This window comes from Rutilus rutilus (assembly GCF_951802725.1).
Source record: "Rutilus rutilus genome assembly, chromosome: 13".
NCBI lineage: Eukaryota > Metazoa > Chordata > Actinopteri > Cypriniformes > Leuciscidae > Rutilus > Rutilus rutilus.
The window spans coordinates 16,535,831-16,680,009 of NC_140218.1; the positions used below are offsets into that span (position 1 = coordinate 16,535,831).

The following is a 144,179-nucleotide window of genomic DNA, read 5'->3' on the forward strand; positions in this document are numbered from 1 at the left end:
CTACACACACACACACACACGCACGCACGCGATTTTTTCATGTTTTTTAAAGACGTCTCTTATGCTCACCAAGGCTGCAGTTTTTAAAATCATAAATACTGCAATTTTTTTATATTATTACAATTTTAAATAACTATTCTATTGTGATATATTAAAATCTAATTTATTGTCATTATATTTTAAAGGTACAAAATAGATTTTAGTAGCTGTGTGCATTGTTGGATTTACCAATTTAAATAGCAATTTTCTTGTTTGTAAATAACAGTTTCATACTGTAATATTTACAGGTTGTTCTGTAAATATGTTTACATTTTTACTGTATTTGTTACAGAATTATTCTGGCAACCACGATTTTTGTAACTTATAAATCCCTTTTCTGTCACTTCTTTGCACACTTTTGATTAATTTAATGCTTCCTAGTGGAATATTCTTTTCCAAGAAAAACTTACTGACCCCAAACTTTTAAATGGTATATGGCTGAACATAAGTATATTTTTTAAATGTTTTTTATACTCTTTTATTTCCTTGCTTAGCCCTGCATGGTACAAATGGAACATTTGAAATGGTCTTTTTCCTTTTACAAATTTTTTTTTTCATTCAATTTTCATGTGTCACACTTTTTCAATCTGTCTGCATGTTCTATATCTAGAACTGTCCATATACATCTCTCTCTCACTCGGACACACATACGGAGGAATCCCTCCAAACCCACCCTCAGTTCTATTTTCAGGAGGAAAGCCAAAGGCAGCCATTAGCTCACCACACACTGCTATTAAACTTAATATAACACCCTTTCCATAAAACACATCCATTATGCTGTATGGTCTCTCTGCTGTTGACTTTGGGTGCACGGATGACCATATGAGCAGGAAATCACTGGTATTGTGGTAGAAAGAAAAAAAAAATTCTGTGCGTTCAAAATGAGGCAGAGAGAGTCAAATAATTGTGAATTTACAGTCAGGGACGTTTATGGAGAGATGGATGTCATGGAAGTCATTTTTTGGGAAGATGTTTTTGCATGAAAAATGTTTTTGTCGCAGCATGCTGCTAATCAGTGACAGAATGGCCAGGAAATAAGACTCGCAAATGCATAATGGGTATAAACACTTTTTTGCATGTGCAATTAATGAAATGCACAGAACAAAAGCCCCTTTCTTCTTCCAATTTAAAAGCTGCATTTTTATGTATTGTTCAGAGTGCGAATCATTAAAGAAAAAGCTAATTCAGCAATGGCTTGTTTTACTGTGAGTTTTACAGTGACCACAAACTGAATTGTGTCAAATGATTTATTATTACAGGACTACAGTGGAGTTCCAATCCAAACAACATTGGATTTGTAAGTTATTTGGTCTCTTTATAAACTTTTTTTGAGCTGATTGATTCATTTTTGACCTGTATAAAGGTTAAAAACCAAGAAATAGCCTACGAATCTTAGTGTTATATTAGATCAGAATGCCTTCAGATTCCCTGGAAAAATTAATAGGCTAAAAATTCATATATAAAACAAGGTATAATATATTATATGACTTATTTATATAAAAAATTTTATATAATAAAATATCAAATGTTTTTTGGAGTTTTTTGGTTTTTTGGTTTAGACCAAATATTACCCAGGGATTAAAATGCTGTTTTTCAGTGAAACCGAGTAAAAAAAAAAAAAAAAAAATATATATATATATACAGTGCAATGCATAAGTGAATACACCCATGCTAAAGTTGACTAAAAAGAGGAATAAAAAATCATATTTTGGAAATTGAACTTAATGCCTTAATTTAAAAAATTAGGAAAAATCCAACCTTTAAGGACACCAATTTTCTTTGTGAATGAATAATGTATCGTAAATAAATAAATGTTCTTCCTTAAAATACATGGTGCATAAGTGTGTACACCCCTATGTTAAATTCCCATAGAGGCAGGCAGATTTTTATTTTTAAGTATTAAAAAAAAAAAAAAAATTTAGGATACTATGCATCCTGATAAAGTTCCCTTGGCCTTTGGAATTAAAATAGCCCCACATCATCACATAGCCTTCACCATACCTAGAGATTGGCATGGGGTACTTTCCATAAGATCATCTCTCAATGCAAATCAAACTAGCTTTTAGGCTAACTGAAATAAAATCATGCCAATCTCTAGGTATGGTGAAGGCTATGTGATGATGTGGGGCTATTTTAATTCCAAAGGCCAAGGGAACTTTATCAGGATGCATAGTATCCTAAAAAATAAATAAAAAAAATACTTAAAAATAAAAATCTGCCTGCCTCTATGGGAATTTAACATAGGGGTGTACTCACTTATGCACCATGTATTTTAAGGAAGAACATTTATTTATTTACGATACATTATTCATTCACAAAGAAAATTGGTGTCCTTAAAGGTTGGATTTTTCCTAATTTTTTAAATTAAGGCATTAAGTTCAATTTCCAAAATATGATTTTTTATTCCTCTTTTTAGTCAACTTTAGCATGGGTGTATTCACTTATGCATAGCACTGTATATATATATATATATATAATATTTATATAGATTTTCTAACGTACCCTTGTTTGAGTAAAAAAAAAAAAAGTAGCAAAAGAAGGAAAGTTGCTTTATATACATACTACTACTGTACTGTACCAGGTGTTTTGACCTAAAAACTAAGGTTGTTAAGAATTTTCTCTCAAACAAAAGTGTTAAAAAAAAGAAAATGCAAAAGTTTCCCTCTAATGCCCTCTTCTGGCATCTTCAGAAAAAACACTCTGATGGCTCAGACTACTCTGGAAAACATCTGGGATTCATGCATGTTTCCCATATGCAGTGGAAGAGTCTCTATTTCTCACATCCACATGCATTCTTACATGATTAATGATACATTTATCTAAGTTTAACGTTTTCCTATCTGGTACAGCACATCCACGTTAGCACATCATTCACTCTAACAATTCAGAATAACATCCACTATACAGCAACTGTTCTCTGAGGAGATTTTTACTGTAGTTGCACTCTGTTGATTTGGGCCCTAAAATCTGTGCTTTTAGCTTTTACACACACACACACACACACACACACACACACACACACACACACACACACACACACCCACACACACACACACAAGCAACAGCCCACATCCTTTAGAAGGTGTGCAATTTACGAGCTGTGAGCGCAGCGTGGCAGTTCCACCATCTGAGTTCCTCACAAACTCACACACAGCTTTTCATTAGCACAGTAATTAAGCCACAAGCTGCATCACACACACATGCATGCAAACACACACTTACTACTCAGAACACTCACTTAAACATCACTCTGTTATTTTATCCACCTCTGTCCCGAAATAGTGCGGTTCGCCCTTTAGCGGGACGTCGTAATTAAGTTTTGCTGAGCAGCTATGTCTGAGTGACCCTAGCATTGGTATTAATGAGAACTAAATGTCTGACTTATTACACACCAGTGTGTGTGTGTGTGTGTGTGTGTGTGAGAGTGAGATTTCTGAGATGTAGTGTGTGAGACATCTGGCCATGGTGCTCAGGAAATGACTGCTTCACTTCACTGCTGTCATCACCCTGCCCCATGTTACTCTGTGTGTGTATGTGTGTGTGTGCGTGCAGCAGGTCTTCATTAGCTGTGTTGAAGCATTTTCAATGTAATTATGGTTTAAACTCGATCCCTTCTACAAGCTTACAGACAGGACAATCTCTCTCTCTGTCTCTGTTCCTCAGTTTTATTTGCTTTCCCTGTCTTTCTTGCAGAGCGTTCTGTTGACAGCGCAAGGCCTCTAAACAAGCTGTGATGCTGGCAGTCAATGTAGGTGTTTGTTTGAATTAAGGCTGCGTCAGGACATTGTACAATTGTGTTTGAGTCAGGCCAAACGAAATATTAAACACATTTGCTGACAGTATCCGCCATATACCATTGAAAGAAACACACACACGCACACACACGCATGTTGGGTTTCCATGTTTTATGGGGACTTTCCATTGACATAATGATTTTTATACTGTACAAACTGTATATTCTATTTCATAACCCTAAACCACAAAAAAATTGTGCAGCTTTAAATAAAAACAAAACTATCATTTAGTATGATTTATAAGCGTTTTTTCTCATGGGGACCACATTTATTTTGCCACAAGGTCAAAAATGACTGGTTATACTATCTTTGTGGGGGCAACACAGGGTTTATATAGGCTACTGTATATAATTTATTATTTATACAGATTAGAATAATAAACAGTATATTATATAGGTTATTATGATATATTATTATGTTATATAATATTGTGTTATAATATTATGTGTATGAAATAATTTAACCAAAATATAATTTGTTATCATTCACCACTTTTTCTTCTAAATAAAAAAAAGAAAGCATTAAAAAACCTTAAAAAAAAAAAAAAAGATCTTAATTTAGGCAAATAATGGCACATTTCCATAGTGACAACCCCATATATGTACGATTATAGGTAACCATACTCTGCCCTGAAAAAAAAATTCTTGGGTTAAAATTTGTGTCAACTATAGATGCATGCTCCACTATATCATATGGATGTAGAATAATATAAAAAGGTTCAATAATATATTTTCATGTGTAATTCAGCCACAAGAGGGCGACCTTTACAATGGTTAGTACTTGTTCAGTCTGATCAAAGCTGACAGACTGTTTAAACTGTTGTTCACAGCAGTTGTTGAGAGAACATGCTGTATGACTGTATGACTTATGCAAGCTTAAAGGGATAGTCCATCCCAAAATCATTTTCATCATTATTTTCTCACCCTCCTCATGTTGTAAACTGAATGAACATAAAGAAGATTTTTTTATTATTATATTATTCTATACTATTATACTTATATTATATTATTAAATAACATATTATTCAACCAATACATTATTTGACACAATTCTGTCTAAATAAATGAAAAATAAAACACAAAAAAACAAAATCAATAATTTTAGTTTAGTAAGATTTTTTTTTGTCATCGTTTACTCACCTTCCTCGTGTTTTTCCAAAACTGAATGACTTTTTGAGATTTTTTTTTGTCCATACAGTGGAAGTCAATGGGCTCCAATGTTGTTTAATTGCTTTTGTGTTCTGCAGAATAAAGTTATACAAGTTTAAAATGACATAGGGATTAGTAAATGATGAAATTTTGGGTGAACTACCCCTTTAAAAGAGAGACTAGAGACTGCAGACTGCACAAATATCTGAATATTATTTGAACCACCAGCTAGTATGCTTTATTTTATGTTGTTTACTTTGTTGTTTTTCATTTTGCCTGGTGATGATTCTGCTGATATGCTGTTATGAGACTTCCTCGTGAAGATTAGCATGCTTGCACATAGGCGCGGAGATGCTCCAGAGGGGTTTTAAAAAGTTATTTAGTGTTAAGATATGCTTTAATGGATTGCTGGGGATTGGTTTCTTACAGAGCAGGAAATGGACAGAGGTTTTCAGCACTATTAATTTGACCGCGCGGTGTTTTGCCAAAGCCTCGAGGCTGGAACACATTTTTTGGGGGTGAACGCAAAACGTTCTGTTCTGTGCGTCTGTGTGTTTGCACATTCTGGCTCTCTTTGTCATGGCCTGCTTTGAACTATGGATATAAAACTGTTGAGGCACACACACACACACACACACACACACAGCTTTGCCATATAGGGTCTCTCTTTATTTTCTAGATATGAATGAGAGATATTTACCATGCAGTGTATATATGACCATGTGTGTGTCTGTGTGTGTGTGTGTGTGTGTGTGTGTTTGTACAGTATGGTGGTCTCAGATTCCAGCCCCTTGCTGCTAAGTTCATCCCTCTCCGGTGGATGAATTGAGTGAGCGAATAAGAAATAAAGAAACCTGACCCCAACCACACACTTATCCAACAATGGGCTCTCATTCAAGCACACAGACCCCTACTAACACACTCTGGTCCAAGGCCAAAACCAGATGAGTACTTCACTTTCTAAAATGATTTTATGGTATTAATATCAATGTTGCTGTTACGTCCTCATTGTCATAATAGTATCTCAAATGATAGTCACATTGACAAGGCCTTCATTACAGCATGTCATTTTTAGCCAATGAAATCTGTCCACCTCATTCTAGAAGCTTGTTTATTGGAAGATGTTGCTTTTTAAACTACTGTAATAGCCAAAGATTATTTGGGGGCAATATGAAACTGTGTAATTAGTGGGGTGATATTTCCTTCATAATTTAATTTCTGATTTAGTGGAGGATATTAATCTCAGTTGTTAATACTGAATGTAGAGGTTTACTGAATGTACAAGAAATCTATTACTGGACCTTAGAGAGACAGACACATACAAAAAGAACATTATTGGAGCAATTTATAAAAATTATTTTACAATATTATCTCCAACAAAAATGTATAGTATATAATTATATACAGTACTGTGCAAATTTGTATTACAGTACCCCCCCAGAATACTGTATATTAATATATATATATATATATATATATATATATATATATATATATAATATGTGTGTGTGTGTGTGTGTGTGTATATATATATATATATATATATATATATGTATGTATTTCTAATCTATATGAATATATAGGCTATTCAAACTTATATATTCAAATATATAAATATAAAAACATATTCCTATATACAAATATATTATATTATTCAAACTTGCATGTGTGTGTGTATATATATATGGATATATGGATGTTTGGATTTTTTGGCATTTAGAAAAAAATATATCATATTATGTTATGTTATATTATATTTCACAAACTGACTTAAGTTATACATTACAAAAATACATTTTAAAAAGACATAAAGCTAGCAGAAATATGTAGAAACTAATTAGAAGTAAATAGAAATAACTCAAAGTTTCAATCCCACTTATGCACTTATAATATACATTAAAACTCTGCAATGTTATTTTTGGGAGCTGTGTTTTTCAGGTTGCGTTCCTCTGCGTGCGTGTAGGTGGGGGGTCATTACGGTGTAGTGTGTCCTCTCACTACGCTAGGCTCACAGCATCAACCTGAGACCAGATACAGTTAATTATCTACCAGGCGCACACACACACACACATACACACACAAAGATAAGAGTGCATGAACTAACCAGACTGACAGAAGAACCTTCCGTTGGACCGAAAAGAGACAGTCTAGATGAAAAAAACAGATAAAGAGGGGTAGATCTGAGGCTAGAGACGAGTAAAAGACAGGTACCTGGTCCCAGCACAGGACATGTGATTATGGATCAGTATCAGGACTAAAGAAAAAACACACGAGAGGAGCGAAGAGTGGATATTCTCCTTCTTAACAGGACAGACCAACACCAACATCTAAAGAAGAACCAATGAGACCAGCCTCCATCACTCATGCCCTTCCTCCCTTGCCAACCGGTTTTCCTCCATCCTCCACCTGTCCGCTCGGTGTCACCCTGTGGATCTGCTAGCAGACGGGCATTACTGGCATCATGCCGGCTGCATTGAAGTCATCTCTGGATGGGAGCATGACAGATTCAGGGGAGCTGGAGCAGGCGGCACCTCCCTGTCTTGGAAAAGTGCCCCGCGACCTGCTCCAAAACTTTCCTCACACTAAGCGTGTGGGCAGCTACCTGGTGGGCAAAATGATCAACAAGGGCTCGTTCGCTAAAGTTATGCTGGGGATGCACATCAGCACAGGAGAAAAGGTAACAGGCACACACCCAGTCTCTTACACGCAGACGCCTGTCAATCAAAGGCACAGTGTCACACACTAATGGTGTCAGTCATCAGTGCGCTGAAGGGTTGTCATCCATTTTTCATGCTGTCTCTCTGTCTCAGCTTTCATAGCGACTCCGTCTTTCCTAATCTCTGACACGCACCGCAGTAATAACCCATTCACACAAACACACTCACACTGATAGAATCATTTAATGGCACTTTATGTTTAGTGGGATGACCATGAATTGTGTGTTGGCTAGTGATTTTTATGCATGCTAACTAGTGTGTAGTTTGGTAACATTTTACAGTAAGGTCCCATTAGTTAATGCATTATGTTAGTGAATGTTAGTTACAGTATTTATTAATCTTCGTTAACATTAGTTAATAAAAATACTTTCATTGTTTGTTCATGATAACTCAGGTCCATTAAATTATGATTAATGTTAAAAATTAACATGAACTAAGATTAATAAGTGCTTTAGAAGAATTCATTATTAGTTCACATTAACTAATGTAACCCTACTGTAAGATGTTACCTGTATTTTGTCTGCAGACGTATTAATAGATGGTAATGATATAGTGGTAGATCATCATTGTTTTAGTGATTTAAAATTTTATTTTACAATTTTTGTGTTGTAAAACATTTCACATCTATTTTTCATGTGAATGTAGGTTCACATATACATTTGATCATTTATAAATAAATATATAATATTGCCAGTATATCAGTAATGAGTAAATTTTGGTAATTCGAAAACTTCTGGGTTCATCATGACACAGACAAACAGAGAGAGAGAGAGAGAGTTTTAGCTCAATCTGGCCACCTCTCCTCACTGTGGTGACCTGAGCTTTCACGGGTCAGTAAATGTGGCCTGTGTGCGTGTGAATGTTACCAGCTCTTATTCACATCACTGAGCCCTTCCTGACCACTCTGTTTACCTCAACAGGTTGCTGTGGTGATGCGTAAGCATACATCACCCCAAGCACAATCCTAGAATTTTAGAATGTAAATTATTATCATGGAGTTCCTAAAGAGAGGGACTGTGAGCTATAGTGTACGCCGTGCTATGGACGGTGTCGGGAAACTCACCTAAACCAGTTTTATATACTATAGAAGTTTTCTTTACACAATATTGTCTTGTAGAAAATAAAAATCAAGTGAGATCTCTTGATTTCCCCCCCGCCCCCTCCAGGAATTGAAGGAGAAACAGCTGTGAAGTTAAATTATAGACTTCTTACATACAATTTCTTACAAGATATCTTAAATTCTTCTAAACTGTCCTCTTACATTTTTATTTCTTCTAATCATTTTTACTAGAAAAACCTTAGAAAATGAAGCATAACTGCTCTCTGTTTCTGCAGGTGGCGATCAAGGTGATAGATAAGAAGAAGGCTCGTCAGGATTCGTACGTTTTAAAAAACATGAAGCGTGAACCCCGGATTCACCAGCTGATCCGCCACCCCAACATCGTCTTGCTGCTGGAGACGTTGGAGACGGAGAACTGCTACTACATGGCCATGGAGCTGTGCGGGGGAGGAGACCTCATGGACCGAATCTGTGAACGCAAGCGGCTAGAGGAGAGGGAGGTCCGCAGGTACACCCGCCAGATACTGTCTGCAGTGGAACACCTGCACCGACACGGGATAGTTCACAGGTATTCAGCACACACACACAGATACTGACAGGACATGTTAAATGACAAAATTACACCCACGAAATGAAGTGTAGAGATCATATGGAGTGTTAGGGATAATGGGGTGGAATGAGAAAGAAAAAGAAAGGAAAACGTTGAGAGGGTGTTATGCTGTAGAGCGGATTCTAGTCTATAAAAGCCTAAAATAATGAAGTGCTGTGTCATAGATGAGAGAAGTGTGTGAAAATGGATGAAATCAAAGAGCAAGCGTGTGTGTTTGTCGGTGTGCTTGGTTATAGTCTGAGGATACATTATCAGTAAAAAAAATAAAAAAATTGAAATTTGTGAATTATTTTGATTTTACCCCGTTTCACAGACTCGGCTTAAAGGGTTAGTTCACCCAAAAATGAAAATTCTGTCAGTAATTACTCACCCTCATGTTGTTCCAACCCCGTAAAACTTTCGTTCATCTTCGGAACACAAATTAAGATATTTTTGATTAAATCTGAGAGCTGGCTCACTCCTCCATAGGCTTATGGACACATAAAATGTATTAAAGACATCGTTAATATAGTCCAAGTGACTCCAGTGGCTCAATCTTAAGTTTATAAAGCGACGAGAATACTTTTTGTGCGCAAAAACAAACAAAAATAACGACTTTATTCCACTATTCATTTCATTCTCTCTCTGTGCCTCGAGTTAGTTTACGTAGTGTTTTTGCGCAGCGCGTCTGTGTTGCACGTCACCACGTAGGTTCACTATTGGGCGATGCTGGTCATGTGTGTGATGCGTGATGACGTGCAACACAGACGCGCTACGCAAAAACACTACGTAAACTAACTAGAATAAAATAAATAGTGGAATAAAGTCGTTATTTTTGTTTGTTTTTGCGCACAAAAAGTATTCTCGTCGCTTTATAAACTTAAGATTGAGCCACTGGAGTCACTTGGACTATATTAACGATGTCTTTAATACATTTTATGGGCCAGCAAGTTATAGTGTCCATAAGCCTGTGGAGGAGTGAGCCAGCTCTCAGATTTCATCAAAAATATCTTAATTTGTGTTCCGAAGATGAACGAAGGTCTTACGGGGTTGGAACAACATTAGGGTGAGTAATTACTGACAGAATTTTCATTTTTGGGTGAACTAACCCTTTAAGCCTAGTTCCCAGACTAAAAAGCATGTTTGAGCTGTTTTAACTGAAAGCAACTTGCAGCTGCATATCTTAAAATATTTCAGTGCCATTGTTTTGTCTCAACATGCACACCAGTAATGTTTTTTTCTAAGGCAAGTTTATAACAGCTAAATGGCTTAAATGGACTAAGGCCTAATCCTGGCTTAATCTTAGCCCTGTCTGTGAAACCGGGCTTTAGAGTCTTATATAGTTTTTTGGTTGCACTTAATTTTACAGTACGTGCACTTACGTGTACTTACAGTGTACTTAAATAAGAAAGTACTGGTTAATATAAGGTAACTAACTACATGGTTAAGGTTAGGTTTAGGGGTAGGTTCAGGCTTAGTACTTAGTTATTACCCAGCTATTGTAATAACTATAATAAGTACATAGAATGTACACGGGGAACAGGACTGTAAAATAAAGTGCTACCAATTTAAAAAAAAATAAAAAGTGCGTCTGAAAATAGATGAATGTGTGTGGGTTTAATTAGCTATAGTTTGTGGATACATTTTGGATTTGATCAATTATATTAGATCATTAACACAATAAATGATTAATAATACAAATTATATAAAAAATCTCAGTTCAAAATTGTATTATAAATTTCTATTCCAATATAAAAATGTATAATTATATCTAAAATGATCAAATAAAAATAATAATACATTTGTTGTTTTAGGGGTAGGGTTAGAGTAAAAAAAAACAAAAAAACTAGTCTAAAGTATGTCCTGATTTAAACAAGTAAATGTGTATGTGTATGTGTGCGTGCAGTTCTTTGGTCTGCCAGTGAAGCCTAATTGAGGCAAGAGTGGGAATGTCATTAGCTTCTCATGACATCATCAGCCAGAGCCACTATGGTTAACACATCATTCACTGACTTCCTTACTAATGGAGTCCCAGGATGAAGCTTCATAATGCTGAGGTCTGTGTCACACACAATCCACTCAGTAAAGAGCCTTTTTTAGAGTATGTCAAGGATCAAAGGACGTACATCAACCAACACGCCATACACACACACACACACACTTGACTACCCGCTGCGTTAGTCAACAGATACAGTCCCCATGGTAACGAAATGCATGTGGGTCCGTTCATGTCCATTTCAGTTCAAAAGTTCACCCACTTCAAATGAGATTAATCAGCCCAAAATCAAACTATTTTATCAACTGGCTCCACAAACACTCTCTTTATGATTTTAAGCCTGTCTCTGCTGACCTCTCTGTACACACTAATAATACCCACGAAATGCTCAGTCAAACTGCTTTCCCCTAATACACAGTCAGAGAACATTAATACTGGAAGATTTTCAGAGTAGTCTTTCAGACTTTTCTTTTTTGGACATTTTAGGGACAGTGTCAGTATGTGTGTGTGTGTGTGTAAAGGAACGTTAGGCCGCCCATTGAGCTTTGAGATGTTAGCCATGTCAGTAAAAATGGAGGGAAATGAAAATAGCTTTGAGGGCTGTGATATTTTTATAGGCTTTTCATATAATTTCATATTAAATGTGAGGAGCGTGCGGTCGTCAAAGTGAGTGTGAGTGTTTATTATGAAGTGGAAAGAAAGGGAGAAAGGGAGTAAGATAAAAGGAAAAAGAGAGCGGAGAGTGTAAAAGTAAAACTTGGCAGAATGACCGAACATCCAGGACCACCAAGCTGTGATATCACCAACAATAACTCTCGTATGTCTGTTCTTTAGTACAAATCCCCTTTTAATTTACATTTTTCATTACATTTTGTGTTCTGCTATAGGTTTTTGGCTGGTCATGGAGGGAGTTATGGGGTCCTAAAGTCTGAGACCACTAGTAAAAATGCATCCATTTTGCATTACATTATATTATCATCATAAACTAAAACTATTAAAAATGTAAATAAAGCTGCAATAAAATAAAATATAAATATTAGATGAAAAACTTCAACTTAAAAAAACACTAAAACTAATAAAAATTACAAAAGCAAATAACAATTACTAAACCTTAAAATGAAAATATAAAAAAATTATTAAAATAAAAACTGAAAATATAAAAATAAAAGCTAATTCAATACTATAATAGTACTGTATATAATTAATACTGATGAAATTCATGTTTTTTGCTCAGTTTTCTGAGTGTATTAGCTTGCACAAGAAATAGTGCCAAATCTTACCTTTTTTTTTCCTTGCAACATTGGTAAGTGTTCACAATAGATTTAAATCTGAAAGGGAAAAAAATACCCAGATTTTTAAGTGTGGTATCAGAATTTTGCACCCAGCTATGTAGGAGTTATTTTTAACTAACCTCCTTCATCTCTGAATATTGTTTTTTAACTAGGGACTTGAAGATTGAAAACTTCCTACTGGATGAGCACAACAACATTAAGATAGTTGGTGAGTGTATCTTGCCTCTCGCCTCTTTTACATAGTGTGTATATGTACATAATTTGTTTTGTCAAAGCTTTCTTACTGTAATACATTAATACCTCTAAAAATGACTCATAAATATGGTTGCAGTAGTATACACAAATGCAAGCACACAGGAAGAAATCATTTACAATTAGTCATTTAGCAAAACTTATCACTTACCATTGAGAAATATCATAAGTAAGCATCAACCAATGAATGTCTCATTCATCCTTTTATTCGTGTATTTCATTTTAGGCTTCTGAAATCTGTATGATTTATTCTTGAATGTCTAATTACAAAAACATCTAAGGAAGAAAAAAACAAATAGAAAGTTTAGATTAGTTTATTAAACAGTCTGCTATTCAAACAGTGGACAGTTGTATATTCATGCAAGTCCACTAACATGCGAGTGTGTTTGTGTGTAGACTTTGGTCTGAGTAACACTCTGAAGGCAGACTCTCTCTCTCTGGAGCTTCTGAACACTCAGTGTGGCAGCCCTGCTTACGCTGCTCCTGAACTGCTGGCCCACAGGAAGTACGGCCCTAAAGTGGACGTGTGGTCTGTGTGAGTCTTCTAGAACTGGCAATCACATATAATGCCAGCTGATTTTGGGTGTCTTTTTAATGCGGCTCTGTGTGTTTCTGTTTATGCATAGGGGTGTGAGTATGTTTGCCATGTTGACCGGCACTTTACCGTTTACGGTGGAGCCCTTCAACATCAAGCAACTTCACCTGAAAATGGTGAATGGAGAAATCAGTGTGATACCGTCGGACATAAGCAAAGGTAAAATGTATGGCAGCGGTTATTGCATTTTGCACTGTGTGGAAATAGCAACACAAAGTATGTTCTATGCACTTAATGCATTAAATGCTATTTACACTAATTGAACATTTAAAAAAGCTAGCGCACCATCCACCTCTCCACGCTACTGCTCCTGTTACCAGTGGCATTTCTTTTGTAATTTTGTCTGGCTCAATCAGACAATGGTGGGCGGAGTTAGTGTAAAATGGCCTCTGCCAACAAAACTATGAATTATGGTGGGGACTTTCCATTCACTTTTTTTATTGGCATTTACTATCTTCTACTATTCTCTAACCTGAAACTATTGGCTGGTCCATAAAATGAAGGTGATTTCAGGTTTTACTATCTATGTGTGGAAATCGATCCCCATTATATACACTTCCATTCAAAATGTTTGCGTCAGTAAGAGTTGTTTTTCAAGACATTGATATTTTTATTCAGCAAGGATGCATTAAATTGATCGAAAGTGACTGTAAAGACAATTATAATGTTACAAAAGATTTCTGTTCTTTTGATCTTTCTATTTATCAAATAATACTGTAAAATGCATCACTGTTTCCACAAAAATATTAAGAAGAACAATGCTTTTCAACATAAGAAATGTTTCTTGAGCAGCAAATCAGCATATTAGAATGATTTCTGAAGGATTGTGTGACACTGAAGACTTTTCAGCTTTCAGCTTTGTCATCACAGGATGAATTGCATTTTAAAATATATCAAAATCGATTGTACCCCAAATCTGTGAACGGTACTGTATTTGCACACACACGCATACAATTAAAGATTCATCCCTAAGGAGTTCTTCATCAAGACAGGACACAGAGAGAGAAAGAGAAAAGAGAATGAGAGAAAAGAGAAAAAGTGTTGAGTGCAGTAGTGCATTTCGAAGTGTCCTTCTTCCCAATCAGATTGTGAGATCATCTGATCCGGCACATTAATATTAATCTTCATGAATATTAATAACAGAGTATATTCACCAATCGCAAAAATAGATACACTACAAACATGATGACGCAAAATGTCTGCTAGTGGAACAGAACCCGGCTGGGTTCCCCGATTCCGTTGCAGGTTACATTAGATCATCGTGAGGTAGTTTGTACATTACGTGTGGTGAATTGCCTCCTGTTTCTCTGAACCAGCTCATTGTTTATTAAAAAGAAAAATAGAATCGCTGGGCAGGGAGTTCTTGCCCAGAACAGAACCTTACCACCAATCCAAACTGTATGCTATTTGTCAATCATCTAGTGGTCCTGACAGAAATTACTGTCGTTGAAGTATGGTGGAAATGAATTATGATTGAAGCTTACGGTCATTTTGTGTGCTTTGTTGACATCCTGAGGCTGTCTGTAATGGCACTCTAAGCGAATGAGTAAATGTGATCGTCACTGTCTGCTGACACAAACACTACCCTCACACAACACAAGGCCAGCGCAGTGCCAAACTGGCACTCTGATCTGAAGAGTCCCCCCAGATTGAGAAGCTGGCACAGGGGAGCAAAGTGCTTCTTGAATCTGATCTGCCCTTCTGTAAGAGAAACCTTGAGAAGTTCAGTCTGGGTCGGACACACACACATTCACTCACTCCTCTGACAAATCAGTGTTGAGATCTTCTGTGTAAGGTTAAAACAAAGTTTTGAGACTACTTTAGCAGTGTCAGGATGTCAGTGTCCTCTCTCTTCTTTTCTTTCTAGCGGCTGTACAGTTTGTCTTGTCTCTGCTGGAACCAGACCCAGCAAAAAGGCCAACAATAAAAGCAGCAATGGAGGATAAATGGTTGAATGAGGGTTATGCCAAGAGACCCCTCCATGCTGTAACTCATAAAAACAGGTAACTGCTAAATGAAATCTAATGCTAAAGTTACCCAAAGGAACAGAGATACAACTTGAAAAATCCATTTAACATTTCCTGATACGTGTATATGTGTGTTCTTTGTTGCTTCTTTAGGCTGCGTCCTGAGGATCTAAATTCAGCTGTGCTAAACTACATGACTGAATCTTTAGGTTACGGTCTTTCTGATATCATCCACACTGTCATCAGTAACAAGCCGTCTGCCATCTTAGCTTGCTACCATATACTGCTGAAAAAACTCAACAGGCATCAGAAAGTTGTGAGGACCATGAAGGTAAAAAGATATATCAACCATTTATCAGTTATTGACCATAACATGAGAATACTTATCAGTATTTAAATATTGGCCTAAATACAAGTATATTTATCAGCATTTCTTGACATGTCAAAACTGATGATACTTCCTAGATTGGCATATTAAGTTTTGGATCACAGCTAACATGTCAGTCATTGTCCTCAGAGAGAAGAGAACAGCGAATGGAATCTTCTGAATAAGGGCTTGTCGAGAGGGAGAAGTAATGCGAGTGCTAAGAGTCAGCAACAGGTGATTTGTCCTTCTATATCAAGAATTTCTTCTTGTTTCTTAAATACTCACGGACACACAAAACATTTAACACACTCTTCCTTCTCTAGTCTCCTCAGAGTGAGAGGAGCTCAAGGCAGGCCAGTAAGACCCAGAGCAGCCAATCACAGGACAGAGATGCCCAGACTGGCATGAAAAGACCTGCGGAGATCATTAGACCAAAGCAGCCAAGCCTATTGGACAGAGCAGATTCCCCCACCTCACTGCCTGTGGACACAGCGAATGAGATTGCCATACTTGTGGAGACACACGATGGACTGATTCCTAAAGGTAATGCACGTTTATAGGAACGATCATTTTTATAGAGTGTTGCAGTGATGATCTATTTTTGTAGGTCAACCCGGAAGTTAGCATTTTTTTTACATCGGCTTTATTTTAGATAATTGGATAAAATGAGCTCTGATACCTGCTAAAGTTCACAATGGTTACACATTTTGATCATTAAGATTGTTTTATGAATTTTGAACCCTAAATACAGCTAAAGCTAAAGTTAAAGCGCGTTCACATAAGGATGATAACTATAAAGAAAACGATAAGGATATAGTTCTAAAAATCGTTCTCAATATTAAAGAATAGCAGAGTTCACACCAAAGCTATAACGATAACGGCACGGAAAAACGATACCGCTGGAATCACTTTCAGAATGATTTTATCCAGCTGATGAATGATAAAAACATAGGCAGCCAATCAGAATCCATCCTGCTATAACAAGCTCGAGCATTTAAAGTGACAGACAAGCATGCACTTAGAATAAACTGTTGGTGTGGACGCTAATATACAGTTATCTTTATACTTATAGTTCTTGGAGGGAACGGGGCTTTAGGCTATAAACGAACTACACCACGATCGCATGACTTCAACGTCAAGTTTGACATAGAATATTTTGCAAGAGTGTGAGTGTAAACACGTTGAGGCTGTGGAAGCGAACTAGTGAGTAGATGAGTTTACCTGTTCGGTGTGATGACGTTTAATGGCCCACACAACCTCTGTGGGGGGGGGGGGGGGGGGGGTATTATTGTTGTATTTTATGTCATAGAATAAAACATGAAAATATCTTGAGCTTGTGATAACCAGGCATTTAACTAAAAACCCATTCAAAAACCCATTGACTTTGGGAAAATGGAACCAAAAGTGCTCAGTAATTCTCACTAATTTCTGGGTTTAAAGATTCATTTCTGCAGAACTCTACAATACTATTATCATTTGTTTAATTTTGAAGTTCACATAATGCATATTCAGCTGACCGAAATTGTATATGTGTGTATTTTAGTCTCAACGTTTGGTGAAAAGGAGATGCTTCGCGTCTCACCCCCTAAGTGTTCCTGCAGAGAGGAGAGCGGCACCAAACTCTGTGACTCTGCCCCTTGTGATGCCACTGTAACCATAGACACCTCTAGAGACTCCCAGACAATGAAAACCCCAATCAAACCACATGATCTGAGACCGGCTTACTCTGACAAATATCAGTCTCTGGACTGTGAATATCAGCATGATGACAAGTTAGAGAAGTTACAGACGTTCTACTCAGAGAAAGGGGCTTCTCCCAGAACGGGACATCGCTTTAAGGATCTATTACTGGCCATTGAGGAGAAAACCTACAATGCTCGCCACCTCAGCGCCATGGAAACCACAACACAAACCTCCCCTTTACCGCGACTGCGACACACTGGGACGCTTAAAGAATCCGCACCTAGAAAAGTCACTTGGGTAGGCTTGACGCGGCACACAACGGCTGGCACAGGCTCCTCGTCTTTCTTGGTAAATGGGTCCAAACCGCCACTGTTTCCATCTCAGAGACAACAAGCTCTCGTCATTAAAAACCTGAGACATGGAAAGGAGAAGAGGAACGTGGGAACGGGAGGAGGAGGAGGGACAGGCATCCCCAGTAATACAGCGAAAAGAAACTCAATTCAGTTGCGAACGGCTATACAGCGCCGAGTCACGGACCTCAACCTACCAATGCTTCCGTCTGCTTTACAAAACAAATCTGACAAAAAGACAGAAATACTCAGAATGGATTTTGGGTGACATTTGAGGCTTTCTTAAAAGGAGTACTCTGGGTTTAATACAAATTAAGCTTGCTCGACAGCATTTGTGAATTAATGTTGATTACCACAAAACTATCTCTCATTTTCTTTAAGACAAGACAAGCAAAACTTTAGTTTTTTCATGCACTGGTCAGGTTTGAGATTTTGGGCTTTTTTGCTTTCATAACGTGTCTTATTTCAGACTAGTGGAAAGAAAACATCTAACACACATTTACTGGACATGCTTATTTTATTACACTTCTATTTATTTGCGTCTCTGTACAATACTTGTCTTTAAAGGCTGTTTCCTCTAAATTAGTTTTTTTTCTGGTGCACTGAGCCAGAAATCTCCACTTCACTCTTACATGCTCCAAACTTTCCATTTAGTTCTATCTTAATTCTGAAGGTTTTTTACAGCGGATTTATATAACATTTTATTCCTAAAAACTGATTTATGGAGTGTTTAAAAAAAGAGATATCCAAAATCCCCACAGTATATCGACATCTGGCTATATTGAATCTGGCTTTATCCAGTGTTTCTGTGTTGGAAATGTATGCAAATCAGTGCATATTTAAATAGATAACAACTCATTTCCGTATTTAAACAGTACATTAAGACTGTTTTGTATTACAAGTTTTTCTGAAATGTTATGTGATTAATCAATCAAAAGTATGGTGATTTCTATTCGTTTTTTTTTGTTCTATTAATTCTTACCCTATATTCATTCACTTTCATTGCAAGTACCTCTCTCTCCAATTTATTGTTGTTTTTTTTGTGTGTGGTAACATTATGGCATAATTGCCGACATTGTTATCTGCTTCAAAAAGCAGTCAACATCTCTTCTTCCCATTACCTCCCCTCTTGCCCACCCTAATCCCCTGGTCCCAGGACAATTTGACTACTCTTAATTGTCTGGATGGGATTTGACTGACGCCCATTGTAGGTTTTAAGCTCCTATCACGTTTCTCGCTTTATGAATGAATGCATCTCAATGGCATCACTCAACTATGTCAGTCGGTGCCAAAGGATGAGGATCCATAAGCCAGCTTATTGAAGTATTTTACCGGACGCCTAGAATTCAATGAAGTAGAAAACTATTGTTCAGGAATCTGGAAATGTAATTTTGGTACGTCTTTTTTTAAAACTTGTAACTTGTGTTACAAATAAATTGACAAGATACACAATTCTGGACTGCTTGCATAATTGTAAACATGTAATTAGGCTAATGTTTGAGTATTTGAGGTGTGCCTGGTTGTTAAATGACCAACTGTGTTGTGGCTGCTCCCCAATGGCCAGAAGGGTTTTGAATAATGAACATGTAAAGGAATCTTTCCCTCTTTTCAACTGGTGAGGAGCTCATGAATTATGAACACTTTGTTTTGGTACATGATATGGTGCTGAGGGGGCTTGGCCTTTGTGTGTGCGTGTATAGATATGTGCTGGAGAGAGATTGATCCGAAGTGAGTGTGGCATGTCTGCGCCTCTTCTCAGACTTGTAACCACATAGTTCCCCAACTTGAGGACGACTAAACACCCTGAAATTATATAATCCAACATTTTTCAATTTGATTGCATTAGGTAACAACACATCAAACCAAGTGGCATCTGTAAACAAATGCTGTTCTTTTCTCAGAATTTACTTTTCAAGCCATTTTTACATAAATACTTTAAACCCATTTTGACCTAAAGGGTTTTTTCAGTTTTATTGAAAGGCGGCTGCATTTATTTAAAAACAAAAACATTTTTGCACTTCTATTTTATTATGTAATGCAATGACATTCATTTGAACTGTGCAGGCTTACCTGTCCAAGAGTATATGACCATGTCCAGCAATACATCACCAACCAGTGGCCTGACCTCAAATTCACCAATGACATAATGTCTGGACATTACCAGGGTGCTACCATTACCTCCAAGACAATCCCATCTGTCTCTGCTTTAATTAAACACACCATAGAAGAAGATAACAAATACCACCTGAGTGACTTAACTGGAAAGACGCTACAGGGGTATCTTACTGTGCCCGACAACCTACTGATGAAGAGGCACTTCGCACTGAGTTCCATGGGAATGAATATGTGATAGGCCTACATTTACATTTGCTTTTTGATAGACCACACTATTAGTTGTTTGTATATCCCTGAATAGATTTCTCAAGTTTAACACACTTAGAGCCATACTCTACTGTTTGAGCTACAGGAATGTTAACAATTTATTCAGTGGACTGAGTCAAGGTGACCAGGCACCTGTCAAGCCCAATCTTGCATTAAACAAGCCCAAACTTGCCTAACGCCAAAGATAATGTATAAATCATTAGTCGAATTGAAAAATGATGCACTTGCACAAATGGACGTTCCCTGACTTACTTTTCCAATAGTAGGCCTATGTTTTAATTTTAAACAATTCTGTGAGGGAAAAAATATCTATTTTTTCATTCTGTCAGTATATAATGTAGACTGAAATGCCTCAATGAACGTGTAATTTGCAGGCTATTTAAAACATCAAACTAACTCAAACACTTTTTAATTACAAAACACCGCACAAGTCTGCGATAAAATAGCACGAGAACTTCAACCCCCCACGTGCTTTCTTTGGGAAACTGAAAGGTCGCGCGGTGTTTGAGCCGTTATTAACCTCGAGTTCATCATCACTGATGTAAACGCCGTTAATCCCGGTTTGAATAAAATATGAATGCCGGGGCTTCTGGGTCAAGCAGAAGTGACACCGCTCCGTGCTAATAGTAAGTAACCCAGATAAAACTTAGCAAAACGTACTTCCTGCAAGAAAAAATACAACCATTAGTGCACGAGGCGGGAAAACGGCCACACGTCCCCATGTTCGAAGATGATTTCTGTGTAACGTGAGGTGCGGCCGAGTCCTGACTAGCGTTTCCCAGGAAATAAGGGCAATACACCGGGCCTCTCCGGTTTCTAATGACGTGCATGCATTATTGAGCGCGCACTCCCGGGCAGGACGGCGCGGTCCCACTGGAGGTACCGGGTCAGCCACGCACAAAACGGACCGCGCTCCAGGAACATTACACTGACACTGGCGTTGGTTAATTCATGCAACGTCCGATTAACTGTCAGTTTAAGACCAGGATCATCCCGCGAAAGTGTCCTCCTCACCCTCAAACACTTTGTAACACTTATGTAAATAGGCTACATATATAATTATTATTATATTTGACTAAATATGGTTTAACAATTCTGAACAGTTTTGAAAAGGATACAATATATATTGGATTTCACAGCTCAATGAAATCCCACTACTGGGTGAATGCTTAGGCTACTGCTAACAATTTGTCTTCATTTTTTATAATTACAGTTAAAACTAATAGTAGGCCTTTACTGTTGTGATATTTTATTGGGTTTCTAGAAACATCAGTGTGAATGTAATGTGGGCAGAACAACTAAAAAGAGGTTAGAAACTACTTTAAAGACCAGCTACAAAGTGTTTATAGTATTGCAGTTAAAAATCACAAAATATAACAAAATAATTGCATGTGTCATGCATGCCTATATATGCACATTTTAAAATCTCATCACACTTGCTAAAAAAAAAAAAACGATCAAATATTTTATCTAGTTACTTGCATGTCATGTGAGCATTAACGACATCAGTGAACAGTTAACATTCAAGTGTGTTACTGAAATATTAACATACAATATCAGGAAGTACTTCAAGTAAATATTAGGCTTTCTTTCAAAACTCTATTTCACAAACCACCCTCTTGGATACAAATTTCTATATTCAAAAAGAAAAAGTGTGTTTAAACTAATGAAAAATGACAATACCATGGTTTTATCAACTAAAACAGCAACGCAACAATACTTTTTGTAAGGGCTACTTCCTGGAAACAAAACATTGGTGGTGCACTATTTAGTACCTGAAACACACAGATGCAGCAGCACTGAGTGAAATCCTGCCTGTCCTGAGACTGGGGTGTCAAAATCTGCAATAGGACAAAATGATACTGTGGATACACTTACATTTAATGGGGCAGCACAACAAGATAATGTTACAACATGGCTGGATTTTGTTTTACAATATGCAGAGGTTTTAGTGCTTTTATCCCACTTTAGATTAAAAAGAAAATGTATACAATTGCTTGTTCTTGAAAGCATCACACAAATGCAGTTATACAGCAGTTATCCTGCCACCCTGTATAGTTTGAAAACAATCACGTTTAAAAGGGATGCTTACAGTTTAAAATTGATAATAATAGTTAAACAAAATTAATGCATCAAGCAGCCACTCTGACAGTAGCCTCCCCTATCAGTATGTGCACTAATAACTTGAAATGTGCCAATTTGTAAAGTAAATTTGACCCTCAGAGGAACAGACTCCATGCAAAGAATGTCAAAGTTCTATCACATGCAAAGAAAAAAAGCGCCATCTACTGGCTAAAAAAAGCTTTCTGATCTAAATTCTGCAGCAGTGCTTTTAGGAATGAGTGTCATCACACCGTTCTTTAACAAATAATATATTGCAAAATTGTACCGGTCAGTATTTAGATATTGACATTACAGTAAATACAGAATTAACTCTGGATATAACAAATTATGTATGTTATCCATGCCATTTCTTGATTCATGTGAAATGGGAGGTGTTTGTAGGACAAGAAATATGTATCTCACCGTATTATTGACGTTAAAAAAAATGAAAGCAAGATGAACAATGACAATACAATGTTATAACAACATGAACAGGCTGTACATGTTTAAACATCAATCGATCGGTTTCACTGACTGCTCTCATCTCATAGAAACAGAACATATGGAGGCATGAGGTTTCCAGAGTGAGAGTATGTAAACCACATACACAGATATATACATACAGTACATATGCACATACAAACAGGCACTCATCCAAACATATATACATGTGTAATATATATATATGTATACACACACACACACAATACATTCAGCTCATGCATACTTCTGGTCACGGAGACCCAGTGAAAGTTAAAAAAGAAATCCTATTACCATCATATAAGTCCTCAGTCCACCAAACAAAATACGTAGATAGACAAAGTAAAGGAAAATGAGAGAAATAAAAAGACTAAATGCTGGAATGAGCTTAACGCAGGCCATGACACCTGTTGTTTGCAGGTTTAACAGACATGTTGAACTTGGTGGCACACAGACTAGTGCTTTTATCGTGTTTAAAGAACGGAGCGAGGTTTGACTCGCTGACTCCAAGTGCACCCTCTCCTGGTCAGGGTTTGAAGCGCACTCTTCATTCAAGCACAAATAAACTCAATAAAAGCTTACTAGTGGAGCAAAACAAAAAGAGAACTGAAAAAAAAAAGAAAAAAAAATTTGTCCTGAAAATCGGCATGCAGACACACCATCACCAATGTAAAAGGGGAAAAAAAATAAAAAAATATCCCAGATAGAGTAGTTATACAAGTTCGAATGGTCAGATGAGGTGGTGGTTTGAGCCGTGTGTAATATTATGAATAAACTAGTTGCTTGTGTTCACTGTAATGGAGTCAAAACAAGTCATCTTTGAGGTGGTTTAAATTTTTCTTATGTCATTATTACAATTATATATAGTTTTAGAGATCAGCAAAAGCACCATAGTTTTAGATACGCAATTAACATCCCTGTTCCCTCGTACCTATAAATAAAGCTTCATATTAACTGAAAATTAAGACTGTTTTCCCAGTCTTCTTATACTGTCTATTATAGAAACGTAATTCAATAATGCCTCTTTTTGATTTCATGACACCCCCCACCCCACCAAAATTAAATGTAAATAAAATCTTCAAATCGAATAAGCTAAAGACATTCATCACTTCCTATGTGTGTGTGTCCATCATCATGTGGTTTGCTACATGTGATGGTGCGTGTTGGGAGTGAGTGTGACTCATCTGACAGAGTGACTCATAAGTGAGATTAACCATTCAAGGCTCCTAGTATCTCAGCTGAAAAGCACATTTCCTTAGGAAACAAGCGAAATCCCCAGCTTCACGGATACCACACAACCAAACTGTCTCCCCTCAGAGCGAGCAACACAATACAGTTCTTTCTGCGAGGAATGAGCTCTGTTACACAGCTGCAAGTCGAGGCACTGTAGGTCCTGGGCTCAGTGGATCCTGTTGTAGAGCTGCATTTCTGAGTGCCATTGTGTAATTGTGTGTCTGAACCCAATATGTCCTATGGCGCAGCTCCACCCCTAGGCACAGCGTGCCCCGTGGTGCAGCTCTGTCTCAGGGCTCGATGAGCCCCATGGTGCAGCTCTGCCTCAGGGATCAGTGGGCCCTGTGGTGCAGCTCCACCCTCTTGTTGATTGAGCAGCATCCTCAGAATAAGAAGGCGCGTTTGGTCAGTACAATTTGGTTTCCTGGCGTTAGCTGTGTCTTCTTGGTGATTGGTGAGAGTCGGCTAGCTGAAGAGCATGCTGAGATAGCTTAGACCTCAGCAGCCTTCAGGCCGATTTTCTCCTCGTCCTGTCAGTCCGAATTGGGCTTCTTCAGTGAGAAAGCATATATGTTAAAATGGTCACTCAGCTGCTTCACCTGCACAGGGAGACAGAAAGAAAAGATGATAATTAGAAAAACATGACAACTAACAAAGGATATTTACAACATTATATTTATTATATATATCATAATGTTTAATAAAGTTAAGGTTAATAATAACCACATATGTATTACTATTATTAATGGTTTTTATTAGTTATTATAATATTAACTTAAATATGAAAACATAACATTTATATTTTTAATAATTCTAAATAAATCAAATTTATTTACACCAACAGTCGTGGTCAGAATTATTGGCACCTTTGGTAAACATAATCAAAGAAGTCTGTGAATCTGCATTGTTTATCCTTTTGATCTTTCTTTCAATAAGTTCACAAAAATCTAACCTTTCATTGAAGTAAAACTAATGAATGTTGTGGGGAAAATCACATTAAAAGGTAGGAACGATGCCAAAGAACTAGCACTGATGAAAGCTGACTGCGTTGTCACCTAGCTTCCGGGCAAAAAAGCTTCACCTGAACACATCGAAAAGACGCATGTTCTGCGCCTCTGTGTAAATGAGATATCTGTCTATTTCTGCAGCTATATTTGTCTATATTCATCATTTGTAAAGGGAAACCTACACTGCAGGCTGCAGATACACAAGCCGTAAACAAAGCAGTGCGCGCTTACCATTTTGAATACCAATCATGCTAATCACTTTCTTTATTCCACTCGGCTCATGTTATTATTCAAATATTTGCCCAGGAACACTCAGGTGAGATGATGCCTTCTCTCTGTACGGTCTTAACTTCTTTGCTCGCTGTTTTGCTATTATTCTCGTGCACTGACTCGTTCACTAAACTGAACAGCCAATCAGAGTTCTCTCTCTCTCACCGTCGGCCCAACGCCGATTCCACATGCAGAATCGGCCCAAAAAACCCGATGCCGTCCGACTAGAGCCAACGGTGCAGAACACACTGGAAAAAACAAGTCGGCCGATGCTCAAAAACAGCCCGACACGAACACGTAGGCCACAATCATTGGTACCCCTAGAAATTCTTAGGAGTAAAATATCTCTGAGGTATAATCCCCTTCATATTTCAATTTTTTTGCACACCAGGGTGACTATTAACATGAAATTATCCAGCCATTACTTCCTGTTTCACAGGAGTATAAATAAGGTAACACAAAGAATTCCCTAAATCATCCATCACAATTAGTAAAACCAAAGAATATAGTTCTACAGCAAAAGATTGTTGAGCTTCACAAAACAGAAAATAGCTAAAGCATCGAAAATTCCCATTTCCACAATCAGGGCAATAATTAAGAAGTTCCAATCAACAGGATGCATTACAAATCTGCCTGTACGAGGACGCATGTATTGTCTTCATGACAATGGATAGTTCGAGTGGCCAAAGACTCTCCAGGGATCACAGCAGGAGAACTGCAGAAAATAGACATCAAAACACATCAAAAAGCACCTACATCGCTACAAGTTTTTTAGGAGGGTTTCAAGAAAAATCCTCTGATCTCATACAAAAACAAACTCCAGCATATTCAGTTGTCAGACACAACTGGAACTTCAAAAGGGGATTGGGTGCTATGCTCAGATAAAACTGAAAAAAGAAAAGATCAAACAAACATCAAAATCAACACAAAAATGGGTCACTGAGGACAAAATTAAGGTTCTTCCAAGGCCACCCCAGTCCCATGACCTGAATTCTACAGAGAACTAGTGGGGTGAACTGAAGAGGAGAGTGGACCTCATGAACCTCAGAATTTGAAGGATCTGGAGAGTTTCTGTATGGAGGAATGTTCTCTGATCTTCTCCGATTCAAGTTTTCTCCAAACCCACAAGGCATTATAGGCAAAAACAAAAGGCAAAAGGAGGTTGCAAAAAATATCGAATAAAACAGAGCAATTAATTGTGGCAAACAAGTATTGGAGAAAAACATTTATTTCATAATGAAAAATATGAAACACTTTCAATTGTTTTACTTCAATATTTTCTTTAAATAAAAGTTTAAAAGGACTAACAATGCAGAATTATTTTCACAGGCTTCTTTGTTCATATTTACCAAGGATGCCAATGATTCTGACCAGGACCACATCATTTTTTATATTTATTAATATTTAATAAATTATAATTTAATATAATTATAAGAATTATAATTTTAATATGAAACATACTAATAACAAGGATTAACTAATGATTATTAAATATAATTATAATTTAATTCACAATATATCGCCATGAAAAAGATTCTTCATGACTAATTAACTAGGAAGCAGTCAGTGTGTCTGTACTCACCACTGATACTCCATAGTGTATGTGAGTGAGGAGGACTACAGCAGTCCAAATGTACAGGACAATCGTTTCACCATCATGCACAGTCCCAGATATCACTAGCAACACCACTAATGTCATCGGCAACAACAACAAACTCAATGGCTTGCATCGAGTATTGCTCATCTGGCATACAATGAGCTTGCACTGAGAGAGAAAAGGAGAAAAAAGAGAGCATGTCAGGAGCAGACATTGACTAAATGCTTCAAATGGAACTGAAAGGCATCCATTGTCATGGCAGGATGTCAGATTTCATTAATCGTGACAAGATGAATGCGGAAGATTTGGTTTTAAAAGCGAAATGTAAAACCTGCAAAGGGTTAGTTGTGTTTTTCATTAAGAAGAAGAATGTACCCAACATTCAAGAAATTGCCGCCCCCGAATTGTACTTCCGCTTTCGAATTAGCGATTTAAAAGCAGTAATACCGGTGTTGTCACACGTCGATTAACCGGTGGAAAATGTCCTTACCATCACAACCCTAGTGTGAACTTGGATGGGTTAAATGCAGAGGACAAATTCCCGAGTATGGGTTACTATACTTGGCCTTCACATCATGTCACTGTCACTTTTATGTCACCAGAGAGCTAGAGGACTGTGTACACTCACAGTAATGTTGGAGAAGGCTGTTCCCACCATAAGATAAAAGATTCTGGGTTGCTGCTCGACAATGTCTGAAGGAGAAAGACTGATCCACAGCGTAGACAGCACAAACAAGAGGACGGGAGAGAAAAACGGCAACAAGGCCTCATACATCGAACTGTGCTTCAGGGTGTTATTCCGGTACGCCCTTTATTCAGAGAGAAACAGTGAAAACAAACATCCCAGTTCCAAAGCATGCATTATTTATCAGAACATCACTATGGTACAAAGAGTCATTTTCTATGTAGTGCAATACTGTATGTTTTAAATGAGGTGCAAGAGGTCTGGAGTGAAACTTACTTAAAGACATTGTAGAGGCTCATTGGCAATGTTACAACAAATAAACAACCTGAAAAAAACAAAAACAAATATGAAATCATCCTTTAGGTGTGTTCACAATTGTAGTTTAGTTCTCTTGGTTCTTTTGGTCTGGGCCAAAAAAAAGATAATACATTTAGTCCTGGTTTGTTTAGCATTCACAGTCATTTTTAACATCACACCTAAAGAAGAAGAAAAACGTTTGTGACGGAACTTGTCAAGCATCCAAAACAATACTGTGTGCTGGGGTGGGCCAAAATCTTATTTAATCTTATTTAAATTACAATACAATAGAGCAAAGATACAAATTAAACACACTTTACTTTTTTCAGCTACAGTACGTTTATTTAACATGTAGTAAGAAATACTACAGAAATTGATCAAGTGTATAACAAAAACACTGCATAGTCTTCACTATATGAATTAAATATGAACTGATTCTTATTAAAGATACAAAAGTGATTCAGTCAAGAGCAGCAAGTCATTTTCCCTTTGTCTTTTGTTGTTTGATTAACATTAATGAGACAGACAGCAGTTTATTATGCAGCTGTCCCTTAAAGACTGCACAGATCCAATTTACTGACACACATCCGTTAATTTAAGGCATAATCGACTATGTTTACGTGAATACTCCAGACGACAGGCATTTTGCCATTATTGTGCGTCTATCTGACCACTCAGGCGCAATAAGACGAGAGAGAGAACTGAATTTGCGATTGTATGCTGTCTGAGGGAGGCTTTTCTTTTTCACAGCTTATTGAGCTCAACATCAAGCACGTCCCAGTCTTTATCACTCCTCCGTGTGTTTAACGTTTAGTACTGTTCTACGCAGATATATATTCTAGACATAAACCCATCTTTTCAGCGGTCTCGGCCCGCTTGTTTGGTGCACACCAGGGTTCGAATGGCAGCTTTCACACTTAATCAAATGAACCGCACAGAGCAATCGCACCAGGGTTCATTTTAATCGAACCAAACATGGCAAGTGTGAACACACCCTAAATTTGTTATTTGTTAGTTTGGTCTGAGAGCCAGTGAAAAAAAAGCATATGACATTTAACTGTAAGAGGTTCTCACCAACATCAAAACTCACCAACAATCATAACAGTGAAGAAATCTCTGTAATAAACAGTCCAAATAACGGGTTTGTACCATGTTTCCACTCCAACCAGCGCTGTTATAAAGTACACGACAGAGATAGTCTGAAAAGAACAAACACAAAAGGATCATTACAACCTGCCTGGATATTTGACTATAGTGCATTAATTAGATATTTTTATATTTTAATTAATATCACATTAATATTGTCTTATGATAAATATTATATTCAATATATAAAATAAAATAGCTATATTGTAATATTTTGTAAAAGCCATGTTTTCTTTTCATTCAGCTTATCATCAGGTCATATTAAATTACCACTTGACTGATGTCGTAGCCCCAGGGCAGGAACAGAATTCCAGTGTTGTACTTCTCCCAGTGAGAAAGTATGAAGGAAAACAGGACAACCCATAACAGATAATACAGCGTCACCACGCTGACGCCTGTCTGACCCCGTCCAAAGACAGAGTACACTGTAGCGACGAAGAACACGCATGCCCAGCTGTCCAGGCCATGGTCAAATAGTTCACCCAGCGGCGTGCTGGAGTTTGTTCTGCGGGCCTGTTTTCCGTCCACACCATCTGCATGCGCACACACACACACAACAAAATATATTTAAGTCACATATGAATGCGTACACATCCGACAATCTTGCTACCACATCAGCATATTGTTTCAGATATTCTCTGTAAAGAATATTCACAGCCCTACCCCGTACAAAAAAATACAGTGCTAAAAAGCAAGCTTCAGCAAATTTGCTACAATTTCATATGCAAAATGTGTGATTTGGGGCTGTATAATGGTCAGATGTTCCTGTTTAGTGAGTTATTAATGTATACAGCACACCTCAGCAGGTTTATAAATGTACGCAGGTGGGAGGAAAAATATGATTTTTGTCAAAATATCAGACCTGTGCATTAGGCCCTAGTACAAATGCACCCTAATAGACCTAATGATGTTGTTATTTTAGTTTTTCCTGAGTTAACAAGAATGTGTGCCTTAAATAAAACAAATGAATTAATTTTGAAAATGGATTCCCAGACATTTAGACCACTAGTTGACAAAAGAGTCATTAACATTAGTATTATTTCAAAAACAAAAAGACACTTACCTAAGGTATAGGCCAGGAAGTTGAAAAAGCCAGCAGCTACCCACACCCAACTTGGCACATGTACATTGCCGTACCCTGTGCCACACAAGAACACCCAAATAATGAATCCCATTTGTAAGTAGGTACTCAACTACAGTAACAGCTTTACACTTTAAAAGATATTGAACTTTTATTAGGGCTGGGTCTTGACACAATTTTCACACTGTCGATTCGATTTCGATTCACAAGCTTGCGATTACATTTCGATTCAATTCGAGTCAATATCAATTAATCGGATATATGTCAAGTACAGTACATGGCAAATTTTCTCAAGAAAAATAAAACTCAAATAATGCTGTGAACCCCAATGTTTGATATTCTTGATGCAGTCCTGCACCACTGTTTGTTGTTAGGATGACAAAAAGTTACAGGTTTAGGGTAACCTAACAACGCTCATCAATCAGATCAAAGGAGTCATCCTTACTGTTCACAGAAGACGAGTGAGAATTTCAACGTAATGCTTAGATTTAGCCATGAAAGAGTGCGTCGTAAGATGCAAGTAGCTAAAAATTAAATATTAACGATAAAAATGTTCAGCTACCGACAGTAATATCCAGTGATGCAAACTAACATTATGAAATTTTGTATTTTAATTAAAAATATGCCATTATTTACATGATTAATGTCAATCAAACTGAATTTGAACTTGATAATTTTTTTTTTTACATATTACACACATGAATAAGAGTGAATGTGTGCATATTTTAAAAAATATATATTATTTTTTTAAATAATTTGTTTCATAACTACAATGGACCTGAAACCTTTACCATTCTTATTTCTTTTTCTTTATTTCCTTAAATCCCTTTTTAATCATTTATTTAATTCCTTTAAATAAAACCAAAATATTGCGATTGAATGTGTGGGAGACGTGGTACAAAGTTCTGTTTACTTATCAACTGAGAACAGAATAGACAAAAAGATCAAATCTTGGGATTTAAGAATCAATTTAAATTGAGTAATCGAGTTTTTTTTTTACCCAGTCCTCACTAAAAATTACAATGAATCCTTTAAATAATTTGCTGTAATTTATATATTACATATATAAAATAAACATTACAGCATTTATTTTAATATACATCTTTATTTAATCATTTATATAATTAAGTACAAATTAACTAAATATTTTTCCATAAAAACTTATCCAAAATGGGCAACAATTTATTTCTTTTTGGTTAATTTATGAATAATTCAACTTTTCAATGCTACACATCAGTGAAAAGACATTTTGAGAGACCATATTTGATTATTGCTTAAATTTGCTGAGCTGTAAAACTGCAAGCCAAATACACTACAACTTTATCACTCCTTAAATGGAAAAATATATTTGTTACTGGAAAAACTACACAAATGTCACACTACTGAAATACATAGTTAAGTTTGTAGTATCGCTACTTTTAATTATTCACTCCACAACACTGAATGTACAGTGTGTTTAAGCTCTGTAATGCACATGTGAGTGATCTGGGAATGTGTACAAATGTGTCTGTGCATGATGACTAGTTGATAATTGTAAGAATGATGAGCTGGAAGTGAGACCTTGATCCTTGTCATATAAAACATTAACATACTTATACAACACAAAGACAGAGGTAATATTTTCTCTTATCATTGTACATCATCACTAATTTAGTAGGTTATAGTTGTAATCATTACAAATATGTTTAAGGGCTCCAAGCTTTGAGGAAGAGGGCATTAACCAAGACTACTGCATCAAAACTATAACAATCATACACAGTTTATTGACCTCACCTGAGGCATCAAAGTTAAAGTCGAAGAAGGACAGCAAGGTGAAGGTTAGTACCAGGAACATGAACCCTGTAAACGTGATGAGGTTTGGGGCAATCCATGTAGGCAAAACCTGAGACACAGAGAGAGAAAGAGAAATTAGCAAGTTGCAAACAGTCTGCTCCTCCTCGCAGGTAATCAGATCCAGACGGAACATTCATTAATGTTGCATATATGCAATTCAATGAAAGCAAAACACAGCGTAATGTTATGCTTTGATGTGGAATACCACTATACATTTATGGATTCAAAATATTTTTTATTTAATAACAATATATTATAAAATACAATATAATTACAATACATTTATATGAAACATTATGAGCCAAACCATTATAACAACCTGCCTAATATGCAGTTTGTCCTCTGCGGTCATGGACTCTACAAGACCCTTGAAGGAGTCCTGTAGTATTCCCATACTCAGCAGAGTGCCATGCACTGTGTGTTGTGACACATTCCTTCCATAACCATCATTAAAATTGTGTGACTTGTGCCACAGTAGACCTTCTGTTGGCTCGGACCTTCGGTGGTTCGACTGGATAGCCACCCTGTCAGCGGTTTGTCTATTCTCAGACCACTGTTGGCAAATTCTCACCACTGCTGACCGGAAGCAACCCACAAGCCTTACTGTTTCATACATACTCTGACCCAGTCGCCCTGCCATAACAATCTGGCCCTTGTCAAAGTCGCTCAAATCTGTATTCCTGCTCTTTTCTCTTGCATCCAACACATTGATTACGAGAACTGATTGCTTGTCTCCCATCTAAATCTACCCAGGACTTAATATGTGGCCTTGTTAGGAGATGCTCAACGATATTAACATCACCTGACTGGTCATAATGTTTTGGCTTATCATTGTATATTATAATAAAATATTTTTGTTGAAAGGACCTTTGTGTATGCATGCCCTAATTTCAGTCTTGAGTTTTCATGCATCCATTATTTGTGTAAATAATCAATTATTATTTAAATAGTACATTTTAAGTAGCGACATTCAGTAGGGACAGAATGCCCTTGTGCATTCTGGGTAACATCCAAAATGACAATCATGACTCGAGCGTTCTCACCTTAACCACTGAGTTCCAGAAAGGGTGCATGACGTAGATAGAGAGAGGGTTGGAGTCCACCGCACTGTACTGCAAAGAAGAGAAAGACGACAAGATGTGAAGAGTAAGAAATTACATTAACACCCAGGTCAAGAAGCGTGAATGTTGAAAAGTGCTAACAACAGAGTGCTTCTGCTAATATGACACAGTGCTTCTGCTGACTTCAGATGAGATTATTAAAAATGGTAACTACATTATATCCCTGAATCTCTAATCAGGTTCTGCCCAAGTGACTGGCACGACTGGAAGATAAACTCTAACCTCGAGACAATTTAGAATGGCTTGAATGTAATAATAACTTTCATATATGAAACTATGTGTGGTATGATTCAGGGGTGAAGGCAGATCACTTTTCAACTTTTCAACCCCAGCATGTGTTCCCTGTGTGAGGTCACACTTGGAGCTTAGGGGAGGGGTGGCCATTGAAGTCTCGAAAACATCTGGATCTGGGAAGGTCTGTACCAAAACCAAATAATATACACTAAAATGCATGTAATTGTTACTATTACTATCAGTTCAGATTGCTTGTGTAAAAAACAGAGTTTAGTAAAGAACAATTTAATGTCAGAAAATGAATGTACACAATTTAACATGATATTTACTCAAAATACATTTAAAAAAAAAAAAATGAAAGCAAAAATTGATTACTATCCATTTACAAAGATGTTTCTAGTGTCAGCCATGCACTCTTGCATTTTCTAAAAATTGCTTTCTAAGCATTTAGCTGTACAGTGTCGATACAGGGGTTAAGGGGTTAAAAATAAAATTGCGCAAGAGGGAGTAGCCATGTACGTTCAAGTGTGTGCAAACATGCAGAGCAAGAATAGCACATACCAAATCAGCAGCCCGTACACCTAACAGCACAACATCAGACCAAGAGAACATTACACCAGGAGACACAGAAGCTACTTTCATTCACAAATAACCACTCAGAAAAGCAGAAAACTCTGCATCACACCCAGAACTTCAACCTCTCGACCCCTCTAGTAGGTCCACACCCTTTTAACCAAACTATCCTGTTCAGAGAAGCCTATGTTTAGCAAACAATACTGATCATCTTTTAGTGTCCAATAACTGATATGCAAAACTGATATGTGAAACTGATTCATAATTGTTTATTGCAGGTATTAAACACAATAATGAATAATCCCCACACAATAAAAACATAATACGCACTATGAGAATTTCAACAAAAACAATATTGTTAGCAGCCTAATTGTTTGAGATATGAGCAGTTGTATATTTTTGAGATCATTGTTTTGGCCACAGTTTATCTTCAAATGCATCCTGCTTCAAACAAAACGTTAAATAAGCAAGCAAGTCATATTTTCTGTTGTTTCTTGTTGAACACAGCTGTATATAATGGCACTGATCCATTAAATGCTGGTCACTTACAGAACATACACTTCCATTCAAAAGTCTGGGATGTATAAAACATTTTTTTTTATGTTTTTGAAGGGAGTCTCTTATGCTCACCAAGGCTGCATTTCTTTGATCAAAATAACAACAGTGATATTTTGAAATATAATAACATTTAAAATAACTTTTATATTTGAATATATTTAAAAATGCAGTTTATTCCTGTCATGGCAAAGCTGAATTTTCAGCATCATTCCTCCAGTCTTTCAGTGTCACATGATCCTTCAGAAATCATTCTAATATGCTGATTTGCTGCTCAAGAAACATTTCTTCTTGTTATTATCAATATTGAAACCAGTTGTCCTGCTTAACATTTTTGTGGAAAGCATGACACATTTTTTTTTTTCAGGATTGTTTTATGAATATGAAGTTCAAAAGAACATTATAAATGTATTTGCAGTCCCTTTTGATTATCTTAATCAAAGTCCTTGCTGAATAAAATCTTTTTTTTTTAAATCTTACTTTTGAACGGTACTGTATATATTGATTCAAAATTATAGATTAAGTGTGAGTACTGGTAAAAAAAGAAAGATTAAAACAATGCTCGGTCTACAACAACCCAAGAGTCAAGACACAGACTAAGCAAGCTAATGCACTGAAGAATTTACTGTGATAATGTTAAACTATAATGATCATGAACACAAATCACAGGTCGTGTAGCTATATATGCAACCAGTGGATAAAAAAGAGCTTTGCATATCAATCCTGCCAGGTGCTTCTACTGTAAATAATATCAAAGCACTGGCACTACATTGCCATCTACAGACTAGTAATACGTGAATATTAAATTAACAAAAAAACTATTCAAGTGAAAGCACGTAGAGTATGTGACTCACATGCAAATAATGTCTTAACCATAGATCCACGTTGGAGGCGGAAACAGTAGCCCATCCCTTTACAATTTAACCCGGTTTACAAACTAACCAACATAACATAGTACGTAGGTCAACTAAAAAAAAAAAAAAAAAAATTAGGAAAAAAAAAAGGGGACACTCTGTCCAGCTGGTAAAAGTACACAGTCGCCTAAGGTTTAGAAATGAAGATCTACTTTCACTGGCGGTTTCAAGTCACTGTACCACACCACTGAATTAACCGGTTAATTCCACTGATATATCTTTTGAACCTTCAAATTTTAAGTATAAACACTAATAACTAAAAGATGAATCAATTCATCTTACAAATTCGAGGGGAAAAATATTGTTTCTCTTTAAAGGTGACAATAAGCAGCAGTTGTCCTTTCTAGAGAGCAGCACACACCGGCAGACCTCATGCTTTCAATGATAGCATTACAGCCCGGCACAGCTAGCCGACACCCTAAACTCATACACACTGTGCAGAAAAGAATGGATAAGAAGGGCCTCACCTTATATTTATCAAAACCTGAGAGTTGCTCTTGGGTGACATAGTCGTAGAGAGCCATGATGACCGCTGCACGGCTCTGAGACTAACCGAAATTCACCACCCGTGTCGGGGCTCACAGTATCCGCAGTGCTGCGCGTGAGCGGTGGCTGTGCTGTGGCGTGACGCCTGAAACTCCGCCCACAATCCAATGCGTTTTTCAAAATAAAAGCCGACGTGGAACTTCCAGTTAACAGTGACACAATTTATACAGTTAAAAATATATTCCAATTCTAAATATTAACTAAATAAATTAATATAAACTCACCAAACTAATATAAACTAAATATAAATATTTTTTGGAAAATATTTATTTCTATTCAGTTACATTATTACGTTATTATATGTGTAATACTTATACATCATATTACTGTACTGGTTATTTATTATGTAGAACACATTAAAAATATTTAATTTTAACTTTTTTTTGTTTACCCAGTTTTCTCAAATCTTTTCCACTGACCCCCCTAACACACCTGCTGCGGGGACTTTTAAATCCCTGTTCTAGTCTACATTAAACATTTACAAATGTATCCCTATACAGACTAAATATGCACCGTAATACAACAACATTTTTTATATTTTACACTACGTGAGTTTAGTCAGGGGTTAGTCACACTTTTTTATTTCTGTGAGTAGGTTCACTTTTTAAATTTAAATTGCTCTATAAGCATATACCTTAAATGTATGGATACAAAACAGCTATTTAATAAATTGTTTTTATTGTAAACAGAATATTTCAATTATGTATGAGCACATGGCTCACTTATGTTTGCCTTTTGTTCGATATTCACTATTGTGTAAGGCCCCTGTTCACCCACTAGGGGTCAATACAAATCTACGAATCTAATTCAAATTGCCACCTCAGGAGAAAGTTTACATGTGTCATGCACACGACACAACTCATACAATATATGTGTATATTACTGATAAAACTAATAAACTTCTCGTGCATTTATACTTTTTTACAATTATTAGTAGGCTACCTGGTGATAAGATAAGCTAAACTTATATCCATGCTCTTGTGCTATACCGTGATTGTGTTCAGTCTAATAAAATGTGAATAAGCAATGATAGCTTCCTAAAATTCCTTTTTTTAATCACACACAGTAATAAAAGAAATAAAAATCACAGGACTCAAAATGACTGAACACACTTTTCTTACAAAAGTATTTTTCTTTGCTTTTGTGGTCGCAGGCAGATCTAGAGCAAAGCTTGAAACAAGCTTGAGTGCTGCTTCCTCAAATCAAGTAATAGGGACCAATATAATGACATGGATCTGCATTTATTAACATGCCATAAAAAGTATCACATTTCAAATAGCTACATTTCTCTGATTAAGGTGCTTGGCCCTCCAAATGTTGTTTGCATAAACACAGATCACGTTTAAGACAGCTATATGAGTAACAAGCCACATTTATTAGGCATCTAATAACAATTAAACAGTAATTGTCCTACAAACATTCTATTATGCATAATATATATAAAAATATTAGTAAATCATGTCACAGATCTTTTTTGTTTTTAGATATGTTGCTTAATATTTATTTAAAATGTAACAAAGTCAAGTCCATCAAGGGTCAAGAAAGTAAAAACTGGAGGGGATCTTGCTGGTAATGTGAACTCTTAACAACACTATTCATTCTGTACAAGCCTTATTTGTTCCTCTAGCAAATTTAATCAGATTTTATATAATAATGCTAGAGACATTTCCCTAACCCCAAAAGGTATCAGCTGATTTCTTTCACGTTTTTTTTTTTTTAGATGGAAATTCTGTGGAATGGATTTTAACATGGTAAAACAGAGCTGAAGGCATAATCAAATTAATCCAAATATTAAATAAAAACACACAAAAAGGGCGGAGAATACGTCGAAATTTGTGAACGATGCAGAGTCCATGCAGGCCTGCCGATCCCTGAAGAATCCTGTCAGCCGCATCATGGTGTCAGCACACATCTTCCCATTAGGCTTGAGGGTCACCTTTACCACGAGTTGCGGGGTATTCATGTGGACGGGGTTTGTTCTGACTGTGAGCCTGCCGGAGGTTTTTTTGTGAGGGTCGAGCAAAGCAGGATGTCAAAGAGCGTGAGCTGCAGTCACAGGCTCCGTCCTGGCAAAGAGAGGGGAAAAAGCAAGGAGATATTCTCAGCTCAGCATTATGACAAATCAGGTGACAAACGAAAAACAAAAGCTCTTGAAAATGCCTCATTTCACCTTATTTTCATCGATTTACAAATGTTTCACAATGAGTCATTTTAAATGACTGTCGCACAATTTTTTTTACATTTGCGATCATTTTAGTCTCAGTCTGATGCCCTGATATATACAAACTTTCAATTTAGTTTTTTTTTTGGTCATGTTTTTGAACAAGTTAAACTTTCCTGCTAACCTCCAAGCCCTTGTTCTTGCTGAGTGAACCCCTGTCGATTTGGCGCTGGGTTTGGGTCTGACTCTGACAGACTGCCTCCTCTTTTTGGCTGTTTTTCATAAATCTGCGGTTCACGATCTTAGTGATGCTGTCATTTCTGACCAGTGGGACCGCTGGTATACGAGACGGGGGGTGCTCCGATTTCTTTGAACCCACCAGTCCGACGTGATCCCTACGAGCCGCTGGAGCTTTCTCCATCGCCGGGTTGGTCTTCTCTCCTCGGCCACACACGTTGCGCAGAAACTCCTGGACCAGACCGTACTTGTGGACTCCTACAGTTTTACGACCGCCAGGTTTATCGCTGGCCTGCGCTGATACTGAGCTCGGCCTGCTAGGTGTCGATCCACGTTGCGACAGAGCCCACAAACCACGGTCCTTAGCTCCGTAATCCATCCTGGAGGAGGCGCTCAGGGATGAGGAAGAGGACAAAGAGGATGTAGTGAAGGATGAAGAGGATGATGGTGAAGTGGAAGACTTCGAGGAAAACGGAGAGGATGTAGAGTGTCTGCGCTGTATTTTCGGCGAGGTGGAATGTGGTTGAAAGCGCTCTGCAGGACCAGGTACCCTTTCCAATGATGCTGACGTCTGCTGGGTTCTAGCGGATACGAATGAGGTCACCCGGGGTGACCAGTGCTTTGCGGTATAAAGACTTCGAGGGCCATCGGTCTGTAGCCCGACTGTGGTCACCTGTGGTTGGGATTGTGTTTGAGTTCCCGTACTCACAACGCTCGCCACATTGCTCCCAAAATCCTTTCCTCTTTTCCTCTCCAGAGGGCTGGATTGTGAGGTTTGAAGCACACTGGCTGTAATTTCCTTCATGTCATCACTCAAGTTGGCTGAGACGTCCATGCTATTGAAAGCCAAGCGTGAAGGGGAAGCAATACTGGAGGTCTGAAGACCTGAACAGGATGTAGAACTGATGACAGCTCTCTCCGTCAAATTCTGGCAGACAATCGGCACGCTACCCAGCCAGTTTTCATATGCAGAGACCCAGTCTCGGTTTACAAGGCCACAGGAAAAAGCATTGAAATGTGGTTCCTGGCTCTCCTCACACTCTTCCTCCTCTCCTGCTACTAGAGAGCTCATTTGGATCCTTTTTGCTGATGGTGGGCTGAAATATATACGAATGCTGGTCCTCTCTGGAGCAGTGTGGCTTCTCTGGGTCAGCTCCTGGTTTAGGTTCAAACCAGGGAAACTGGAAGGCATGATAGGGCAGTCCCAAGTCTTACAGCCGTCTTCTCTGTCCAGAAGGGCAGCTTCATGACTGAGGTACTTCCAGTTCTTGTTGGGTTTTGCAATGCCAGTTTTGAGAGTCATCCTGGTGGGAAAGCAAACTCTATTAATTAATAAATCAATCTCAAACAAGTTAAAACTTTATATAGATAGATATCTTGAGATGGAATTACTCTGTGAAAATAAAAGAATCTGACCTTTCCATTTTTCCATCTTTTGTCATCTTATTTCTGAAGGACTGAAAGTGGGTTAGAAAGATTATTATTTTGCACTCATACTTAGAAAAAATACATTACACACACACACACTATATGTATAGTATAGAAAATACTAGAAAATCTATTATATATATATATATATAAGCCCCTTTTCAGCGCTGCGCTCATTGTCTTTTGACTTCCGGTCTGTATTTTCACAGCAATTTTGCGTGTTTATTAATGAACGGCTCGTTTTAAAATCTTCCCGGTCGACTGACATTTGTTAAGTCATCTGCTTTAAACATTACAGTCCTCATGATAACTTTTGTTAACTTTACATTAAGTAAACCCACTTCAAAAGCGAATTACTCCTGTACAGCAGCGCCATAGAAATATACAGAGCGACCACAAAAACGGAAGTTAAAAGACAATATTAAAGATGGCGGCGCCCTCGTTTCTCTGGCGTATAAGGTCTATATATATATATATATATATATATATATATATATATATATATATATATATATATATATATATATATATATATATATATATATATATATACACACACACACACACACACACATATATATATATATATATATATATATGTGTATATATATGTGTGTGTGTGTGTGTGTATGTATATATATATACACACACACATATTCACATATACATATACAGTATATTGTAATATTTCATATCTTACGTTCTATTTATACTATAATATAGTATATATTATAAAAACTAATAATATATTATATATTACTATATTATATATTATATATACAAAAATATTATATATTAAAACAACCTGTACAACCTGGAACTTTCAACAGAAAAATATCTCGGAGTGAATCATTTTGAGACAGGGAATCCTTCTACTATTACTTAGGGATGAGCATTTTAAGATGCACAGTAATCACTGTCTTATTTAGGGAAAGTGTGTCAGAGTGCCAGTTAGGGATTACAGAAAAGAAAACCGCAAGAAAACGCTTTGATCAAGAAAAAAAAAAACATTGGAAAAATGTCTCTGCATTCCAATCCAGGCTTTACTTAACCCCATCAAAGAACTGTCACTGTCTACATTCCACTTTTATTCTTAGTATCTATGATAATGAACAGATAATTTGTTCAAAGGGAAGAATAAAACTGCTGTCAAACTGGAGGGCAACAATATAAAATCACGTTGTTTAAAAATAGAAAGTAACATTATGCATTTGATCCTCTAAATAATGCCTCCTCATTCCTCTCTCTCCTCCTTTCCCTCGACCCTGCACAATGTTTCCCCCCGTTTACTGTAAAGTAAACTCCTTATTTGAACTTCATCTGAGCCTTGATAAGTGCCTCTGTGGTCACTGTGGTTAGGCTAAGCCTTTTTCAGAGTGAGAAGTTGTGATTGAAGCTGATGTCTGTGCTCCGCCTGCTGTCCTACAGTCCCAAAAGGGGATTAGCCCAAATTCTGTTGCCATGCGGCCCTTTAACACACACAGGCTCACGGGACTGTCTCAAATCTCTGACCTCCGTTGCTTTAGGACTGTGAAACAAAGCCATTTGGCGAGTATTATGCTTTAGTATAATGCATATGTTTTAAGATTAATCAGACTGAATAGTTATAGTATTAGAAAATTGCATTAGTAAAAGGCGGATTTCAATTATTTAAATAATGATAAGATATTGGTAAGATTTTAAGATGGTAAGACGTTTTTGAAAGAGGGATCTTATGCTCACCATGGCTCCATTTATTTGATCAAAAATACAGTAAAAACAGTAATACTGTGAAATATTATTACAGTTCAAAATAGCTGTATTCTAATATGCTGATTTCCCTTTTGAAAATTAACCATGGTTTTATTACACTAAACCATGGTTAATTTGTGATTACCATGGTTTAACTATTATAACAATGTTTTTTGTTTGTTTTATTTGTATATTTTTATTATATTTATTATAGTATATTTAAAACATAAACTGTATTATTGTTATAAATGTTTAAATTGGTTGAACATTTTTGTGGAAACTGCGATTATTTGATGAATTATTTTATATTAATTAAATATTATATTAATTTTTAATTAAATAATACTTTTCATCAGTTTAATGCATTCTTGCTGAAAATTAAAGAACAAAATAAAAATCTCTCTGACCTCAAACGTTTAAACGGTAGTGTAGGTCATGAAAAAAATGCCCCAAAAAACATAAATGGCAGAAACAGGTAAATATAAAAATTGATAGAATTAAATAACATGACGTTTCAATTTATTAACACTAGTTATTGCATTAGATATCATAAACTACTGAAAAAGTTTTAAGCATTTATTAAAGTTGCTAATATATTTGCAGCATATGAAAATAGATAAATTAACATTAGATTATTAGAATTCTAAACAAACATGAATTAACAATAAACAAGTGTATTTATAGATTAATATAAACCTAAATGAATAAATGCTAAAAAAAAATTGTGGTTCATAATACCTAATGCACTTACTAATGTTTACAAATTGAACTATAATTATTATAAATTATAGTTCTATGTAGACCTATAATGATTATAAAGTGTTACCAATTAAATAATCCCCCCAAAAAGAACAATCGTTGCTCTGACCTGCGTTTTTATTCTATTTTGCTTTGCTGTCTTCGACCTTTCGCACTCTAGACGCACATGGTTCAGGTGTTCCAGCAGTTCCTGCCGCTCAGAGCTCCAGTTGCTCTCACAGACCTTCAGCTGTCTTGTCAGGTCCATGACTGCGGTGTAGGACTCAGCTAACAGGTGCTGAAGCTTCTCAACGTGGTCCTTCTGCAAAGCCGCATTCAGATCTGATGGACCCTTTATTCCTGCCTTCCCAGCTGGACCCTCCAGCTATAAACAAACACAAACAACTATAAAACCATGATGATGACTTTTCCGTGTCATAAAGCTTTTTTCATTTCCCTAGAGGCTGAGAATGAAGAAAGATGTGATGACATGAGAACCATGGCAACAGGTTCATTGATGCTCTCTGAAGGGAATTTACACTGATCTTCTGGTTCTCACCCTGCTTATGAGGCTCTTGAGCTCTGTACACTCCACGGCCCACGCAGCTTTGGCGTTTGCAAACTGTCGGACGACAAACTGGGCTGCCCTGTGCTGCTCCCAGAGTTCACAGAACAGATCCTGCAGGGCTGTCCTCAGGTCTGACAGCAGGGCACTGCTCACCTGAGAGAGGAACACACAGGGCTGAATGTACACTGGGCAGTGGGAATTTCTGTCATGTGTTTGGCATGGTAATGCATATGACAATGTTGATATATTTGGTCTTCGCGGAATAGATCTATGCTGCTGCTGCTGCTGCAAGTACGGGACTTGCTACTGCCATTACATACACGACACGCTGCTGTGAGCAAGTAAGACATGCTGCTGCTAATCAATATAGCGTACATGAAATACCCGTAGCAGATCTATACAGCTGGAGCGCTTCTGAAAGCGCGCTGCACTGCTAAGGCAAAAGCTAACCATGTATTTGAAGGTTGAGCAGCGAGCTCATTGGCTATTGATGCAGCAGGAACCAATCAGCTAGAGAATGATACGATTGCAAGCAGGTTGAGTTAAGGACTTATTAGCCTGCGCCATCTAGAGTTTCATGACATAACTTTGTATTTTTCTTCCCCTGTTGCCCATTTTCAACAATGCTATTTGGCTAATCTATGCCAAGAGAGCAGGCATGTTCAACTACAGTTTAATTATGAAAAAAGCCATTTTTAATGAAGTTCTTTCAGATTCAATTTAATGCATACACATTTATAGTTAGTGTTGTAACATGACTAGCAAAAGTTTTTGATTCTATTATATTTCCCTCATTCTTTTTCATACCTGAGTGTTGCATTTCTCTTGAAGATTGTACTTGCATGCTCTTGACTCTGTGTCCTTTAGGAGATCAATTTCATTCTGACAATACATCTGAAATTAAAAGGTATTTCACATAACTGGGTGTTCTTGAGTGAAATAAACTTTGAATAGTTATTGTGTGAAAAATTATTTATATTATTATTTTCATAAAATATAATTTCACACCGAACAATTTCGCTACGAATGCTTTTTCTAAATTAAGTGAAATTTAAATTTTTTACATTTAAAAATTAAGTACAATATGTGAAAAATGTATAGATTATAGAGAAATGATCAAAAATTGTAAAATATAGAATATTTTATTGTGCATAATTTACAATTTTCTCAGATGATCTCTCTATATATATTAGCTCAAATTATGCAAAGGGTGTGAAAATATGTACAGTGTCAGTAACTGTGTATATTAAGGTTACATTAATGCAGTGGTTCTCAAACTTTTTTGGTAATTCCCCACTTTGGACAAGGGGGAATTTCCAAGCCCCACCTGCCTCAACATGCTAAAGAAATAAAATGTTCAAATTTATTGAATTAACAAGTAGTATCAGTATAGTAACAAGTTATATCTAAATACAAACTAACGTTAACTATCTACATCAAATAACAGCAAGTTCAAAAATACACAGTGCAGCTGTGTCATAATTTGCATGAAATTCAAAAATAGAGAAAATAAAAGTGCAGCTGTGTCAAAATTTGTATCAAGTTCAAAAATAGAAAAGCAATAAAAGTGCCACTTTGCAATCTGTTAAAAATGAAAAAAAGATAAATCCATTTGGCAAGACAGGTCTATTTATCCCTGCATTAGTGGCTGCAATGAGCCTGTTTTGCATTGCACAATTTATTTATTGCCCACACTAGCCTGCTACCCATCGGCGCGAAACATAGATATAGCTACACATATACTGTATCTATGGGCGCGAAAGTTTGTTCCGCTAATATTAATATGCCTTTATAGTCACACAAACACACACACACACATGCGCGCAGTCACTCTCTAGCGCACGATTCCGGGAGATTGGATCTCATTTGCGGGTGTCAAGGAGCCGCCATCAATATGTGGGAGACTCCTGGAACTTCCGGGACAGTTGGGATGTCTGGATAAAGATATAAAGGCATAAAAAGGAAAATTTCCTCCCGTTTGGCGCGCCCCACCTGTCACGTCTCTATTCCCCACCAGTGGGGCGCGCCCCTCACTTTGAGAACCACTGCATTAATGGTAAACAACACATTTCCACCAAAAAGCATTATTAAACACAATACAAGATAAGCTGTGAAAGATCTGATGTGAATATATGTATATACTGTATAATATTGTTATTGGGCAAATTAAAGTTTTTCAAAAAGTGCCCAAAGTTGACAAAGCACCCAACTAACTACATTATTCAGTTATTTCAACTGCAAATAAGAATTCTTATAAAGACAATCTCATCCATCTCCGTCAATTAAGATGCATGACCACAGCAGAAAATATAGTTGCCCAATTTACCTCAAACAGGTTCTTTCCGTCTCCGGTGGGTCTCTCTCCCTGCCGCCACTGCTGGATGAACCATCGGAGCTGCAGAGTGAGCAGCACTAAGCTGTCCTGGTTACACCCATTTCCACAAATTTCTTCACATGGACCTTCTTGTCTTGCTTGATTCTTTGTGTCCTCTTTCATTGCACTTAAATCTTCACCAAAATGTAATATATTCTTTTCTGTAACAAGCCCATAGTGCTCTGAAGTGGAGTTTGACAGCACCTCCAACTTTTCTACAAGAGCACGCAGCTGGGCTTGTAACACTTCTAGTCCATTGGTCAAGGGACTTAACATGGGGTCCAAAAGCCATTGATGTGTCTTGCACTGAGGATCCACTGTCGTTTTGCTTAAGTAAGGACCACCAGGATGGGTCTTATGGGCATATGTAGGTGATCCGCCATTTTTAGCTGGGGCTGTCAGGAGCTGGATAGTTGATCTGACAAGCAGCGCTTGGTCATGGATGGCAAGAAGACCTTCTAGATCCTTCACACCAAATGTGCAGTCTGACTTACATTGAGCTCGCCCATCTTCCTCTTTAGTCTCTGCAGAAAGCTCCTGTTCCCCACCGATCGGCCCTTCTCTCTGCATGTGGATGGAGTTCTCCATGTGTTCTTCCTCTGCACGCATCTGGATCTCCTGTGTATTATTGTGGATTGTCAATGCATCTGCTTTCTCTACACCATCCAGACATCCACCTTTAAGCACCTCCTCCTGCTCTTCCTGCTCCCTCAATGCTAACCCTTCACCAGCCCCCTTCACCATCTCCTCTTCTTCCAAGCTTCCTCCTCCTCGTTCACGCAGTTCACTCATCTCTGCCCGCAAACCACGGTTCTCTACCTCTAGTTCCACAATTCGACGACTCAGCAGCGTGGCTTCTTCTTCCACCAGCCGCAAGTGAACTTTGACCTCTGCTTCTCGGGTGTGGGTGGAGTTAGTGGTGCCCGCTGCAGCCTGGTTTTCATCTACATCACCGTAAAGAAGGCGGTATTTGGAAAGCTCCTCCCGCATCGCCTCACTCTCCAGGGCCATCTTTGTTAGCTTCTTGCACATGAGCGCAGACTCTTCTTTGGCAAAGTGGAGCTGGCATTTCAAATCAGCACTGTCATCCTGCAGAGAACACAGGTGTGTTAAAATGGTTGGCATAATTTTAACTTTTACTAATACGTAAACACAGCAAGGCTACCTTGGCTATGATCACTATGGCTAACAGGGTTGTGTCACTAATAATTGAATTGAGAATGCATTTTAAAATCTTATTCAATTCCTGAAGTGAATATTTGAAGTGAATTTGAAGTGAGATGGCAAACATGATGCAGAATTAAAATGAACTGGGATGGATGGATAGATAGATGGAGGGATAGAGGGATGGATGAACCAGCACCATCCTTCACAAATCAATCGTTTACACTAATGTAACTTCCAACTCACCTGTGGAGAGAGTTTCTTTTCACTCTTGATGGATGTTGATCTCAAACTTCTTCTCTTTAGAGAATTCTGTGAATGCACCACATCCATAATAAGTCTAAATACATTTTAACAGCTTACTATGCATATTATGGCCATTGCAATTTGTCCCCTAAGATAATGTCCTCCTATGGGCATAAGTGTTCATTTGAGTTATGTTCATCATAGTTGTTATTTTCCATCATACCACTGTCCAATGCATTCCAATTTCTAATGAAATGTGTGACCGTAAGGAAAGTATGCACCTAATAAACACACTTAATCATGTTCGTGTGAGGTGGCAAGAACTCCAACTCCATAACTCAACCAAACATCCATACTGCTCCAAGTATGTCAAGAATGCTGGCTAGAGTCAGTCTATCTGTCTGCTGCTTTGTCTGGGTCGCTCAAACCCTTAAAAGTACAAAGAGCAAAGGAGGAGCATGTAGTCTCCATATTATCTTTAAATGTTAAAAAGAACCTTATTGATTCAATCCAAACCAAGACTGAACTGTCATAATTTAACCGTAACTCCAAGATAAATGTCTTTTAAAAGTGCAGATTGTTGCTTTTGAGATTATAAATCAGTAATTTATCTTGTGGATCAAGATTGCAAAAAGATTTTTGACCGGATGGATGAGTAAAGTGTTCGTATGTAAATCATCATGTTGCAGGTAGTGTCAGGCTCACACGAAGCCTTGATAATCTGGTTGTAGCTGATTTGTTCTGCTGGTAAGGATCAGGAATGGGCAGCAGCTGTCTGAGCTGAGCTGCGCGGATCCACTTCTAAGCACTGAATCCTGGATTAAACTGAATGCGTGCCGTTATTAAAGACCTACAGGCCTTCATTGCCAATAAAAAAAAAATACTTTTCTCTGCGCATTATATTGGTATAATGGTGGCAAACACTTTTTTTTATCATTATGAGATAGTGAAAGTAAAGAACACGCCTTCTTGCTAGTATTTTAAGCATGTATGTCGTAACTGCATATCATAAGACCCACACTGGGTTGGACAACGACAAGGATATCCCCTTCAGATGCATTTATAAGTGGCTGCTTTCTTACTCTCTCTTCACCCTTGTCTTTCAAATGACCCATTTATTTGCTCTCTTCTCCCCCTCATGCATCCACAAGTGAGAATGACAGCTGTGGGTTGAATTCAGACCCTTAGATCATTCTATGCCCTACCCAAGCAGTCAGCTGTTGGTTACACCCACTACATACAGTTGGGGTAAAGGTCAGATTGTAATTCTAACGGCATCATGAAATTAAGAAACAAACAAGAACTGCTGTAGTGATAGAAGTCATACTTATAGTGATATAAGGGGTAAAGCACGTACAGTATTTTAGCATTCAAAAGTTTCGGGTCAGTCATTTTTTTAAAGAAATAAGGATGCATTAAATTGTTCAAAAGTGACAGTAAAGACTGTAACAATATATTTCTATTTCAAGTAAATGCTGTTCTTTTAAACTTTATATTCATCAAAGAGTCCTGAAAAAACGTATCACGGTTTACACAAAATTATTAAGCAGAGCGACTGTTCCTAACATTAATAATAGTAAGACATTTTTAGAATAGTACATTCCTTGAGCACCAAATCAGCATATTAGAATGATTTCTGAAGGATCATGATGTGACGCTGAGGACTGCTGAAACTTCAGCTTTGCCATCACAGGAATACATTTAATTTAAAATATATTACATTTGAAAACTGTTATATTAAATAGTAGTAATATTTCACAATATTACTGTTTTTAAGATCCAATAAATGCAGCCTTGTCAAAATTGATTTTGATCTCTTTCAAAAACTATTAAAAATCTTGCAGACCCTAAACTTTTGAGGTGTGTGTGTGTGAGTGTGTGTGTATGTGTATGTGCATGTGTGTGTGTGTGGTTCAGGTAAACCCTACATTATGAGGACAAAATGTAATATCCGAAAACCTTGTCCTTGTGGGGCCATTTTTTGGTCCCCATGAGGAAAACAGCTTATAAATCATATTAAGTGATGTTTTTTAAAAATGTAAAAATGCAGAAAGTTTTCTGTGATGGCTAGGTTTAGGAGTAGGCTTAGTGTAAGGGGATAGAATATACAGTTTGTACAGTACAAAAATCATTACGTCAATGGAAACTGTATATATATGTATAGTATATATACATATATATATGCACACCAAAGTTTTTGTGGTCGTAACACCTGTGATTTGTCCATCTCAGCCTGCAGGACCTGCTTCGCCACCTCCAGATCCTGCAGCCGTTCACGCAACTCCTCGTTTTCCCATTCTAGCTGTGAATTTTTCTTTTGAATGGCCTCGAGTTCGCTGTGCAGGCGAAGGGACACACTTTTTGCCACCTGGGAAAACAATATTCATATAGAGTTAAGCAAATACACTACAAACCATGTGTCATTGCTAACTATCCACAAAGACGTTGATGTTAATACGATAATGATCTCAAGCCCTTTCATTCTCTTGGGGAATATTATTAGACACAAGAAGCTCTATTTAAAGAAAGGAAATATCTGATACTTTATAGGGAACATTGCAAAATGAGGATTAAGCTACTATGTTTCAGCTGTGGTTTGTGACATTGAGGATGTGAGGAAGTAAAGTGATAAGTTAATTGTTTGGGATTCAATATGGGTCGTCTCTCCTACGATCTCCCTCCTTTGCTATCCTTTGCAAAGCACTCGTCCTGTAGATGCTCAAGGGGTTGCTAACAAATGCTAATAATGCCAAGGGAAAACTGTTCGAGTGCATGTGATTATGCCATGGCATCTGTGTTTTCTTTTTTATGGCACAGGGTGATTATTATCACCATTGAATTCAAGGAGAGACTCCACAATCTCGGATTTCTTTGTGAAAAAAGTAAGTTAATGATGAGAATGTGGAGTAGAGCAGACACTGAAAAGGATGCTGTGCGATATCAGGTTGCAGGACACTCCCGTGGGGGCTGTTGAAGACGGAGTGCTGGTGAGGACGCTGAGCAGCGATGGGCATACACACACTGGCCCAGTTTGTGAAAGGAGGGTATCTATTTCTCTCACATGCCTTTAAAATAGACTGGTCATGGACACACACACACACACACACACACACACACACACACACACACACACACACACACACACACACACACACACACACCAGCAGCTGTGCTTGGACACTTCCCCTCTCAGATACTGTGGCTATAGTCCTTGACACATACACCATACACACTCTTTCATTCAACCTTGATTCTTGAGTAATACTTCACATTGTGTTTCTACGAAATACAAAATAAAATGTTCACACTTAATTCAGTGCAACAAAGGGCCTGGAAGAAACCTGAGGAATAGTCTGGAGGAGGCAGATTTCAAAAGAAAACAGCCATTTTATATGGGTCGCCCTGCTGTGTAGATTGGTTTTTAATTTGTAACGTTCCTACACAAAGCTCTGTCGCTGATTGGCTGAGAAGTTCAAACCAAAAAATGCTTATGCTGTGAGTGGCCCACCACAAATTACCGATTGTCTGCCAAACAGAAAACCGAGGGCTTTTCTACTCATTTTACAAGTTGGACCAACTCCAAAAATAAAACCACTCACTACACATGTCAAACTATAAAACAAAGCGGCATTTTGACTCTCACTAACACAATTTGGTAACAAACCACAATGGAAAGATTACACAATCCATCTGAGTGCATGCTGATTCATCAAAACAGAGTTTTGACTCATATACTGACTTACTATTAAACATTTAATTGGCACTAAGCAGTATTAAGCAATTTTGATAAACATCCTGTCCCGATGAATGCCATGGACTGCATCCAAAACCCTAACAGTGGGTTTCCTGTACACACATACACCACTGTAGCTTAATTGCACCCAAATCATGAGGGAAATATTTATTTAATTACACCCTGAATGTCTCATACAAGTATTTTCTCACACAAACACACTCAACATTAGAAAATAATGACTATAAGCATCACATCCTCACCCTAATATCATGCTCAAGTGTTCTGATAAGCTCGCCGTCCACCTGTCCCGTCTGGGCTACACGCAGGCTGCGTCTCTCCGCTTTCCTGAGTCGGTACTGCAAGATGCGACAGGCCTTATTGGCCTGTTCAAGCTGCTGTCGGAGTTCCTGCAGCTGGTAAACATCCTCCTCCATGTACATGTCTCTCATCTCCAGCATCTCTGAGCGGAGCTCCTCCATTTCGTCCTGAAAAGACAGCCAAAAATGGTGTATGTAAACTTCCTCAGTATTGTGGCAGGATTGCACCTACTACCATAAATGTTTTGAAATGAAACTTATAATAGGAAAACATGAGAAAAATCTATGCATTCTACTTCAGTGTAAACAAAGCATATGTGTTTGTGCATAAAAAGACTGTTTCTTTGTGGCCTCCAACCAATTCGCCCAAGCCAGCATTGGTCTTACATGTCGAGTGCTAGCATGTTGTGCACATTAACCCACAGAACCTGGTGCATGCCAAGAATGATGCACTGTCCTTCTCAGGGATGCATTGATGGACTTTCTGTTGACTTCTTGATTTCTACTGAGACACCTTGCACTTAATCAGAGTAAGGCTTGTTCTCTCTGTGAACCCGTCCTTCTATTGCATGTCAGAGACAATGAGGGATGACACAAGCCAATTAGTGAAAGTGTAATCTTCTAAGAAGAAAGTAAATCTTACAGTATAAGCCGTATCACGTGCAGTATATTTCTGCTTTGTTTATGTGCCTGTTAAAATATTGTTATGTGTAGCAGACAATGTTAACACTTTAACAAACATGATGTATTCCGAAATAGTTTGTTTCAACAGTTTTAACTCAGAATTACAGTACATAAAAACCACAAGGGGAACTATGGGTTTTGATTTTGGTATATTCATAATGGAACACAAATGTATATAGCAAATATTTTTAAATACGATTAATTCTCCTAAGCACAAATTTCTTCCTTGAAACGTTTGCAGAATTAGGTTTATGTAATTTAAAACATGTCATGAGGTTAAAATGTTTTGTAACCTGTCCAAGGCAGACTACCAGCTCTAAATAGCTTAATCAAGATCTAGATCAATAGTCCAGCACATCATGTGACATGGTTTATGCCATATTGGCTCATAAAAGTATGATGCATAATACCTAAAATCCACCAAAACAGGCTGTTACAGCAAAGATACCTAAAACACAAATAATTAAACACAACAATTCCGTTTTTTGTAATTGGCCATCCAGCCATCTTATATGCTTGAACTCGCCCTAGTATAATTTACACCATGCAGAAATGATTATTTGCCATCAATTAACAACCGAATAACTGAATTTATCAACCAATCAATAAATCTCACCTTTAAATATTCATTTTCCGATCTTAGGTCGTCAATCTCTCTCAGCAGATCCTCATGCACCCCTTCAGCAAAGTCTCCAGTCAGATCCGAAAATGCCACAGATGCGCTCAAGTTCAAGCGACTGTCCATGGAAACGTAGGACCGGTCTCCAGGAGAGATGCTTCCCTCGCCGAAGCCAAACCCTGGGGACAGGGTGGCATTGATCAGACCATCATCTTCTCTATCTTCTGATATCTGCTCAGCTAAACCGTACATCATCTCTTCGTGTGTTCCTCTGTGACAGACCTCGCCACACTGGGCATCAGTGGACTGCTTCTGCTCCTCAGACGCGTCCGAGATCTCAGAGCTGCTGTCCGTGGAAGAGAGTTTTCCGGTAGCACAGCCAGAGTCCTTACTCAGGTCATCAGACGTGATGCTTCCATCCGATAGCTTTCTTCTCCCGGATGATTTACTGCGATTGCTATCGGAGCGTTTTCTCGACTCTGGTTTCATCTCCATTTTCCCAGCATGGATGTTTGGCGTGACAGATAATCCACGCTTTGGTTTCTTGGAGTGAATCTCCTTAGTCTTGTTCTGTGAGGGAGCTGCGTTCGCCTGAGGTTGTTTTGACGTCATGTGTTGCACATGATGCCGGTGGATTTGTCTTGACTGGTGGCTGACCGCGTCTCCTCCACAGGCTTTATCCTGCCCGTCCCGTCCGTGCTGGGATGAGCGTGCATTAGACTCAGGATTGGCCTCAACTTTGGTCTTTGTCATTGTTGGCGTTCAAATATGAGAATCTCCTCTTATTCACCGTTCATTGCTTATGTGAAGAAAGAAAGACAATTCTGTGTGTTTATGTTTCCAGGCAGTATAATGAGATGAATAATGCCAGTAGAGTCCTCTGAAGAGTTTGTGTGAGATGAGGAAAAGTTATGCTCCGAGTTAAGCCGTTAGTCTAGTGGTTGAGTGAATATCTTTACTGTGTGTGGCCATGTGCCTTTAAAACTCCAAAATCTCCGCCCCGAAAACAGGAGCTTTCCCCCCTCTCTCTCTCTCTCTCTCTCTCTCTCTCTCTCTCTCTCTCTCTCTCTCTCTCTCTCTCTCTCTCTCTGAGTCAGAGTTAACTCAGCTTTACTGGCATGATTACGAACAGTTAGAAGTGCCAAACTATTTATTTTCTAGGATAAAATTATAGATTTTTTTTTCCAGACACCCCTGCAATGCATATTTGTTGAATAGCCGACTTAATTGAGTGCACTGTTATTTTTCTAATTTATTGATTTATTCACATGGTGGCCTATGGGTGGCCTACCCATAACTAATATCGGTAACACACACACACACACACACACACACACACACACACACACACACACACACACACACACACACACACACACACACACACACACACACACACACTATATATATATATAGGTTATAAATAAATAAATAATATATATATAGCCTATATATATATATATATATATAGGCTATATATATATATATATAGGCTATATATATATTATTTATTTATTTATAACCTATAGCCTATATATATATATATATATATATATATATATATATATATATATATATATATATATATTGGTTTCAAAAGAAAGAAAGTTGATCACAACTCACACACTTCTCAAGGGCACATAACTTAAAAGTTTAAAAAACATTGCTCGGTTGACATCTAGTGGCTTCAAATGAAACGGAAGATCCGGCCGCAGAAACACACGTCACAGCAGTCTGAGAACAGCAGCCTCAGACCTTTCTTTAACTGTGTATGCCTCAGACCCGATTCTCCGATTCAGCCCTGGACAGACCCGATGTTAGGATGGCGCTGACGATCGCGTATATCCCGGCCCAACCACTAACCCCCTACCCTTCAGCTCTAGCCTACCTTAACGAATGCCCACCCCCACCCCAAAACTAAAATCCCCATGAAATCAAAATTAAGTTAGCCTGCCCTTAGCCTATAACTGTTACTGTCTAGTGTGCTCCAAAACAACGACAAAATTCACATTTAGAAGTTATAAGCATTCAAAACTTAGTCTCTCACTTCCGCCAATATGGATCAATGATTTTGATAACATCAATCTGCACTATAAGCTCCTTCATCTTTTCACAGCTTCTCATTAGATTTTCTGTCCAATCAAATGCTCTCTAGAATTTAAGAATTGTTTAGTTTTATAGACAACGCTTTGATTTTAGGGCGTAAATAAGAAAAAGCAATAAGAAAAGAAAATATTCTATGAATTAATACATAGATCGCAGATCACACTAATATTTTAACACAAACAGGTAGGCTTATATTTTGAATTCTCCCCGGACAGCAGTCATATTCAATCAAGGAGCGCCGCTGCCAGCCTACGGCGATATTTATTGTTACCGGTATTATGATTATAAATAACCCACATCCCTGCCTTTTTAGTACCGACCCCTTTATGTAACATCATATAGCCCCGCCCCTTCGAAAGGTTATTATCGTGCGTTCGTAAAGGGGTCTTCTTTCACAATAGGCTACTTCTTCTGTCAATCAACCATTTCCCCGCCCCTCTGCGTTTGGACCCGTTACTCAACCCTCCAATCCAGATTGCTCTCCTGTCCTGGCGAAATGTATCCGCCCCACTGTCAGTCTCTTCCCAAACTGGGCGCTTGTTTTCTGTCCCACCGGAGAAAAGGAGCTATCCAGCTTTACGTTATTGAAAGGTAACGCGACACATGCACATTATACAGCTTGTTTAGCGAGATCGACGATACACGTCGTGTTATTTTGTGCTTTGTTTAAGGTTTTCACTTAATCAAATGGGTTGTTGAGTAACATGCGGGTTTGTTATTGGTCAAGGCGCATTGCTAGCGGCTAACGCGGGTCAAAACAGCTCAAGCCAAACACCCCGTGCCTTCCTAGAACCCCGTGCCTTCCTAGAACACTAGTAGATCTAGTTTGGAGATGCCGAGCGAGGCAGGTTATTCATAGCATCAGATATGTTTGTATATCTAACAGTGTATAACCTGAATGTCAGCCTGCCCTCATGCAGGGATGGCTGGACGTTAGCTAGACTATGATTTGGATGGGTGAATTGTGTGTTATGCTCACATGGTGCCTAGTTACCATGTTCATGTGATCATGTAGAAAGCAGTGCATTCTAAATGTCTTTTAAGTAATATCTGGATCATCTGTTTGCCCTGTAGTTTTGATGGGTTAAATCTGCTCCACTGCATTCAGTGACACTGAAAATGAGACACATCCATGTGTTAGTTGACAGCAGTACAAATTTGGGGAAGTATTTTTACTTGATTATGAAGCGCTGAAAAAAGTAAAAAGGTTTCCTTACTTTTTACTGTTAAAAAAGTATCAAGGTTTCCTCAAAAGTATTAAGCAGCACAGCATTGATGAAAAGGAACGTTGCTTGAGGTTGACCACCAAAATGATTTCTGAAAGATCATATGACACTTAAAATTGGAGTGATGGCTGCTGAATAAGTTACATTTTAAAATTCAGTAAATTTTTAATTGTAATAATATTTCACACTATTACTTACTGTAGTTTATCAAATAAATGCAGCCTTGGTGAGCATAAGAGACTTTTTTTTTTTTTAAATCATTAAAAATCTCCCTGACTTAAATCTTTTGAGTGGTAGTGTATACTCACACGTGACTCCAGTCTTCTAGACAAAGCTGTTTTATTTGACTACTGCTGCTAATAATATGTTTATTTCATATAGTGCTTTCCGTCAGTTAAGACTGAAGCAGCAACAGTTAGTAAGCTAACTTTATGCGTCAAATGTCAATATAAAGTCCAAAACTATTGGTAATATTGGGATAAATGAGAGCCATCTGAACAAACAATAACTATACAAAGTATATACTGGTAGTTGCAAGTCATAGACCATTGTATAGGTATTTTTGCACAGCAAATTTTACAACTTGAAAATGAATGGCATTATTTAGGGGATCTATGACATGTGCCATAGCAATTGGTGATATCTAAATGAGCTTCTCCAAGTATAACTACCAGGAACTGCACAGCTTTTTCTGAGAACCAACTACTTATGCGGTTGTCTTAAAGGGATACTCCACTTTTTTTGGAAATAGGCTCATTTTACACCTCCCCCAGAGTTAAACAATTGAGTTTTACCGTTTTCGAATCCATTCAGCCGATCTCCGGGTCTAGCAGTACCACTTTTAGCATAGCTTAGCATAGATCATTGAATCGGACAAGACCATTAGCATCCCTGCGTAATAATCAAGAAACTTTGCTGCCGTACCATGAGTCCAGTAGGCATAATGATATGACGCAGCGCCTGAAAATAGTCCCCAGCTCAGTAACTTCCAACGTGACCGGGACTAAGTTTGCCTAACCTATTTTCAGGCGCTGCGTCATATCATTACGCCTGCTGGACTCATGGTACGGCAGCAAAGTTTCTTGATTATTACGCAGGAATGAGAGTATAGTTCCTAGCCATATCAGCCTAGAAAATCGCAACTTTGCATTTTCCGTCGGTCTTAGTACACGATGTAACTACAGAAGGGTCAAGTTTTAAATAGGAAAAATATCGAAACTCTTTGGTCATTTTTTTGAGAGAGATGCTAATGGTCCTGTCCGATTCAATGATCTATGCTAAGCTATGCTAAAAGTGGTACTGCCAGACCCGGAGATCGGCTGAATGGATTCGAAAGCGGTAAAACTCAACTGTTTAACTCTGGGGGAGGTGTAAAATGAGCCTATTTCCAAAAAAAGTGGAGTATCCCTTTAAGTCACCATTGATCTGTAACACTATCATTTCCCAGTCAGTTGTATGACTAGATTTCTCTGTTCACTGTTAGTAGCCCATTATAGCCAAAGGACATGCATCCAAATTTCACTTTAGCTGAAAGATTCTGAGGTATTTTATTTATTTTGAAATGCTTAAAATGAAGTATAAAAAGGTTGTGATCTGTCAATATGTTATCTAGGGAGTTTTCTTGCAGATTTATGATGATTCAATAATACTGTTAACGTCTGTTTGGGTAAGGTGTGCAGTGTTGAAGGCTGTATATTGTGTAATGGAATTAGATGATATTTCTGTTGATATTTTAAACAATACTGAAATATTGTATTATTCACAGATCTTTAACTTTGAAAGCCATCTTCAACGGTTTTTTCGTGGTTTCTACAAATGGTCTGTTTTATGAACTGTAGCGACTAAAGTTTGGCTGCCGTTGCACCCTATCCTTCACATTAAGAGTCCAAGGTTTTTCTTTGTTCTGATCCAAAGCGTGTGATCAGTCACTGCCATCTCTAGTCTGCATTCATTTCTGTTGATGTACCTTGAATTTGTGTGGTTGCAAAACGACTGGGGCTACGTGCTGCTCAGCCAGCCAAGACTTCCTCTATTGGCAGTTTACCACATGGGTGTTTGAATATGTGATAGCTGTCAACTTGATAAGTGTCTGCTTTGCCTGTCCGTGTTCAAAATAATTTGCATGGGGCCCTCCTCCGTTATATGGCCAATAGTTTTTTAAACTGCTTTGCATGTTGGTGGTCATCAGCTGTATAAAAGGGCTGTTGAAGAGTAGCTTGAATCCTTTGTTTTATAGAGTTTTGCCTTTTAGCTCTCTTTTCCTGTTTCTGTTCGTGTGTGGGGTCAATGGCGTGATGCACAATTTGTCCTTTTTTATATATTCATAAATATATTTCAAATCTAATTCATACAATTATTTGAATACACTTCCTTCATGATGAACCTTTTTTATTTATTCAAAAAACGTAAACTTTCCTGATATGATAATGAAGAAAAAAAGCCTCATTAAAAGAATGAAATTCTGTTTCAGCATAAGTTATATGTTGCGACCAAAATCATGCGGTAAAACCAGCATGCCGGGAATAAAAACACTTAATAAAGGACTTTTTCACGATCTCATTTTACATTGTTGCAAAAAATATCAATTTAAACTTAATGCTCTTTTGAAGTTTCTGTTCATCAAAGAGTCCTGAAAAAAAAAATCATGCTTTCCACATTTTTTATTTACTGTTTTCAATATTGATAATGAGAAATGTTTCTTGAGCACCTATTCAGAATATTGTTATGATTTCTGAAGGATCATGTGACACAAATTCAGCTTTACCATCATATATTAAAATAAAAAAATTTAAGTTAATAATATTTCACAATATTACTCTCTACTGTATTTTTATCAAATAAATGCAGCCCTGGAGACTAATTTCTAAACCCAATATTTTTCCTTTAAATATGTTTTATGTACTGAAAATGGCATAAAAGGTTTTTCAAAACCATATGAAATCAACATGAATATGTGTTTTAATTAGATTGGACATAATATTTTTGCTACCAGGACATTTGCGTCATACATTCTGAATGGGATTTTTACATTAAAGGGGCCATGAACTGCATTTTGTAAAATATATAATGTTCTCTGAGGTCCATTTTACAAGCAAAAACATCATAATTTAGAAGAATTAGGCTATTTTCAATCCTGTTTTTGACCCTCTTTTTGAAAGGCATGCTGCATTCAAGATATGTAAATACTGCTATGATTAGGGAACAGCTTTTCATATTAAAATGATTTTCAACGCCCCACCATTACACATGTGGAATTGTTTTGAAAACATCCAATGTTGAAAAATGTCAACCGGGTAAAATACTTTGAGTTACCAGAGGTATAGTTGACAAAGGATAACTTACGGTGTTTCGTGTAGACAAATTATGAATGAATGTACCATTGTTTGTTCTTATATTCATTCTTATACGTTCTTATATTCATCATTCATCATTTTCAGTAAATAGAAAGTAAAATCATTCATTACATATCAAATGACAGACAAAGCAATAGTGACACATTGTGAAAACGGAAAACATTGTTACACTTGTGTGTTGCGACAGTATAGTCGTCTCTGCATCATCTTTTATTGTCGGTCTCTCTGAAAAGCCTGCGTCGAACTGCGTCTTGTATGAAAATGACATGCATTGTCTTACTGATGCAATCTGGAACTTCGTTAAAAATAAAGTTCATCCACACTTTAGGATCACAAGAAGCAGGCAATGCAAAGACTGCAAAAAGTCTTGTAGTCCTCAGTGGCATCTAATCACAGTAAGTACTGTGTTTGCATCTCTCTCTCACCTCCCACTACATGTGCAAATTGGGGGGCGGGGCTAAAGAGCAATGATGTAGAAGTAGGCATTGATCTTCTTCTGCTGATGCGATCTTTTGTCAGACTTTTAGCAGTTTGGTTTCAATAAAAGCTGTTTTTGGGCTGAGGAAGTTCTGAGGTCTGAAACATAACATACAGGATATTTTTTAGTAAATGTCATTGTACTCTTATGTCAAAAGATCAAGGAAATTTTGATTTCTCAATTTATGACCCATTTAATTAAGCCCACAATAATGCAATAATGACATTATTGCAATCTCTCTCTCTAAATGCAATCTCTCTCTCTCTCTCTCTCTCTCTCTCTCTCTCTCTGTCATTGGCCATTAAAGGATTAGCTTGGTCGGCTTAGCTTTGCCAAGCACAGCTGTTTAAAGACTGCAGTGCGGTGATTGGATTTGTGTGTGTTCAATAAGGGAATAGATGGAGAGTGGGCCCACATGAGTGACCAGTTTGTTCCAGGTTCACGGCATAGTCTACAGTACATTAATGATTCATTGTTATTAGTTGGACTGATGATGTCTGATGTCCAGCTGTAGGTCTTTATGTCCATTTAATATTCAAACCTACTGTTCTCTGGTTTGATCTACAGAACACATTCAAGCTGTGAAACGATGCCTTCTGATTGACATCAACAGCAACAACTGTCCATCATGAACAGCGAGGAAGAGTTCTATGATGCTGAGACAGGTATGGAATTAAGTTAAGTAAGGTACATCACATTTTCTCGTCACCTATGGCTAAATCTCTCCTTCCGTTTCAGGTTTGGAATCGGACGACTCGTGTGAAGTCAGCTTTAAAGATGCCTGCGTCTATTCGAACAAGCAGAGTGTGAATGGCAAAGTGCCGGCTGAGAATGGAGTGTTCGAGAGGCGGTAAGGCGTCCGAATAATATCCAGCGGCAGGAAACAGAATGTGAAGATCTTTATCTATTGGATTGAGTAATGTATTAATATGTGTGTCCGTGTGCTCAGAACTACTCTTCCAGCGCCCATGTTCTCCAGAAATGACTTCAGTGTATGGGGCTTCCTGAAGAAATGCATTGGAATGGTGAGTGTAAGCTACTTTGACCAAGCTGTTGGTCAAAAGTGCTCAGTTTAAACAAAGCATGAAATATGAAACATATTATTTAGATTGTATTGTCGTTGTCCACGCCAGTTCTATCTGGGAATACTTTATCTTTGCAGGAGCTGTCCAAGATAACAATGCCTATTGTTTTCAACGAACCACTGAGCTTCTTGCAGAGGATTACAGAGTACATGGAACATACATACCTCATCCATAAAGCTTGTAAACATTCGGACTCTATTGAGCGAATGCAGGTTAGTAACTCCTCTATTATTTACTCTCACATGTGTGCTTGCATGGAAGACTCAATCAAACCCTTTTGCATCTCATTTGTCAGCTTGTTGCAGCGTTCGCCGTTTCTGCAGTTGCTTCACAATGGGACAGAACTGGAAAACCTTTTAATCCTTTATTAGGAGAGACTTTTGAGCTTACAAGGTAAATCTACAGAGCAAAAGCTATACATCTACTTCTACAAAATTAGCTTGCACTAATGATTTGCATATCTGTGCTCAGGGAGGATGAGGGTTACCGCATGATCTCAGAACAGGTGAGCCACCATCCACCAATCAGCGCCTTCTACGCGGAGTCACTCAATCAGGACTTCTCGTTTCACGGCTCTATCTATCCTAAACTGAAATTCTGGGGGAAGAGTGTGGAGGCGGAGCCTAAAGGCACCATGACAGTTGAGCTGTCCAAGTGAGTTTTATTCATGTGACATCACCAAGTACAGTATGATCACTTTTTTATTGGAGCTGGAGAGTCCCTGAGATACTCAAGCACAGTCACACCCTTGAGCAAGGCACGTAACTTTTCCCTGCCCTCAGTGAACTGTGAGTTGCTTTCGAAGTAGCTTTATTTACTAGATAAGTAACATGCTGGAATATCCATTTATTATTTAGCATGTTTTGTATGTGTATAAAAGAGATTTTGTGTCTAAGTTATGGCTGAGCTCTTTTTTAATTCTTCATTAGTTAAAATGACCTAAAGGACAACACTTGAACAACACTTCTACAGCATTTGTTCATTTCTACATTAATACATTTTTAAAATCAAAAGTCATCTGTTAACATTAGTGAATGCATTGTGAGGTATTATGAACAAACAGAAACAATTGTATTTTTACTAACTAACATTAACAAAGGTTGTAAATGCTGTAAAAATAGGTTACACTTTATTTTAAGGTGAAGTAGTTACATTGTACTTACTCAAATAAGTATGTACTTACTATAGAGGTTAGAGTTTGGTTTAGGGTTAGTTACTTAAAGGTATAGCGGAGGATTTTCCCGAATTTTAGAAAAGAACCGCCCTCTCCACTTTTTTGAAAAAATGCACATGCGCAACACTCTACCTGCTCCCGAGAGGGAACGCCTATTAAACGTGCGCACGAGAGAGCATGCACGAGCTAATCATAGCTTACATTAACTTTTACTAGCAGTGATTTTAAATGGATTTCTCCAAATAGCATGCCAAACTTTACCTGTCAAGTAGAAACTTCGCGACTGAGGCATCAGTGGGAAGCCCAACCTGTGTTTTGAGCGCACGCCATCGTGTGAATCGTGTGCACGAGCACGCACGACGGCCTTACGTAAACATATCACCAGAATGATTGACACTTAGGAGGACCAATAGTCTTGATGATCCACCCGGAAAAAGAAAATCCTCCGCTATACCTTTAATTATGCATAATTTACTGTTATTACTATAGTAAGTACATGTAGTAACATGTAACTGTCACCTTATAATAAAGTTATCTAAAAATATATTGCTCATAGTTAATTTATGTTAACTAATGTTGTTATTTTTTTCCTCAGGCACAGAGAAGCTTACACATGGACAAACCCTATGTGCTGTGTGCATAATGTTATTCTGGGGAAACTGTGGATTGAGCAGTATGGGACAGTGGAGATTGTCAACCACAGGTATATCATCTCTTTCCTTTCTGACCCTAAATATCCGGCCTGCATTTTCACTCTATACCATTTTCCAGCGTTTATATAATGTTGTCGTCTAGGCTACTGATCCACATGTATCATTGTGGATCAGTGTTCACTCAGTGTTGTTGGTGCCTTGTTCTTGATTGGGAAACCTCCTCTCTGTTCATTTCAGCACTGGGGACAAGTGTGTGCTGAATTTTAAGCCGTGCGGCATGTTTGGCAAAGAGCTGCATAGGGTTGAGGGATATATCCAGGACAAGAGGTAAGCAGTCGTTCGTATCAAATGTCAGTGGGTATATCTGGCTCCTTGCCTGTAGTGTTCACACTGCACATCCACTCTGTGTCTGTAGCACTAAAGGCATCAGCAATGTCTTTTACAGCTGGATTGTAAATGTAGTTTTATTTTTGTAATTTTTATAGATTTGATGCGTGTATATATGACTCATTGTGTTTGGGTGTATTTCAGTAAAAAGAAGCACCGTGTTCTCTACGGGAAGTGGACAGAGTGCGTTTTTAGCATTGAGCCAAAAGTCTTCGAAGCCAACAGGAAAGCAGAGAAGAAAAGTGGAGGAGATTCCAAGAAACACAAGCAGGTAAAAGGCATTAGTCATTTATCTCTTACTGCAGAGCCATACTTTTCTGTTCTGTTTTCACATGGAAGTCCAAAAGGGCTCTGACGCATCCTCAATAGAGGTTGCTACACTATGCCAACCGAAAAAGTTTCAGGATCTTTGCTGAAGAGAGATCAGCCAGAGCGAGTTCTTTCCAGTGTGTAACTCTGTTGGAGTTTTGGTTTTTATGTCACTATTCAAACATTATGTCAGATTTTTGTCTGTGATACTTAATCAGTAATTGGATTTTATTTCAATAGAATACATATTAAATATACACTACTGTACATGATTTACATGCACATGGTCTGTATGATTTATCAATGTTTTTAATAGTATTATAACTCAAAACATCTGTTTTCTATTTTAATATATTTTAAAATGTAATTTATTTCTGTGATGGCAAGGCTGAATTTTCAGCAGCATTACTCCAGTCTTCATTCACATGATCTTTCAGAAATCGTTTTAATATGATTTGGTGCTCAAGAAACATTTCTTATTATTAATCTTAAAAACAGTTGTTCTTTTTTTCTGTTAAAACGGTGATAATTTTGTGTGTGTGTGATAGTTCAAATTCATGGCTGAATAAAGCTATTAATTTCTTTAAATCTTACTGACCCCAACATTTGAATGGTAGTGTTAATTGAAAAATAAAATGTAATTAAATAAAATGTTTTTTTTATTATTATTTGATATAAGTAAACAGTGTTATATATATATATATATATATATATATATATATATATATAACCTCTTTTCCTCCTTTGTATTAACATGCAATTTCAGTGAGAGGTGAAGGTAAAGACAGTGGGTTTTAGCAGTGATGCTTCAGTAGCTGAGCCACCTTAGTGGAGTTAGTTGTTCAGTTAGTTATCCTAGTCCATGTGGTTTCCTGATCTTGCTCTATCTGTAATGAACATGGTGCATTTGCGGGTAGTCCTATTAATGGTAGTACTCTATGAATGTGATTAGGAACAGGGTACAGGGGGTGATGATGCAGATGACATGCCAGATGTCCAGGAGACAGTCACTATGATCCCAGGCAGTGTTCTTCTGTGGAGAGTAGCCCCTCGACCGCCACACTCGACACAGGTAACCACAACCTTGGAATTCCACATGGTATTAAAGAGGCCTTATTATGCCCTTTTACAAAGTCTTGATTTTGTTTTTGAGGTCTATTAGAATAGGTTTTTATGATTTGAATGTTCAAAAACATAATTTTTTGCATATTTTATATTGTTGCAGCAGCTCTCTCCTAGTCTGTCAGTAACACTCTGTTTAGTTCCTGTCTCTATGAAGCCCCTCCTTTCGAAAAGCCCAGTATGCTCTGATTGGTCAGCTTGACAAGTGTGTTGTGATTGGTCAACCACTTTGAGCGTGTTTTCAAAATGTCACGGCCCTTACCATAACCATGAGTTTCAACACTACTAATACTAACGTAACACACCCAGGCCTTGCCCCCTTTTTTGGAAGGTAGGAATTATTTAAATGCAGAATATTGTGATGTGTACGTTACCAGAAGAAAACTCAAGACTACAATGGAGGCGTTTCAAGGAGTTCAGAAACAGTGCTTACTGATATAGAGAATAACTCTCTGTGGAATAGACTTTGTGCTTTGTAACTCTGCAGACCTTTTTCATGCTCAAACAGCAACATTACACACTAAAGAAATTTGAACATAATTGGTTGATTGCATGTGACCACATTGCATCTGCAGTACAAATGCTAAAGCATGTCGCAGTAGCGTAGTCAATGGGGCCTGGGGGGGCCTTGGCCCCTTCATTTACATTTCTGGGCCGCCCCCCCCAGATTCCTGATTGCTTAAAATAAAAAAAATAAGGAATTGTTGATTTGTTACTCTAATTGATTGATTGACCAATGCTGTGTAGTAAAATGCAACGGCTGTATTCAAACTTTGATTAACGTGTTGTGCGTAGCCTGCGCTGTCATTTTCTTTGCGCGTGAGAGTTCATTAACATGCGGTGACAATGGCGGATGCACAGAGTTCAATATTACGCTTTTTCAAGAAATCACGGAAAGATGAGCGAGAAGGAGAAAAAGCGCAATCTACATCTGAGCTTACTTCACCTTTCCACGAGGAGACAGCGAGTGAAGAGACACCTGCTGCTTCCCATTTCCAGGACACGCATATTTCATCACTGGAATAGTAGGCTTCCACGAAAAAAATCGGCACAATGCCAAATGAATTTGTCTCATTATAACAGCGGAAACAACTTGAAATACGTCATTTATGGTCATACAGATAAGAGTAAGACATTATTTGAAACTGTAAAGGGTATTTTTTATTTGTGTACTGTACTCACAATAAAAACAAAACATTGTGCTTTTGTAAAATAAAGAAAACAAACAGGATGTCGCTTCCTGCCGTCTCGGGTTTTCCTGCTGTCTCGGGTTTTCTTGCCGTTAAGTTGTGGAGCACGTCACAAAAATGTATCGAAACTCGGCTTACTTGTCGCACAGTTTTTTCTTTTGTTTTGTTATTGTGTATTTAAGTGAAATATATTTTGCGTATATTTATTCATATATATATATATATATACATATATATATATACATATACATATATATGTATATGTATATATATGTATGTGTATATGTATATGTGGCTAGTGGTCTATATATCTTCCATCCATAGACAACTTGATCACGTCGAGCTAGGTGGGCGTGGTTTCAGCACCAGGCTCCTCAGCTCCACCCACGTCCCGCCTCTTTCCCCGTTTACCCGCTGCCAAGATTGCGACGGTCGGCTACGCCCACTTTAGGGTTCAAAAACGGTCTTCAGAAACCTACGGGTGACGTCACGGACACTACATGAAGTTTTATTAACTAAGTTCGGGAGGAGCACGTTCAGATAATTAACATGAGTGGATAGCACTCAGCAATCAATGATGAGAGGGTATCCAGTGACAGTTTGCAGCATCCCCCCCACCACCCCTTCTCCACACTTCTAGTTCTAAACACTTACATGCGGGGGGAGTACTCTGGGTTCGGGCTGAATTCCGAGCTCGGAGCCCTCCCTCCGGACAGCACGCCAAATACGCATTAAATCTTACTCCCTCAAAATTATATGAATGTGTGAATTCGTGAAGTCCAGATTTCTTTACAGTCTATGGACCTGGCACATGCATTATACTGTTACATATGCGTTTTCTTTCTCAACTGTTAACATTCACTTTAAACATAACTGACTGTTTACGTTAATACCTGCCAAGACTGGCATTTTGACGTTATTTTGTGTGTATTTGACTGTTTAAGTGCAATAAGCAGTGAAAAATAACTCAATTCAGTACTGAAAGGCGGCTTTATGTGTGCGCACTTTGTGTGTGAGCACAAAATATGCGTTAATGAATAGAATTATGCGCAGTGCGCGCAATCCCATGCCGAAATTCAAGCCCTGTAACAGCAACAATATTCATCAGGGGCAAATGAAACGAGTGAGTGAGGGGAGGCGGGTTTGTGTGTCAACTCGCTGTCGGAGAGATGAGAGAGTGAGAAAGCGCAGCTGGTATAGTGTATCTATTCAGAGGAAAAAGAGTATTAAGCTTTTCAGATATATTAGTATTTCAGTAAAAATCTATATTTTTGACAACATTACATTGCACATATATATATGGTGGCCCCTTCATTTTAACATGGGACCCCCCAAAAATCGAATTCTGGCTACGCCACTGGCATGTCAATCAAAATGAAATGACACTGGACACTTTCCCGAGACGGATGCTAATACCAGTTGGAAATCCTTCTTGTTTTCGCTCTTACAAATGCAGACACTTTATCTAGCTAGTTTTGCAATACAGTACTTATTTCTCTCTGTTTTCTCTTTCCTGGATCCTATTCAGATGTATAATTTTACTAACTTTGCAATGACGCTTAACGAGCTGGAGCCAGGCATGATTGGAGTCTTAGCACCAACAGACTGTCGCCTGAGGCCAGACATCAGAGCTATGGAGAATGGGGATATAGGTATGGACAATCTCTCTTTTGGCCCGGTCTGTTACCGTCTGTCCTGTAAGCTACCTCTTGGATGTTGCTCTACTTATTTTACCACAAAATTTAGAAGCTACTCTTAAATTCCAGATACTGCAAGTCAAGAGAAAGAGAGATTGGAAGAGAAACAGAGAGCTGCCAGAAGAGAGCGTGCTAAAGATGAGGAAGAATGGTCTACAAGGTGATTATTTGGATTAAAGTGTAACTCTCGCCAAAATGCAACCTTGGGTCTTACAGTGAGCTACAGTGAGTTGTTCAAAATCTTTATTTTTAGTAAACTCTGTGTACACAAACAATGTTCTCAATGCTCGAGTTCATGTGTAGAGCCCCAGGTGATACTTCAAGCAAAGTTTCATGTTGTGTCGAGCCTTTTTAGTGTTTTAAAAATAGCGATTTTGATGCTATCATAGTCGTGCCCCAAGCACTCCCATTCAAAAGGCAATTTGACTGAAGACGAAAATATGGTCAAACTTAAAAGTGGCGTTTCCATTCTAATTATGCTTTTAAGCGAAAGTTTGCCTCGGGTAGATTAACCCCAGGTTGCATTTTGGCGAGAGTTACGCTTTAAGAGCACAACAGTGACTGCCCACTATTTCAGCGGTTTGTTTTCTTGGATTGTTTTGCACATTTACTCATTTTGTCTGTAGGCATAAAAAAAATCCTGCAATGAAATGTTGAATCAAGCAAGACAGTTCTGAGACTGCAACATTACAACCTTCAAAAACAAAATTGTAAATGAACTATACAGTAAATTATTGCTATATTTAAATGATAAACTGACTATTACAATAGTTTTGAAATCACTTTGACTTAAGGCTTCTACAAAAGCACATATCATCATTTAAATATTTTGGGATTAAAGGATTAAACATTAGTGCAAAAAAAAAGGTTTATTTTCATAACCTTTTGGGCCTCCCACCTTTCAGATGGTTCCAGCAAGGCAATAATCCGTACACTGGGGCAGCAGACTGGATCTTCAAGGGTGGTTACTTTGACAGGAAGTACTCTGACCTTCCAAACATTTACTGATTCGGTTGGGGAAAACTGAGAGAGGCTTGAGATTCATCCTTTGCTCTCCTTCACTCAGTCCATATCATCTCCTCTCCTTAAGCTCTTTTCAATTTTCTCTTTTTCCTTCGTCGGAACGTGAGATTCAAGTGAACGGTTTTCGGACAAAGCTTCTTCACAAGTTCTGCTCTTCACTAGAATTTGGAAATTCAGCGTGAATTTATTTATTTATTTTGAGAGGTAGGGAATGCCTTAAATTATTCACTTTTTTGATGTATGTTAGATTTTGAGTTAAACATTCTGTGCAAACCTAAATATGTTTAAAAATTGCTAGTTTATGTATGCTAACCTACCTTTCCATGCGTCTCGCTAGAACACTCAGGTATTCATTTTTGGGTACAAGCGGTTAGTGACGGCATCAATCCAGTGCCACCTGTGAAGATAGCCAATGTTTGTGTGATTATTGAATTGTGAGGTTTCTCAGAACCTATTAGGAGAGCTTCATTTTGTGTTTTTGCTCAAACTAATGCTATTTTATCTCTAGTACATGCTTTTTTTTTCTTCTTATCTCAGAAACATGACCTCTGTTTTGGTATGCATGATGTGCAGGAACTTCATAGTTAAAGATTCTGCCTGATTTTGAGTACCGGAGAAGGAAAAGGACTTTATTTTTCAGAATCATCCCATCTATGTTTAGAAATCACAGTTATATAAGGCGCTCAGGCCATTTTCTCACCATCTCCATGGTACAGGGGAGTTTACTAAAACTAATATTCTCATTCCTCATATTTTAGATCTGTTTTGTTTTTGTTCAACAGACAAAAATGAAAGCTGCTTATGAAAAATGTTTACTTGGTAAAAAAAAAAAAAAAAAAATTTTTTTAATTGTTAAAAAAAGCTCTTATAAATAACAAAAAATCCTATTACATCCTGTCATTGATATTTTGAGTATGTTTATGGTTGCCAAAGCCTTTTCTCCTCTCGTAGAAACTAAAGCCATATAACCCATCAGGACTGCAATGTTGAGATGGGTGCTAAACTCAACTTTTTATTTTATTTCGCGTCATGGCTCACGAATGTCAAGGTGCTTCACCTTAGCCCACATATATACTCACATGTACCAAAAATGAACAGAATGTGCTTCACTGCTCACATGCTTTTTGCCATACAGCAAGTTTCATTCTGCAAGGACTCATTTTTTCCATGACCTTAGAGATCGAGAAAGACACCACTGTCTTTTATTTCGAAACTTTAAACAATACTGTGATTTTATCTCGCTATGCAAACATTGATGGGAATGTCTGTCTGTCTATGAATTGTACAATTTTATGCGTCAATAAGCTTCACTGTTTATGTAAAATCTTCAGTTGGCCTAGTTCAAAGGTGTAATGCATGCTAGTACTTTTGCTGATGGTTTTACACACTCATGTTGGCTGTTTTGCACAGCCTAAAGTTTGGCTGATGTGTTGTTTGATGGAGACACAGGTGTATGTAACTGCAGTGATTAATAACACTCTTATCTAAATATTTGAAATGTTTAGCATCTACACTTATTGGGAGTTCATCATCTATTGTGTAGCACAAGAATATTTATCTTTAACATGTTCCGTGTAGTGCGTACAATTCCAAAAGCCAAGCTTCGGGCCATGGCCTACTTTAAAGGAAATTGAATTCCCTGTGTATTTTATACAATATATTGTGGCATGTCTAAACATAAATGATTTAATCTCACTATCAATGCTTACTAGCAGTTAGAAATACCAGTATTTGATCCCACCAGCTGCTAACTTAATGGCTTTAAATGTCCTTTGAATCTTGAGACATTAAAAACATCTCATCCCTAATTGTCTCATGATTTTTCCCCATCTTTATCAGTTATTCCTGTAGCAATCACATCAGGTTAACATACAAGTAACCCTTGTCACTTTGAATGCAACTATGTAAAGCAAACGTACACTCAGAAATGTTCATTTTAAGTAATTCTGTCTATGTTCTTCTTAAGCTGTTTATTTTGGTTGTGACACTAGGGAATGACTGTTTCTGTTGTGAAACTATTTCACAGATAGAAACCCAAATTATACCACTGTGGTGCTATGACGGCTTTACATAATTGTACATGATGTATTGTGACTTTTTACTACATTTGTATAGATCACATGAAATGCACTTAAACGGTCTAATAATTCTGCTCACTTGTAAACTAGCAATATTAATGATATATGTGAGACCTCACTAATGCTAATGAAAGAAATTTCAGTTTTTCTCTTTTGTCTCTCAAGAGACAAGCATCAGTTTGGAATCTTTGACAAACCGTTTGGGAGAAGCTTCAGCTTCCTTCATATGTAAGATGGTGAGAACGTTTGTGAATTATTATCTGTTGTTCTGCATTAACCTAAAATGTGAACTGATCTTTATCAAAGTCAATGTCATTGATAAAGAGGATTTAATTAAACACATAACAGAAAAAGCATGATTTCTGTCTTTATTGACTAAGTTGGTTCTGATTTAGGAGTGTGATTATAAGATGATTTAATCATTTATTTGAAAAGGATTGCAAATGCTCAAGAGACAGACCTTTTAAGGGTTACTGAATTGCTCCAAGGTCAGACAAATAGTGTTTAAATGAAGGACATTCAATTAGACTGTTACTTGGACAAGCTCTCTAGCTTTATATACTTAATACAAAGGCCTATAATAGTTCAGAAGATGACAATCAATTCCATAATGACTGATATGGATTTCTTCCCATGCAGTACACTAGTCATAAATTCAACAAAAAGAACCAACTCATTTGAAAGCTAAGAGGACAATGATCCTCAACACAAATTGTTCAAGACAGAACAAGCTAAAAAATGCCTTGGACAGTGCTACAAGTAATGTATTTGCCCAGCTAAGTGCAAGTAATTTGATCTAAAAATGTTTTGCACATGTTGAATCAATGCCCTCAATACAGAAACTTCCACCAATCAAAGACAAGCCCCTCCCCTTCTGCTAGAAGGGGTTGGTCGACATCAAAAAGTGGATTAGTAATTATATTCGCACTTCACAGTAATGATAATACCTCAGTGTGATGGATGGGTGCATGTTCTTTTGCTAGCTTATTTCACTCTTTGCATCATACGCATCTCGCAAACCATCAAACATGATTTGAATGTGTATGTTTGCTTGATTTTAATGCAGACAATGCAACATTGTTTAGTGATTTGGAATAATTAAAGAGGTTTAGTTTCAGAGGACTGCTGCAGGACTCCAGTGAACTCCGAAGCGGACTATTTTAATGTTGAGCAAGCATTCTCAATGGTGCCAGAATCAGCAGAGGCCAGTCAGTTTGCCACGTAATAATGATATGATTGCTTGCAGGTTGCATAAAAGGACCTATTAGTCTGTGCCATCTAGAGTGTCATGACTTAACCATTTATATTTAGGCCCTGCTCTCTCTGCTGGAACTATCAGCCCATTAAACTGAGTGACCTGCAGAGTGTCTTAGCAACAATGAATGAATGAAAGACATGGAGGTGAGATCATTATAGCAGTGCTATAAAATTGCTGACACTATGAGATTGTATTGAGTACTGACATTGTCAACTTTCTTTTTTTCAATGGATTTCGCAAGTGTTTTAACATCGAGGTCATGGCACTGATTCAGGTAATGCTGAAGTGCTGCAGAAGCTTGCCTCTCATCCGGAGAATCTCCCCCTCGAAACATGGAAGAACCCCACAAAATGTTCTTATACCTTGCCGCAGTTTCAGCAGGTTTGACTACTACTGCATATAATGCACCGAAACTATTTTTTTTACAGAAACTAAAGCTGTCATTAAAGTTTGCATGAAACAGAAATTGTGACTAGTCTTTTCTTCCCTATTGGGATCTAAATCCGAATTAAACTGCTTCTCAAACAATGTAGGGCGGGAGTTTATTTTGTCCATCTGAAATCAATTGGATCGTTGAACCATTGTGGTTTGCTATTGCTGTGATCTCATGTGAGTGACTGGTTGCCCCACCAAGAGGGGGAGGGGGAGGTTTTTTTTATTAGTGATTTATGAAGTTAAAATAAAATTATGATATGCACTGACAAATCATTCATAATAAATACTGCAATATTGCATAAAGATAATTGTCAACTTTTATTTCATGGGGATGTTAAGTCCAAAACCAAAATAAAGTCTCAGTAATTAAATGTGGTTAAATGGTTAATTGAACTCGACGTGCTGTTCAGGTTTTAAGGTGATAAATGAAACCGTTCATAATAAAGTTTTTCAGCAATGAGTCACAGTAATTCCACCCAAAAATTGTTTACATATTGCTACTCTAGTAACATTTTTGTTCATGCTGAAGTGCGTCCACACTGCTGACATGTTGACCTATTGTAGCTTATCAGGGCTGTGCACGTCAAAACACCTCACAGTGGAAAATATCACTGATTTCGTCGTCTATTTCCGAAGTTTCGGTATATCATTACCGGTAACTGTGTATGCTTAATTTCAAAAACAAGTTTGTTAGCATATCTGCTTTCAGTGATAAATCTAAGATGTGGGAAATAAATGTGGAAGTTGGGACCTTTGAGTCAGTTTGGATTACTAACAGAAGCTGTAGAGGTGGCCAATAAAAGAGGTTATCTTTAAAATGTACACAAACTGATCTGGTTTATTCCAGCTAAAACCTTTTAACATACTTGTTTATACTTTCATGTACATACATACATTCCTCTCTCCCAGACATCCTTCTATTACGTCGGTAGTTTATGCAAAATGGCCTTACAAGGGCAAAACTGGATGTATACTCTGTATCTAGACAATTGTTTTTGGTTAAATTTACATAAATTGTGTAATAAAACACTGAAGCTTCCAGTAAGAACAGCGTTTTTGGGGGTTTTTGTAGACGTGGAAGTGTTTGCCAAGGCCGTGGAAGGTGAAGGCAAGTCAAACAAAGAAGGTGACAAGAAAAAAGACAAGGAGGACGTGAGTTTGGATTCGGCAACTCTCCACATGAGTTTTTTTTCTCTGTCTTCATCCTAGTTTACCCTAGAGCTTCATATTGTCTATAGCTAAATTTTATGTTAAAAAGTCTTGTGTCATTTTTTTTAAGTTAACACTGTCCTGTCCTAGCTTAAAAAATTAAACATAAGTGGCAACAGCTATTCTTACATTTTGTGGCATATATCTGAGTGTAACGGATTATCATAAAAGAACAAAAATGTAGGGTGGGTACTTGGTTCTATGCAATGGTTGTTGATTGGATTGTGAAATGTAGCCATTGCACTTAAAAATGAATGCGAGCTTTTGCAGAGGGATGGGGTTCAAGCCAACTAATTGATAAGCATCACAATTTTTTATTTATTTTTACCCTTCATTCTGTCTTTAAAAGGATAGTTCACCCAAAAATGAAAATGATGTCATTAATGACTCTCCATTACCCTCCATTGACAGCTACCACTTTGACGCTTCAAAAAGTTCAAAAAGAGATTGTTGGTGAATATTTATCTGCGAATAAAAGCCTGATTTCAATCTGTTCATCATATAAAGCCATTGTGTCTCTTCAGAAAATTCAGACTAAACCACTCAATTCATATGGATTAGTTTTACGATCTCTTTATGAACTTTTTGAAGCAGCGTAGTTGTCTATGGAGGTATTTGTGTTCCGAAGATGAACAAGTCTTACGTGTTTGGAACAACATGAGGGCGAGAAATAAATGACAGAATTTCCATTTTTGGGTGAACTAACCCTTTAATGTGGATTGCGGTGCTTTTAATATTTATGTTTGTTTAAGCAGTCTCACTTAAGTACTTCTTGCTAAACTAATAGCACAGGGGTAAGATAACCTGCATGTCTGAACAATAGCATGTCACATTTCTCTATTAATCAGATCATCTCTTTATCTGTAGTAAAAACCTTTTCCAAGTAAAGAGACTTGTAAATAATTTGGCATGCATAAACAGTGACGACAAACACCAGACAAGTGAAATTTAAAAACATCTTTATAAATGCAAATAGAAAAAAAATGACAACACACAGCATCTACACATCACAACAGATAGGACCCTGTGAACAGTTCAGTCCAAACTAAAGTCTGTCTCACACTGCCCAATAAACACCAAAATCCAACGGTTTTTGGTTCAGTGTTAATCCTGTTGGCGTTTTATCTGGCAGTGCAAACCAGCCTCACATCATTCTATGACATAATGCTAAAATAGACCATTTTGAAAAATAAAATCTTTTGGAAGAAATTTCAGACACACACTAAAAAAAAAACAGTATTCTCATGCAGAATGTCACAGGATTCCCCTCACAGTGTTTGTACTGTTCTACCTCCTCAAACGGCTTCTACGACAGTATCACAGGAGTGAATGTATTCAAATACATAGAGAAATCAATCAACACGTCACACGGTTTTCCAACCGGATCTAAAAATCACATTCATAATGTGTGTCAAGGTGTGTGATGACTCGGTATTAAAAATAAAGAGGTGGGATGTGTGGAAAATGTTATGGCAACAGAACTGTACTGACAAATGTAATAGAAAAGGCACTTCATTCTTCAACGCTCAGTGAAGACTAATAGTGAAGTATGATTACCTATAATTCTCTCCAATTCAATTACAATCTCACAGTTGATCATTTATCTTAGCAATGGGAATTTTGATCAGTCTGGATTCCTGAGGGAAAGGAGCCAATGGCCCATACAGGGCCATCATGTTAAAAAGGCCACCACTAGATGGTGGATATGTGCTTCAGTCAAAAGTAAACAATCAACCGAAATCAGATATGAAAACAAAGTTGCATATTTCTAGTAATGCTGCACACTGTGATACTGTCCAGGTCTGAAAGTAAACATGGGCCACTCCTATATGGTGTATAAACATTTCCAAACGATTCAATTACATCAGAGATCAAATATGTGATATTGTATGAACACTAACCAAGAAGATTCAGAAAGGTTAGGTCGTATTCAACACTGCACAACACAAAACAGACTCACTCGGTCAATGAGGTGACCAAATACACAACAGTTGAATATACAGGTGTGGAGTTATCGGTAACACCTACTGTACCGTTTGAAACATAGTCAATCAACATTGCACATAAGATCATTAGGACACAGTAGAATGCCAAAATTTTTACATTTTATCACTGTAATTGTCACAGCTGTGGATTAAACAAAACAAAAACAAGAGTTCTGTCAAGACATTGAAAAACAACTGGTAAATGGTTCAGTTTCTGTTTAAAAATGGCACTCACATATTCATAAGACTTTGTACATTCAACGCAACCAGGGATAGTTCACCCAAAAATGAAAAATCTGTCATAATTTACCCACCCTGAAGTTGTTGATAGAGTTTCTATCTATCTATTTTTTTTTTATATATTTTTTTCATACTTTGGAAGTCAATGGGGCCCATCAACTGTTTGGTAACCCGTATTCTTCAAAATATCATCTTTTGTGTTCAACAGAAAAAAGAAATACAACTTGAGGGTGAATAAATGATGACAGAATTGTCATTTTCAGGTGAACTATCCCTTTAAAGAACATTGAATCACTGTTAAACCACAGACTAGTAGTTGGTAAATGTTTGATAACAAAAAAAAGATATAAAAAAAAGAGAGAGAGAGCGAGAGAGAGCACAATTAATGTGCCCGTTAAATGTCATCTCTAACATAGAGTGCCAGGCTGGATACGCATCGGAATGCCACACGCACAGAATACCCCAAAACGCATCAAAAAAAGAAACAACAAAAAAAGCGTCATCAAAAATATATTCAGTATTCATAAATTATGAATTTTAACAAAATTAAAGTCATCCAAAAATAAAATATTGCATAAATAAAGTGATGCATTAAGACAAAGCTTTAATAAACGATGATTAATAAGCATTTGTGGAATTAAAAAATGTAAATACAAAAAAAAAAAAAAAAAAACCTCAGTGCTTCAAGTAAGCCTGTCTCTACACATATTAGAGAATAGAGAGAATATTCCACTGATCTGTTTAATCAATAAATAATACAAATAACCTTCCATAACTGCCATAAGATAAGAATGCCACCTCTCTGGTCTACAGACAGCTGTTAAAAGAATAGTTCACGCCAAAATGAAAATTCTGTCAGCATTTTCTCACCCTCACGTTGATCCAAACCTGTACGACTTTCTTTTATTCTACGTTCTACAGAAGAAAGTATTTAGAGAAAGTTTCAGTGTTTTTTGTACCAAGTCAATGGTAACCAAAATGGTTTGGATGGTCTAACATTCTTCTATATTTTTTTGTGTGTGTTCTGCAGAAGAAAGGAAGTCATACAGGTTTGGAACAACATCAGGGTGAGTAAATCATTTTGGGGTGGACTATCCCTTTAAGGGCCCTCTCCATTTCAGCCCTGCTGTACCAGCCTGCGATAGTGAGGCATGACCTTGCTGTCCGAGAGGTAGAGTGCCATCTCCAGGGCAACCAGAACCGTGAACTCCAGGGAAATCAACTCTTTGCGATTTATTCGGAAACGCTCCTCTAACCTCTATTCAGAGCAAGGCAGATCAATGGGTAGGGCGAAAGAGAGAGAGAAAGTTACTACATTAATCATAATAAAAGATAATAAAATCCAAATCAGTAAGACACTTACATCGATCAGTTGCTTGACCTCCTGTTTCTTGAGGTCGCTGCTAATCTTGGCAGCTAGTAAAACGCAGGCGGCAGACACCAGCTTTCGGTTGTTCTTGTTCAACCTCCCTTGCAGAACCAGCTTCTCAAAGTAAACAAAGGCCATCGCTATGGTAACTGGCTGTAGGCCACACTCCTCGCTCACCGAGCGCATCTCCCTTTTCAAACTGTGGTGCAAATTAAACTTAATTAGAACCAATTTACAACATGCCTATAAAAACAGCTTAAACATGAATCACATTTCAAGCTACTTTATATCATTCAGCCTTATATGTACATAATGTTGTGATAGTGTTATGTGCTAAAAGACCAGATGAAATGGCTTAACGTGTGCTATTTCTTTCCTGTGTTGACATTCCCGTTTACACCTGGGGTTTTAATCTGTCTCTTTTGTCCATTTTCAACCACTTCTGTCATATAATGGTACATGCACTTTTACAAGTTGATTGTACTGAAATGTGTGTTGGCAGTGCCTGTACACAACCATCATATAATGATAAAAATCCATCAAGTGGTCTTTTTTTTTTATCTCCTTTTAGGTTTTCCCCCGTCTCAAATCGAGCCGTGTGACGTCACACGGTCGGACGCCCCTCCCTCGATTGTTAATTGACAGCAGTGTTTCAACACAGACCCGCCCTGAGCGAGCTGTCATCATAGTTCGCCATTGTTGATACGCTGGAGCAGAATGGCGTCTAAGCGACACAGCAGTCATTTTGATGTTCCTAATCCGAACCGCTGAAGACGCAATGGCTGAGTTTTGTTTTCGAAGGGAATATTCCCCACGATCAACGTCAATGCTTTCATGTTTGCGCGAATCATTTCTCACACCAGACTGCTTTATAAACGAGGGTCAGTATAAAGCTGGTTTTGCTAAGAAGCTGCTCCTGAAAAAAGGATCGGTACCAACTATTCGTGTTCCTGCTGCACCTCCAGAAGAAGTGAGTGTAACGTTTTATTAAACTTTATATTAATCTTTGCAAATCGCTTGCACACTTCACGATGAATGCGGCTAAGGTTTACACTCAAGGGTACATTACAGCATGTTTTCTATGTACAACGTTCTCAATATAATTCATAATCCCAAGTTTATAATGAACAACGTATTATGGTTATTGTGTTATTATAAACTGTGTACGCACAGAACAGAGGGGCGGGGTGAGCAAAGCTCATTATCATTTAAAGACACATGCACTTAAACGGCGTGCTGAAAACAGAGCTGTTTTTGACCAGGTACAATGAGTGTTTTCTTACAATACTAATGAGAATTTTTAATTAAAGTGTATTACAAACTTTTCATTTAGACCCTAAAGAATCATAATAACTTGTACAAAAATGGCATTATATGACCCCTTTAAGGGGAGGGTCTATGGCCGGGTAAATGTATGGGCTTTTAAGCTTGCGCAATTTACATACGAACACACACAGAGACAATGGAAAAAACATATGGAGAGCATCAGCTTTCGTTTCTGCTATGAAAGCCACAAGACCAGGCTGAACGCGGTGCGCGTTAGAAATCAGAAATGGTGATAGAAAATTGTGCTTGGTACGTTTTTCGTCTTCAAACCAAACTTGGGTCTAAATCCTTGAGTTTAAATCCTGTCTGGCTAGCGCGCTTCCCATAATGTTCATGCGTTAAGTCAGTAGGCAGTCATTTGAGGCTGTTCGAACACATTCAACCACATGAGCGTTTACACTATGAAAGCAATCCGGTCGAATGCGTCTCCGACTACCTCTGGAAGTGGTCGAAAGTGGACAAGCTCAAAACGTTTTAGACCCCGTTTACACCTGTATTTAGCATCGTCCACTTGTGAACCGATCGACCAAAACGCATCTCAAAACCAGGTGTAAACAGGGCCCAAAATGCTTAAATATAACATTTCTGGCCAATAACCAAAAAATGGTCAATATTAATATTCAATTCTATCTTGTCTAAAAATAAATAAAACATTAGGAATAAAATCCTTGAAGTTAATTTAGGCATCACAATATTATAAATGTACATTTTGAAAAATGGATATTCATTTTGAGATTTGCAAAATGTGTTTTTAAAGAAGAACATAAAATGTGATGGTAAAGCAGATCTAAATGTAGAAATATGAGAAAAAGAGCATGCACAGTGAAATTTACAATATCTAATAATGCTAACAGACATGGTCTTCAACCATTTTATTTAAAAATGACTTTACCTTCTGATTTTGCTTAGTGTTAGCTTTATGTGAGGAAACTTCTCCTTGAACGTCTCATTCATGTCTTTCTTCAAGTCAGACGGTTTCACATACTCTATAACGGTTGTCTGGAGGGGACAAGGTGAATTATTATAGGTGTCAAAAGAATGTATGGCTTTTTATGGCTACTAAAACCATTATGGATCTGAGCATTAAACTTTTACAGCTAAAGCCTAGTCAGCTGTTATACATAAGAGATCATGCTTTATGCCTATAGCAATGGTTAGACCATATTGAGCCCTAAGGGTTATCATATGACATACTGATGTGATCTGATATAGGGTAATAAGATGGGTTCAATGTGCAATTCAAATGTCCTTTCAAAGCCTTTTCATTGGTATCAGATTGCTGAATCTGTGTTGGTTCAGTTAAGAATCTTACCACATAAGATGCAAAAATTAACACTCGTTTGTGCTTCCCACAAGGCCACTGGGGGTCACTGAGTAAGTTGGGGTCATAGTCTGACAGCTCGTCCACACCTAGCAAGAGTTACAACATTGTCAACACATGTATGGACTTTTTTGAAAGAAATTAATACTTTTATTCAGCAATGCTGCATGAAATTGATACACAAATTTCAACATTGATAAGTGGGCTGAAACGTTAAGTCGACATTATTGACAATTCAAAATATTTTTTTTCCGAAAAATATTTTTTGTTGTCGAATAGTCTTTTGATCTAAAGGCCTGCAATAACACGGTTTGAACAGTGGAACGCTGTAATGCAATACAGTAATGCATTGCAGCCTTCCCGGATGCAATCCAATAGAAGAAGACATGGCGCTTCGGAGTCCAAACAAAGCCGAAGCATTAGAGTGTTTGGCTCTGTTTGGAAAGTTAAACATAACTATAAAAAATTAAAAAAGAAAAACCTGTCATATGCAGGGCTGCTACACCCACGCATTCAGACTCGCGCAACTGACACTGTTCTTACGCCACAGGTCAATTTTCTCATGAAAATGGAATTGAATATATCAAAATCGAATCACAAGCTTACGAATAGAAATCAAATCGTGAAAATTGTCAATGCCCAGCCCTAATAAAAACACAGTACCAGTCATTGTAGCAGTTGGACTATTGATGACTTCTGAAGAGGACAGAAAACCTGAAGGAAATTGGTCTATTCAGTTTGCTTGAAGTTTATTAATAAGACATTTTTGGGGAGCATAAGACACTTTCAAAAACAGCATAGAGGCCTTTCTGACCCCAAACTTTTTAACAGTAGTGTAAAAGTAATGTGCATGCTGGAAATGCATGCACATTAGATAAAAGTCCCCAATGAATAAACCTAAAAATGCTATAATTAGCACATAATGTATCTGCACATGTAACTCACCAGTATCTTGTATAACTGTGCTGTTGATTCGGGAAGGGGTGAAGTTCTTCTGCCCGTTGATACGGTTTCGAGACATTGCCGTCTGAGCTGTACTGATGTCAGGCGGGCCACTGCTCTTCTGCCTGACCAAGGCATTAGTTGGGAGCAGAAAACGGGCATATGATACTGTCTGCAACACACAAAATTCCAGGGCTATCAAAAGAAACAAACATTTACTTTGTGCAAAACACTCACTGACCCAATACTGCACCTTGCACAATCATGCTTTAAAACAGATATTGATACACCACCAAATAAACAACCAAGGAGGTTTCCAAGTCACATAATCAGGCCTTTTGCTCAACCTCAGAGTAATATATCCCATCTTACCTTTCCAAAGTCCACCTCCACTCCCTCTAATCCAGGGACCATTTCAACTCCACCACCAGAAGAGTGTCTCTGTTTCTGGGCTTCTAGTTTAGAGTCACTGCAGAGGAAAGATAAATTATTAACCGTCAGAATTTAATAACTTTTCTCTGCACTGAAACAATTTATTTTATTCCGATATTGAGATAAAAGACTCCTCTGTCTCTTATTGCTGTTGCCTGATGCAAAAGACACTAGCGGAGCCTGTTAATATACCAGCAGACTGTTTATAGGCTGGTCTGTTTGTAAAGTCATTCTTCATTTACAAGTTACTACGGTTTCATTATATTAAAGCTCAGAATGATACATCTTTGTGTTTTTTAAATAAATGCATACTGACAAAAATAAAATAAAATTCTGTGAATGATGTGATTGGCCAGTGTATGACAGGTGGACAAATCACTGTGAACTGGACTGCCAAAAGCCAAATCTAATCACGTCTAAAAATTGTGTTTGATCAATTTAATGCATCTCTACCGAATAAAAGGATTCATTTTATTTAAAAAATACATAAATAATAATAATAATTCACACTGACCCTAAACTTTTGAACGGTAGTATAAATTAAAACAATTTTAAAACAGAGCACTTTACACACTCCACATCCAGCTTTGTGAAAATCACTCAACACATTTTCTTCCATAAATAAATCATTTAGTCTTTGGTACATCATATTTCATAGTCCAGGCTTTACTTAAAGAAAAAAAACAGTTGATTTGTCCATCCCTCGTGGATTTGCATGATATGAAATGAGTTGTTTGGCTGTCTGTGGTGGCTCTGTACCTGATGTGATAACTCTCTCCATAGGGCAATACAGAGAAAGCAGCACACAGAGACCTCTTGGCACAGATCAGCACAACCCTGCAGGACACAGATGGCAAGTGCACACAGAAAAGACAACATCGGTCACCTAAACCATCCCATTACACCAGCCATGTTTACACCACACAACAAGTGCATATGGGTCACAACAACATGCAGCACAATGCAAATGGGAGATCAAATGGCACTGGAAATGACATTAGTGACAAAATGAGCCAACAAAAGTCAAACCATTCTTCAAACACACATCCATAAATTGTCAATTTAAAGCAGCATGTAGCTTTCTATGTCAAAGTAGATTGGTCAGCATGACCAAATCTGATTACAACAAACTGTCACATTTCCCAGGAGGCTGAACGGCATCACAATTAACAGGTCAGCAGCTTGTGACATGGGTTTATGGTCAATGAGGTCAAAGGGCCATTATAACATTACTGCTGATGTCATGAGGCTGGGGGAGAATGTGCACATGAGTGAAGGCGTGATTTCATGGTTGATGATGTAATGCGTCATTAAGCCAGGGGGTAAAACTGTGAATTGCGTAATAAAACAAGATAATCTCAGAAAATAGCATTCCTTTTTCTTTTCTTTTTGAAATTGAATCTCTTTGCACTATGCGTTTTGTTTTTTTTACTATGTTTGTTCTTGCTTTTGTTTTTTTCTTTCTTTAACCAGTGTAAAATTAACGACCAAATAAGGTTGTGTATAAGTCATGTTATGTTACGGTGCAATAAAAAAAGAAAGAAGAAAAAAAAAAGAAAGAAAAACACTTTGCTGATGCAGAATACAAAAATAAATTGGGATTTTGGCACAGTTTACCGGAGGAAAAAAGTAAGTTAGAGGGAGAAAGCAAAGGAATCAGGGAGGAAGAGCACTTTTTGGAAGCATTTATCTTACGTAACCGAGTTTCATTACATTTTAATGTCTCTTGCCAAGGTGTAGTTCTATTTCAGAAGATGCCAGCGATCTATAAGGTTCCATTCAAGATTGATGTAATTTAGCTCGGTTGTTCCCCGTGTAGGCAGACACATCTACTCCCTATTTCTTCTGTCTAAGAACCTAAGTGAGTTACACCAGTGAGTACTTATGCCAGTTATTAAGTTAGCGAAGGAATCACAGAGTCTGTCTGAAGCTGCACTGTTTCACTTAGCATCCACTTTTTTTATATTCGCCCTATATGACTTGAGTCATGGGAACTGAACACCTCTTTTTTTTTAAAGTTTTTTAATTTTTAATTAAAAAATTATTATGCAAGTTACCTAAAAAAAAGTTAAGCTGAAGTTCAGCAAAATTATAGAAAGTATCGAAAATTAAATCAAATATTCATTAAACAAAATTAAGTTAACTTACTAACAAATAAAGTTAAGAATCTAAAGTTCAGCTAAATATTTCTTTGTCCCACAAAAGAAATATTCAAGATTCAAGACCCCTGGTCTAGACTGATGGCCACCGTGATTTAGTCAAGTAAGACATGTTCCTGGATCAACATTTTGTTGATCAAGGAACAATATTTTTGTCCAAAAATGTTGTCCCAACCATAACGTATCCCTAAAATCAGAGGGAAATGCTAGGTGAATAACACTGATGTAGAAGCACCTAACTCTGGTTGTTGTAAACCTAAACTTGAGATAAACTGTAAACTTGTCCCTCAAATCTGATTGGTATGTTGTAGTTGTTAATGTACAGACTTAATATGGGAAAAAATATATAATATGGGAATAAAAAAAGTCCTTATGGGGAAAATACTTCCTAAACCATGTCAATCCCGCCAACTCACCTACTCCCTCGAGTATCATACGGTCTCATAGTCTTGATGAAGTGAACTTTCTTGGAAACCTTTGGCCCCGGAGACCCAGAAAGATTACGTGTCCTGCAACAAGAATGTAACAAAATGTAGATACATACATACATACATGCGGCTTTAATTTGTATAAGCTTAGAGACAAATTGTGATGTATTAAATTGAAGTAAAGGCATAATCTTTTGGCCCTTGACTATAAACTACGGCTTAAAAGGTCGCCCGTCCAGCATCAGTCTATCAGAGCAGACCTTACATAAAGAGATGAGAGGATGAGAGGAACAGAACAGGAGAGAGATGAAAGGCAAATAACAAAGACGACACAGGAAATGATGTGCATATGTACTGCAGTGAGATCATGAGGCTCGGTTTACATAAGCAACATCACCTACCAGCAGATAAAGCTTGTTGTGACTGGTTGATGGCCTTTATGCTATACTTCTCTGACTGACTCAGCAGTCTCCTCTCAGTTATCAACTCTCTGACAGCAGTGAAACCTCAGATTCTCAAAAGAATGTGTCCTGTTATGAGCACGTCCTTTTTAGTGAATCATAAAAAATAAAAAAAACTGTGACTTTCTGAACAAATTACTTTTATAAGTCGGTTTCTATTGTGAATCAAAAACATACATTGCAACACAAATAGTCTGATTTCGGGATGAATAAGTTTAATGAGTCAGTTCTTTTTAGTGAGTCAAAAATATGCAATGCAGAATAGTCTGATTATTACCGAGCAAATGACTAATTTGAGCTGATTCGCTTTAGTGAGTCAATACACTTATCAATCAGTTAAAGGGATAGTTCACCCCAAAATGAAACTTATCCAATAATTTACTCACCCTCAAGCCAACCTAGGTGTATATGACTTTCTTTTTTCAGCCAAACACAATTGAAGTTATATAAAAAATATCCTGGCTCTTCCAAGCTTTATAATGGGAGTGAACAGTAACAGATTTTGAAGCCCAAAAAAAGTGCATCCATCCATCATAAAAGTAATCTTAACAGCCCCAGGAGGTTAATAAAACATATTTGTAAGACAAATATCCATATTTATAACTTTATAAACTATAATCACTGGCTTCTGGGTAACGAACGTATGCGTGTAGAGTTCCGCCTGAAGAGTTACCTCTGACCTGACGTATGACATAGGATGTAGGAGTAACGTAAGCTTAGGTGAGAGTAGTTCAAACAAATAGGGCTGGGCAACAAACTCAAGCTCCTCTAATATTTCTCTTTAAAAATTCTCGTTTTAAACTTCTAATTCGTGACCGGTGTTAGACCGGAACTAGACTCGCATACAGCTGTTACCGGAAGCCAGTGATAATAGATTATAAAGTTATAAATATTAATATTTTTCTTACAAAAATGCATCACTTTGCTTCAAAAGGCCTTTATTTAACCCCCAGGAGCCTTATGGATTACTTTTATGATGGATTGATGTTTTTTTGGGATTCAAAATCTCAGTTGCTTTTCACTCCCATTATAAAACTTGGAAGAGCCAGGATATTTTTAATGTAACTCTGATTGTGTTTGGCTGAAAGAAAAAAAGTCATATAGACTCACTTTATGAACAGTACTGTTATTACTTTCCTCATTACAGACTCGAATTGAACCAATAATTGATTTTATGTTATGTCAAAATGCAAATCAAAAATAGTTGATTTTCAAAATGTAGTTACAGATAAACATTGTTTTTTGATGTAATAAATGGTCATTTGTACTTATATAATTTATAAATTATTACAGAAAGTGCTATTTCTGAGTATTTTCATTTAATATAAAAGTTAGAACCAATATTTCGATTGCCTCACTAGTTGAATTTGTATTTTTTTAAAGTACTAAAAGAACCGGAACTAGAAATCCTAACGCTTCCCAACCTGTTCATTTTAGCAGGTCTCAAATATGTCGCAGAAATATTTCCTGTCAAACCTTAGCCTAGAAAACAAGACATCAAAGATGAAAATGAAAGTTAAACAATAAGGCGGAAGTCAGTAATTCAAGGGGATAGATTCGTTTTTGTTTGGTTTTTCTCGTACTGTAATGTGCACTGTTTATAACACTGATTGAAAAGTCATAAACGAATGTAAACACTGATAAACAATAGGCCAGATGCAGTTGAGACTATCCAAAAGCGTACTAAGATTTGGAAATAAACATAGCTTTCATAAACAAATATATATATTCAGATTTGTTTAGGACAGCTGTAGAAAAGGTTACATCACACATTTACTCCACATTTGATTGAATGGTGTAATTTATGCATACAAACCCAGCCAGAGAAAAAAACGTCAATAACGCGTGTCATTGTTTGCCAAGCTGTGTGAAAAAACAAAGCTCACCTTTGACGCGGATCAGGCACAGGGTTGGAGCCCGGGAATTGGCTGGGTTTACTTGATCCTACAACCGGATTCAGCGGTCCAGAGGTCGGTGAAAGAGGGGGTGCCTGAACTGACAAAGGATCTGCTCGTCCATCCTCAGTAAAAACGTCGCTGATCCCTTGGTTTAATACTGGAGGAGGGCTCAGAGGAGCAGGGTATGTGTTAGTCCTCGGTATAGGGGTCGCAGTTCCTCCGCTGATGGAGGATGTCACTTGTGTGAAGGTTCCGTAGCTGCTGGATGTCGACAGAGAGGGACCCGTCACCGCCGACGACACACCGACATCTACACACCGGCTCTCGGCTTCCCTGGGGCCAACGATTCCATTGCTTAGGTTGTAAACCGGTCGCCCGTCCAAAGATATATTGGTGAGAAACAATAGTGCTGCTTGTCTGCGACGGGAATCCCGGCTTTTTCGCAGGTGTTCTTTGTGTGGTTTGGCTGAATTAGTCCTCGGACAGACGCGAGGACCGCAGGCAGCGGCCGCCATTCTACTGTGAGTAAGCTAAAAGCAGACAGAGGCTATTAGAGCGGCTGAGGGATTGGCCACGCCCCCTGAAACCTTATTGGTTCAAATTCCTGACACTTGCAAATAAATAAGACTTTGTCTCAGCGGATTGGACGAGAAGTCTTAGTTAGTTCATAAATTTGGCTTCAAATGTACAGGAGGACACAAGACATCTGTTGCTTTCTTTGAAACATTATGTATTTTTAATGAGAGTGACACTTACGTTGAATTATTTTATATATGTGTATATAAGATATAATTAAATGTTTATTTCTAAAAATAAGCATTAAGTTCCTCCTAAACTAATAATCAGAAAGTGTCCCACTGTATTCACCCTATGTTTTATTACTAGGGAATATGAATGTCCATTTATGCAATTTCTAGTTGTATTCAACTGTATTCATATGTTTGACTAACACTGCTAATACTTCTACTCCACATGATGCTGTAAAAATCAATGAACATCCAGGTTAGCATAAGCCTGTCTGAGCTCGAAGTTTTAGCACAGCTCATCACAATGGTTAAAGTGTCTCATATGTACAGTTATTCTGTTATGTAAATATGCAGTGTGACGTCTAAAAAAGCTCATGGGATAGTAAAAGAGGATAAAGAAAAGGTATTACTGTTAATAAAGAATTACATTTATGTTATTTAAATACATATCCAAATGCATAAAAGGTTTGAGAATACAAATATGGCTGAAAGCATTACTGTTGCAATACATACAATTCCACATTATGTCATGTAATAAGGCTTGAGCAAATATTTCATAATCTACTGGTCCACTGTTAGTGGGAGAATAAATCCGACCCCAGTCAGTCTGCTCAAAATACTTTCTGGAATTTTGTTTTATTTTATTATCAGACAAATCAAATTCATTTCCTCTGAATTTGACAGTGGATCTACAGTTTAATAAAAAAGTGAAAAGGAATAGGTTTGAATGACATCTCTAGATTATGCCATTGCTTTGAGATAATGTATTGCATAATATAGTGTTATGGAAGTTGATTTAGTGCCTGTGGTGTGAGTAAAAGGTATGTGTTCATCTAATTTTCTTATTTGTAAGTTTGTTGTAGGTAAAACGTCTTCCAAGTGACACAGTAAAAACTATCTTTGTGATGTGAATGTTTTGATCTTCCTCATTGCTATTCAGCTGGTTTCCACATGAGTGCAGTATGTATCAAATCAAAATCATTGGCTGTGACTAGTAGTGGCTTTACTAATTTTTGGATTGAGTGCTTGAATGAAAAACACTGTGGTGTGATGCTACAATATCTTAGTTTTTCATTTATCTTAAAATGGCAGGCAAAACAAAAGACACTCTTTCAGTTGATGCTTTGGTCAGGTCAGTAAACACACAATTTTGCTTGCTTTATTGTCCAAATAAAACACATGGCTGAAAATCGACATCCTTTTTTACAGTCGACAGCAACAGTCTTTCAGGTGCAGTGTAAGGCTTTGACGTCTTTCAGCGTGTCTATGGTAAAATCCAGCATTAACCAGAGTGAACGAGTATGATCCACATTGATAAAGGACACCATACAGAGGCTGTGTTGAGGTGTTCCAGCTAGCACAAAAATGGTAACACAAATGGACATACTGTACGTAATGGTTATGCCAAGATGTGAAATAGTTACAATGGACTTACTGTAGCAATAACATGATATCAGTGTAAACAGCACAAATACATGGATTATTCATCTTCTCTCTATTCAAAAGCCCAATGGTCAATCAATGCAAAAATGTTTTGTACAGATTCACTGATCTAAGGATTGATGACCAAATGTAAGAAACAACCACAGAAAAGTTATTAACCGAATCTAAATGTTAAATAAAATTAGATTAAGAGACGGACACTGCATGGATTTGTTCATAGGCATACAACATTTTCAAATTCACTATTCAAACATTTATGAGTATTATTGCACCAAATTATGTAAATGACATGGGATGGCATAATCATAATGCTGATAACTTTTCATTAACCCATAACAAGAACAATTTTGAAACATATGCTGTATGATTTTCTTCAACTGTCATATAGGTACTTTAATATTTGAAATATTTGTTAGTTTAGAAGTGTTTGAAATACTGCGGTATTACCATATTACAGGCATATAAACCAGCTTGATCAGGGTTCTTTGTCCTTGAGATGAACATTCATTCAATCCTTTTTAAAGGTGCACTCAGCCATTTTTCAGGATCAGACCAATTATTTCCATCATGACAGATATGTCCTTGGAGAACGTAAAAAAAAATCAGTGATATACAATTTTTCACTTGAAAAGTAAGCAGAAATGTCCACTGAAAAGAGACCTTGATAATTGTAAAAAAAAACACATAGTCTTTGTTGCAAGCAAAGTATGATCCCTGTTCTTGAAGGCAACAATTCTGTGCTTAATAAAAATCCTCATGATGTTATCAGAAGCTCAACCCTTCCATCTTTCTTTAAAGACTCAAAATGTTTTCATAAATCCACCAATGTTTTAAACATTAGCTGCTGAAGAAGGGTGAAATGCACCTTTTAGATGCTGAATAGCCAAACGTAAGAAAGTCGATTAAGGCCTTTAATGAGAAAACTCACTAGTTGTACTTGTTACAACCTCAATAGCCAACAAACTGTGACCAAGTGGATTCATCAGCAGCTGCCACAAGAGATTTAAAAACACCCAGAATGGTTTGAAACTGTGTTTAGGATGTGTTTAAGCACCATTGCTGTTAATGTACCACACTGATATGTGATTTTATTCATGATACATTTACCGTGGCCTCACTGCTTTTTCATAAACTTGCTCGAAACGGACCCCAGCCTAGCCTCCTAACCCAATAACCTGTGGTAATGTCTAATGTCACCACAGGGTGGCTCTTTTCTAGACACTAATGCATAATGTTCCTCTACAGACGACGAGTCAATAAGAGTTCATGTGGAGATCTGACAAAATCCACCAAATAAAGCTGGAGAGAACTGACTTTTTTTTTGCACGCTAATACATTACATCTTTTTAGAAGGTAAGAACGTTTCAGACTGTCGTCTCATATTCCATCACTTCCTTGGGTGTGCCTAGACATCGGTACTGGATCCTCGGTGTAACCGGAGCAGCACCTTCCAGAACCAAAATGGTTTTTCGTAGCCTGCGGTCAATGAAGTGGGCGTCCCAGGCTGGGTACTGCTTTCTGGGAAGGTCGATACGAACTACCGGCCCCTCTGTCCTTGGGGTGAGGCGAGGCGCGGCGTTTCGTGAGGCCTTAAGGGTCCGCATCTTAAACACATCGCCAATGTCGTCTCTCTGTACTGACTCTCCTCCTTTAGTCCTCTGCAGAGTCCTTGGCGGGCTGCTCACCGCGTCCAGAGGAGGAACGGAGGTGGGCGACGAGATACAAGGATCTGAAACAGCCCCCACCTGGACGCCACAACATCCAAAATAGGCTCCAGACACAGGGCCGTCAGGGTGCAACAGGCAGTAGTAGACAAACATAAAAAATGTGCCCAGAGCGTAGCTACAGGCCACTACACACACCACCACCACAGCGTAAAAGTCCGAAGTGCGCGGGTTGCGGTATATGTACCACACGGCAGTGAGGGCCACGTTTTCGCCCAGCACTATGAGGCTGTAGAGCAGAAGCCGGCACCGAGTCGGGCCTTCACGGACGCTGAACCAGCAGAATATGTACACGATGCCCACCATCATGTTGTAGATGATTTCCTCCCACTTGGACATGCAGAAGTCCGTCTCACCTTGGATGATCCAGAAGGTCATGGCGCACCAGTGGGCCACGATGAAAATCCCAAAGTAGAGCTGGAAGATGGAAACGAAGAGGGCGAAGGCCATGGCGCGGGCTCCCACTGTGAACAGGTGCCACAGCATGTGCGCCACCACTGATTTATATGACATGGGAAGCTTGTCGTCACGAGAGTCCCGTAATGTCTTCTGATAAGACGCCATCATCCAGCCCAGAGACACCAGAGAGGCTGACGCAGACAGACCTGGATCAAATGAAGCACAACGAGAGAGAAAATGGAAAGAAATGAGTCAATTAATGAGGCACAATTACACTGCCTGAAAATAGAAAGAATTGGATTGTTGAATAGTTAGATGGTGTTTGCAGTGTATTAGGACGGATGCCTTAAAAGGATAGTTCACCTTAAAAATGAAAATTATGTCATAATCTACTCACCCTTACGTTGTACCAAACCTGTATGTGTTTCTTTCTTCTGTTGAACTAAAAAGAAGATATTTTGAAGAATGTTGGTAACCAAACAGTTGAGAGTAGCCATTGACTTTCATAGTACGAAAAAAAAAAAATACTATGGAAGTCAACGGCTACTGTCACCTGACTGGTTATCAACATTCTTCAAAATATCTTCTTTTTAGTTCAACAGAAGAAAGAAACTCATACAGGTTTGAAACAACTTGAGGGTGAGCAAATGATGACAAATTTTTCATTTTGGGGTGAACTATCCTTTTAAGAAGCTACTTGCTACTGGTTAACACTACATTGTAAAACAATACAAATAAATATACATATATAAATAATAAAACAATTAATTATATTAAAATAATAATGAGGAGAAGAAGACAAATATAAACAAATTCAAGCATATTAAATATATACAGTATAAAAAAAAATGTTTTTAACATTTTATATTTTCACTGTACTAAAGCCCAAATTAAAACAAATATTATGTGAACAATATTTATTTTCTATTAATTTTATAGTGTATCTTTTTTTTAGCCCACAGTTATAATAATGTTAGATATCTGACCTATTAAAAAACTGATTTGGCTTGATTTCCTACTGTTGAAACGTGGGCTGCCAAAAGAAGACCAATTATTTGTATTGCTTTATTTATTTATAATTGTCGCATCATTTCTCTTTTTATTTATCCTAAGGAATTTCAGAAGATACATCAGTGACAAAGCCGATACTTGAGCAGTAAAATACTTCAAATTAATTTCAAATCAAAACCTACACCAATGTATAAAATGAGTCTGTATATAAGGAATGACAGTACACCTCACCATTATTCTCAGAAAAAAAAAAAAATGAAATTCTGTTGAGTGCTGTAGGCTCTCTGGAAGCTCTCATGAATATTTAATCAGGTTCCTGTCTGGCCATTCATCAGCTCACCCGTTTAGTCAGGAGCAGTCAAAACGGAAAATCTCTCCTAATCAGCAAAAACATAATCATTAGCTAGTTCTCCAGTCGTCTCGCATTGCACCGGATATGATTATGAGCGATTATGACAGACCCAGCAAAGCACCTAAATCATAATATCAGTCTGGAAAAGTGCAGGTCAGGACAGACCAAGATGAAACGCTCTTGCACTGATGCCTGTATTCTCTACACCGCTGACTGTAAGGTGGAAGAGTGCCCTGGCCATCTCCTGAGAACTGGATATGCTCACATATTGGCTCTCCTCTGGGTCATTTTTATCCTTCTGGAAAAAGATGCCTTCAGCAGCCTGAATAAATGTAATATGAGCAGGGCTGCCACATTTTAATACTGCACCTCTCTAACTTTTATTTACAAAGGCATTGAAAGAAAGAAGATCACGTCAAATGATAGCTTTAAATAATAATAAAAAAAATTACATCCTTTAGTTAAAGGGATAGTTCACTTTGAAATTAATTTTTGATATGTTTTAGCTTACCTCAAGGGCATCCAAGATGTAGGTGTCTTTGTTTCCGCAGTAGTTTCACAGTAGTACACATTGATGGCCTAAGACACGAAACGAGCGGTTTGTGTGAGAAAACGAACAGTATTTATATCGTTGTTATCTCTTGAAAACAGCACACGTCCAAATGATCTGACGGCGCGGGCGGGTATAGATATATACATAGATGTCGCCTTGGCTACTGCAGTTCATTTGAACGAAACCGTAGCCAAGGCGACATCTAGTGTATATATCTATACCCGCCCGCGCCGTCAGATCATTTGGACGTGTGCTGTTTTCAAGAGATAACAACGATATAAATACTGTTCGTTTTCTCACACAAACCGCTCGTTTCGTGTCTTAGGCCATCAATGTGTACTTATGATGGGGAATTGTTTCATTTGGACGTGGGGAATTGTTTTAATTTGGACTCTGTGCTTGTGTTTTGAGACAGTGACCATAGACCTGCATTATATGACTGACAGACAAGAACGGTTTGACCTAAAAATATCAAAATTGAAACTACTGCGGAAACAAAGACACCTACATCTTGGATGCCCTTGAGGTAAGCTAAAACATATCAAAAATTAATTTCAAAGTGAAATATCCCTTTAACTAGCTCTGGGCTCTCTTTAAAAGTCACAGTTTGTGCTTTGACATTTGGATAAAATTCCTCAGGGAATATCTGACAGTGGCTACAATTGTTCCCATGGAGCTGAACCAATACAACAGCGAGCTCTCGCAGCTCTGTAATCAAAGGCGCCTGTCAGGTGGGTTTATAGCTATCCCGTGTCCTGTTCCCTCCTTACAGAGCCAAAGATAGACTGGAGCAATGAAACTACAATTAGATTATTTTAATGTCCCCATTACTGTATGATGATGCTGGTGTGTGAGCATCTAACGAGGTAATATTCTAAATGATCATTTGATTACTGTCATTTTCATGTTAAATTATATATCTCTTTAATATTACTCATTGCAAATTTGGAGTGTGCTCTTCCAGGAGACAATGAAACAAGTTGTGTCTTAACTGCTGCTGGATAGTTTAATCATTAATGAAACTACTTAAAGATTCATCTGATAAAATGGTCAGTCTCATGCACAATGACCTGTAATATGTATAACCCATTGACTTCCATATTCAGTCACACACACTTATCGCATCCTCAGTAATTTGCCAGCTAATTTGCAGTTGGATTGAAAATGAGATACTATGCAAACGCATGCTGTGAAATTGCACTCAGATCCTAAATGATGGCCAAATTAATTTCTAAAACAATAATGTGTCACATTTAAGAAATCACACTGCAAGAAGGCATTAAATCAAACGCTATACACAGTGAGCTGGTGTAAAACAATATGACAGATGTTATAGTCTGTGCTTCAGACAGAACGCCCACAGACCACCCACAGCGTGTTTACTGACCGTCTCATGTATACCACACTCAAAAATCACCAGTTAGAATCTGATTGGTTGGCTTTATGCAAATTCTGGGAGTAAAGGCACGTAGGTTTTTTCATCAATATTCCTGGAGAAGTGGAGTAAAGGATTTTGAAGAAGAGCTAATCTATGGATTTATAGGTTTGTGGAATCAAAGATATTTAATAAATTATATATTTAATAAAAATAAAAAAATGCATCACAGTTTTCACAAATATATTAAGCAGCTCAACTGTTTTCAACATTGATAATAACAAGAAATGTTTCTCGAGCACCAAATCAGTATATTATCATCATATTAGAATGATTTCTGAAGGATCATGTGACACTGAAGACTGGAGTAATGATGCTGAAAATTCAGCTTTACCATCACAGGAATAAATTATATTATAAAATATATTCAAATAGAAAATAGTTGTGTAACAGTGTAATAAAATTTCACAATATTACTGTTTTTACTGTATTTTTTATCAAATAAATGCAGCCGTGGTGAATTCTTCATTCTCAATTATTTTCTTCTTCTTAATTCTTAATTCTTCTGAAAAAAGTTCAAATCAGTACTTCTAAATATTGAGCTGGTATAAATTCTAATCATGAATCTCAATATACTGCCAAGCCACTATTGAATGATTTTTGCTTCCATGATGGTCTATATTAGATAGCCTTGCCCATAAACAGCACCTATAGGCAGTTCATAATTTGCAATTTGGGGCAGACTTTCTGTCATAGTCAAATGTCTGGCTACTCGAGACTACTGATGAAATATGAATACAATGAATATGACCCAGACAAATAGAGCAAGCCCAACTATTTCTAGCATACTTGGAATGAAGCGGTTTTAATCATAGCTGTCATCAACTTACCCTGCAGAGGGAGGACCTGGCCAGTCTGGACTATAATGCTGAGTTGCAGAACGAGCTGAGGTGCGCTCTTCAGGAAGGTTTCCAGCAACCTCAGCATGCTGATGTCAGCGTTCTCGAACATCGTACGCCAGTAGAAGTGTTTGTGCTCGTGGTCCCCGCGCCAGCGGCTTTGCACGCCCAGATATAAGGCATGGACATACCTGGGGTAAAAAACATAGGATGAGACCTCTAGATCATTTCTGAACAGATCAGCAAAAATTGTATCAGAAAATACTAATTATTTTAAAGGGCTTCTTTTATGTTTTTTACCTTTCCTTCCCAGCAAGCAATAGCCATCATTTCACCGTCTAGGTTTACTATAGACCCGATATAGTCCGGCTATGAGTAACCCACTTCTAGCCAAAATACCTTGAATTTGGTTACGCCATTTTTGCCAAAATAACTTGCAATATGTATGAGATTCCATCATGTAAGCAAAGTAAACAGTGATTACAAGGTGTTTGTTCATTTCTTTACTCGTATAATTTCTTTGTTATCTAATTGATGGCTAGTCTATTCTTGGGCTATGGTTTAGACGTCTATTCAATTTTGTCTTGTTTTAGCATAGATGTCTGGGCTGTGTTTGGATGGCTATTAGATGTCTTTTCAACGCAAAATTGCTTGCTGGGTTTAGTGTGTAATATAGCTGTTTGAACATGTAAACAATCTGCAAAGTTACAAAGCACAAAGTCCATGCCAAAAGTCTGATCATATAAATATACTTGACTTACAGCCAAGTCCACAAGACTATAGGTTTCAGAAGGGTGCTGGAAAGAGTTTACATCACAAAAGTGTGGACTCGTGAAGCTCCATTTGGGACAGGGCCATGTGTTTTTCAGCGTGAGGGCGGGACAACTTGTTTAACCATACAATCAATTCCTGATTGTCAAAATCCTATTGTATATTTTTTATTGTTCAAGAAGACATTTACGCCACAATAGGGAAGAAAAATCTATCGCAACTTCCATTTCATGCCGACTATAAAAAAAGCTTTTAGGCCAAACGAGTGAAAAGAAGTGCTGCAGCAATGTACAGTATGCTCATTTTTTTGGTGTTTTTTTCTTTCAAATCATGTAAATCAATTATAGAAGACCCCAAAAATAAAATAATGGACTTGTAAATGAACAAAATGGGGCACTTTAATGCATCTTGTATGATAGAACCATTTGGAAATCGGTAATTCCATAGTTACCTCGATGCCAGTCTGCAGACTTTGTAAAGAACTGGAGTCTGCCTATAATGTGACTGCAACCAGCTGATAAAGGCAGTACACTTGTCTGGGCAGACTGCCAGTCCACTATAGAGTGCTCCAGCATGTCATTTTCTGTCCTCAGCACCACGGTCTACAGGCTGTTGTGAGGCACACCAAGGTCGCTCTTCAGATTACACAGATGTCAGAGAGCATGTTTTCACGGGAGGGATCACTGTCTCTTACATTCGTACCTTCAAATTTCCTGATTTACGACCCCAGAACTCCAGTGTTTATCCTGTGAGATGAATATAAGTGCCAGAGGAAGCATTCCTCTACGAAAGAGAGCGCCTTTTGGGAGATATGAAGCAAAAACTGCAGCTGTACATTCAAAACATATTTATGTGTGCTCCTTGAAAAATCTGCTTTTCACTGGACTTAATTTGTTTCTTTTGACAGGAAGTGCCATGTTATTTCAGTCTGTCTCAAGGGTAGCGAGAGTAATAGGAGTGTTCGCAGGATGTCAGGAGATTGGCAGAATGAATCACCCTGACTTGATGAGGTCTATAAGATTGCTCCACATCCTTCACACAACTTGCTGTGCAAAGAAAAAAAAAAAGCCTCTAAAAGAAAAATCAAGCAATAGAGAGCCTGGGAGAATGGCTGTCAGCGAGCGAGTCTCAAATTTGACAAGAAACACTGTCTTTCTTTTTCTGAATAAAGGGTGTGTTTTCAAGGACACAGAAAAGCTCTCTTCGCTTGAAAAATTCAGCCCTTTGATTCCCTGAAAATTCGGCACACCGGATGCTATCAGACAAAATCAAACCTTGAACCTTAACCATGTAACTGTTTTATTTATTTTTTCAAAGAAAATTGAGAAAAGGTTAACAAACAGGCAGCTCTATGGCTGAGAAAAACTCTCACAAACAGTCACCATTGGCAAGCAATGCATCAGTATCCATGGTGACGACTGACAAACATTGCAGATGACAAGCTTGGCCCATTACTTAACTTAACATTACCCAATTTGAGACAATCATCTGTTAGGTCTGCGTTTCGCATGTCTTCCTCTGAAAAGGACTTTCTATTAGAAAAGCCACCCTGATTATGTTGCTGTCCACTTGCCATTAAACTACTTTTCAATTCAACAATATTCAGAACAGCCAACTTACCTACACTGTTACTCAGATTGCACAGCTAACCAATCAGCCCTCAGCTATTAAGTCCAAAGGTTCCAGTAAGTCAGTTAAATACTGGATTTACCTCCTCCCCTCCTGCTAAATTTAACCCTTGAGAATGGCAGAAAGAAAGAAAGAGGGGAAACAAAAGAAAATCAATGTTGAATGTTCTATATCAGATTTCCAGCTGGCTATCAGACTGTCATTATTTTTATTGAATAGTAAAGCCCTGCTGAGGTGGTTATGAAGACACTGGATCATGTCATCATGCAACAGAATTAGGAAGATGAAAGTGCTTTCTAGCCCTATTTCCTGTTGTCATATACAGTACATTTCTTTCTTTATTTGCTGTGATTTTTTGTGATCTTTTTATTTTCTTGTGAAATTTTAATCAGAAATAAACTACGTTTTTCAGGTACAGTATGCTTATTAAACATGTATACATTTATTTAACATCTTTTGTTGTTTGATTAACTTTAAAGGTACACTGTGTAGTTTTTTAAGTATTTTATTGGCTAAAATCAATGTCTTTATTCATAAATATGTCCTTGTAGGTGTAAAATTACCTCTGCCAATGATCTGACTTATCCTCGTAAGCCAAGAATTTCTTATCTTTATTTACATTGGATGGGTAAGTCCAAGGAGGCTTCCATGTCGGTCCGCCATTTTGAAAAACTATAATAAAAGAGCGGGACAAAAAGCACTAGCCTACCTCAACGCTAAAACACTAAAAATAGAGCTGAAATATGGTACATCTGGTCACCCTGGACCAACTACTAGCCAGAGAGAAAGCAAAAGACCACTACCTGCATCACTCCTTAAATTAATGTTTAATATCCGTATAGTTTAAACATTAGCCTACTTTACAAACATATTCAATAACTGAATCATTTAATGTATTATATTCAAAAAATATGACCCTGAAAAATAAGTGAAGACCTGATCAATGGTTGAAGACTCTGCCATCTCCAGAAAATGTTTTTATGTTGAGTACAAAAAAAGCAGTTCAGACAATAATTGTAATGCATTAATTAAAGCTTGAAATGTTGTCTCTACATTATAAACAGAATCCCATCAGTAGCCTATTTTCATTGCATTTCTCATGCATTGCTCAACCCTTCATATCAGACATACCTTGAAACAATCACAAACCTACAGTAAATCACACGAAAACACACACTGCCTACAGCTTCCTGCAGTTTATCAAACGTATCCACAGCTTAAGTTTTATTAGGTTCCTTTTCTAGTCACAGTTAATCCCAGTGCACCCTCTCTCAGGAATATGTCTCAAATAGGCATTAAGCTGTTTGGCCAACAGCAACAGACATCCCCTGGCTATCTCTGCTCTTGAATGTGTCCTCCTCAGTCCTCCTTGGCGGGGTTTTACTTTGATATCCATGGGGTGAATTAATCATGCAGGGCTTGCAATTTTTCTCATTGTCGCAGATGAGACGGTTTAAAAAATGTGTGTTTTTCGCCTTCCTTCTTGCTGCCTGACTTCCTTCTGTTTGAGTCCCAGCTGAAAATGTCTCATGTATTTTTAGATCTTTTGAAAGAGAACAAAAATTTTAAGCACACTCTTGGCATCCTCAATAGGGCACCACATCTGAAGAAAAAAAAATCTTCCACTGATGGAGCGATTCACTCAGTGTGTGCAATAATAATAATCAACCCCCAACCTGCCAGAAAGGATCCTGTCCAAACAGGATGTTGACTCATGTTAGTAATAATGAAATTTAACAGTAACTATTAAATAATGTGAACAATTGGGGCATTTGTGGCCTTATGGTTTGAGAGTCGGACTTGTAACCTGAAGGTTGGCAGGAACGTACCGGCAGGAAACGACAGAGGTGACCTTGAGCATGGCACCTAACCAACCCAAATGCTCCCCAGGCGCCAAAGTGAATGGCTGCTCACTGCACCGAGTGTGTGTCAACGGTTAGCAGTGTGTGTGTGTTCAGTACTCACTGCTCCTAATGTGTGTGCACTAACTTGGATAGGTTAAATGCAGAGGACAAATTCCAAGTATGGGTTACCATACTTGGCCTTCATGTCACTTCACTTCACTTCACTTGGTAAACACATACATTTTACAATTAATCACAAACTTAATTTGAATCTCGATATTGATTCTTAAAATTCCAAGATCAAACTTACATATATACACAATATATTAAAAACGAAAAAGTGTATCCTTTGCTTTTTTTACGTACAGACGACACCATTGTCAAAACGATTCCCGTTCACATGGATACGTAAAAACAAAATTCGCGTTTTTGTAGTTTACTTACAGTAAAACAAAACAATAATGGAATCATTTTCAAAAACTTGCACTTGAATCCCATTTTCAGGCCTTTAAAACGCTGTTGCTATGTAAATGAACAGCCAAACCACATAAAAAAATTCTGTAGGCGCGTAGTGTTGTGTAAACCCTTATTCTCCTTGTGTTTGCAGTCCTGTGCCAGTTCGTTGTCGTACATTCCTTGTGTTCTGATTCCTGAAGCCATTGTCCTGCTACCAAGTGTTATCCTGCCAAGTCAACACGCCCGTTTTTCCCGGGTTTCTCCTGTTTTTTAGCCCTATCTCCCGGACCCCTCCCGGTTTGTTATTTCTCCCGGTAAACTCCCGTAATTTACCGCGGTCAAGCCAGCCGCGGTTTGAAAATACACGGTCAAGCCAGCCGCCAAAAAAAAAAGCGTGTGCGCCTATTACTGTGAATACGGTAATTTCAGTAACAGCAGAGAGAACGCGCTTTCAGAGCGCTTGAGTTGCCCGGATATCTCTCTCTCTCTCTCTCTCTCTCTCTCTCTCTCTCTCTCTCTCTCTCTCTCTCTCTCTCTCTCTCTCTCTCTCTTTTTTTTTTCTTCTTATCTATCTATCTATCTATCTATCTATCTATCTATCTATCTATCTATCTATCTATCTATCTATCTGTTTTCTTTATTTTTTCTCTCTCTTTCTCTCTCTCTCTCTCTTTCTATATTTTTCTTCTTTATCTATCTATCTATCTTTTTTCTTTCTTCTCTCTCTCTCTCTCTCTCTCTCTCTCTCTCTTTTTTTCTTCTTATCTATCTATCTATCTATCTATCTATCTTTTTTATTTCTTTCTTTTTTTCTATCTATCTATCTATCTATCTATCTATCTATCTATCTATCTATCTATCTATCTATCTTTTTTCTTTCTTCTCTCTCTCTCTCTCTTTTTTTCTTTCTTTTTTTCTATCTTTTTCTTCTTGTTTATCTATCTATCTATCTATCTATCTATCTATCTATCTATCTATCTATCTATCTATCTATCTATCTATCTATCTATCTATCTATCTATCTATCTATCTGTTTTCTTTATTTTCTCTCTCTCTTTCTCTCTCTCTCTCTCTTTTTTCATTATTTATATTCTTCTTTATCTATCTATCTATCTTTTTTCTTTCTTTTCTCTCTCTCTCTCTCTCTCTCTCTCTTTCTTTCTTTTTTCTTTTTTTTCTATCTTTTTCTTCTTCTTCTCTATCTATCTATCTATCTTTTTTCTTTCTTTCTTTTTTCTGTGAGAGACTATATAATAAGATGCCATATTTCGAGAGTTTTTGTACTTTGTTATCCTTTTAATATACATGTTGTCATTGCAAGTTGTGTATTTCTTTGACTAATGTTTTTTATTTTTCTTTGTAGGTCACATCTAGAGAATTTTATGTAGAGGTTTACAACATAATTATTTGCAAAAAAAAGCAGTAAAATAAAGTATACATTCTTTCTAAATACATCTTTTGGTTTTTGTTTTCATATATATTTTTTACTACATTAAAAGTTTCTGGAATTCAATGTCCCACCTAGTATGCACACCTCATTTGAAACCATTTTACCGCAGCATTTTGGAGATACGTCAATTTATTTGACTTTGGAGGCCTATAAAGTCCACATTTCTAATAAGTAGAAAAAACGAATGTCCATTTCTTATAGGGGACGTCCCATACGGTATGCACACCTCATATCAAAACATTTTACTGCAGCATTTTGGAGTTATGTCACATTTTACTACTTTAGAGGCCTATAAACACCTCATTTCTAATAAGTAGAAAAAACTAATGGCCATTTTTTTACAGGGGATATTCCATACAGTATGTACACCTCATATCAAACCATTTTACTGTAGCATTTTGGAGATATGTCACATTTTACTATCAGAGGCCTATAAAGACCTCATTTCTAATAAGTAGAAAAAACTAATGGTCAGTCCTTATAGGGGACACCCCATACAATATGCACACCTCATATCAAAGCATTTTACTGCAGCATTTTGGAGTTATGTCACATTTTACTACTTTAGAGGCCTATAAAGACCTCATTTCTAATAAGTAGAAAAAACGAATGGCCATTTCTTATAGTGGACGTCCCATACAGTATGCACACCTCATATCAAAACATTTTACTGTAGCATTTTGGAGATATGTCACATTTTACTATTTTAGAGGCCTATAAAGACCTCATTTCTAATAAGTAGAAAAAACTAATAGTCAGTTCTTATAGGGGACGTCCCATACGGTATGCACACCTCATATCAAAACATTTTACTGTAGCATTTTGGAGATATGTCACATTTTACTATTTTAGAGGCCTATAAAGACCTCATTTCTAATAAGTAGAAAAAACGAATGGCCATTTCTTATAGGGGATGTCCCATACAGTACGCACACCTCATATCAAAACATTTTACTGTAGCATTTTGGAGATATGTCACATTTTACTATTTTAGAGGCCTATAAAGACCTCATTTCTAATAAGTAGAAAAAACGAATGGCCATTTCTTATAGGGGATGTCCCATACAGTACGCACACCTCATATCAAAACATTTTACTGTAGCATTTTGGAGATATGTCACATTTTACTATTTTAGAGGCCTATAAAGACCTCATTTCTAATAAGTAGAAAAAACGAATGGTCAGTTCTTATAGGGGACGTCCCATACAGTATGTACACCTCATATCAAAACATTTTACTGTAGCATTTTGGAGATATGTCACATTTTACTATTTTAGAGGCCTATAAAGACCTCATTTCTAATAAGTAGAAAAAACGAATGGCCATTTCTTATAGGGGACGTCCCATACAGTATGCACACCTCATATCAAAACATTTTACTGTAGCATTTTGGAGATATGTCACATTTTACTATTTTAGAGGCCTATAAAGACCTCATTTCTAATAAGTAGAAAAAACGAATGGCCATTTCTTATAGGGGACACCCCATACAGTACGCACACCTCATATCAAAACATTTTACTGTATAGCATTTTGGAGATATGTCACATTTTACTATTTTAGAGGCCTATAAAGACCTCATTTCTAATAAGTAGAAAAAACGAATGGCCATTTCTTATAGGGGATGTCCCATACAGTACGCACACCTCATATCAAAACATTTTACTGTAGCATTTTGGAGATATGTCACATTTTACTATTTTAGAGGCCTATAAAGACCTCATTTCTAATAAGTAGAAAAAACGAATGGTCAGTTCTTATAGGGGACGTCCCATACAGTATGTACACCTCATATCAAAACATTTTACTGTAGCATTTTGGAGATATGTCACATTTTACTATTTTAGAGGCCTATAAAGACCTCATTTCTAATAAGTAGAAAAAACGAATGGCCATTTCTTATAGGGGACGTCCCATACAGTATGCACACCTCATATCAAAACATTTTACTGTAGCATTTTGGAGATATGTCACATTTTACTATTTTAGAGGCCTATAAAGACCTCATTTCTAATAAGTAGAAAAAACGAATGGTCAGTTCTTATAGGGGACGTCCCATACAGTATGTACACCTCATATCAAAACATTTTACTGTAGCATTTTGGAGATATGTCACATTTTACTATTTTAGAGGCCTATAAAGACCTCATTTCTAATAAGTAGAAAAAACGAATGGCCATTTCTTATAGGGGACGTCCCATACAGTATGCACACCTCATATCAAAACATTTTACTGCAGAGTTTTGGAGTTATGTCACATTTCACAACTTTAGAGGCCTATAAAGATCTCATTTCTAATAAGTAGAAAAAACTAATGGCCATTTCTTATAGGGGACACCCCATACAATATGCACACCTCATATCAAAGCATTTTACTGCAGCATTTTGGAGATTTGTCATATTTTACTACTTTAGAGGCCTATAAAACCCTCTTTTCTAATAAGTAGAAAAAACTAATGGTCAGTTTTTACAGGGGACGTCCCATACAGTATGCACACCTCATATCAAAACATTTTACTGCAGCATTTTGGAGTAACTTCACATTTTACTACTTCAGAGGCCTATAAAGACCTCATTTCTAATAAGAAGAAAAAAGTAATGGTCAGTTTTTACAGGGGACATCCCATACAGTATGCACACCTCATATAAAAGCATTTTACTGTAGCGTTTTGGAGTTTTGTCACATTTTACTACTTTAGAGGCCTAGAAAGACCTCATTTCTAATAAGTAGAAAAAACGAATGGCCATTTCTTATAGGGGACGTCCCATACAGTATGCACACCTCATATCAAAGCATTTTACTGTAGCGTTTTGGAGTTTTGTCACATTTTACTACTTTAGAGGCCTATAAAGACCTTATTTCTAATAAGTAGAAAAAACGAATGGCCATTTCTTATAGGGGACGTCCCATACAGTACGCACACCTCATATCAAAACATTTTACTGTAGCATTTTAGAGATATGTCACATTTTACTATTTTAGAGGCCTATAAAGACCTCATTTCTAATAAGTAGAAAAAAACGAATGGCCATTTCTCATAGGGGACGTCCCATACAGTACGCACACCTCATATCAAAACATTTTACTGTAGCATTTTGGAGATATGTCACATTTTACTATTTTAGAGGCCTAAAAAGACCTCATTTCTAATAAGTAGAAAAAACGAATGGCCATTTCTTATAGGGGACACCCCATACAATATGCACACCTCATATCAAAACATTTTACTGCAGAGTTTTGGAGTTATGTCACATTTTACAACTTTAGAGGCCTATAAAGATCTCATTTCTAATAAGTAGAAAAAACTCATGGCCATTTCTTATAGCGGACGTCCCATACAGTACGCACACCTCATATCAAAGCATTTTACTGCAGAGTTTTGGAGTTATGTCACATTTTACAACTTTAGAGGCCTATAAAGATCTCATTTCTAATAAGTAGAAAAAACTCATGGCCATTTCTTATAGGGGACGTCCCATACAGTACGTACACCTCATATCAAAGCATTTTACTGTAGCGTTTTGGAGTTTTGTCACATTTTACTACTTTAGAGGCCTAGAAAGACCTCATTTCTAATAAGTAGAAAAAACGAATGGCCATTTCTTATAGGGGACGTCCCATACAGTACGCACACCTCATATCAAAACATTTTACTGTAGCATTTTAGAGATATGTCACATTTTACTATTTTAGAGGCCTATAAAGACCTCATTTCTAATAAGTAGAAAAAACGAATGGCCATTTCTTATAGGGGACGTCCCATACAGTACGTACACCTCATATCAAAACATTTTACTGTAGCATTTTGGAGATATGTCACATTTTACTATTTTAGAGGCCTATAAAGACCTCATTTCTAATAAGTAGAAAAAACGAATGGCCATTTCTTATAGGGGACGTCCCATACAGTACGCACACCTCATATCAAAACATTTTACTGTAGCATTTTGGAGATATGTCACATTTTACTATTTTAGAGGCCTATAAAGACCTCATTTCTAATAAGTAGAAAAAACGAATGGCCATTTCTTATAGGGGACACCCCATACAATATGCACACCTCATATCAAAACATTTTACTGCAGAGTTTTGGAGTTATGTCACATTTTACAACTTTAGAGGCCTATAAAGATCTCATTTCTAATAAGTAGAAAAAACTAATGGCCATTTCTTATAGGGGACATCCCGTACAGTATGCACACCTCATATCAAAGCATTTTACTGCAGCATTTTGGAGTTTTGTCATATTTTACTATTTTAGAGGCCTATAAAGACCTCATTTCTAATAAGTAGAAAAAACGAATGGCCATTTCTTATAGGGGACGTCCCATACAGTATGCACACCTCATATCAAAACATTTTACTGCAGCATTTTGGAGTTTTGTCATATTTTACTATTTTAGAGGCCTATAAAGACCTCATTTCTAATAAGTAGAAAAAACGAATGGCCATTTCTTATAGGGGACGTCCCATACAGTATGCACACCTCATATCAAAGCATTTTACTGCAGCATTTTGGAGTTTTGTCATATTTTACTATTTTAGAGGCCTATAAAGACCTCATTTCTAATAAGTAGAAAAAACTAATGGCCATTTCTTATAGGGGACGTCCCATACGGTATGCACACCTCATATCAAAACATTTTACTGCAGAGTTTTGGAGTTATGTCACATTTTACAACTTTAGAGGCCTATAAAGATCTCATTTCTAATAAGTAGAAAAAACTAATGGCCATTTCTTATAGGGGACACCCCATACAATATGCACACCTCATATCGAAACATTTTACTGCAGCATTTTGGAGTTTTGTCATATTTTACTACTTTAGAGGCCTATAAAGACCTCATTTCTAATAAGTAGAAAAAACTAATGGCCATTTCTTATAGGGGACGTCCCATACAATATGCACACCTCATATCAAAACATTTTACTGCAGAGTTTTGGAGTTATGTCACATTTTACAACTTTAGAGGCCTATAAAGATCTCATTTCTAATAAGTAGAAAAAACTAATGGCCATTTCTTATAGGGGACACCCCATACAATATGCACACCTCATATCAAAACATTTTACTGCAGAGTTTTGGAGTTATGTCACATTTTACAACTTTAGAGGCCTATAAAGATCTCATTTCTAATAAGTAGAAAAAACTAATGGCCATTTCTTATAGGGGACGTCCCATACAATATGCACACCTCATATCAAAACATTTTACTGCAGAGTTTTGGAGTTATGTCACATTTTACAACTTTAGAGGCCTATAAAGATCTCATTTCTAATAAGTAGAAAAAACTAATGGCCATTTCTTATAGGGGACACCCCATACAATATGCACACCTCATATCGAAACATTTTACTGCAGCATTTTGGAGTTTTGTCATATTTTACTACTTTAGAGGCCTATAAAACCCTCTTTTCTAATAAGTAGAAAAAACTAATGGTCAGTTTTTACAGGGGACGTCCCATACAGTATACACACCTCATATCAAAACATTTTACTGCAGCATTTTGGAGTAACTTCACATTTTACTACTTTAGAGGCCTATAAAGACCTCATTTCTAATAAGTAGAAAAAACTAATGGTCAGTTCTTATAGGGGACATCCCATACAGTATGCACACCTCATATCAAAGCATTTTACTGTAGCGTTTTGGAGTTTTGTCACATTTTACTACTTCAGAGGCCTATAAAGACCTCATTTCTAATAAGTAGAAAAAAATAATGGCCATTTCTCATAGGGGACGTCCCATACAGTATGCAGTGCACGCCTCATATCAAAACATTTTACGGCAGCATTTTGGAGTTTTGTCACATTTTACTACTTCAGAGGCCTATAAAGACCTCATTTCTAAAAAGTAGAAAAAAGTAATGGTCAGTTCTTATAGGGGACGTCCCATATAGTATGCATACCTCATATCAAAGCATTTTATTGCAGCATTTTGGAGTTATGTCGAATTAGACTATTTTAGAGGCCTATAAATACCTCATTTCTAATAAGTAGAAAAAAGTAATGGTCAGTTTTTACAGGGGACGTCCCATACAGTATGCACACCTCATATAAAACCATTTTACTGTGGCGTTTTGGAGGTATGTCACATTTTACTACTTCAGAGGCCTAGAAAGACCGAATTTCTAATAAGTAGATAAAACTAATGGTCAGTTCTAATTGGGGACGTCCCATATAGTGTGCATACCTCATATCAAAACATTTTACTGCAGCATTTTGGAGTTATGTCACATTTTACTACTTCAGAGGCTTATAAAGACCTCATTTTAAATAAGTCGAAATTCAGAATTTGTAGAGTGGTTGCTGGCATCTTGTGAATGCTTGTGACGCCACTCACCGTCGTAACTGTGGACAACAACGCCAGTCCCACTCACAACCCAGTTCCCAGCCAAGATCACCCAAACTGTGAGGATCAGCAGCATGAGCCCACCGAAAGCAGCGAGAATGAATTCACTTGTCCCGTCCAACCTCCCTCTCCCACCACCTCTCCAAACCACTTGTAATAAATGTGTATGTTTCCTCAGTATCTGTATGTTTCTGCAGTCCCAAGACACTCCTGCCACCCAGTCATCTCCTCCTCCCATTTGTCCCGCAGTGCATCTCAGCCTCCTCTCAGTGGCACGGCTACATCTTGGGCCTGCTGGGAGCCATCTCCTCCTGGGAGTGTGGAGACTGTGGCTCCGCCTCCAGCCTCTGAGTGCACCGCCTCCACTCCACCTCTACCCATCGCCCTGGCTCCTGTGCTCTTACCACCCTCGACTCCAACGTGGACCATTGGCCATTCGGCCTCGCCGGGCTCCCTCGGCACGTCGGCTCCACTTGGGTTGGTCATCGCACCACTTTTGCCATGGACTTGTGGCCCATTTGTTGCCCTGTGGCCCTCCACCTCTTCAGCTTTGGCTAGCCCCGCACTCCCTCAGGCTCCACCTTCACAAATGGTCGCTCCAGCTCAGCCTCTAACCTCAGGATCCCTGCTTCCACCTCAGGGGGTCGTCGCTGCGGCCCAGCCACGGTCGCATAGGTCTTTGTGTCTCACTGCCTCATGGCTTCTCTGGCTACGCGGTGTGCTCCACATCCATCACTGTCGTCACCACCGGCAGTCCCCATGGTGGCGTCTGGACTCTTCACTCCATGGCTACTGCCTCCTGCACCGCCGCCGTGGGAGGCAGTCCTGGCTGTGGTCTAATTATTGGAAATGAGGTCTTTATACACCTCTAAAGTAGTAAAATGTTAAATAACTCAAAAATGCTGCATTAAAATGCTTTGATATGAGGTGTGCATACCGTATGGGACGTCCCCTATAAGAACTGACCATTAGTTTTTTCTACTTATTAGAAATGAGGTCTTTATAGGCCTCTGAAGTAGTAAAATGTTACAAAACTCCAAAATGCAGCTGTAAAATGTATTGATATGAGGTGTGCATACTATATGGGACGTCCCCAATAAGAAATGGCCATTAGTTTTTTCTACTTATTAGAAATGAGGTGTTTATGGGCCTCTAAAGTAGTAAAATGTGACAAAACTCCAAAACGCTACAGTGAAATGCTTTGATATGAGGTGTGCATACCGTATGGGACGTCCCCTATAAGAACTGACCATTAGTTTTTTCTACTTATTAGAAATTAGGTGTTTATGGGCCTCTGAAGTAGTAAAATGTGACAAAACTCCAAAATGCTGCAGTAAAATGCTTTGATATGAGGTGTACATACCGTATGGGACGTCCCCTATAAGAAATGGCCATTAGTTTTTTCTACTTATTAGAAATGAGGTCTTTATAGGCCTCTGAAGTAGTAAAATGTTACAAAACTCCAAAATGCTACAGTAAAATGCTTTGATATGAGGTGTGCATGCCGTATGGGACGTCCCCTATAATAGCTGACCATTAGTTTTTTCTACTTATTAGAAATGAGGTCTTTATAGGCCTCTGAAGTAGTAAAATGTTACAAAACTCCAAAATGCTACAGTAAAATGCTTTGATATGAGGTGTGCATACCGTATGGGACGTCCCCTATAAGAACTGACCATTAGTTTTTTCTACTTATTAGAAATGAGGTGTTTATGGGCCTCTGAAGTAGTAAAATGTTACAAAACTCCAAAATGCTACAGTAAAATGCTTTGAAATGAGGTGTGCATACCGTATGGGACGTCCCCTATAAGAACTGACCATTAGTTTTTTCTACTTATTAGAAATGAGGTCTTTATAGGCCTCTGAAGTAGTAAAATGTTACAAAACTCCAAAATGCTACAGTAAAATGTATTGATATGAGGTGTGCATACCGTATGGGACGTCCCCTATAATAGCTGACCATTAGTTTTTTCTACTTATTAGAAATGAGGTCTTTATAGGCCTCTGAAGTAGTAAAATGTTACAAAACTCCAAAATGCTACAGTAAAATGCTTTGATATGAGGTGTGCATACCGTATGGGACGTCCCCTATAAGAACTGACCATTAGTTTTTTCTACTTATTATAAATAAGGTCTTTATAGGCCTCTGAAGTAGTAAAATGGGAAATAACTCCAAAATGCTGCAGTAAAATGCTTTGATATGAGGTGTGCATACTGTATGGGACGTCCCCTGTAAAAACTGACCATTACTTTTTTCTACTTATTAGAAATTAGGTTTTTATAGGCCTCTAAAGTAGTAAAATGTGAAAACTCCAAAACGCTACAGTAAAATGCTTTGATATGAGGTGTGCATACCGTATGGGACGTCCCCTATAAGAACTGACCATTCGTTTTTTCTACTTATTAGAAATGAGGTCTTTATAGGCCTCTGAAGTAGTAAAATGTTACAAAACTCCAAAATGCTACAGTAAAATGTATTGATATGAGGTGTGCATACCGTATGGGACGTCCCCTATAAGAACTGACCATTAGTTTTTTCTACTTATTAGAAATGAGGTCTTTATAGGCCTCTGAAGTAGTAAAATGTTACAAACCTCCAAAACGCTACAGTAAAATGCTTTGATATGAGGTGTGCATACTGTATGGGACGTCCCCTGTAAAAACTGACCATTACTTTTTTCTACTTATTAGAAATTAGGTTTTTATAGGCCTCTAAAGTAGTAAAATGTGACAACTCCAAAACGCTACAGTAAAATGCTTTGATATGAGGTGTGCATACCGTATGGGACGTCCCCTATAAGAACTGACCATTAGTTTTTTCTACTTATTAGAAATGAGGTGTTTATGGGCCTCTGAAGTAGTAAAATGTGACAAAACTCCAAAATGCTGCAGTAAAATGCTTTGATATGAGGTGTGCATACTGTATGGGACGTCCCCTGTAAAAACTGACCATTACTTTTTTCTACTTATTAGAAATTAGGTTTTTATAGGCCTCTAAAGTAGTAAAATGTGAAAACTCCAAAACGCTACAGTAAAATGCTTTGATATGAGGTGTGCATACCGTATGGGACGTCCCCTATAAGAACTGACCATTCGTTTTTTCTACTTATTAGAAATGAGGTCTTTATAGGCCTCTGAAGTAGTAAAATGTTACAAAACTCCAAAATGCTACAGTAAAATGTATTGATATGAGGTCTGCATACCGTATGGGACGTCCCCTATAAGAACTGACCATTAGTTTTTTCTACTTATTAGAAATGAGGTGTTTATGGGCCTCTGAAGTAGTAAAATGTGACAAAACTCCAAAATGCTGCAGTAAAATGCTTTGATATGAGGTGTGCATACTGTATGGGACGTCCCCTGTAAAAACTGACCATTACTTTTTTCTACTTATTAGAAATTAGGTTTTTATAGGCCTCTAAAGTAGTAAAATGTGACAACTCCAAAACGCTACAGTAAAATGCTTTGATATGAGGTGTGCATACCGTATGGGACGTCCCCTATAAGAACTGACCATTAGTTTTTTCTACTTATTAGAAATGAGGTGTTTATGGGCCTCTGAAGTAGTAAAATGTGACAAAACTCCAAAATGCTGCAGTAAAATGCTTTGATATGAGGTGTGCATACTGTATGGGACGTCCCCTGTAAAAACTGACCATTACTTTTTTCTAATTATTAGAAATTAGGTTTTTATAGGCCTCTAAAGTAGTAAAATGTGACAACTCCAAAACGCTACAGTAAAATGCTTTGATATGAGGTCTGCATACCGTATGGGACGTCCCCTATAAGAACTGACCATTAGTTTTTTCTACTTATTAAAAATGAGGTGTTTATGGGCCTCTGAAGTAGTAAAATGTGACATAACTCCAAAATGCTGCAGTAAAATGCTTTGATATGAGGTGTGCATACTGTATGGGACGTCCCCTATAAGAACTGACCATTAGTTTTTTCTACTTATTAGAAATGAGGTGTTTATGGGCCTCTGAAGTAGTAAAATGTGACAAAACTCCAAAATGCTGCAGTAAAATGCTTTGATATGAGGTGTGCATACTGTATGGGACGTCCCCTGTAAAAACTGACCATTACTTTTTTCTAATTATTAGAAATTAGGTTTTTATAGGCCTCTAAAGTAGTAAAATGTGACAACTCCAAAACGCTACAGTAAAATGCTTTGATATGAGGTCTGCATACCGTATGGGACGTCCCCTATAAGAACTGACCATTAGTTTTTTCTACTTATTAAAAATGAGGTGTTTATGGGCCTCTGAAGTAGTAAAATGTGACATAACTCCAAAATGCTGCAGTAAAATGCTTTGATATGAGGTGTGCATACCGTATGGGACGTCCCCTATGAGAACTGACCATTAGTTTTTTCTACTTATTAGAAATGAGGTGTTTATGGGCCTCTGAAGTAGTAAAATGTGACAAAACTCCAAAACGCTACAGTAAAATGCTTTGATATGAGGTGTGCATACTGTATGGGACGTCCCCTATAAGAACTGACCATTAGTTTTTTCTACTTATTAGAAATGAGGTCTTTATAGGCCTCTGAAGTAGTAAAATGTTACAAAACTCCAAAATGCTACAGTAAAATGCTTTGATATGAGGTGTGCATACTGTATGGGACGTCCCCTATAAGAACTGACCATTTTTTTTTCTACTTATTAGAAATAAGGTCTTTATAGGCCTCTGAAGTAGTAAAATGTGAAATAACTCCAAAATGCTACAGTAAAATGCTTTGATATGAGGTGTGCATACTGTATGGGACGTCCCCTATAAGAAATGGCCATTAGTTTTTTCTACTTATTAGAAATAAGGTCTTTATAGGCCTCTGAAGTAGTAAAATGTGAAATAACTCCAAAATGCTGCAGTAAAATGCTTTGATATGAGGTGTGCATACTGTATGCGGTGTCCCCTATAAGAAATGGCCATTAGTTTTTTCTACTTATTAGAAATGAGGTCTTTATAGGCCTCTGAAGTTGTAAAATTTGACAAAACTCCAAAATGCTGCTGTAAAATGCTTTGATATGAGGTGTGCATACTGTATGGGACGTCCCCTATAAGAACTTACCATTAGTTTTTTTCTACTTATTAGAAATAAGGTCTTTATGTGCCTCTGGAGTAGTAAAATGTGAAATAACTCCAAAATGCTGCAGTAAAATGTATTGATATGAGGTGTGCATACTGTATGGGACGTCCCCTATAAGAAAGGGCCATTACTTTTTTCTACTTAGTAGAAATGAGGTCCTTATAGGCCTCTGAAGTAGTAAAATGTGAAATAACTCAGAAAAACTGCAGTAAAATATTTTGATATGAGGTGTGCATACTGTATGGGACGTCCCCTATAAGAACTGACCATTAGTTTTTTCTACTTATTTGAAATAAGGTCTTTATAGGTCTCTGAAGTAGTAAAATGTGACAAAACTCCAAAATGCTGCAGTAAAATGTTTTGATATGAGGTGTGCATACTGTATGGGACGTCCCCTATAAGAACTGACCATTAGTTTTTTCTACTTATTAGAAATGAGGTCTTTATAGGCATCTAAAGTAGAAAAATGTGACAAAACTCCAAAACGCTACAGTAAAATGCTTTGATATGAGGTGTGCATACTGTATGGGACGTCCCCTATAAGAACTGACCATTAGTTTTTTCTACTTATTAGAAATGAGGTCTGTATAGGCCTCTAAAGTAGTAAAATGTGACAAAACTCCAAAATGCTGCAGTAAAATGTTTTGATATGAGGTGTGCATACTGTATGGGACGTCCCCTATAAGAACTGACCATTAGTTTTTTCTACTTATTAGAAATGAGGTCTTTATAGGCATCTAAAGTAGTAAAATGTGACAAAACTCCAAAACGCTACAGTAAAATGCTTTGATATGAGGTGTGCATACTGTATGGGACGTCCCCTATAAGAACTGACCATTAGTTTTTTCTACTTATTAGAAATGAGGTCTGTATAGGCCTCTGAAGTCGAATAAATTGACGTATCTCCAAAATGCTACAGTAAAATGTGACATTGAATTTCAGAAACTTTTAATGTAGTAAAAAATATATATGAAAACAAAAAAGATGTATTTAGAAAGAATGTATACTTTATTTTACTGCTTTTTTTTGCAAATAATTATGTTGTAAACCTCTACATAAAAATTCTCTAGATGTGACCTATAAAGAAAAAAAAAAAAACATTAGTCAAAGAAATACACAACTTGCAAAGACAACATGAGTGTAAATTAAAAGGATAACAGAGTAAAGTACAAAAACTCTCAAAATACGGCATCTTATTATATCGTCTCTCACAGATAGATAGATAGATAGATAGATAGATAGATAGATAGATAGATAGATAGATAGATAGATAGATAGATAGATAGATAGATAGATAGATAGATAGATAGATAAAGAAAAAAGAAAGAGAGAAGAAAAAGATAGAAAAAAGAAGACAAAAAGAAAAGAGAAAGAGAAAAAAAGAAAGAGAAAAAAAGAAAGAAAAAGATAGAAAAAAGAAAGAAAGAAAGAAAGAAAGAGAGAGAGAAAAGAAAGAAAAAAGAAAGAAAGAAAGAAAGAAAGAAAGAGAGAGAGAAAAGAAAGAAAAAAGAAAGAAAGAAAGAAAGAGAGAGAGAAAAGAAAGAAAAAAGATAGATAGATAGATAGATAGATAGATAGATAGATAGATAGATAGATAGATAGATAGATAGATAGAAAAAGAAAAAAGAAAGAGAGAGAGAAAGAGAAAAAAAGAAAAAAGATAAAGAGAGAGAGAGAGAGAGAGAGAGAGAGAGAGAGAGAGAGAGAGAGAGAGAGAGAGAGAGAGAGAGAGAGAGATATCTGGGCAACTCAAGCGCTCTGAAAGCGCGTTCTCTCTGCTGTTACTGAAATTACCGTATTCACAGTAATAGGCGCACACGCTTTTTTTTTGGGCGGCTGGCTTGACCGTGTATTTTCAAACCACGGCTGGCTTGACCGCAGTCATAATTTGCATGGCCCAAACTCCTTTATGAATAATAGGACCAATATGTTTGTCTAATGTTGACCAGTTTCCAGATCTTTTATTAAATGCATTATATTCACACAATCCACACACCATATACAATTTCAACCCGTTTGTCACCTCAACCTGGCAACCTATAACCCAGTTGTGCAGTCGCGGAAAGTTTAACCCGAAAGCGAGCCGATAGACATGTGTCCCCGCAAAGAAGCCTACCTCTTGCTATTCTCAAACACACACACCCCAACCACCCCCAACCCTCCCGGATTTTGAAAACCAAATGTTGACAGGTATGTTGACCGGTCCTGTTTCACGAGGTAGTTTTTGTTTTATTTTTATAACAAATAAAAGCCCATTTCTCTTTGAGTCCTCACCTCATCCCTCACCCCTTGACAGAGCTTCGCCTAATAACAGAGTGCAAACAGAGAAGTCAACAAATGACTCTTGTGTTCCTTTTTTATTAGTGAGCCAATAACATCCAGTACAGCGTATGAAGTCCCATTCATGAATAGATGACTATTAAAGAGCCGATTCGTTTTAGTGAACCAAATACAGCAGAAGTAGTACAGTTCGATTCACAAACAAATTACTCTTACGAGCCGGTTCTTTTAATGAATCATTCAGAAAGATTCAGGAGCTACCGGTGAATCAGTGCTTAACTGAATGAACATGTATCCATTAGAGCATCAATATCACCAAGATATCATTACTTTCAGTATCATTACTTTCACCAATAATGCTAATACAATTTAGAGATTTTCTTAAATATGTAATAGTGAATTATTTAAAATAAATGTTCATGTTTTATGTTTTAATAAAAACGGTCAAGATTATATGAAACTCATTCATTTTTAGGTTCAACAGCACTTCTGAAAAGTCATTTCTCTCAACAAAGCCTGTGTAAAGGTGTCTTTTCTTCTCCAAAGGTGGTGACTGATCCTGATTGATCCTGCTCATCTAATGCTGCAGGGAACATGGAATCGAAAACCATCTTTGAACGTGTTCAGTGAACCAGGTCAGAGTACTCAGAGGGGCCTCTCAAATAGGGCACACTTTTTTACACAACGCTTAGACAATGTGAGAGACAGAGAGAAAATGTATATTTTATTGCACATCATTTAGTCTTATCATTATTTTATTTCTGATGTAATTACAAGCCGTGACGAGAAATTGCTTTATAATGGCTAATTTTCATATCAAACTGCCAAGTTTTCTCATATTCTCTCCCTCTCAATCATTCTCTCAAAGATGCACCTCTGTTTTTACATCTTCTCCTCACCTGTTATTTCTTTGCAACAGTGCACCACTCTCTCCCTCTCTGGCTGTCTGCTGCAGGTAAGGACATGTAAACACTACAGCTATAATCCCTGTAATGCAGAGATGTGACAAGCTCAGTGCCGGTGGCAGCTTTAATGGCATTACTGCTAATTCCAATCAAACAAAGACAGAGCCTGGAAAGCTCTGCTCGGAAGCTTTTAAGCAAAGACTCAGTCAGAGAGTATTGGTGAAAGGTGAAGAACAGAAATAAATCCATGTGGGTTTATTGCAGGTCAAACAGAGGTAACGTGAAAATGGCAAAATGTACTTCTTAAAAGGTGCTATTCTTAGCAATACTGATAGAAAGCGACAAAAAGAGAGCTGAAGATATTTCATTAGACATCAGCTTGCAGTGCCAATGATGGTTTTCTTTCTGAAAATATTTTGAATGAATTATATATTAATGGGAATGTAGCTCAGAAAGGCTCAAATTCTCAAGGCTAATTAGTGAATAGAATGGGATAATGGTTAGTTTTATTCAAATGAGATGAAAATTATTTGCTGGCTGGCTGACTGGCTTGTTTTGAATTACAAATATCCACATTCTCTTTCTGAACACTGTTTATTATGGTAAATATGCTATCAGAAAAAAGAGGAACTCCTCAAAAAAAACAAAAAAAAAAGGGTCAGGGGGAAAAGAATGAGTGACAGACAGAGAATGACACAGACGGCATGAGAAGGACAGCGCATGTGTTGTGACAGAAGCATAAATGAAGCTTGATGGAAATGACCAGCAGCTTTGTGATATCAATGGCAGCAAACATCATTAACCCTGCGTTTCCCTGCAGGTCAGCCGGCAGCAGTGTCCAGTCACACATAAGCTCAGTCCTGTCACTGCTGATCAGCACAGGCATTGAAAGACAGGCACATCACCGCCTCTGTGTTTACAACCACAATTACACAGCACTCACTCACTACACATGCCTCTAATATGTGTGGGTGTGTTTCTATTGATTTATATGTGAGTGGATTAAACTTTTGGACGGGATTGTGGGCTGCAAATTTTCTTCTCTGCATTATTATGGAAATTGCTTTGTGTGTTGCAGCTCACTGTCTGTCAGCAATCAAGACCCCTTAGCACTTCCACATTCTGCTCATGGCAATCGCACCGAGCGAAAAGAGTGTGAGGAAGTGAAATCTAATGTCTAACTGTGTTTCTTGAGCTCATAGAAAATCATCATCTTTATGGCTTTATGGCAACTTTTAGGTCAAATCTGCTGCATATAAACACTGCAGACCCCATCAAGCTCAAAAAAACATTTCTCATTCATCATAAACCACTGGCATTGGTATAAGTAATATGAAAAAGAAAAAAGAAAACTCTTTTGCACTGCTCTAAAGACAAAAGGATTTTAGAGTGTGTGCATAAGGCGATTTCTGGTGGACAGATTGAATGAGTGGATGAGTGGAGGAGTCTCTCCGGGAGATTATTGACCCAGAAGCTCATGAGAGGTGGAGGAGGAAGAGGAGGAGGAGCCTACAACCAAATGGCTTGGTGATAATGATGAACTGGCATGGAACAACAGGAAATACAAGGAGGATCCCTTTTCCACACTATGACTGCAGGACATTCATTGGCAATGCAAACTAACAGCATTGAGGTTGAATACTTACTGTATAACTGTACCGTATAACCGTATAACCACAAGTTCTATTGTCTTTTCCACATTCCAATTATATTAGTGGCCACTGACATTTGTTCCCCAGGTTGATTCTTATATTTGGTCCCTTTATATCCAAGCATGTGCTTTCAAAAATGAAAGCAATAAATATTGACTGCATAAAAGTTGTCCCTAATATTTTCTTTAAATAGGCCTTGCCATCTTAGGAGCTTAAGCTCTGAATGCCTCTAGATGTGGGTGTGGATTTGTTGTAGAGAGGGCAAGTCAGGGGAACGCACAGGATGACAGAACAATATGATGCTGAATGAACTGCTGATGTGACACGTTAAAGGAATCTACTATTTGATCATATTGAGATCTATACACTCACGTACCTCCAGACCTGTGCCAGCTGAAGAACGTGCACGACGCTTTGGAAGAGCCACACGCAGGCTCTGCAGCAGCTCTGAGCGTTGCTCCGGGTTCCGGTGACCGCAGCGGAGCGGCCAGCGCCCCGCTGATCGCTGTCCTTGGTGCTGAAGTGGCTCTCCGCATTGGACGCCGCTACCAATGCAGCCGCAGCCGTGCCGCTCCCGTTGGCGTCCGAGTAATCGTAGGCGAACCATCGGAAGCTGAGCACCTGCACCACCACAGACGGAATGATGATAAAAATGAGTGTCAGAGCGAACCACAAGTAGTTCCGTCTGAGATAGTATTCGGCAGCCAGCCACAGGTCTGAAGCCCCGTCCGAGAAAAAGACCAAGAGGGCGCAGAGGGTCCAGCAGCAGTCCAGGAGCGAATACTGCTTCCCGACGGGACGCCACTGTGGCGAGCGCTTCTCCAGCCCGGGGAGGCACGTCGGCGGAATGTCATTCTGCAAAGAAACGGCTGTACCGTCTGATTTCGCGGCCATGTTTGTTGTAGAAAAGAGAGTAGATGAAAAGGAGAGACGGGCGTGTGGGTGGGAGGGGGTCGTGTGTCTGTGTGGGAGGGAGAAAAGAGGGCTGGGACTGGGACGAAAACGCTTCTCGTCATTCCTGCTTGAACATCTAGCTCCTGTTTTTCCACATGAAAGCAATTTATCACGGCAGTCGATGCCAGTAACACTACATGACAGTGGGTGTGCACGCACGTGTTTAGTTTTTGTTCACAAGCCTATAATGTGATATAGCTAAGATGAAAAAAACAGCGATAGGTGGATGACATCCATCCTCGCGGCCTGAGACTAAAGGTGCCTTGCATTCCTGATTCAGATTCAATTTAGCGCCTGTTTGTCGTTGTCTCAAGCTGGATAAGTTTACGGAAATATAGTAAGGTAGCCTATATTAAACAGTTCATACCCAAATTATGTAACAGGCAGAACATTTATGTCCATGCTTTATTGCTACGCTAAATGCAGCCTACTGTACATCATAGCATCATATAACATTGAAACAAATTAGTTCAGTGGCATCATGCAGCCTAAGTTATTTAATTAACACTATTTATATATTTTATATTACACAAAATATCCTAAATATGGGGTGGGACTGGTTTGATTATATGTAGCAAAAAATATATAATAGTTTTATGCTTTTTACAAGCGCCTGCTAAATAAATACATGTAAATGTACATTAGACAAAGCTATAGCAGTTAAAATGCTTCTGAGTCTCATTGCCTTGTAAACAGCGGCGCCTCGTGGGTTTAATAGCTAAATGAAGTCATAATCTTCCCTTGTAGTGCAAATGCAGTCATTTAAAACAGCTCCTGCCACCACAGTAAGCCTAAGTACATATTAACATTCAAAACTCTGTTTAAAAAAGCGAATTAAGACTGAAAATTTAGAGTCAAGTCTTTGTAGATATTTGATTTTTGTAGATATTGATCATTATTAACCAAAGGTTTACTACATTTTACTGCAATTAAGGTTTTTTTTTGCAAGATTTTCAGGTGACAAGCTATACTCAGTACACCTAACTCAAGTTGTGCAATAGCAAATAATGAAATATCCAAATATATGCTATCAATTTTTTATTTTCATATTTACTTATCACTCGGGGCATAACTCTAAATTTGTTGTTTAAATTATAAAGGACACCAATAAAGAATTAAAGTTATTGTTGACCCTCTGCTTTATGCAGTAATAAACTGAAACTTCAAATGTGTGCTAGTACTGCCACCTCCTGGAAATGAGGGCACTGATTGCAGTGTGGCACGGAAGTGAAAGACAGGTGAAACATTAAAGCCACACGAGTCCTATGGTCACTTCCCGACAAATTGGGTAAAGCACAAATTCTACTAAGAAAAATGTAACTAGCCAGTTCATCTCTGGTACTGCCTGGTCTTAAAAGTGAGATGGTATATGGCTTAGCCAGACATCGATTTGACCTTAAATAGCTATATGAGAGGAAGAGGAAAGTTGATATGTTGGTATATCAATTTTATCAGTAGTTATGTATTGATATTTATGTACAGTATATAAATAAACAAAATAATAAAATGAAATGCATGTACAGTAGTTGAAAATACCATTCTTCCTAAACAAATATGTGTAGCCTACAAAATAATCCAGTATAATACAGCAGTTGCTTTAAAGTAGGCAACTATATTTATATAGTATATAGTTGAATATTTATAGTAGGGTGTTTGTCAATAATATTCTAAGAGGATGTGAAACTATAAGCAAATCTAACCTAACAAAACAAAGTCCTTAAACAACCACAAAGGGGCAGTATGGTAGTCTCTTTGAGCTCTTGGTCCAGAACAAAATATTACAGAAAAACTGTAGGGGAAAAAAATCATGTGTACGAGTATCTTTATCAATACATGTTATCAGAAAATAACTTTACTTTGTCAAATTTACAAATATGTGGTTTATTATTGTTCATAAATATTGAATACATTTTTTGACAAACAACCTCTTGGAAAGCACTGGTAGCCTTTAATTATTTATGGACTTCAGTGTGTAAAGGGCCACTAAAATCAATAGCTTCTTGATACTTGACATTATTATTTTTTATTCTGATTGAAAAACATAAGGTTTATGAACAACTTCAAAACTTGGGACCCCTTTGACAATAACATGGTGAATGAATGCTTGTGTACTGAAAACACAGCCTGGGAGTATAATTGTAACGTAGGGGGAACTCAAAAACGAAGGAGAGCTGGATCAAAACGCAGTGAATTTTATTAACAGAATAAACAAAAACAAATGAAAAAAACATGGAGAACAGAGAACCAGGAACAGAATGAGTTCACTAAACATTACAGGAAGGACAAGAAAACTTGACAAGGAACACAAGAAACACTGGGAGATAAATACACAAGGGGCAAACTAAACACACCTAAGAATAAATCAGAACTAATCAACAAGAACTACAAAACATGGCACAGAACAGGAAATAAACATAAAAGTCCACACAAGACATGGGGAACATAGGCTGGGATCATGACAGAACCCCCCGGTGAAGCAGAGGCGGACCCAGGGGAGGGATGGAGGCCAGGCCAGTGTGGTGGATCAGAGAGCAAGCATGGAGCCAGCCGAGCAGGTGGCCAGGGCGGACCCGGAAGAGTAGGTGTCCATAGTGGAGCCAGCAGAGTAATAATAATAATAATAACAATAATACATTTTATTAGTATTGCACTTTACATTACAGCAATCTCAAAGTGCTACAGAGCATATAGTAATACAGTTAAAAATATCAAGGTCAATAAATAGTTGAAAGGAAAACCTATAAAATACATTCAGTGAAAAGCCTTTTAAAAAAATATATGTTTTTAGGTATCGTTTAAAAACATCTGTAGTCTGTAGGGACCTCAGGTGGTCAGGGAGGGCATTCCACAGCCTCGGAGCAGCCGATGAGAAGGCCCTATAACCCATGCTGCAGAGCTTGGTTCTGTGGGCTTGGACAGGGTTTGTGTTTGCAGACCGGAGGGTGCGGTTGAGGAGGTCTGGTGGTTGAGTTCCTGTAGGTAAAGGGGGGCATGTCCATGAATGCACTGGTGGATGAGAGGAGGGATACCTTATATTCAATTCTGAGTGGGACAGGGAGCCAATGAAGAGATTTCAGGATGGGGGTGATGTGATCATGCTTGCACACCCTCATCAGGATCCTGGCAGCGCTGTTCTGGATATATTGTAGTCTCTGGATGCTTTTGCCAGAGATCCCGATGAGGAGTGCATTACAGTAGTCCAGCCTGGAGGACACAAAGGCGTGGACGAGCTTCTCTGCATCTGCCAGGTTGAGTGTTGGACAGAGTTTGGCGATGTTCTTGAGGTGGTAGAATGATGTCTTACAGAGGTGTTTGATGTGGGTGTCAAAGGTGAGTTGAGAGTCCATTTTAACACCCAAATTGGTGACAGATGTGGAAAGGGAGATGTTTTGACCAGAGAAAGTGATACTGGTGATGGTGGAAGAGTGGAGCTGATGTGGTGTAGCAGTTAAGATGGCTTCCGTTTTGAAACTGTTCAGCTGAAGGAAGTTGAGCTTCATCCACGCCTCTATCTCCTCCACCTGCCTGGTGGTAAGTGTGGATTTTGGCAAGGGAGCAGAAGAAGTGGGGGTTGTCCTGACATAAAGCTGTGTGTCATCAGCATAACAATGGAATGATATACCATGTCTGCTAATGACTTTGCCAAGGGGGAGCATGTAAATGGAGAAGAGTGTGGGGCCCAGCACAGAGCCCTGAGGGACACCGCAGGTGACATTGTGGGTGTGTGATTTGGCTTTGCCCAGGGCAACGTGCTCGGTTCTGCCGGTCAGGTACGAGATAAACCAGTTGTGAACATTTTCTAAGAGTCCAATAGTGTGTTGCAGGCTGTGGAGGAGAATGTTGTGGTCTACTGTATCAAAAGCAGCTGTTAGGTCTAGGAGGATGAGTAGAGATGGGGAACCAGTATCTTCTGCCATCAGAAGGTCGTTGGTGATACTGACCAAGGCTGTTTCTGTGCTATGGGCAGGGCGGAAACCCGACTGAAACTTTTCAAACAGGTTATTGTGTTTAAGGTGAACATAAAGTTGAGCTGCAACTATTTTTTCCAGAACCTTTGATATGAATGGAAGATTGGAAATGGGCCTGTAGTTGGAGAGAACTTCTGGATCCAGAGTGGGTTTTTTCAGTAGAGGTCTGATGACAGCAGTTTTTTAATGTAGATGGGATATGGCCAACCAGGAGGGAGTGGTTTATGATCTTGGTGATGAATGGAGAAATGGCAGAGATATTGGCCTTCAGCAGGGCTGAAGGGAAAGGGTCCAGGGCACAGGTGGACGGCTTCATTGTTTTGATGACGTCCTCCACGGGGCTGGACAATCTCAAACGGTGGGTCAGCCGTTGGGAGGGGCAGGACAGCAGTAGCGGAGAGGTGTGAGCGGATGATGAGTGATTTGCATGTTGCACCTCTCCTCGGTGGTCTCAGAGTGCGAAAGTAAAGGGGGTTTGAGAAGGTGGTTTATTGTTGAAAAAAGTTGTTTGGAGTTACAGGGGCTGTTGTTGATGATAGTGGAATAAAACCTGGACCGTGTGTCCCTCAGAGCTTCTGCATATGCCCTCTTTTGTTCCCTGTATGCCTGTTTGTGAACAGTCAGTCCAGAGGCCTTGAGCCATCGCTCAAGGACACGCCCAGCTGCCTTAATCTTTCGCAGCTCGCAGGTGTACCAAGGTGCTGAGCGCGTGAATGAGACTGACCTGGATATTAAGGGGGCGTGGAGGTCCAGAAGACTGCTCAGGGACTGGTTGTAGAAATCCATGGAGTCAGAGAGATGTTGAAGGTCCTGGGCCAGGGCATCCACATTGATGTTTTTCAGCTTTCTGAAGTGGATCTGTCGCTTTAGTTTGGTGTGGGGGGAAGGAAAGGGCAACTCCATTGACACGACCTTGTGATCTGAAACACCAAGATCATAAACCTGTAGGTTACTGATGGGGGCGGAGTTAGAAATTACCAAATCGAGTGTGTGTCCCATGGAATGTATGGGGACATCAACATGTTGTTGTAAGTTGAGGGAGTCTAGCAGCTGAAGGAAATCAGCAGCGGGATTACATGAGGGAGTGTCGACATGAATATTTATATCTCCCAGGATTATGGTATTGGCAGAGGTAGTACAGAGAGTTGTGAGGAGATCAGACATTTCCGGGATGAAAGCAGAGTTGGGTTTAGGAGGCCGGTAGATAAGGAGAACAGTCATTGGAAAGGGGGGCTTACATTTAAATGTAAGACACTCGCAGGAAGATGTTGCAGGCAGCGCGATGGGGGACAGCTCCAGGTCCTGTCGGTGAATGACAGCTAGGCCACCACCGTGGCCAGTGCTGCAAGCTGCCTCCAAATAACTGTAGCCGGGGGGACAGGCTTCATTTAGGGCAGAGTAAGGCTGCGTCTCATTTCTCTGTCTTACCCCTTACTCTTACCCCTTCCCCTCGGTTTTGCGCGTTCATGTGAGGGGAAGTGGTGTCCCAATTCTCATTTTGATTAAGGGCTAGGGCCAAGGCGTAGGGCTACATAGCCCTTGAAACGAAGTCTGCGGAGGACCACACTTGAAAGAGAGGGGTAGGAATTTCTCAGAAGTGAGTCGCACATATGTATGTATTTTCAGCAGTTTAATGACACTCGTGTTTTATGATACCTTTAATAAAACGTTCAAGCGGTTTTAATTGTAATGTTTTTGTTTTGAATCACTAGTTAACCGCTAGCTAGCAGCTATGCGCTATTTGCCGTTTGCTAATGTTTTGCTTATGGTGTCGCCGGCGCCGCCGTTAAATACAATGAAACAATGTCTTTGACTGATGGCACACAAGCGTTCAAAGATAAAGAGAGACCAGGCAATCGATATCACAACCCGAGATGTTGTTTATGTCTACGCGTATCGCCTCTGTTGACATAGCAGCCAGCTAGCGGAAAGGGAAGATGACGCAAACGGTAATCAAGTGGTGTCTCATTTCTTAGAGAAACGTTCTTCCCCCTACCCCCTTCACTCGGTATCGAAGGGCAAGGGGAAGACGCAGACAAAGGGGTAGGGGAAGGGGAAGGGGTAAGACAGAGAAATGAGATTGGCCCTAAACCTCTGGCTGGTGCCAGGTTTCCATCAGACACATGAAGTCAAGTCCTTTCTCCCTGATGTGTTCTTCAATCAGTGTGGATTTATTATTGATGGATTGATTGGAGTGTTGACAAGTTCAAATTTAACCAATGACTGTAGGGTGAATCTCTGTACAGGTCGCAAAACATTAAAATCTGCGCAGACTGGAATCCACTCCACGAAATGTATCCAGCCGAAAACGTGGGGATCCCATGCCGGAGTGCAGAGGTCTCGCAATATTTCCAGTGTTGATGGTAGCTGGAGCGACGGTACTCTGATGACACGTCAGACATGCGACAGATGACCAGAGAGATGGAATGTTTGTAGCAGAGCAGCTTGGCTAGTTATGGAAGATGAATTTTCGACCGGAGCCTCTATGAATGTAACGAGGGCGGCGAAGAAGTCCAAGTTCTTTAATGATGGGGATGTTAAATCCAGGTGTGGTTGCGAAGTTAAGTCGTCGGAGCTGAAAGCTGGAATAGCTGAACGCCATACTGACCGAGGAGGGATGCCAGCCGGACAACGCTAGCAGACAACACCAGCAACGGTGGTGGAAGAGAGAAAAGTTGTCTGTCAAGGCGATATGATGGTTGGATCCAGAGAGCCCTTTTCCAGGTGGAACAAGGTTGACAGTGGACGACCTCCAGGGCAGAGCAGGCAGAACTGGACACCATCACAATGGATCAGGCGGAACTGGAAGCCACTACGGTGGAGCAGAAGACCACCTTTTGGGGGCGACCTCCATGGTCGTGTCAGGGCAGACAGAGAGTTCAGGGATGACCTCTGTGGTCGTGTCAGGGCAGACAGAGAGTTCAAGGGTGACCTCCGTGGTCGTGTCAGGGCAGACAGAGAGTTCAGGGATGACCTCTGTGGTCGTGTCAGGGCAGACAGAGAGTTCAAGGGCGACCTCCGTGGTCGTGTCAGGGCAGACAGGACTTTTGGGGTTGACCTCCGTGGTCGTGTCAGGGCAGACAGAGAGTTCAGGGGTGACCTCCTTGGTCGTGTCAGGGCAGACAGGAAGTTCAGGTTCAACCTCCGGGGTCGTGGGGCTACCTCCTTGGTCATGTCAGGGCAGACAGAGAGTTCAGGGGAGACAGAGAGTTCAGGGGCGACCTCCATGGTCGAGTCAGGGCAGACAGGACTTTTGGGGTTGACCTCCGTGGTAGTGTCAGGGCAGACAGGACTTTTGGGGGCGACCTCCGTGGTTGTGTCAGGGCAGACAGGACTTTCAGGTGCGAACTCCATGGTCGTGTCAGGGCAGACAGGACTTTTGGGGGCGACCTCTGTGGTCGTGTCAGGGCAGACAGGACATTCAGGTCTGACCTCCGTAGTCGTGTAAGGGCAGACAGGACTTTTGGGGGCGCCCTTCGTGGTCGTGTCAGGGCAGACAGGACCTTCAGGTGCAACCTCCATGGTCGTGTCAGGGCAGACAGAACTTTCGGGGGCGACCTCTGTGGTCGTGTCAGGGCAGACAGGACGTTCAGGTGCAACCTCCATGGTCGTGTCAGGGCAGACAGGACTTTTGGGGGCGACCTCCGTGGTCGTGTCAGGGCAGACAGAGTGTTCAGGGGCGACCTCCATGGTCGTGTCAGGGCAGACAGAGTGTTCAGGGGCGACCTCCGTGGTCATGTCAGGGCAGAGAGTTCAGGGGCGACCTCCGTGGTCATGTCAGGGCAGACAGGACTTTTGGGGTTGACCTCCGTGGTCGTGTCAGGGCAGACAGGACGTTCAGGTGCGACCTCCGTGGTCGTGTCAGGGCAGACAGAGAGTTCAGGGATGACCTGCTGTGGTCGTGTCAGGGCAGACAGAGAGTTCAGGGGTGACCTCCGTGGTCATGTCAGGGCAGACAGGACGTTCAGGTGTGACCTCCGTAGTCGTGTCAGGGCCGACAGATAGTTCAGGAATGACTTCCGTGGTCATGTCAGAGCAAACAGAGAATTCAAAGGCGGTCTCCTTGGTCATGTCAGAGCTAGCAGAGAGTTCAGGGACAGTTTCCTTGGCCGTTACCAGATAGGCTAAGGGTTCACGAGCAGACACCGCCACCCCGGGAGGAGCTGTAGATGTGTGTGCAGCACAAACACATATGATTGCCATTACAGGAAGCGCAGCCGATGGCAGTAGGACCTCTGGGACCGAACATCGGACTTGGGACAACCGGACTTGGATGCGTGGATACCACCACACAAGAAACACTGGGGTTTAAATGTACAAGGGGTTATAGGCAAACAAGACACACCTGGGAATAAATCACAGAAATAATCAGCAAGAACTACAAAGGACTACAAAACATGGCACAGCACAGGAAATAACATAAAAGTAAAACCATTTTTGTGCGTGCATGTGTGTGTGTGTGAGAGTATTTGTGTGTGTGTTAGTTGGGAAAGAAAGGGTAAGGAATACATATCAGTGGAAATCCCACCCTGCAGCTGATTCAATAAATTTAATTGGTCACTGTACTGATTGCCTACATCAAACACGGATCCCTAAACCTACCCATCACTGTAACCTTAACCAATGAAATTAGCTGCAGGGTGGGATTTCCACTGAACTAGTTTGGGGCAAAAATTAATTCTCCAGGGGAACACAGGCCAGGATCATGACAATAGTAAAGTGATTTTCAATCATCATTGACAGGCTGAGATGAAGACATGGACAAAACACATCTTTCTTAATTCAGGGTCTTCTGGCAGCCTTGTTTACAAAAATGAAATGTCCTCTATCATTTCAATGACTAGCTAGTCAGAAATTATCAATATGGTTAGTGAAAAAGACAACCAAAAAATTATTTGTGGGTTATAATTATTCTTAATTATTATTAGATCTAATTGTTGTTTACTAATAAATAATACTTGAACAGAAATTGTATTTATATTTTTATTCAGAGATATTTGTATAATAGATAATAAATAGAACACTTTATTATTTTTATGACACATTTTAACATTTATGCATTTGGCAGACACTTTTATCCAAGGAGACTTACATTGTATTTAAAGTATTTTATCGGTTCATGCAGTCCCTGGTTATCAAACCAATGGCACAAAAAGAATAAGACAGTACATTCTTCTACATATTCTAAAATGCAACATGCATTATTCAGTCACTCTCTACACAACTTATTTCCTCACTTAACCAATCTGTATAGAAGAACAAGAAGTTAATTTATGCACCCTTTATTATTTGCGTCCCTTCAGCCAAGAATATAATTAAAATTGTTTAAAAGCTGAAGTGGGACAGGAATGAAGCATGGCATAAGGAGCACGTATCAAGCATTAGAACAACATCTGGCTGGTACTTCACACCACACAGACAAAAACAGATGTTTCTAAGATCCTTCACAACAGCGTGTTCCTTGAAAGCTGGCCAAGATCAAGAAAACATGCTCTCAATCCCCACCACAGACCAAACGGATGAAACTCGGAAATCAACAGTTTCTTTTTTCTGGGAAAGATTCTTGTCTTCGTTAGCACCAACCTGTCATTCTGAATCAATGTCAAACCATTTAGTTGAAAATAAATACTTACAAGCTCGTCATTATATACAGGAACGAATTTATCATCAGTACTGTGAAATCTCAGTCATTAAATATCAATTTCTTTAAATAGCGTTACTGTATTCTTTTAAGTATCTAATATCCTGTACACTACTATTCAAAAGTGTGAGGTCTGTTTCTGAAAGATGTATATGCTCAACAAGGCTATATTTATTTAATTAAAAACAGTGCAGTACAAACAGTATATTGTGTAATATTATTATTTTCTTTTTAAATATATTTTAAAATGTAATTTTTTTCCATATGATGGCAAAAGTTTTTTTTTCTGAACACTTATTATCAATGTAGATTTTTTTCCCTTTTTTTTCAGGATTCTCTGATGAATAGAAAGTTCAAAAGAATAGCATATATATATAGATATATACAGTGGTGGTCAAAATTGATGGCACCCCTGATAAATATGATAAAAAATGGCTGTAAAAAATAAATCTGCATTGTTTATCCTTTTGATCTTTCATTCAAAAAATTCACAAAAATCGAACCTTTCATTGAAGTAAAATAATTGAAAGTGGGGGGTAAATCACATTATAAAATAAATGTTTTTCTCCAAAACACGCTGACCATAATTGTTGGCACCCTGTTATTAAATACTTTTTGCAACCTCCTTTTGCCAAGATAACAGCTCTGAGTCTTCTCCTATAATGCCTGATGAGTTTGGAGAACACCTGACAAGAGATCAGAGACCATTCCTCCATACAGAATCTCTCCAGATCCTTCAGATTCACAAGTTCATGTTGGTGCTTCTTCTCTTCAGTTCACTCCACTCATCAGGTCAGGGAACTGGGACGTTCATGGCAGAAGCTTCATTTTGTGCTCAGTTACACATTTTTGTGTTGATTTTGATGTTTGTTTTGGACCGTTGTCCTGATGGAAGATCCAACCACGGCCCATTATAAGATTTCTAGCAGAGGCCGTCAGGTTTTGATTTTTTATCTGTTTGTATTTGCTAGAATCCATAATACCATGTATCTGAACAAGATGTCCAGGACCTCCAGCAAATAAATAGGCCCACAACATATAAGATCCAGCAGTATATTTAACCGTAGGCATGGGGGACTCTTCATCCCTGTTTGCACCGAACACATCTGCTGGGTTTGCTGCCAAAAAGCCCTTTTTTTTCGTTTTATCTGACCATAGAATCCAGTCCCTTTTGAAGATCCAGTCGTGTCTGACAACTGAATATGCTGGAGTTTATTTTTGGAGGAGCGAGGAGGATTTTTCTTGAAACCCTCCCAAACAACATGTGGTGATTTAGGGGTTGTTTGATCATTTTTTTTTAGGCTTTCTGACCCCAAGACTCAAGTAATCTCTGCAATTCTCCAGCTGTGATCCTTGGAGAGTCTTTGGCCACTCAAACTTTCCTCCTCACCGTCCATTAAGACAATATAGACACACGTCCTCTTCCTGGCAGATTCGTAACATCTTTAGTTGATCATAACTTCTTAATTATTGCCCTGATGGTCAAAATGGGGATTTTCAATTCTTTAGATATTTTCCTTACAGCCACTTTCTATTTTGTGAAGCTCAACAATCTTTTGCTGCACATCAGAACTATATTCTTTGGTTTTACTCATTGTGATGGATGAGCAAGGGAATTTGGCCTTTGTGTTTCCTCATATTTAAACTCCTGTGAAACAAGAAGTCATAGTTGGACAATTTCATGTTCCTAGTCACCCTGGTGTGCTAAAAAAAGGTAAATATTAATGGGAATATACTTCAGAGATATTTTTCTCATAAAAAATTCTAGGGGTGCCAACAATTATGGCCAGCGTGTTTGGAGAAAAACATTTATTTCATAATGTGATTTACCCCCCACTTTCAATTCTTTTACTGAACGGTGTATATATATTGATTTATATGTAATTTACTCAAAAGTTAGGCTACATATGCACACGCACACATACATTTTTTAACAGCTGTTAAAAGAATAAATCAACAAATATTTTGCATATGCAATTCCAATAAACCAGTTTCATAACAAAAGCAGTGCACTTAGAAAATAAATACCAATTACACTGTAATTAAAATAACAATTTAAAATAAATGATTTGTATAAATAAAATATAATTAATTGGCTATTTATATAAGGGCTACAATAAACCATGTAAAGATTATACATTATAAGACTCAAAAAGAAGGGGAAGCCTTTTTTGTTCCATGTGAAACAATCCATACTTCCAATTCTGAATCACCACAAATCATCTGCCAGCTAAAGATAGATCACCAAAAATGTAAACCAGACAAAAGCCTTAATGTTCATTCAATCTTACTCAATTGTAACTTTCTTTGTGAATTCCGAGGTTACCATGCAAGAATACAGCCAATTATAAAATCTCTAATCCACACACACTGGAATGGCAACTTCATCAATAACCACCTCTTTTTCTTCCTCCTCAGCACATTCTCTCTCCTGCCTCAGTGACCTCTTGCGCTGCTCGTCTAGGAGCAAACTGGAGTTGGCCGTGATACAGAACTCACGGAAGCACCGCTTGAAGTTTTCATCCAGGAAGGCATAGAGGACAGGGTTTAAGCAACTGTTCGCATAACCCAGAGCTATGCAGAAATGCATGGCTGCAATTGAGGACTGCCTGGCCCCAAGATCCACATGCTCCAAAGCCTGGATCAAAGCTAAGACCTGCACCGGCATCCAGCACAACACAAAAGCAGCTACCACAGACAGTACCATATAGGTGATTCTCCTCAGATTCCGGTCTTTCTCTCTTGAGCCGGACAGGAGACGGACACTGCGCAGGCGTCGTACCATCAAGCCGTAGCAGACGCTTATGATCACCACAGGAATCATGAAAGAGAAGAGGAACACACAAATCACAAACACTGGCCCCCAGTGTTCTTTTGGTTTAGGCAGGCTCAGCATGCACTCGGCACCTGCACAGAGATAAAGTCAGGGAATTAATCATAAAGTTTGTTTGAATTACAATGAATCATGAGCGGACTGATGAAATGGAAAGCAACATCTTCCTTTTTTGGAAGGGAACACAAGTGAGTAGAGTGATTGAATGGATGCATATTTACTATTCAAAAGTGCACAAAGTCATTTTCTTCTGCTTAAAAAGTTCTTCTGAACAGAACTTTTGACAAATACATACTGTTAAAAAGTTTTGGGTCGGTAAGATTTTTTTCATGTTTTTATAGTATTTTATGCTCACCACGGCTGTGTTTATTTAATAAAAATGACAGTAAAACGTAATTATGGTAAAAAAAAAAACATAATTCTTTTTTTTTTTTTTATGTAATTTATTGCTGTGATGGCAAAGCTGAATTTCCTCCAGTCTTCAGTCACATGATCCTTCAGAAATCATTCTAAAATGCTTATTTGATGTTGAAAACAGTTCAGTCATGACAACTCTTGGAGTGGATAAATTTCAACAGCATTTATAGGCATAAAGCATGGAATATACATAGGCTTGATTTTGGCGGACGAGATCTGCTACGCTGCTGCTGAGCAAATACACAAATTTGTTCAGCTTAAGTCAAAAATAACAAACAAAGGAAAGGCTGCTGCAAGAAGGGTAGAACCCCATAGCACATCTCTACAGGTGGCGCTGGGGAGGAGGAGGGATAATGGAATCTTTCATATCGCACAGCGTAACGATACGGGCTAGGGTATGATATATATAATGATTACGGATTTGGAAGTGCTTCTGATTGGCTCGTGCCGCGGCATTGAAAGACCCAATCAGAACTTTGTATTTTTGTTACTTAAAGGGATAGTTCACTTTGAAATGAATTTTTGATATGTTTTAGCTTACCTCAAGGGCATCCAAGATGTAGGTGTCTTTGTTTCCGCAGTAGTTTCAATTTTGATATTTTTAGGTCAAACCGTTCTTGTCTGTCAGTCATATAATGCAGGTCGATGGTCACTGTCTCAAAACACAAGCACAGAGTCCAAATTAAACAATTCCCCATCGTAAGTACACATTGATGGCCTAAGACACGAAACGAGCGGTTTGTGTGAGAAAACGAACAGTATTTATATCGTTGTTATCTCTTGAACACAGCACACGTCCAAATGATCTGACGGCGCGGGTGGGTATAGATATATACATAGATGTCGCCTTGGCTACGGTTTCGTTCCAATGAACTGCAGTAGCGAAGGCGACATCTAGTGTATACATCTACACTAGATGTCGCTTGGCTACGGTTTCGTTCCAATGAACTGCAGTAGCCAAGGCGACATCTATTTATATATCTATACCCGCCCGCGCCGTCAGATCATTTGGACGTGTGCTGTGTTCAAGAGATAACAACGATATAAATACTGTTCGTTTTCTCACACAAACCGCTCGTTTCGTGTCTTAGGCCATCAATGTGTACTTACGATGGGGAATTGTTTAATTTGGACGATGGGGAATTGTTTTAATTTGGACTCTGTGCTTGTGTTTTGAGACAGTGACCATCGACCTGCATTATATGACTGACAGACAAGAACGGTTTGACCTAAAAATATCAAAATTGAAACTACTGCGGAAAAAAAGACACCTACATCTTGGATGCCCTTGAGGTAAGCTAAAACATACCAAAATTTTATTTCAAAGTGAACTATCCCTTTAACATATTTAAATGCATACTTGCTGAATAAAAGTATTAATTTAATAAAAATTACTTTTAAACGGTAGTGTGTTTCAAATGTTGTACACTATAATAATTTAAGTAATCATTATTAATCAGTCATATAAGGGTATTAACATTTAATTGTATTTAAATGCCAATTTGGTTGATGCTAATTGAATGTTTTTTTTTTTTTTGGTAAAAAAATTGTTTGAGATCAAACAAAAATTGGCAAAAACTTAGTGCACCTTTAAATCACGGTAAGACTTTCATATATTATAATTGTATGTACAACTGCCTAAGTAAAAGTAAAACATCAACATGACAACATCAATCAGACAAAAGTAGAATCACATTTTCATGACATGATGAACAAACATGCTCCAGAATGGCAGGTTGACACAGGATACTGAGAAAACTACCGTAAACATCCTCCTCCACCTGACCCATGATCATAACAGGCAGTCCCACAGCTGATGCCAGCACCCACACAGCCACGTTGATCAGCTTGGCCCGGAGCGGGGTGCGAACTGTCAGGGAGCGCACGGGGTGACAGACGGCTATGTAGCGATCCACACTCATTATGGTCAAGGTGAAGACACTTGTGAACATGTTGTAATAGTCAATGGCCATCACAACCTTGCACAGAGCCAAACCAAACGGCCATACACCAAGGATGACATCCGTGCCTTGGAAAGGAAGAGTGGCCAGGACTATTGCATCAGCCAAGGCCAGGTTAAAGATGTAAATGTTGGTTGCCGTTTTCATCTTTGTGTACCTGCAGCATGTACAAATATCACTCTTAGAAGAATACAAGTAATTAAATAAGAGTAATTAAAGCTGGAGTGTTTAATTTCTGAATACAAATAAATATATCTATATATATATATAATTTTTTTAAATACAATATACAGTATATATATATATATATATATATATATATATATATATATATATATATATATATTGTGTGTGTGTGTGTGTGTGTGTGCATAAAACAAGATTTTTAACACATAAAAAACTTCAAATTACTAAATAAAACCTAGTTAGTGTTTATATGTATCAAAGCTTCTCCGTGATATTTTTATATAAATAAAGTAATTTTTAACTGAAACACAGTATTCAATTTATCATCTGCCATTGTTTGAAATGCCCTGCTAGATGAATGAACAAAGACAAGCAAGAGCATAATTCAAAAAGCAAATGACCATGACTATAGATGAATCTTCAGTATTAAACGTGTTATATAATGATGAATATTTCATGTTCCAACTATAAAGCAGTCATTCTTGTCTTCAAATATGCAGTTGAAGAGTGATCAAATTAAATATATATTGTCTCTTTCTGGATATGAAGGAAAGACTATCACAGGTAGACTGACACTTTTCAGTCCAAATTCAGAGAAGCTCTGAGACAGGTTTAGAAGGTAAAGAAATTGCAGGCAGTGCTTGGTAACCAGCCTAGCAACAGGTTTTAAAATAGGCCCATAGGACTATACTTTCTTTAAGCATGTTTTCCCTTAATAACATGAGGTGACGCAGCAAATCTATTTTCTGACTCGTAATTATGAGGCAGTTTTCCTTGAACATTAGATCAGCAAGGAATTCCTTCATAATTATACCTTCAACAAAACACAAGCATGAGAGAGGCGAGACAAAATTACTAGATGGCAATGTTCGTCAAACGAGCAGGCGAAGAGTGCGAGTCGGTAAATTAGGGGGACATTTTGCATTTTCGCTCAGCAGTCAATCCTACATAATTCCACTTTCCCTGAATTAAACCTCATGTTTAATGATTGTAACACTACTTGTGTATAATGTGAACTCCTTCTGTGCTGATCGAAAAGCTGTGTCTTGGCCCCCCGTCTACAGCTGTTTCACGCCAGGGAGGTTTGGACAAGAACCAAATGTTTATTTAGCATTGTAATGAACAGGCAGCTTGTGACACCACGTTGGCAGGACAAGTGCTCCGATGGGTTAGAAAATGCTGTCGCAAATATTTCGCTGTACAGTTCAGGGCAAGAACAAGACAAAAATGGGTTGCAGGTCTGATCTGGTGAAAAAAACAATGCAATTAATAACATATACACCATATACGGTGATTGTTTTAATCATTTTAAAAGGGTGAAAATTCTTCTCATATCTTTTTTTGCGGTCAATCAAACTGTTCTGTATTTGGCTGAAAAATATTTTGGTAGAAGAAAACCAAATTAGGAAACTTTTTTTTATAGCGAATTTTATTCTGTGTTGCATGAAATCTGAGTGCAAACAAATCAAGCTGAGAACCACCCAACTTACAATAAAACCTAAAATGAACATTCCCAGAAATGTAGCTATTGGTTTTCCTGAAAATAACCGAGTGAGAACCATGCATTAACGTTAGGGTAATGGGCGCAGCTATAATTGAAAATGTAAATCATAAGAAACATTTCAAATAATGTCTTGAAGTTAATAAAAAAAGACATGATGAAGTAATGTTGCAATAACATGAACATATGATGAAGCTTTTTTTTAACCCTATAAAGCCTACAGTATCATATTTGATTCATGAATTTCTAAAGCTTCTAAATATCAACATGATCAAAACTTTATTGCAAAATGCCTAGTAAAGGCCTTTTAGTATAATTCTATAATATATTATACATCCTTCAGGTCGTGGTCTTTTTGTTGTGAAATTTTAAATAATTTTTATAAAATAAATGTAAAAATAACATTTATATTGTTCAAAAAAACCTTTGGCTGGACTGAAGCGATTTGGGTTTACCTGATTATCCATACATAAGCTTATAAAGAGATCAAAGTATCAAATATGATACAATGGGTTTTTGAGGCTTTTATTTATCTCACAATCATCATTGTATTGCATTGCATTATATGTTTTGCCCCTGCAATTTAATGCTACAGAGCTTTGATCATAAAACATTTAAATATGATCTTACTAAGACATATTGGGAAATACAAAGTAACGACAGATATTCATATGCGTTTTATGTAAGTAGTTTGCTACATTGTTACAAAAAAATGTACATTACAAGCAGAATTTCATCTTACTTTTTGGTCATACAAATAATAACATCTGCACCAATTTGGGCCTGTAAACAAAACTGCGCTGTTATTTTCTTCCTCGAGTGTGAGCTCCATTTTCTCACTATATCATAATATTTATGGACCATAAAAGCCTTGTGTATCAAATATGCTGCAGAACATAAAACACATGTTCCATATCAAAAGATCAGAATTCCCAGACTATTATAACATATGTCAGGCTTTACAGTGCTACAACTTTATAAATAACCCTTCTCGCCTCAAATGCTTTAAACTGATCCTCCTCTATATTTGCCCATATCGACCTCTCACTCTAGTCTAGCTCGTACAAAGTTAATATGCAGACCGAACAATTATTCTCACCTGATAATTACATACATGACCAGACAGTTCCCCACGAGCCCCACCACGCACACTATCATGTAGACCACAACGACGGTGATCTTTGCGCTCATAGGCAGCGGTTCGTCACCATCTAGCCCACTTAAATTCCCCTGAAAACGCGAGTCGTTGAACATCTGTTGGACGTCGGACAACTCCATCGTGAAGAGAGCGCCTAAAACTGTTGAAGAGAAGATAGAACACTAACAAAAACTTGTATATGTCTCACAAGAAGCAATTGGATAGACTCCAATCAGGTTTAAACGACGCCCACACCCTTCAATATCTTTGTATCCTTTCTGAGGGAGTAGTATTGTAAAGTAGGCTACTTACCTCATGAAAGTGCAAACCAAGCTTAAAGTATGTGACGCTGTCCGGTGGCATTGCAGAGAGGTGGATCCATCTTAACTCAAGAAAAAAGACATTCTTGCCGCTGAAGATTTAATGCTCAGCGAGACCAATCTCCTCACCGTACAGTGCGTCGTTCACTTCTCGTACATTAAGACGTTACAGTAATCAAACATTGCGCGTGCGCGCGCTCGCGTGACGCGTGTGAATACAAGTTTAGCTCAAGGGCTGGTTGCTACACTTTTCATTCCTTGTTGAGTATCTCTAGTGGAACAAACATTGAGATAACCTAGCTAGGTACAAAAGAAATCTCTGGGTTTAAAAGGGCAAATTATCACAAAATATTTGATTTATTATGATAGGCTACATAATTGATGTTCACAATATTTTTTGTAAAAATAAAAAAATTGATCAGTTTGATTTATGTACACACATTCTTTAAGAACTGTATAAACTAAAAATACAAAAAAGTGATTTAAATAACCAGTAGCACTAGCAAGACTCTGTTTTGTCTGTTTTGTTTTCAAGACTTTACGTTTTGCTCCTCAATATATAGTAACAGTTAGGATTGGACTATTCAAAGCATGTGGAAGCAAAGTATACCTGGTATAATAATTTCGGACTATTATGACCATATTTTCGACCTGGTTAAATTAGCTTCAGTCTAAATGGAGACATCGAGGCATCCAGCCAAAAGTGCATTACAATAATTCAGTCTTAAAGTTTTGAATGGATGACCTAATTTCTCAGTGACTTGAAAATATATAAGAAATTCCCCATATAAATGTAGCAAAAGAAAATTACCAGACATGCAGTCTTTGATGTAATCTGCCATCTTGGAAACCTGTCAAGTTTCATCTGGTCTAGAGGAAATATATGAAGCTGTTTGTCTTCTGCATAACAATGAAAGCTAAAGGCTAACGCTGCCTAAAAGGAGCATGTATAAAGAGTGTTATTGCTTTATACAGAGAGAAACCGTCCTCTGCTGAAGGGCGTTGCACTAGATAAGCTGCTACCTTTTTTGCCTTGGAATTCACCACAGACCTCAGGTGAAATACATCATATGACTGTTTCAGAACAATGAATTCAGCAAAACAATAGGTGGATAATATTGGTGAAATATTGAGATTTGGTTGCAGCACTGACTGAGACAGAGATATTATAACAAAAATCTTGTGGAGCATAATGCAGTTAAAGGCCATTAGGCTAGGCTACCCATGTGTCTTCCATTGAGATTAGTTACTTGGAGGCACTAAAACAATTAAAATGCACAGAAATATAATGAGGAACAAGTGAAGAGTACTAAACTAAGTATACTGCTTTCGAAATAATATTGTGGTCGCTTTACACTTTAAGATTATTTTGCTGTGCAGCGTTTAACGCGCAGAGCTAAGTAAAACACTCACATATAACCTTGAGAGGAAAATTTACGATGCCTTTGCCAGTGCCATCTTATTTACAGTGAAAGCCTTTACTCATGGCTGTTGGTGATGCAGTATGACAGAGAGAGAGAGAGAGAGAAGTGAAGCTGGAGAATATTTATAGTGATGTTGTGCTGTGGGCTACAGCGTGTTTATAAGGCAGCACACTCAGCTAACACCACTGCAGTTCGTGGTGGAGATAAATGAGGGGATATTTTGTATCCCTGTGGAGAACATTCGCTGAAATGTGAGGCAATCAATTTTCGCCCAGCACTCACAAAACAGCAGCTCTGAAAAGCAAAGGTTGGAAGACTCCGAGCGATGCCAGGGACAAAATGAGCCAATGAGCTGGAGAGGAACTGGAAATGATAGCAGTGGCAGGCGAGAGGCAATGTGGTGACAGGTGGAAGAGAAACAAAATATATAAAAACGAGAAATGTGAAATGGACACTGCGAATTGTTCATTTGAAATGCCTCTTCCTCAGGCAGTATATATAGGCTATGTGTGTGCCTTGAAGCATGTGTGTTTTAATGGCATTTGGGTTCGAAACAGAAACAAACATGCTGGATAAATATATTTTCCTCTCAAAAGAAATTCTGTATGTGTTTAGACAAACACAACGTTACCCCTGTGTATAAGAATCACCATTACATCGCCTTTAAATGGCCTCCAGTGCAATTGAATGAGGAGTAATGGCTAATAGAAACACTTAGAAAGTCTGAGATAATGAAATTCACAATACCAGTGACCTGAATCACGTCCTTAAGAGTTCCGCATGGAATGCAGCAATCATTATAGATTTAAGAAGAGAAGACCAGAGGGAAATTGTCACACGCTCAATAACTCAAATGAGAAGTAATGATTAAAATGAATCAGCATAGCATGTTCAGTAAGGCACTTTATCTGACAGATAAAGAAAGGCCATTTCACATAAGTGTCTTTAAGATCTCTGAACATTTTGATCTCCATTATTTTTAAGATGTTCTGTTAAACTTGAATGAGATCAATAAGCTTCTAGCAAGTTAGCTGTTAATCTTAGTTGCAGCAATGCAGAATTTAATTGTGGCTGCTAGACAATTCTGATTTGAACACTTGTTCTTTCGCCTAAAATAGATTCATATGACTCAGATTAACAAATAATATAAGATATAATGTAAAGTTATATAATATAATATAATATAATATATTATTGTATATAGTGTTCATACATGTCTTAGAGCTTTTAATTAAAATTGCACCAGTATCTTCCTAATTAAGAGAATGTGTTTCATGTGAAATTATGAAAAAGACAACATGATATTACCCTGCCCTCTTCTGGTGATATTAGGTATTACGGAACAGCGGTTTTCAATTACCCTACTTATTCCGTCACTGGTTCACTTGTTAAATTAAAGGGGAGGGACTGAAATATTAAATGATGTCCTTAAATACAAATTGAAATGTTTTCATTCCAACTTCATTCACTCGAAAAACACACTCGGGGAAAAATGAGCGTAGGCTACTGAACTGTGCAACTCTTCATGCACATTTATTATGCACATTTATTAATCACCAACATCGAACGCAAGCAGAAGGATTTTATGCCACTAGAGGCGCCAAAGTTTTACTTTCAAGCTTTTAAACGTAATTTACAAAAGAGATAAATATAATAATAGGCTATATTTACACATATGAGCATTCATGTACTGTTCATAAATATTTACTTACACTTCAAGACAAGTTTTACAATTCTGTGTTAATTACCCCCCCCCCCCCCCCCCCCCCCCCCAAAAAAAAACTAAACCCTAAAAAAAAGTCACACCCTGCAGTGAATAGCCTACTCTTCTGCACCACTTCAAAATTAATTACAGATGTGGAAAATAATGTTGAAACTGTACATTTATGAAGGCACGTTACAGTGCAGAAAATGAGCTACTTTATGAGTCAAGTTAATTGTTTTAAAGTAAGTGCGTTTTGACTTTTGAGTTAAAAAAGCACATTTATGACCTCATTGATGGAGTTGTGAGAGGGTACAAATAAGGTTTCAGCACTCCAGCATTTTCTTAAACGCCTTTCTGAAACTGTTGTCTAAGAACGCGTAAAGGAACGGATTGAGACACGAGTTGGCATAACTCAGTCCTGTGATGAAATAAGAGATGCCTATAACCAGCGGAGTAGTGGGCAAGTCTGAGGTGAGGGCGACCACTGTACTCAGGTGGAAGGGTGTCCAACAGAACAAGCAAACGGCAAGCACGACGAAAACCATCACTGTGACTCGTTTCTTGGCTTTGTCCAGAGCCTTACCGTTGGAGTTGAGTCGCGTGCGTCTCAACTTGTAGAGCATCACGCTGTAGAGGATGCAAATGGTCGATACGGGGATGACAAACCCGAGGACCAGCGTGTAGATCCGACTGGCTTTGAACCAGAAACTCTCAGGGCTCGGGAAACTCAAAACGCAGCTCTTCCGGCTCTCCGCGTCGTCGGGACTCACGTAAACACCGGCGAAAACTGTGAAGGGCATCACGATGAGAATGACTAGTACCCAAACGCTCAGGCTGACCGTCTTGGCTAACCTGTAGGTCCGGTGGAGCACCCGTTTGGAGCGCAACGTGGACACCACGACCAGATAGCGGTCCGCACTCATCACAGTCAAGAAAAGGATGCTGGAGAAGATGTTGTAGTGGTCTATGGACAGGATCACTTTGCATAAAATCTCTCCAAACGGCCAGTAGTTTAACAGGTGCTCGGCGATATTGATGGGCAACACCAACGTGAAAAGGTCGTCGGCGATGGCCAAATTCAAAATGAATAAGTTGGTGACGGTTTTCATTTTAGGCGCCTTTAAGATCACGTAAATGACAGCGGTGTTGCCCGTGAGTCCCACGGCGCAGATGACAGAGTAAATAACCGGTAGCCAGATGTAGAAGTCAGGGTAGAACATCCACGTTGGAGTAGTGCAGTTGGTTTGGTTATAATCCGGACTGGTCAGGTTGCATGAAGATTGCATTGTTTTGTTGTCCATAGTGTCTCTGAATTCTATTAGAATCAGAACCTATAGTAAAAAGTAAAGTAAAACTTTATTACAAAATAAAATCCACAGAAGCACATAAGTAAATGTATGTAATTGTCTCAGTTTGATTATTACATAAAAAAAATAATAAAAAAAATTCGAACTAAACTGTATTTTGCATCTATTCGTAGTTTATATGTTAGGTGTGCATTGAAAACCATATAAGATTTTATTTAAAATTTCACGAAATAGAAAATGAATTGAAGTCATCTTACCTGACAGATCCAGACTGGTCTGCTCTATTGGTATTCCATGGACACTTTGTGGTAAATGGCAGAGCGTAACGCTTTTACGCGCGCGATTTTACGCATTATGATGTAAGACAGACCTCCAACAGTCTCTCTCTCACTTATCATTTTCATCCTTTATTGTCCTGCAGGAAACACAATACGTTTCACGAAGTGCAATTTATCCAGTTAGTCTAAAACAAATGACTACTACTGCCGTATAATGAATTGTTATTGTTGTAATACTTTGAGAGTAAAAAAAGAGCCAGTGTTAAACGTCAGTCAGAACTTAAAAATAAGTAAATTCGTATAATAAAGTAAACGAAAATAGAAATAGGCATATAAAGGAATATAACTTACATCAAAATAATTTGCAATTATAAACTAGCAAATAAATCAATAGACACAGGTGGTACAGCTTGTTTAAAGGGATAGTTCAGCCAAAAATAACTAATTCTGTCATTATTTCCTCACCCTCATGTCATTCCAAACCCCTAAGACTTTTTGTCATCTTCGAAACACAAATGAAGATATTTTTCATGGAATCTGAGAGCTTTCTGTCTCTCTATAGACAGGTATGCAGCGGACACTCTGACACTTCGAAAAGTTTTGATTGTAAAACGAATCCATATGAATTTATATGATGAACAGATTGAATTTATAGGCTTTTATTCACATATAAACATTGATCAGCGAATAAACAGAAGCTCAACCGAATCTTCTTGATGCGCGGAACAACCTCTTGCGGAAGCTCAAATGTGCTGCGTAACACATGAGAATGAACCTCATTGGTTCTTATGGAAGCTCACTCAATCATGTTGTGTAACACCAGAATTGACCTCATTGGTTCTCGCAAGTCAAGCAAACATGTTTGAGCTTCTGTTAATCACAACTGATGTGTGAGTTGATGAATGTTTATATGTGAATAAAAGCCTAAATTCAATCTGTTCATCATATAAAGCTATTTTGTCTTGGAAAATTTTGGACTACCGCCCAATTCAAATGGATTAGTTTTACGATCTCTTTATGAACCCTCTGAAGCATCAAAGTGTTAGTTTCAATAAAGGGACAGAAATATCTCAGATTTCATCAAAAAGATCTTCATTTGTGTTTACGAAGATGAACAAAAGTCTTACGGGTTTGGAACGAAATGAGGGTGAGTAATTAATGACATAATTTTCATTTTTGGGTGAACTATCCCTTTAAAATGAATTTAATGTGTTTGTGTGTGTTATTTTTGTTCAGACATACAAAAGTAAAAAAATAAGTAGGCCTAGTGACCCTTTGCAGGGTGCATCATTAGTGCATTATAGCTAAAAAGAAGTAGGCCTATGATGCAAGTGGACACTTGTAGGATGCCTGCAACCGTTTTCCTGTAGGGACTGAAATGTCAGTATGTTCAGGTCTCATTTTAAGGCTATTTTTAACATAATCGTTGCCATAGTGATTTACAAGTCAACTTACAATCCTCTTATACAGATTGTTCAATTATTGTTCTATTGTTCTCTATACACCACGTTCATCTGCTGGAGCTTTAATCATCAGGATATATGCAGACACCTGATGATTTGATGTATATGGACGTAATTTAATGTTTTATCATTTAATACATGTGTTGCAATGTTATTTTTACCATATTAGATAATTCATGACTCACAATTTCTTCATTAAGTTTTCTGAATATAGAATGAAATTAGAGTCATATAACCTGTCTAATTATATTTTATGAGCAAGATGTGAAGCATAGTGTGTCAAGTGTGTAAAGTTTATTTAAGATTTTGTTTTAATTAGAGAAATTAATTGTGGCAGTATTAACCACTGCTGATTGTCAATACTTTCAAAACATATTTGCGTCTGTCAAGGTAAAGTGTTTGTGGTTGATTTAAATATATAAAAAATCATACCCTCTAGTCTTCCTTTATCCACATATGGGGCTTTCAGAAATCACATATGATTGATGTATAGCATAGTGATACATAGCATATATTCAGGTTCATTCTATAAAATGAAGAAAAAGCACTTTAGACGTGTGATTTAAAGTAGCTTTCTCCCCGTAAATCAGAGTCCATTATGTTCTCTCTAGTGGATGCATATATGTTCTGATTTAGCCATGACAAAGTATCAATCAGGGTAACACATACAAAAGTGGCTTAAGTCATGTGACAGCGGTGCAAGTCTCAGGAACTCTCGGATTTACCTTAAATCTAAAAAAATAAGACATTCAAATATAAATGAATAGGAGTGAATAGGAGTCAAATTGGTTCTGGGCATAATGAGCATTTTGAACTTTCACTGTGAGGCCAAAAGAAGCAAACAGAGTGTGGGACGATCAATGGAAAGGGAAAGGTTGCCAATATGGAAAACAGATTGTCATGACTCCTCCTGGCTTGAAGATTGATTTGACTTATAGAAACGGGTGTTGGTGAAGTTTCAGAGCTGCTTGGGGGAAGGGTTATTCATCACCATTTAAAAGATAAAGTAATTAAGTTGTCTTAATGGAACTACATTTATTTTTTCAAAAGATTTGGAAAAGCGTTTGAAATAAAAAAAATCAATGAAACTGATACAAATGTGCTTCAATGTGCTCTTTAAAAACAAACATAAAAAACAGACATTGCTTCATATGGAGGAATTTTTTTTCCGGGACTTCAGTATGTGAAAATTAAAAACATAATATTCAAGACTGCAAGGCATTTATAGAGCTTTTATTGATTTCTATTGTTTTAACAGCATTTGTGCTTTATTATGTCCACGCTCATTTATATTAAATGTGAACCAAGCAGAATAAACAAAAACAGAGTACAAATGAAGCATCAGGAGCATTTTGTAAAGGAACAAGACACACTTCTTCACCCTTGTCTTTTTTTCTAACCATCTCTCCTCAGTGGTGTAAACACTGCACAGGATACTCAGAAATGCTGGTAATGATTGTGCTCTATAGATGTGATACTCTCTGTTGTGTCAGTCAGAAGAGCTTTGATCTGTGTTCTCTCAGCTTCACTTCCCCTGGACTCTTCTAGATGGTATTTGGTCTGAGTTCTTCTGCTGTCCTTTTGAATCACAGACAGTGTGGCCTGTGATCTCATGCCAGCTGATGCTGTTCAGGTACATCTATGCTGAGATAAGATGGAAGCTACTTTTATTTGGTTCTGGAATCAAGTTTTAGGTTGAGAGCCACATAAAAGGGATAGTTCCCTCATAAATAAAAATGTTATCATCATTTACTCACCCTCAAGTCGTTCCAAACATATGACTTTCTTTCTTCTGTGAAACATAACATTTTTTATGTGCATTAGTGGACTCTAATGTCGTTTGGTTCCCAACATTCTTGAAATGTATACAGGTTTGGAATGACATGAGGGTCAGTAAATGATGACAAAATGTTCATTTTTGGGTGAACTATTCCTTTAAGGTTCAGTGCTATGGTCGGCAAAAAAAAAAAAAAAAAAACACAAATGCTGAGGTCACAAATATTGATTTAATTGACCATTTAATGTGCTAAAAAGGAGAGAAATTACAGTTTTTAACATACATTTTATTGTGCCTGAAAGGTAGTGTTGAGAGACCTAAAGAGAACTGTAGCAAACAGTTAAATAAAGGAAATAAATAATTAGATAAATAAAACAGAATTATCTATGATAATTTGTTATCGACTCACCGTGACGAATGCGAGAGGGAGATTACTCGCGACTGCCGGCAGATTTGAAATAATACGGCCACCGTAGGAGTTAAAAAGCCCTCGGAATGGGAGGGGCTAGAAAGTAATATTCAGTTGGTAGTCATAAACAATTTCACCGCTAGATGGGAGAAAATCCACACACAGTGTAGCTTTAAGTCAATTTTGAAAGTGCAGGTCAGGGACGTAGCCACCACACACATTGAAGAAGACATCCTAGGTCCAGATGCTTTTATTTAAATTATATATATATATATATATATATATATATATATATATATATTTTACAATTTCAGATGGGTTAGTTTCTTGTGTTTCCTAGTTTCCTACCTTTTTCAAAAGTGAATTCATACTTGAAATACTTTAGATAGCCTATTTATATAAAACTGTGAAAACTTCTTCCGAGTGATAAAAGGAAATACCTCTATGGGAGCTTGCAAAATAGGACACAGTGTCCTTTCCAATGAGAGAGGAAAAGTACAGCACAAAAGAAAAGTAGGTTGAGTGATGCAGGGCCAGACAGCTCGACCATATGCTCCATGTAGGAATTTGAGAACACCATTTTGTGGTTCAAACTCAAAGGTGTGTCTCATCACAAGCTGCCTGAACTGTTCCATTTCCACACCAATTCTTATGAGTGAAGATGTGTGTATTAACAACCACAGCTAAAACGAATATAAAAAAAAAAAGTG

The 144,179-nt window shown here is 37.9% G+C and overlaps 8 protein-coding genes across 9 annotated transcripts; 2 read left to right on the forward strand and 6 right to left on the reverse strand.

The window, feature by feature from the left end:
* Nucleotides 1-7,442: 7,442 nt before the first annotated feature.
* On the forward strand, nucleotides 7,443-19,218 carry LOC311302392 (hormonally up-regulated neu tumor-associated kinase; the record flags this gene model as incomplete). Its single annotated transcript, XM_084428211.1, has 10 exons — nucleotides 7,443-7,658; nucleotides 9,034-9,326; nucleotides 12,788-12,843; nucleotides 13,284-13,422; nucleotides 13,514-13,641; nucleotides 15,350-15,485; nucleotides 15,603-15,780; nucleotides 15,967-16,050; nucleotides 16,140-16,359; nucleotides 17,360-19,218. 10 exons carry the CDS (start codon nucleotides 7,443-7,445, stop codon nucleotides 18,115-18,117), a joined length of 2,208 nt encoding a protein of 735 aa, XP_084284337.1. The 3' UTR covers nucleotides 18,118-19,218.
* Nucleotides 19,219-22,091: 2,873 nt separating this feature from the next.
* selenoi (selenoprotein I) lies at nucleotides 22,092-36,001 on the reverse strand. The gene is made up of 10 exons (XM_084427824.1): nucleotides 35,828-36,001; nucleotides 33,007-33,075; nucleotides 31,904-32,012; nucleotides 30,113-30,187; nucleotides 29,320-29,582; nucleotides 28,994-29,102; nucleotides 27,883-27,931; nucleotides 27,550-27,730; nucleotides 26,907-27,089; nucleotides 22,092-24,646 (listed from the first exon to the last, which is right to left on the reverse strand). The coding sequence occupies exons 1-10, from the start codon at nucleotides 35,882-35,884 to the stop codon at nucleotides 24,539-24,541; spliced, it is 1,203 nt and encodes a 400-aa protein (XP_084283950.1). The 5' UTR covers nucleotides 35,885-36,001; the 3' UTR covers nucleotides 22,092-24,538.
* Nucleotides 36,002-36,953: 952 nt separating this feature from the next.
* Nucleotides 36,954-52,879, reverse strand: LOC311302218 (microtubule cross-linking factor 2). Of its 2 annotated transcripts, none has more exons than XM_084427910.1 (11): nucleotides 51,907-52,879; nucleotides 50,550-50,774; nucleotides 48,766-48,921; nucleotides 46,554-46,619; nucleotides 45,096-46,232; nucleotides 43,577-43,663; nucleotides 42,761-42,922; nucleotides 42,332-42,586; nucleotides 39,721-39,761; nucleotides 38,252-39,608; nucleotides 36,954-37,972 (listed from the first exon to the last, which is right to left on the reverse strand). In XM_084427910.1, the coding sequence occupies exons 1-11, from the start codon at nucleotides 52,660-52,662 to the stop codon at nucleotides 37,826-37,828; spliced, it is 4,389 nt and encodes a 1,462-aa protein (XP_084284036.1). In that variant the 5' UTR covers nucleotides 52,663-52,879; the 3' UTR covers nucleotides 36,954-37,825. The 2 variants fall into 2 exon arrangements, with proteins under 2 accessions (XP_084284036.1, XP_084284037.1); XM_084427911.1 differs by lacking the exon at nucleotides 51,907-52,879 and adding an exon at nucleotides 50,994-51,112.
* A 1,609-nt stretch (nucleotides 52,880-54,488) lies between these two features.
* osbpl2a (oxysterol binding protein-like 2a) lies at nucleotides 54,489-68,884 on the forward strand. Its single transcript, XM_084428325.1, has 14 exons — nucleotides 54,489-54,606; nucleotides 59,640-59,737; nucleotides 59,811-59,922; nucleotides 60,022-60,097; nucleotides 60,235-60,369; nucleotides 60,453-60,550; nucleotides 60,629-60,811; nucleotides 61,927-62,034; nucleotides 62,222-62,311; nucleotides 62,516-62,642; nucleotides 63,633-63,752; nucleotides 66,521-66,644; nucleotides 66,759-66,849; nucleotides 67,595-68,884. The coding sequence occupies exons 2-14, from the start codon at nucleotides 59,701-59,703 to the stop codon at nucleotides 67,695-67,697; spliced, it is 1,404 nt and encodes a 467-aa protein (XP_084284451.1). The 5' UTR covers nucleotides 54,489-54,606; nucleotides 59,640-59,700; the 3' UTR covers nucleotides 67,698-68,884.
* A 6,684-nt stretch (nucleotides 68,885-75,568) lies between these two features.
* On the reverse strand, nucleotides 75,569-85,771 carry cables2a (Cdk5 and Abl enzyme substrate 2a). Its single transcript, XM_084428883.1, has 9 exons — nucleotides 85,242-85,771; nucleotides 82,883-82,975; nucleotides 81,067-81,144; nucleotides 80,248-80,344; nucleotides 79,879-80,047; nucleotides 78,925-79,022; nucleotides 78,505-78,611; nucleotides 76,281-76,485; nucleotides 75,569-76,175 (listed from the first exon to the last, which is right to left on the reverse strand). The coding sequence occupies exons 1-9, from the start codon at nucleotides 85,766-85,768 to the stop codon at nucleotides 76,035-76,037; spliced, it is 1,515 nt and encodes a 504-aa protein (XP_084285009.1). The 5' UTR covers nucleotides 85,769-85,771; the 3' UTR covers nucleotides 75,569-76,034.
* Nucleotides 85,772-87,067: 1,296 nt separating this feature from the next.
* On the reverse strand, nucleotides 87,068-117,109 carry xkr7a (XK related 7a). The gene is made up of 3 exons (XM_084428734.1): nucleotides 116,564-117,109; nucleotides 93,747-93,946; nucleotides 87,068-89,771 (listed from the first exon to the last, which is right to left on the reverse strand). Exons 1-3 carry the CDS (start codon nucleotides 117,079-117,081, stop codon nucleotides 88,807-88,809), a joined length of 1,683 nt encoding a protein of 560 aa, XP_084284860.1. The 5' UTR covers nucleotides 117,082-117,109; the 3' UTR covers nucleotides 87,068-88,806.
* An 11,997-nt stretch (nucleotides 117,110-129,106) lies between these two features.
* Nucleotides 129,107-135,265, reverse strand: LOC311302393 (delta-type opioid receptor; the record flags this gene model as incomplete). The annotated part of the gene is made up of 4 exons (XM_084428212.1): nucleotides 135,099-135,265; nucleotides 134,748-134,946; nucleotides 131,760-132,118; nucleotides 129,107-129,657 (listed from the first exon to the last, which is right to left on the reverse strand). The coding sequence occupies exons 2-4, from the start codon at nucleotides 134,924-134,926 to the stop codon at nucleotides 129,107-129,109; spliced, it is 1,089 nt and encodes a 362-aa protein (XP_084284338.1). The 5' UTR covers nucleotides 134,927-134,946; nucleotides 135,099-135,265.
* A 3,293-nt stretch (nucleotides 135,266-138,558) lies between these two features.
* Nucleotides 138,559-139,812, reverse strand: LOC311301794 (neuropeptides B/W receptor type 1; the record flags this gene model as incomplete). Its single annotated transcript, XM_084427127.1, has 2 exons — nucleotides 139,800-139,812; nucleotides 138,559-139,566 (listed from the first exon to the last, which is right to left on the reverse strand). The coding sequence occupies exon 2, from the start codon at nucleotides 139,534-139,536 to the stop codon at nucleotides 138,559-138,561; it is 978 nt and encodes a 325-aa protein (XP_084283253.1). The 5' UTR covers nucleotides 139,537-139,566; nucleotides 139,800-139,812.
* Nucleotides 139,813-144,179: the final 4,367 nt, after the last annotated feature.

Bases quoted from the DNA above. Each gene is read 5' to 3' on its own strand.
- LOC311302218 (XM_084427910.1), bottom strand. From the start codon at position 52,662: ATGACAAAGACCAAAGTTGAGGCCAATCCTGAGTCTAATGCACGCTCA. The intron at 43,664-45,095 runs GTAAATTGGGCA...TTTTAATTTCAG, and splicing joins ACGGAAAGAACCTGTTTGAG to ATGTATTGTCAGAATGAAAT. The intron at 39,762-42,331 runs GTCAGAGCAACG...ACCCACTTTCAG, and splicing joins AAAATAGAATAAAAACGCAG to TCCTTCAGAAATAAGATGAC.
- osbpl2a (XM_084428325.1), top strand. From the start codon at position 59,701: ATGAACAGCGAGGAAGAGTTCTATGATGCTGAGACAG. The intron at 59,923-60,021 runs GTAAGGCGTCCG...CCGTGTGCTCAG, and splicing joins AATGGAGTGTTCGAGAGGCG to AACTACTCTTCCAGCGCCCA. The intron at 63,753-66,520 runs GTAACCACAACC...GATCCTATTCAG, and splicing joins GACCGCCACACTCGACACAG to ATGTATAATTTTACTAACTT.
- cables2a (XM_084428883.1), bottom strand. From the start codon at position 85,768: ATGGCGGCCGCTGCCTGCGGTCCTCGCGTCTGTCCGAGGACTAATTCA. The intron at 79,023-79,878 runs GTGAGTTACATG...AACTCTTGCTAG, and splicing joins CACAGTTATACAAGATACTG to GTGTGGACGAGCTGTCAGAC. The intron at 78,612-78,924 runs GTAAGATTCTTA...TGTCCCCTCCAG, and splicing joins TAATTTTTGCATCTTATGTG to ACAACCGTTATAGAGTATGT.
- xkr7a (XM_084428734.1), bottom strand. From the start codon at position 117,081: ATGGCCGCGAAATCAGACGGTACAGCCGTTTCTTTGCAGAATGACATT. The intron at 93,947-116,563 runs GTACGTGAGTGT...TTTTTACCCCAG, and splicing joins CAGCTGGCACAGGTCTGGAG to GTATGTCCATGCCTTATATC. The intron at 89,772-93,746 runs GTAAGTTGATGA...CATTTGATCCAG, and splicing joins CCAGGTCCTCCCTCTGCAGG to GTCTGTCTGCGTCAGCCTCT.